General features: G+C 39.3%; 1 protein-coding gene and 1 long non-coding RNA gene across 6 annotated transcripts; one reads left to right on the forward strand and one right to left on the reverse strand.

Moving 5' to 3' along the window:
* The first annotated feature begins 1,960 nt into the window (after nt 1-1,960).
* On the forward strand, nt 1,961-120,184 carry LOC118226925 (utrophin-like). Of its 4 annotated transcripts, XR_004765137.1 has the most exons (21): nt 1,961-2,641; nt 48,210-48,409; nt 51,374-51,530; nt 58,327-58,456; nt 58,546-58,826; nt 60,437-60,583; nt 62,106-62,184; nt 64,303-64,363; nt 71,059-71,120; nt 73,917-73,991; nt 77,091-77,292; nt 78,294-78,379; nt 80,366-80,523; nt 82,498-82,664; nt 84,315-84,426; nt 92,189-92,328; nt 93,235-93,273; nt 101,098-101,325; nt 101,843-101,918; nt 112,080-112,143; nt 118,690-120,184. XR_004765137.1 is itself a non-coding variant. In XM_035416963.1 (20 exons), exons 1-20 carry the CDS (start codon nt 2,474-2,476, stop codon nt 118,705-118,707), a joined length of 2,586 nt encoding a protein of 861 aa, XP_035272854.1. In that variant the 5' UTR covers nt 1,961-2,473; the 3' UTR covers nt 118,708-120,184. The 4 variants fall into 4 exon arrangements, 3 of the variants coding, with proteins under 3 accessions (XP_035272854.1, XP_035272972.1, XP_035273056.1); XM_035416963.1 differs by lacking the exon at nt 112,080-112,143; XM_035417081.1 differs by lacking the exons at nt 48,210-48,409; nt 51,374-51,530; nt 112,080-112,143.
* Nucleotides 82,511-86,915, reverse strand: LOC118227107. Of its 2 annotated transcripts, XR_004765179.1 has the most exons (4): nt 86,140-86,915; nt 83,128-83,219; nt 82,711-82,797; nt 82,526-82,597 (listed from the first exon to the last, which is right to left on the reverse strand). It is a non-coding gene; the product is annotated as an uncharacterized LOC118227107 (long non-coding RNA). The 2 variants fall into 2 exon arrangements; XR_004765184.1 differs by lacking the exon at nt 82,711-82,797 and having other exon boundaries at nt 82,511-82,597.
* Nucleotides 120,185-144,179: the final 23,995 nt, after the last annotated feature.

A 144,179-nucleotide genomic window follows, 5' to 3' on the forward strand; every position in this document is an offset into this window, starting at 1 on the left:
AAATGTATCAAGTTCTAAATGTCAAATTTAGGCAGTCAGAGAGATGGTTGACATTATGACAGTTGTTATACACCCTCTGTCTCTGGGCTCTGACTAATTCCCTGCATATAGAGTTAAAATTAAGTGAAGAAGTGATAGAGGAGAGTAACTTCCTTCTCAAGCTTCCTTTCACTAATGTATTAATATTTTTTACAAGGCAAATTAATTTTCAAGATTCATTGCTCAATGATTTATGAAGTACTTCTAATGGTGTTTTTACTTTATATTTTGCATGGTTGAGTGTGTGTGTGTGTGTGTGTGAGCGCATGTACCGTTTTCTAGGCCTCTTAAAAGTAGAGTTATAGGTCGTTTTTCCTTTTGTGCCAATAGCACCTTCCACGATATTCTTCCATTCATCAATGCCACACATAAGCAGGATTCAGTATTTAATTTTCTTCACAGCTCACACCATCTACATCAGATGACCCTGGCTAGAAAAATGGAGCAAACACCACAGAGAAATGATATACCTCCTAGAGTTCCCTGCGTCTACACTTTTTACTGCATTGTGAATGGTGGACAGGTGAAAACAAGGCAAGTACATGTAAAATGAATGGAACTCCAACCATAGTATCCCGTAGTAAAGGTCCCAACAGACTGTTTAGATTTCCAGCTCATATTCTAGATTGACATTTGCAGCCAGAGCCGCTCATCTGTTTTGCCTTGAATATTCAACTAATGCACAGACATCATGGTCAAGGAGTACACAGTTTATGATGTCTTTCCCTCAGGCTTCCAACTCGACCATAGCCATTATTCCTCATGAAACATCAGTAAGTTCAGCAGTCTTAGTCACTGAAGCTCCTTCCCAACATGCCCCAACAAACATGCATATTTCAGGTTCTCTAAGATCTCTTCTTTTAGATTAGGTAGCCAAAATAATGGGCAATGGGGCTTTCCCAGCTGAAGATTCACACTTATGTGGGTGCACCTGCTTCCAATTTACTTTGTAAATATACCCATACGTTCTCAAATGTTTCCTTTATTTTGGCATTTGCCCATATATACAAATAACTGTAGTGTCAAGGATAATCAAACCACAATATGCTTTGTCTTTTCAGCAATGAAATTAAGTGTTGCAAAGTTGAGTAAGTGCACCTAGCCCAGTGTTACTTTCACAAACTGAAAAAATATATGCTTTCTTAAATTATCATGCAAGCTGAAATTACAATGTACAACTGAAAATAAAATTTCATAAGGTGGTGTGTTTGTAGATTTAATGTGGGTGAATCCACTTCAGAAAAAATGCAATTAAACTGCTAAAATGTCATGAAAATCAAATTAGGCATGAAATGGGAATAAATTATACACCACAGCAACATATTCATAGAATTAAAAACACAATTAGCTATGTTAATGAAAATGCCCATCCTTGTAATCTTTTATAAACCCAAAGAAACCAGTTTGTGTTATTCAATGTACTGCCTTAGTCCTTCATAAAGTCAATAAAACCTAATAACATATGCATTTGGGGGGAAAACATTTCCCACCCCTTAGTTGAAAGAGTTTCCTGTTCCATATTTATAAGTTATCCACTGAATGAAATAGAAAAAATCCCTTTGTTAACATGGACAGTTAACATTGGGAGCCTGTGACGGTGTAAACCAGTGATATACGGTTGTGTTTTCAGTCAATAGCCGGAGGACTGCACTATTTATTTTCCTTTTTATTTTCTTTCTCAGTATCTCAGTCAGGCTCTCCTGTCCCTATACCTCTTCCTCCCATTTAAAGATCATTCTTTTTATTCCCTCTTACATAGCTTCTTTTTCATAGCTTCTTTTTCTGTCATTGTTCTGTTCTTCTCCTCTTTTTCACACACTCTCTCTCACTCGTTTGCTCTCTCTGTCTCTCTCCCCCTCCCTCCCTCTCTTTCTCTGACTCTCTTTCGCTCTGTCACTCTCTCTCCGACTTGCAACTGGCTCCTTCCTTCTTATTCTGCAAATGTATGAGAGAAGCAGAAGTGCTCTCTCTCTCACCCTCCCTCCCTCTTATTCTCCTTGCCTCTTCCTTCATCCTGCACTAGCTAGAGAAATCAGAGACTTCAGAGCTGTCCAGGAGTACTCCGGGAGTCCTCCTGCCCTGGGACTGCGTCTCCTGTCTCCCCACCAGCCTACACTTTAATGGCCTTGACCTGCCTGAAGAGGGGGAGCCGACACACTCTACACTCCACAGCCACAGAGAGCTCCGCATTTGGGGAGATAGCTGCTGTTTGTCCTCCAGCCATCCCTCTTCTGCCTCTCCTCTCCTCTCCTGTAGACTCCTCACTCACTCCTCGGTCTCTGTGTCCATGCTCGTCTGAGCATCCCCTCCTCTCCCTGCCTCGTGGTGACCTCTGACCTCAGAAGGAGAGGGCAGAGCAGGAAGCTCCACAGGGGGCAGGCAGACAGGAGTGCACTTAGATGGAAGAGTGAGTTGCCGGGGGATCAGTTTGGTTATGAGTGCCCGTTCCGGGGTTATGATGCAGATCCTTAGCAGCCTGCAGAAGTCAGGCAGGCTGAAGATGATGACTGTGGTCAGGACCTCCCTCCGGAAGGTAGTGGTCTTCTTACATCGTCTGCAAAGGATGGCCATCTCCTCCCCTCGCTACCACAAACTGTACAAGGTGAGTGCCCTGCAACTATTTTACTGACCTCAAAGTAATCTCTGTTTTTCACATGTAATGAAATGAATTAAGGTTAGTGCAGAGCGAGTAGTTTTGTAATCATTTATTGTGCACTAGAATCTTCACAATTATGAATCCTTTCTGCTGGATTCTCTTTTAAACGTGATTTTATACTTTTGAATGACAGAATGGCCAAACAAGTTTTTTAAAAAACTTGTTTTTAAAATGTGATTTTGGAAAGTTTAACTACCAAAAATACATATTTCTGGTAGTTTCCTTTTATCGGTGCATGTGAGATCTCTGAAACATTCTTCTGAAAGATTCCTCACATGATTCTAATTTTTTCTGAGTTTGGCTTTTAGTTTGATATATGGTTTGAAGTACATTACATTGCTATGTCTGCATAGTAACCAAGAACAATAAGGATGGAATAATTGCAAATAGTCCTTAGGCTATTATGAATATGGCAATACTTCATTGGATATTTTTTCATTAGCAGTAGTCAGGCATGAGAGGGAAGTGCCTTGTTTTCTGGACAGGTTTTTGTGAGGGTGGGGTGTGTCCTGTGTTTGTTTTAGTGAGGGTGGGCTGTGTCCATTCCGTAGCATAGGTTTGTCTCTGTGCAGTAATTTTCCCTAAACAGCCATTTCCCTTCCCTAATGGGAACTCTTGAATTTAAATTATCTTTAGAAATTATGTTTATACCAGGGAGTGCTTAACAATTAAATGGGATTGCATTAACCCCCTTTTCCCCATTCTGTTTAAAATGATTGTTATTAGACACCAGTGTCCAACATAAACGGCCATTGAGGGTCATTAGAACTTAAAGAAAAAGTTGTTATTAAAATGAATTGTTTGAAACTGGCAAGCAAATGTCAATTAGAAAATGGACAGTTGGTGTTAGTGTGACTACTATGGGTCAAATGCACTCATTTTGGGATTCAGAATGTAAGTTGCAGTGGCTAGATATATTATTTGAAAATGCATAAAGTTATGATATGTGTTTATTTTACTGAACTAAGTTTCCTATGTTTAATGCTTAAACAGGCACACCAAGAAAAAACAATTTTAAATTATATCTCTCAGTGAGGGTTGCCATTTTGTCAAAGCACACTGCAATTCTTTTCAGAGTTAAGCAGATTACTGAATTTAACATTCTGAGTTTAGACCAGGTGCCTACTTGTAGCACTGTGGGGATCACCAGCAGAAGTCTGTTCACTTTTCATTTGTTCAGTCTCGGTGGAAAATGTCATTCACTGTCAGATCAATTATAACTCTGACTGAATAGGCATTCACTCTTCATTAATTTAAAACTCCCTTGACAGCCGCATTCTCTTGTCACATCTTTAAATCGTCCTGGATGGAGGCCACCAGCCCACTACCACTTCACTCATTTAATTATCCCTGCCCCATTCACTTGTCACACATTTCAATTTCACATCGTGTATCATGCCTTGATGGCCCTATAAGTTGCATTTGACAGTGTCTACTTTTGTTAAATATGTTGGAGAATAGCATTAGCCTTTTGACCAATTAATTATTCCAGGATAGCAACTCTCACTCTTTACTCTATTTATTCTTCTTGGGCAGCATCATTCACTCTTCATTCAATTAACCCTTCCTGGATGGCATTTTTTTTTTAATTCACTCAATTAACCCTTCCTGCGTAGCTTCATTCACTCAGTATTTACTTATCTCTGTACTGGAATGTAAACAATATCAATACAGCTTGAGTATACTTGCTTGCACTTTCATACTGGATCTGACCTGTATGTGTGAGTGAATCTTTTAATTAGGTTTCAGGACTGTCATTCCTCACAGCTGAGAGTGGGGATGTCATGCATGATGGATAGAGAGTTTAGAAGGTGTATAAAAATACAATTTTACTTTTTAAATCCATGGTCTTGTTTCTATTTCTCAGCATGTTTTACAGTTTAGCTATGCCAAGTTTGCCGATTACATCTATAGACATAGCTCTCTCTCTCTGGTGTTAGCAACAATGTCAATAATGTTTCTCTGTTCCATTCTGGGATAGCACAATAAAGAGAGGAGTGGTTATGTGAATGCATTTGTGATTTAACATTCAATCACAGTTGCCTCCAGTGCTATGACTGTTATTCCTTCCTCTGAAATGGACCACAGGCTTTTCACAGTCGGTGACAGACGCTTTTAATTTCAAAACTCTCGGCTAACCTTTGCTTCTGTGAGACATATGCTATGAATGGCGGCCATCTGTTGTGCTAATTCTCCTGTTAGGGTGTATGCTGATGTGAAGCCTGACACGGATGGACAGGTAGCATGCTGAATGCAATTTTAAAAATGTGAAACTGATAAACATCAATGAAAAACATAACATAAACCACCTCCAAAAATATTGGCATTGTTGATAAAGATGAAAAAAAAAAAACCTAAAACTGTAGTGACATCATGATTGACATTTTGGATGAGCCAAAGTAATTTTGGCTGGGCCCTTAATTGCAGAAATTAGATGAACTGTCAAGCACACAATAGTAACCTGATAAAATCTTTTTAAAAAATTTTAAAGGTAGAGGACATTTTTTATTTTCGGTCTTTAATGTGCATTAAATATTGATGAAACAAATTGGAAAGTAATAAAAGTTTAAAAATATTTTCTCCCCACATTCATTTAGGATGGGCCAGTGGTGAAAGTGGGTGGTCTCAGGCCCGTTTGGCTCATCCACATCACCACGCCTGGTATAAAATAAACAACACAGGCTATGTTATATACACAAAATATGGCGATGTCAGTTAGATGTCAAAATTATGAGCTCCCCTGTTTTCAGTCCTTTGTGCACCATCTCTTCACAAGGATAACACTACTTGTTATTTGTAGTAGTTTAGGGGATTTATTTTAATTCATTCTTAATTTTGTTTACCTTAACAAAAGCCCCTGGACACAGAAACAACTACTGGTGTGTACAGCCAAAAAGCTCCACTTTGGTCTTAACTGATATTGAATTGGAACCCCACATTCTAATACATTTAGGCCAAAAAATGGCATCCCTTACCAGGAAAGACAAACCTGGCAGCAGGTGGATCATTCAGCAGTTCAATGTTCCAAAGCATACTAAGTAGTGGTTAACTGACTGCAAATGTATTGTTTTGTAATGGCCACCTCCACATTTGAAGCTGATCAAAATTTGTGGCCATGAATAGATGAACAGTCAACAAAAACAGGCTGGTTGAAGGATCCTTGAATATTCTGTATATACATTTGCCAGATGCTCCTATCTAGAGTGATTTACATAAGGACATACATACAGGTTTAGGCAATAAAAACTGCTGGTGCAAAGTCATCAAGATCGCAACTAACAGTAATAGTCAATATATAATCTTACAACATGAAGTTAGATGCTATAGTTGTTGGAAGAGGGAAATAGAAAATGAAGTATTATTAGGAAGAAAATGGGTTTCGGAAAAATAGTTTCAGATTTAGCACATGTATAGCTAGTAAACTCATGGCAAATGTTCAGCATTAGGTGAGCAAAGGTGCAATTTACATGGGTGCACTTACATGGGTACACTTTCAGGCAGTGATTCTGGTTGTAGGGTGGAGCTCATTCCTCTTTGAACAGGTCCTGGAGAGCAGAGGATGTAACTAGAGGTAGGCAGGGAACCTCAGGTTTTGTGAGAAAGTTTATGAGAAAGTTATTTGTCCATGCACACCAAAGCTGGTTTACGTGTTGCGAAGGATGCCTATGTATGTTAAAAAGAACATTGTACTTGTGGCGAAATGTTGTGGTGGATTATTTAGGTTACGGTGTTCTCTTGTGAAAGGACAGTGCAATTTATTTTATGGACATGGAATTATTACTTGAAATAATTTATTTACTGTAATAATTTTAATGTTGTTTTCCCATATTTTGAGCATAAATCCATACAGTTCATTACCTGTGCTATTCTCTACTGCTTTGTTTATTCATTTTATCAATGCCAATAATGCCAATAATTTAGTAAATAACTGTATATTTGAAATGTCTGTACTTTTAACTATGCAGAATAGCCTATATTGTGAAATGCAGTGAAAAACATTTTCTTTATGCAAAATTGCAAGTGGTCAAACAGCAAATGCATATTTGAGTAGTTACAAATGTGTGTCTTAGAAACCAAAACAAGATTTATTTTAATAAGTTGTAGGGTATGTTATCATTGCTTCTTTTTTTTTTTTTTTTTTTTTTTTACAATAGTGAGGGGGATGGGGACATTGAGACATAGTGATGGTGTTGAGTTTGGTGGTATCGGACTGATAGCATTGTTTGCGCCTTTTGTAACTGTGATTAATGACTCTTTTCTGCCAGGGTCTGCAACTCTCACAGGTCCACATAAGACACCTGGTCTCACCCATGTGATGTGTCGCATAAATATGTGGGAAACTTCTGTTTTTGTTTTTTTCTTTGCTCATCATTTTATCTATTTTGAACCCCAAGGGAAATATAAACTGGTATGTGATTGGTTAAGACTTTACAGCAGTGTCTAAATAAGCAACCCATGAATGTAGACTGCCTAAATCCTTCTTCTATACAATAAGTTTTCTTTTTAAAATGTATTTTACATTATATTATTCATAACACACCATTATACCTGAAAAGTAATACAGTTCTTATGCTACCCATTAAAGGAGGATTTTGTACTGGTCATTTGGAGACAGTGTTTCTTGTGTGAGTAACTTTGCATCTACATTTTAATCAACCAGCAGTGTGAATGTTTGGTGGCCTGCCAATCAGAAGTGAACTTGACTTGACTATCCATGCAGAACAGACACGCCGCATCAGATTTCTAACTCCTGTGCTTTGAAATGGCATCCTTTCTGAATTACAAGGACCTTTTTTCTATTTATAAATAATAATGTTTTTCTTGTGGCTTAATGGGCACTTTGTACGCAAGAAAGAAATGATTGCACTGGGTCTTTAACTACATGCGAATTGAGTTGCTGCAAGAGCAGCATTGATTTTATTGTGTTTTGGACACAACAGGTTGTCTTTGTTATATTGATCTTAATGAATCTTTTTTGTTTCTTTGTGATCCTTTAAGTAGTGAGATCAATGGCATTGTTGCAGACATGAATGGTATTAATGATAGTGAATGGTTCACCCCAAATATATTTCCGGGAATGTACAAAAATCTGAAACACAAGCTATACTGTTAAAATAATGTTTGTGACACATAGCTTCAAGAGTGATATAGGGTGTCAATCATGCTTGGATTCCAAAAGACATTTTTTTTTAACTTAGATCCAGAATTAAATCAATTCTAGTGCACTGAGCCATGGTAGCTGCCATTAGAAATTCAGATCAGTCTTAAATATTGTAACAAAGTGAAAATTCCAGCAACCATTGTTTGGTAACTGCAGATATGTCCAGATGAATTCAGTGCTTATTGGGGACCTTTATTTCCTATTGAATTACCGGCTAGGCAATCCAGGGTATTGGCTGTTTTTTCTTTTGTTTATACCTTTAAAATGAACAACATGCATACTAAATGGACAACTTGCATACTAAAACCCCACCACTAACTAAAATGTCTGCTGCTGAATCTTGAATTGAACTTAATAATTACCCAACCAGTAAACAAAAGTGCTCTCATTTTTACCTATCACCTATCCTCCCAAACGAACACACAGAACAGACAGGTTCAGGGTCATGTGGAATGGAGGGCTGCTGCTATAATATACATATTACATATTTTCACGCACACAACTAACTGAAATGTTTGATGTTATTTAACATTTTTAATTCAAACCCAGTGAGGGTATGTTTTTTCATGTCTTTGCTTCACTTTGCCAAAACAAAATCAAGTCTTACAATAAATGATGTTTCAAAAAACAACTCCAAAATTTGCATATTAATGAGTATTGCATTTGTTTTTATTACTTCATTGAGTGCTTTAAAATGAGCACATTAGCCAGCAATTAATGCCTGGTTATCTTATTTCCTGATGCTTTTGTTTCAGAGAGGTAGATGAAAGGGTTGCAAAGGCTCTGCCATTTTGAGCAGTTGACCTGATACTGTGAGCTCTGCCATCCATCTCAATCACATCACTTGTATTATTTATATTATAGTTTTCATTGCGGGTGTAGAAAGTGTCTTTTGTTTGTATTTTAGTCCCCATTTGCTCGCTTCTGCTGTTGTATTGTATTCCTATATCATGACGTTGATTATGTTTACATTATGAAGACACCCATATAAAAAAGACACAATGTTTTATCAGCGTTCAAAAAATTTTGATAATTATTTTCTGCCTATAACGAATGTGGAAAAAGAACACCATGAGTGAAATCATTTAAGAGGAAAGAGATTTCATGAATGAAGGTCTCTAATGAAGCACACACTGTGTGCGTCTAACCTATTCAATCATTAGCTTTCACCACAGATCAAATGGTTACATTTACAGCAACCGTGTTATCCATTTCAAGCTCCAATTATAAGTGAATGTTCATTTAAATGATCATTTCTGAAGTAAACTACAGCAGCAGCCCTCACTAAAAGGTTTAAAAGGTCTTTAAAAGAAAAAAGTTCTGGAGTGGCAGAATGGATAATGGATAATGCAGATTGGTGCTCCAGTCAAGAGACTAAAAGGGGGCAAAAAAGTTTTTAGTGAAGTACTTTATCTTTCAAAACCTTTATTTAACCAGGAAAACCTCATTGAGATTAAAAATCTTTTTTTTCAAGAGTGTCCTGGACAAGACAGGCAGTAGCACATATAACATGGTTGCAGATGGACAGTATAAAAACAAAATTATAGACAATGAAGATTTTTGATGATGTACTGTAGGGGAGAGCGAGGCAAAACCTTATGGGGGTAAAATATAACAGACTTTTTAGGTAGATGCATCAAGCTTGAACGACGTATTTCAGGTTAAACATGCAGAATTACCATCTCTTTGTCTCCAATGAATGGTCTGAGAGTTCAATTAATATTTCAGAAGATATTGCCAAAGTCTTTTTTGGCTATATGCAAGTGAATTTTTTTTTACTGGAAGTGTTTTTCAGCTACTGTATTGTGTGTGTATGTCAAGGAATCCAAATGTATGTAATTGTAAACAGTCATTTAGTGACTAACAGATAGTTTTGATATTGCATACTGGCATGCTGGGATTGCTAGCCAGGCAAAAGTGCAGACACCCCTCCGTGGGGTTAAACCAAATGGGGTTGTTAGCCTGTTGTCCGTTGACTATTAATTAACCAATTGATTGGATTTTTTTTACTAAGACTGGATCTTCGCACATTTGTTTAACTCAACTTCAACTTTAGGCAATGTGTTGACATGTGACATTGACTGATACAGCTGTTTGGATCAAACAGACATTAGATTTAGATGTAATAGATTTTTACCAACATAAAAAAAATGTATTAAAGACTGTTTGTATATTACAACATGGAATTGTATTATGAACTGCCTTACTTTGTGTTAACTTTTAAAGCTATTAAGACTGTTAGGTGAACCCCGTGCCATGTTAGTTTTTGCCCCTCGGGGTTAAATGTAACATTTCACACTCAGTACTTATGGCTAGATTACTATTTGTATTAAAAAATTATTCATCTATCCCCAATAGTTTCAGAATTGTGCCAAATATGAAAACATTTCATTATCTCCCAGCTCTCCCCTATTTATTGTCTCAAATTTTCCTAAATATCAGAAAATCCAGTTGACAACAATGCTTCATCACAGCACAGACACATGAGAGGAAATAAATGTTCAATTAAGCTAAACCTATTGAACTACCGCACACTCTCCTGTCTCTCTTACTCTCTCACTCTCTCTCTCTCTCTCACACACACACACTTCATAGAAACAGTATAATCTAAATTGTTGAGTAAACAACCCTGTGTAGAAGGACCATTGTGATAAGGCACTCTTTATTACCTGCTGCATGGAGAGAATTCACAAGATATCAGTATGGTGCTTTCTCTGAAACAAAGCAGCAAGCTCTGTGATATATACTCTGCATTTTACATCAAAATTGTATAACTAGCACATTCTACATTGTTCCAGCTGTGTGCATATTATTCTTGTTCCTGCTGAATCAGCGCTTAAGCAAAACATCTTTATATTATGTCAGAGCAAAACAACTTTATCAAACTGTTGAAGAACAAACAGACACACACAAACACACACAATTACTTAAACATGATTTTTTAACTGTACACACTCTTCCACACACACACACACACACACACACACAAACATTTTCATCATCATCATCTTCATCATAGGCGAACACAAGATTGTCCTCCTTTGGGATCCTTGTGTCTTCAGGTGGGAAAAAAGGCAGACCCTGGACCCACATATTCTGGTGCAGTGTGTGCAGGGGTGAGAAGTTGTGGTGGTGATTGTTAGGGCCTTCTTGGTGGAATCTCTCTCTTCTCTGAGCAGAGGGCATTGTCATAAAGTGCGACCCTCTACAAACAACATACAGGTCTCCCTATCTTTTACTGTGTTCTCCCAGGTGGTAAGGTCTATTTGGCACTTTCTGATATTGATATCACCTTGATATTGTCCTTGTCCTGCTTTCTTTGACCTCCTGGGGCCTGTCAGCCAGCATGAAGCTTGAAGTATAGGACCTGTTTTGGCAGGCAGGAGTCAGGCATGTGGATGATGTGGCCAGTCTATTCAAGCTGCTGTTGGGAGATGGTTGCTGTGATGGAGCAAATGTTGGTCTCCTCCAGGATGCTGGGGCTGGTGCACCTGGTAACACTACTGCTTTTTATACCAGGTTTTTAGTCTTGGTCTGAAGGCCATGATTTTTGAAGACAATTTTTCTCAGTCTTGAGAAGGCTCTGCTGAGGCGACTGAGCTGGTGGTGTATTTCACAATGAATGCCAGCTTTGGAGGAAAGGAGGATTCTGACTCCCTGAGGTAGATGTTTACATGTGAGGTGGAGGATAAATGCAATGAAACCAGAAATCAGGGTGGGTGTAATGATCCAACCTTGCTTGACTCCAGTGTCCACCCTAAATGGTTCCATTTCTTCCCCACTGCTACTGAATACTGTGGCTGACATGCAGTAGTCTTAGTATTCAGATGTACTTATCAGGGCAGCCGATTTTACTCACCCAGAGGGTGAACCACCCAGAGGCCCCGACGATTAACAGAATAGCAGCATTTAGTGAGGACTATAAAGGCCATGTACATCGTTGATTTTGTTCCCAGCATTTTTGTTAGAGTTGTGAAGCAGTGATGGCCATGGTGCACCTATTCGGGTGAAATCCACCCTGCTATTCAGGAAGGTTTTTTTCTGAAAGGGGAAGAGTCTGTTAGCTAGAACCCAAGCTACAATTTTCCCAGTATTGGAGAGGAGGGAGAGGCCACACTAGTTCCCACTGTCTGCCTTGACTCCCTTCTTAAAGATGTAGAGATTTAGGGCATCCCTAAGTTGTGCTGGGATTTCCTCCTTGTCCCTTATCTTGAGGAGCAAGGTATGGATGTGGGTAAAGAGATCTGGCCCACCTGCCTTCAGGACCTCAGCTGGGATTCCATCAGGCCCCACAGCCTTGTTGCTCCTTAGCTTCCCAGAGATATCTTATACTTCTCTTCTCTGGGTGGTTCTCTCATGTTCTCCTTTATGGGCCACTGAGGAAGTCTATCAAGAGCCTCCAACTCAGTTGTGGTGTCTCTGTTCAGAAGCTCCTCAAAGTGCTCTTTTCATCAGGACTGACCATCCTTGAGCAGTGTTTGCTCATCTTTGGAGTGAAGGGGGCTTAGGCCACGATGGCTGGGTCCGTACACCATTCTTGTGGAGTCAAAGAAGCCCCTGGTGTACCCAGAGTCTGCGAGTTTCTGGAGCTACAGCGCCTTCCTTGTACACAACTTCATGTCCTTCACCTGATGCAGGGTAGCTGCCTTCACTTAGGCATGGGCAGTTCTCTTAGCCTCACCCTTGATGTCATTCTGACAGATAGTAAAGGTTTGCCGCTTGCTATCAATGACCTGCTGGAGTCATTCCCATTGAACAAGTCTTTGTGTTTCTTGGTTTTGAAGCTGAGGGTGCTTATGCAGGTGTCAATAATGTTGAACTTAAGCATGCCCCTGTGTGTTTCAATATTGTCTGGATATTTTTTGGACAAAATACACACATATACACACACACACACACACCTGCACACACGCACACACACACTCATTCACACAGAAAAAGAAAATGTGGTGGAATATCAATACTGCATCATAGGTTCATTTTTCACTAGCTTTGGTGGAGTGGTGTCATGAAGGTTTGTAAGGACTAATGAAATGAGATATATAAAACCTGAAAGTGCAGCACCCTGTCAGTCCACATCCTCTCCTGTCATCAACTAAGGTACCAAGGTACATAATGAAGGCCCAATCAGTGAGAGGTTTCATAAAGATGATGATGCAACCACAGGATAGGAGGGTTGTGGCTTCAGAACACCTACCTTAGCCTGCCACCTAAAATCACACTCTCAGGCAAAATCCATGTTCAATAATAGGCTTACACTGATCATTCATGCAGCAAAACAATATTGTAACACAGATATACTTGCATCAGTTGTATCTTTTTCTACTCTCTTCTGTTCTCTTTTGATCTACAGCTTTTGATCATTTTGAACTACATTTATTTTGACGTTATATACATTTATTTAACTCATAATGATTTAAAAGGGTTTCTCTAACCTAATCAAATGATTTAAACCAGCATATTTGCAAATTAATTGTAATTATTGGTTTGTTGACAGGGTGGGCATCTGTGTACAAAAATGTGTTGCCAAAACACTGTCACTGGCTGTTTGGTGCCTGTGTTCTAGTTGATTGTCTTACCTCTGTGATATGCATTCCCTTCACTCCAGCTACAGTACCTCACCCCGATGACCTTGTAATTCATTCTGCATAAGAGTAACTTCTAACTAAATACATATATATTATAAAGTAATAGTGTCACAAGATGGAAATTGTAACATAATTTGAGATGCAGAAAAACAATTTTCTTGTAAAAAAAACAGATACAAATAAATGCATTTGACACCCCACTGTAGACCTTTAAATATCAGTGGGAATGGAAAGCTTCATCTGGAAAAGTAATTACCTTGGGCATTCTTGGGTCAGTTTGGGAGGGGGGGGGGCAGTATGGGAGCAGGGGGTAGGGGGTGAATGCGTTTGTTCTAGTTAGAGCCATGGTCCTCTGCAGCTCTTTATGCCCCTGAGATGAGTTGAAGTTTAAATAATTAGCAGCATTTAATTAGGAGCTGGGGAGGCACTTTGAGGACATGCAACTGCCTTTGGCCATCTTTCCCCATCCCCCTGCTGCGATCCCTGTTTCTGCACACTATTCAAGTAATAGGATTGTTTTAATATTTCGTTACAAGACTTCATTGTAAAATGTCAAAATGTGCATGCACTGAATGCATTATGAAAATACATAAGCTATTGACATTTCTATTCAATATGTGATTGTTTGTATAAACAGACCCTGAATTCTATGCACAAGATAAAAAAAGGAAGTGTAAATAATTGATGTGTTATTATCACTGTCACATTCTGAAATATGCTAACATTTCAAGATTTTTGTATTTGGATTTTTGTGACCAGTCATGTACAGAATATGCATGTATTACTTTTTCATTGGTGGGAATAACGGATACAGCTTACATTATGTATTCTTACATATCATTCCCAATGTGCCATTAAAGCAGTGTGTATGTGACAAATTACTCCAATCCTGTAGTCTAAGCACATTTTAACTGTATCTTATGTAGTTTTATTCTCCCTCATTTTGGAGAATAAATTCTCATTCAAGTGCCAGTAAATTGCTAAGACATACTCCTTCCATTTGAGAGGAACTAAACTACCACGCCTATCCGTCAAAAGCCAGCTGCAGCACTGCTTGATTCCCTCTTTGCGGTGATTCAAGCAAATAATACACCATAATGCCTGTGGTGTGGTTTGTAGGGTTGTGTGCATATGTGTATGTGTGCACATGTGTATGTGACTGTGTGAGTATATGTGTATAGGCATATACTGCATGACTAAACATATCTGACTGTGGAAGTGTCAGTCACATGTGACAGAGTATGTGTTCTCCTATGCCTTTTGGAGGTAGCGCATTTTCATTGAGAGTATTCTCAAGCAAAACATTGTTTACTGCTCAGTTTCCTCAAATGTTCTTAAAGAACCCTGTCTGTTAAGACTTGCAGGGCTTAATATGTTGTAAATTCCCTCAACTATGGAAATATGTTGTAAAAACCACACAAAAGATTTCAGTTATTTAAAAAAACCGAAGCCTTTCATAGAAACTTTGAACAATGGCGATTGCAATTATTTTATAACAATGAAGACATGAGTATAGGTTGCTCATCGAATATATAGTCTAGGATTATGCTTCTTTGGCAATATGATGAAAATATGACCATCAAGTGTATTTCCACAGTACGTTTCAGTGAAATCAGTATGCCAGGCATGGAGAAATTAGACTTGATGCAGAAAGTGTGCTGCGATTCGCACACACTCTTTGCACATTCCGAGCCAGACAATGGCTTATGTATCATCTATCTGCTATGTGTACACTCCACTTCTGCTGTAATTCCAGCCTTAGTCTTTTTCTTTCTTTAGGTTTAGAGCGTTCAAGAATTTGTGCATGAGGTTCAGAAGTCAAAGAAAAGTATGACATAAAATGCTACGCTCTATCACAACTGTATGAATACAAGCAAGCCATTTGTCCTGCTGGGTGGTTCGCTTGCTGTCAGTAGTGCACATAAGCTGTTGCTCAGCCCTACAGATGAGTCATACTTCGTCTTTTCTATTTTATAGTTATGGCTAGAAGTTCAAAAATCTGTCAGCGTGTGTTCCCTGGGATGACAGCTCAGTGCGAATATGCCATTTTATTTTAATTGAGCACACTTGCTGGACTCCTGGGAGCTAGAAAATACATGCAGGGCCAGAATTTTGTGCTTGGAAAGTTGCTGCTGCTCAAAGGAAAATGGAGATCAATCATGGGAAATATGAGCAGTAACTACAAGTATCTACAAATATTTTGCTCTTTACTTCAACGAGGAGGGTAATCTATCCATCCATGCATCCATTATCTATACCCGCTTATCCTGAGCAGGGTTGTGAGGTGCTGGAGCCTATCCCAGTATGCATTGGGCAAGAGGCAGGAATACACCCTGGACAGGCTGCCAGTCTATCACAGGGCACTCACACCATTCAGTCACCATTCATTCACACCCTCCTACCTATGGGCAATTTAGGGTCACCAATTAGCCTACCTGTGGGAGGAAACCCATGGACACAGGGAGGGTTTCCTCCGAGAACATGCAAACTCTGGCCAGATTCAAACCTAGGACCTTCTTGCTGTGAAAAATTGATTTTTCTAAAGACTAATGCACGTATTCAGATGATTCAGAATGCTGCTGCCCGACTCATCTACAACCTTCCCAAATTCTCCCACGTCACTCCTCTGCTGCGATCACTCCACTGGCTACCAGTCGCCGCCAGGATCCGGTTCAAAGCCCTGACCCTTGCCTAGACTGCTGCCAACAGGACAGCCCCCATCTACTTGCAGGACATGACTCGGTTCTATGTGCTCGACCACTCCGCTCTGCGGCAGCAGGGCGGCTTTTAACCCCTCCCACCCGCCCAAAGGGATCACAGAGCTTCTCCACCCTAGCTCCCCAGTGGTGGAACGAACTCCCCGTCTCTCGCCGAACCTCCCCCTCACTACCCATCTTCCGCCGTGGCCTGAAGACTCATCTCTTCAGACTATACCTAGACTAACCACCACCACACTGTATATTTCACTCTTGTATATAAACCCCCCCCCCCCCCCTTTTCATGTCACTTGTTACATGTTGCCCCATCCCAGCACTTTTTGGTAATTTGTATTTGTCCTAATACTGTAGCTTATTCTTCTGCCTAGTTGGCTTTGCAGAGGTTAGGTCAGAATAGTGTTCACTGTGAACTGTGTTCTTGGCTAGAAATAGCTGTACAAAATAAGTATTGTACCTTACTGAACCTGTGTTCAGCAGTTGTCCATGACCATGAAATGCACTTTTTGTGCGTCGCTTTGGATAAAAGCGTCTGCCAAGTAAATGTAATGTAATGTAATGTATTCAACAAGCTTCTCAGAGTCCTGTTCTAGGATCAGGTATTCCCTATTCATATGCAAATCTTATTCACCATAACCTACAGGCAAACTGATCCTAGTTTGGCACCCCTACTCTTACACATATTATGAAAACAGGACCAGGTCAAAAAGGCAGTCCAAAGTAACATGGGTGTCACTTAAAGACTAAAGGGACAAATGAAAAATGAGAACAAACTAGAGAACATACTGTACTGGTTGGTAGATAAGGGACACTCAAAAAATGACTGAACATTGAATGGTAATACTAAAAAGCAGAAAGCATGACACAATTTCATGACACGTTTCAGGTTGTTTCTGATTAAGCCAGGACTCAAGAGCAACTTTAGAGTAGAAGAAAAATATATTTCTTGTGTTTTACAACCAGCATGCTTGGCGAGCAAGCACCAGATATGCTACCAAGGTCTAGGAAGGTGGTGCTGGAATACAGGTGGGAACTATTTTTAACATTCTGATCCTTATCAGAGTTCAATCCCCTCGCCACTGACAGTTAGAGACCTGCCACCGTGAGATCTTTGGGGAACACACAAGGCTGAGCTGTTAGCAGCTCAGGAGAAACTGCAGAGCTCCGCTCATTACAGCTTGGCTGTTTTGGCTCACGATTGTTTTCAGGCAAGTGGGCATGCGTGCCTCAGATAAATGACCAAATCCCTCTTACACTAAAGGAGAAAGACAACAGAAGCAAGATGGATAAAATGTTTCATAAACGTGTAATTCTGCTACGTTGTACAATTCTTAATATAAGGTTGATTTTCCTAAGTATGTTAACTCCTAATGGCTTTGACACATTCTCACTACCCTATATAAGTAATCAAAAGCTATTTAATCTATCCATCCACCATTTCTGATTCTGAATGAAAGAATGACAGGCATAAATGTTCAGTCTGAGATTGGGGGTGACACATGGTAAATGGACTGCATTTATATAGCGCTTTTATCCAAAGCGCTTTACAATTGATGCCTCTCATTCGCCAGAGCAGTTGGGGGTTAGGGGTTAGGTGTCTTGCTCAAGGACACTTCGACATGCCCAGGGCGGGGTTTGAACCGGCAACCCTCCGACTGCCAGACAAGCGGTCTTACCTCCTGAGCTATGTCGCCCACATCTCATTGAATTTTAAAAAATTGTTGTGCGGAGAGAGGTAGAGAAGTCAATAGATGGCACGTGTCTGAAGGCATTGCTATACAGTTGTGTACTGAGCAGAGGTGTTGCTAGGATGTCATCTTTGGGTGGGCATTTGGGTGGGCAACAAAAATGTTGCTTTTCCTAAATAAGGTATGTAAACAAGGGTGTAATTTAATATTGAAAGGCTGAGGGGGGGGGGGGGGGGGTGGAAGGAATACAATTACAGCATCCAATTTTTTGTAGGGGGGTCCGAGGCCACTATCTCGTGAAAAAGAAAAAAATAATTAAACTCTGTAACACTAAACAAATGACTCATTTGGTACTGTCACGCCGATTTTGATCCGGGCTGCAAAAACGATGCAATGACATTCTAAAACAGCTGTTGTACCCGTTATGACGTGCTTGAAGTTTTGTTGCTATGCCGATGCTTTGCTGCATTCTGCGGCAATAAAGATTCTAAGACAACTCGGCAAGTTCTCTGTTTTAACGGGTTCATTTCCAGCCTGAAACGGTGTGATGGTATTAATAAACGGCTTCACGTGTCATCTAACTTGCGAGTAGTTGGCTATCTCCCTGAACATGAATTTAATGTTTTTAACAGAAAATAACAATTATAAATGTGATTTTATCCACGGAAACAGCTATACAAGCTAGCTGGCTAGCTAGCTGCCTAATCACTAAACCAATGGCCACCAAGTGAGCTGGTAACTTAAATGAAACACGCAGCTTGCAAAACGTGCAAACTCAACTGTGAAACTATACAAGACTACCAATATAACTTATAAGAACCAGAAAAAAGATTGAACAAGAATCAAAGGTATTAACTCTTTTAATTGGATTGCTGAGAGCAGCTAGCTACAAACAGGTTTTGCAGTTCACTTAACCATGTCTGTACCACATGTGAAGAAGTGTCGTGGTTTGGCGATAATGTAAAGGAGCAACACTGACTAAGCGCACCCACACATTCAAAATGGCCAATAGGAAATCAGTGCACTTTTTGATGACCAATGACAAAATTACAAAAAACTATGAACGCTCAAAAAAATAGCCATAACGGTGATTTTTTCTGAGTTTTCATTGGATGGGCAGATGATTCCTCTGGGTGGGCAAGGCTTATCTCTGGGTGGGCAATGCCCACCCCAGCTCACCCGTAGACACGCCCCTGGTACTGAGGGGGACACTTAGGGAGACAATTCAAAGCAACGCTTAAGCTCTTACTCAGTATTATGGCAAATATTCATGTTCAGTCCTAGTGTACATTTCATGTAACCTCTATATCAAGATGTAATGGGACCTTACAACTATGGGAGATGGCAGGAACACACAGGAGTCCAGAAATAAGCAGGTGGTTTCATTTACAGCCATGCAGAATATGGTATTTACAGTGAATTTGAAAAAAAAAAAAAAAAACTATAGTGCAAATGTAAACACCCAAAAACTTGCCACAATAATCAGGACTTGTAATTTGCACTCATGCAACTGAGCCTCACAACACTCTCATTTGGTCGCTTTTTTACAAAACTCCCCCCTGAGCCTATTGCTACATGGCTTATAAAGGTAATGCTTCGCCCCTGGATCAAAATGTGATAAAACCAAGCCCATTCACGCTTGTGTAGAGATTAACAAATAATAAATTATAATTATCCACAAGCAAAATCATACTAATACAACCTAATTTGTTTCTGCACTAATAGCACTCATTGAAAAAAACCATTCCAGCCTGCCCTGCCACTGTCAGAATTGAGCCCAGTTTATGTGACGATATCTGCAGCACGCACAGGCGCGTGTATCTTTACCTCAAAAACTTTTCCACGGACGCCACAAACAGAACAGGTAGGCAAGCTTTCATAAATTCACATACTGTTAAGTATAACCGACGAAAAGAAAATGAATCTCATACACAGACACATGACAGAAGCACACGAAAATCGTATACAATATAAATGAAAGTGCACTTTTCCATTTATAAATGCGAAAGACAGGAAAAACTGGCCTGAACATGAATGTGAAATGCTTAGAAAGAAATACAGTATCAACTGTACTAGAAACAATGATAAAAAATGGTATTATTGAAGACTCACCAAAAACAAAAGAAACAAGTATGCGCAGTTAGGAACTTTCATGAAAAACTAGTTAAAACTAGTCAAGTGCAATGTGCACTGTAAAAAATAAAAAGTTGGAACAACTCAAAATTTTAAGGCAACAAACTTCAGTAAAATTTTAAGTTAGGCAATTAAACAAACATTTAAGTTGCAGTAACTTATAAGTTCACATTGTAACAACTTTAAATCCTTACTTCTGTTAACTTAACTCCAAGTTGCAGGAACTTACAATTTCACATTGTAACAACTTTGAATCCTTACTTATATTAACTCAACTCCAAGTTGCAGTAACTTATAATTTCACATTGTAACAACTTTATTTAAATCTATACATAGTACCCACTTAATTTCAGTTGAGTTGAATTAGTGGAACAAGTTAGAGTAACTTAAAATTGCACACTGCAACAGTTAAGGTAACACATTTATCAATAAGGACCAATAAGTTCCCATCAAATGTATAAATAATTACAGATGCAATGTCTACATTCAAAACTTTGTTTTAATGTATCAAAACATATCACTTCCTTTGCAACAAGGCCAAGTAAATGTGGGTGCGTTCGTAGATACGCTCTGAGCATCTGGGGTGCTCTCTGGTCGTTCGGAAATTCAGAGTGCTCAGAGCGTCCCCGTTCTAAAATTAAGCGTTCTGAAATCAGAGCAGATTGTCAGAGTGAATTTACGAACGCACCCAGACACAGAGAGGAGAGAGGGAAGAGGCGACCAGAAATTACACCAAAACGCGGTTGAGAACTCTCACCATTCTTTTTCCCCGTTCATTCGGTAGAATACCATTGAGATCAGGTTCAAGTTACATTTCTAGGTAGGCAATATGTGCTGCAGCAAGTATAATTATGGTACAGAAGTTGAGACAAACATACAAAACTAGATGCAAAAACAACATAAAAAGGGTGACTTGCACTAGTGCAATGTCCATAGCAGGTCCCCCAAAGCATAAGCGCTAGTATAATATACAGTACCGCCTCATCACCATAATCACTTCCACCACCATCATAAGCATCAACTGCAGCATATTGACAAAATATCATGACTACCTCCTCCCTAGTATTTTTCTGATAAAATGATGGCATTACCATCAGTACAATTGCTTGATATGTAAACATATTAAAGTGCACAAGAACTAAATTAACACTGTTTGTATTGTTGTAGTTTCAGGACAGTAACAACCATAGACCAATGATTTCAACATTATATCAGTGTTAAGTATTTTTGTCTTTTTCAAGCAGTGAACTATATTTCAGTTAGGATCCCCCCACATATTAAAGTAGGATGTCTGCAGGCCAGGCAAAAGTTAAATCGAAGGCTTTTTAGACATATTAAATGCTTCTTAGAATAACATTTAAGACAGTTTGCCACACAAGTAAGCACAGGCAAGTTGTACTCTTAGCTACTTGACATTTTTACAATTATCTAAAACGACAACATTGACATTTGTCCAAATGTTTATTTTGGTCCAAGAAAATGACACATTGCGGGCTTTTACCATTCAAATACAAACGCATTGTAACCACAGATAAATACACCATGATATATTCAACTTTCATGATGTATTATACAATTTTACAAACAAAAATACATTTAAGACAATTTAAGACTTTTTAAGGGCTTGCAAACACCCTTAAAGACATGTCACATTCATTTTTACATGTTATTAATTTTCAAAAATTCTTTCGATGTTAGCTATTTAATAAGGTTAGAAGAGCTCAATAGAGTCTTATTATGTACTATACAGTTCCAAATCACACTGCCCAAATTCACAGGCCTCCCGTGCATTGTTCTACTTGGAATACAGTCACTCTTGTGTCAGGCATGTCTTGAGCGGGGAAGGGTGGATCTCGGGTTCTTCACTGGAGCAACAGTCATAAGGCCATGTGTGGGAGCTGAAAGGATATGAAATTGGACCAAGTAAGAAAACTAAATTGAGTAACACATGCTGCAGGCTAAAATTGAAATTGTGTTTTGACAATGACAAACAGTCAATGAGCAAAGAGCCGTTTCCATATAATATCCATAACTACCTTTACTCTTATCTTGTGCTCTAGTTTCCATTTGAGCTGTTGCGCCAAATGTAGAGAACTCTGCAAAAGAAAATAAATTTAAGTCAGTATTTGGTGAAAATACAGAGAAATATTCTTCATTAAAATTCATTCCACAATCCACTGGCACGAAGCCAAAATAAATTTATTTAAGGCCACGATTACACCAGGTATAGAGTAATAGTGCCAGCGGATCTGGAAAAAAAAAACGTTGAGTTGTTGCATTCCTAATGGAAATAATGTTTAGCTAAATGCTTTCAAAAGAGCGCCACATAGCTTTCAAAAGAGGCACCAACAATGCTAGCTTGAAAAGGCAGGCTAGCTCCAGTTTGTCAAACACCAAAAACAAATTAACATTAATAAAGGTGCTTTAGGGACCGCTGTTTATACATGTTGAACTAGCTCAATTGTTAGCTAACTAAACAGGTCATCACCGAGATCAGCTAGGTAATGTTAGCTGGTCTTACATTACATTTGCACTGGGCTATTAGTGTTAAATACTCAAACTGGCAAATATGTTATCTAACATAACACTAACTCAAATTAGTCCCAGAACAGACGCCAGGTCTGAACATCACCATTTCAACTTAAAGCATTAGCAACATTCAGCTAGAACTGCAAACATGCATGCTGAAAGTAGACTCCAACATTACATTGCAAATACTACTAACTGAAAAGGTCTGCAGTACATTCAGTTAAAAATATAAAGGCATAGTGAAACACTTAGCTGCTCTTGAACGCCGTCAAACCCAGATTTGCCCACAGAGAACTTAAAACCACAGCAACCTTCTTCCAAGAGGACGTTACCTCTTACATCACAGCAATATGCACATATGATTAGATATAACGTCTTCTTGTTGTTGTTTTACAGCGGTTGTTTACAGCTTATTGGTGAATTACTGCCACCTTCTGCTCCGGAGTGTGGACCAGACAATAGATTTACAATCTAAATCCCTTCACCCTATCCATGCTTTACACCTAGTCCTACTATAAAATCCCTATCCACCTGCGTGTCTTGCGACTGCTTGGAGTGGTGTGGAGGTGAATGCACAGTGATAAATTATTGAGTTAAGAGATATAAAATTTAAGCTTGGATCTTATTTCTGAAAGAGTCATGTGTCCCCTTGTAATATTCAACAATTGCTGACTTTAAGGATAAGTTACATGGTCATTTTCTGGTATAACTTTTCAGACATCTGTACATATTGTAGACTATTGGCATTACTGTTTAAATGAAATTAAATGAAATTGTTAGAATTTGTTGCCAGGTCTCTGCGAGAGGAAAAAGATGTCTGTCATGAACTACAACCCTTTTACAATTATACACAAATTAAAAACAAATAATTTTTATTTTAAAGGAGTCAAAGAGGTTCTGTGCAATTTTGCGACGACATTTAAATGGTTGATGTTCCATAAACCACATTCTCTCATTCCAAAACTGAATAACATTAATCCTATTGTAATTAACCTCATATAATGGGGGGTTTGGGGCTTTCACAGGGCACAAAATACCATTTAAGAGGTAATTAAAGTTAAGTAAAGTGATGGAACTAAAGATGGAAACCATTAGTGCTCTACATTATATAAAAACATTGCTTTCTGTATTTATTGTAATGGGTACTTATGTTTGGAGCTTATTTATGCACATATAGGAACACTTTATATTTTAATTAAAGGCTTGTTAAGCAATCTGATATTCATCTATATCTTGCTGGTTTTACATTGTCCAATGGTAAAATGATCCTTGCAATAAGAATGAGAAATGCATGGGGAGAAGTTCAGATGAGGAAAACTGTGTGTGTGGAGTTCGAACTGAACTAAAAGTTGCTTTGGCTGTCACAGCCTTCAGCCAGATAAAATATTACTCTTCCTTACTCACAGCTGAGAAGGATTCCATCACCACTATCATTTCTGACACCCCTGTTGACATCCCCCTCTCCGGAGGGGAAAAGCAACAGCCATATTACAGTTTCACTCTACATTAAAAACACAATCTCATTATTATCAGGTTATTTCTCAGACCCCATTATCAGGATTGACTCAAAGGGTATCATTTTATCTAGACAAAAAACATTATCAGCATGCCAAGTTACTCACACATACAATGCACTGTCTGTACGTCATTAATTAAAAATTCAAGCCTGCCATCAAAGGTATTTCATTTACATATTTTAGCAAATTCAAGCCATTACAAGTATTGATATGGCCACATTCTCTCCAGATGAAAAAACTAATAGCCAAGTTACATTAAATAATTTAGGAAACCACTTGTCCACTTGTAACTGCTGATAGCAGAAGAATGAATTCTGAAGTTCAGAAGCAACTTATCTGCTCACGTTCATCCAAATTTATTGTATTCACTGTAGAGGTCATCATTGGTTCACCAGGCTCTATGTGATTACTGAGCTCACCAGTGCTCTCTTTCTTCTTAATGTCACGTAACGGGTAGGGAGGACCCAAACGCAGAGGAAAAAAAAACACAAACTCAAAAAGGGAAAATTAACAAAGACTTTACTTACACGACAGGGGACAAAAAACAGGAAACCACAGGAAAAAGGCCACGCAGGGCACTTCCAAAAAACACAAAACAGAAAACTCAAAATTCAAAACACACACAGAGCAGAACACAGGTAGAACAGAAACCAGGCAGGAACTAACAGGCAGAAACACACAGGCGGAAACACAGTCACACACACAAGCAGGTCAAAACACAGGCAGGCAGATACATGTAAGTCGGAAACAAACACAAGGAACCAGCACCCGAGTCAAGGGAACAAAGAACTTAAATAGACAGGGGGTAACAAGACACAGGTGAACTCAAAAAACAATCAAATCAGAAAAGGAGGGGATAACAAGACACAGGTGGGAACAATGATAGAATAATGAGACAATAATACAATTAACAGGGGGGAGCAGGACACAAAACAGAAGTGCCGCCATCTGGCGGCCCAACAAGGGAAACACAGACAGGAAAACACAGAACCATGACACTTAATGTCCCAAACATTTGATTTTGGTTAGCCTCAGATTTGGCCGTTGTCTCTGATTGTTTTTTTCTTATTTCACAGCCTCATAATGGCTTCCTTGTGTTAACAACACAGAAGGTTGCTATCTAGTGTACTGTTGTAATGAAACATCTTAAGAATAGCTAGGTAGCTACTTAATGATTTTATGGATGCCATGTGCATGTGCTGGCTAACTAGGTATACTTCAGTAATGTTAGTTTCATTTTTCATTTTTAACTTAACTGAGCTGAAGTCAGCATGCTATCTAGCCATGTAGCTGGTTTAATCAAGCTGTGTAGCTAAGTAGCTGACCAGCTATATGAATGAAACAAATGTGGCTATGTTGCTGGCTACACCATGGCATGTTGCTGGCATGTGAAATAAGAGAATGCGTTTAAGTGAAGCATAAATTAGCTTCCCACAAAGATTATGCAGCTGTTAAAGCAACATTTAGGCAATTATTAGTTGGCAAGCAAGCTGGTTTTCGCAATAAATAAATAAATAAATAAATAAATAAATAAATAATAATAACGATGACCAAAACGTTTTTCCTGTGTATCCAAGTATTCTGCAATTGGTTACTATGATCTGACTATTTTCATCAGATGTTGTCATTGGCATATTTGTAGCTAAATGTCCAATGGGCAGAATTATTGATTGTGGGATTAGAGTATTTCTGTTATTTATTTAATGACATAAATAGTATTTGCAATGCCTACAGTGCAAATATGAAAAAATCACATTTATATCATACTGAAAATATGTGTAATGCTTATACTTTGATTATTATTTAGTGAAACATCATTATGTCACTATTGCTAAGTTAACATTAGCATCAGGGGAGCTTTAGGGAGACATGAACTACTCAGGACCAGTAGGGATGATGGGGGGAGAGAGAGGATGTGCACATTTGGAAAACTGAATTCGTCTAGGAGCTGAAATTTTTTTTCAGTACATACCATTGGTTGTTGGGTATTCAATTGGCTGTGACGCATGAACGCTTTTGAAAATCAAAAATTCATCTGTTAACTTTTGCTTGGTCTGAACATCATCTGTGCCAAAGTTAGTGAAGATTGGACAAAATTTGTGGCCTGTGAAACTTTTTCAGAAAATCCAATATGACGGAAATCCAATATGGCGGAAATTGATGTCAATGGGTGCGTTGAACTCGGGTTAATCCAAGGAATCTAACGGTACCTCATTTTTAAAAATCGGGATACGGCTCAAAACTTACATGCATGAATGTACCTCAAAATTCGACCCGTTGGTGGCACTACAGCGCTCGAAGTGGAGACATTAATCTTGAATCATGGGACTGTCCCCAATCAGTGTGCCAAATTTCAAAACTTTTTACCATACAGTTCTAGGGGCTGCCATAGACACCCTAGCCAGAAGAAAAAGATGATGATGATGATGATGATGATGGATAGTAAGAAAAGGTAGAAACACAATGTGTGCCTACGCAGCTTCGCTGCTTGGCCCCCAATAACACTAGCGTTCCCCAGGTAATTTTCACATTCCAGCACTATGACAACATTGTACATAACTTAAGTAGTCAGACTACTAGGTTCAATACTAGGTATTGGTAATGATATTATCGCAAATGAAAGCTGGCAGAAATCTACATCAACTGGTCCTACCTGTCAGCTTTCATGAGCAAATAGAAGTACCCCCAAGTCTTATCAAATACAGTATGAATAAACAACATAGACTAGCTTGGCCAACTTAAAAGCTTTGAGTAAATGTAAATGAGTTTTCATGGGTGAGGGTTAAAAATTCAATGTTTTTTCTAGAAGTAGGCAACATGCAAAATAACCTATTTATACACAGAAAATTAACCACTTTAAACATAATGAATTAATGTGCAATGCACTCTAAAAAGTCAAATTAGTTTTTATTTAACACAAAGCAGAATTACGTCTTTGCTTGATCTACTTGAGAAGCCGCACACTGAATCCGATCATCATTGCTGCATACTGGGTAGCCAACACAGCCGGAGTAATGAGGTGCCCGAGATTAGCTGGGCATTATCTTTTTTCAAACTTTGGATGATATACACTGCATCTGGTATTATAGAAGCCAGTTTTGAGCACCTCATGCATTGTGGTGGTCAGATTGTTCTTCAGAAAAGTGTTGTCAGTAATCACATTAAAATGTATACAATTTGAGGGGATTTTTTCTACCGTGGGGTGCTCTAAATCTTGTTGTGGCACAGTCTTAAACCCTAGATAGTTATTTCCATTTTTCTGCACAACCATGACATGAGCAATTTCAAGTTTTAAATGTTTAAAAAAAAAAAAAAATTTTTTAACAATTGTTCATACTGACACCGTAGTTGCACGGTTGGGCTACTGTGCCTGCTTTAATACATGCCCCTATTTGGGGTGACACCTATCCTTCTGCTTACTAAACTTCTAACATCCACTTACAGAGCTGGATATTCACTAAAGATATAGATTATGACTGTACCATACACTTATTGTTCATTCTTGTTGTTGAGAGGAATAGCAGGCCAGCGTGTCCAGTGTGTTAGAAGGGTTCTGTGCTCACTCTACATGAGTAGTTTCCAACATGACAGCTAAAATGTCCCGATGTCAAAGTGTCAGCTTTCTGTCATGATGAAAAATTGGACTTAAAATTCTACCTCTGTCATTTCATAAAGGCATCTTGATGATAAAAAAGGCCTTATGGCTTCAACCTTAAAGTGACAATCTCGAAGATTTTAGTTTCGTTCTCTATGGCGGTGCCAATGGCGAGAAGCGGCAATTACAGGTGTGTTTTTGGACCTCACTTCCCATAGATCCAACCGGATCCAACCAGTGTCGCCTGTGTGACAGTGACGCTTTGCGAGGTCGGTACCAGTCGGTAGTGTTAGCTGGCGTTTTTTTCTAATTGTTAGCCGACATTAGATTGTGTTAATTACTAGCTAGCTAGCTAGCTAAAGCAACGTTACCTGATATGAGAGATGGATACTCTGCGCAACATTGTCTAAACTAATGTTGTCTCTCTTGACATGGTCCGGTAGTTAGCGTTAGCTGTGCAAATAGCTATGTAATTTAGTAAAGTTACATTGTCATTAAATGTAATACGAAATCTACATCAACAAATAATATGATCTCTCATGTTACACAAAAATTTTTTAGGGTTCCATAACTCCCCCAACCCTCCCTTTCTCTGTTATTGTAACGCATGCAGACACCGGAAAAAACAGTACGCCGCTCACACACAAGTGAAGAGCGAGCCTGTTGCGTTAGTTCCGCCTACCCTCTCTGGCGGACCAACCACTGATGGGTGATGAAAAACGCGTCACTAACTGTGCGCCGCTTGTGATTTTTTCCCGGAAATGTCGCCACAGACAACAAGTTTTTTAATCATGAATTATGATAATAATAATAGTATAAATTAATATAAAAATAGGCTCAATCACCATTGTGTTACCCAATGCAGCGATAGATAGTGACTTAACAGACATTTATTTTAATGAAAATCTTCAAGATTATTACTTTAAAGAAAGCAAAATAAACAAAATTATGAAAGGGGGACATGGCATGTGTACGTTCCATAACCAGAAAATAGTAATATAGGCAATTTTTTACATTACATTACATTTCTTTAGCAGATGCTTTTATTCAAAGCGACGTACAAAAGTACATATCATGGTCATTGGAACAACTACAAAACACAGGTTCGATAAGGTACAATACTTATTTTGTACAGCTATTTATAGCCACACAGTGAACATTATTCTGACCTAACTTATGCCAAGTCAAACTAGGGGGAGCTTTAAAATCAATATGAGTTCTTTGCATGTACTTACACAACAATATTTTCAATGATGTGTAAGTACACCTGGCACCATGAAGCTCCACTGCCCACAACCATCCTGCCATGACACAATATGAAATAATGTTCATGAAAACATTTAGCTACTCCACATTTAACCTTTTACATTATAAAAAAGAAGGAAAAGAAGTTACATTGTTTGCTGCAATCCTGTATTAACTAAAAAGTAAACTACACAATTGTCCTAAAAGTAATAAGATACAATTCCTGCTTGCAACAGCTTTAGAGTATCAGTATAAAATCTGGAAGTGAAGTCTGGAAAAGCTGTCTCTGTTAGCTTTGTCAACAAATGGCAGGTTACTATAAAAAAGTAATTTAGTGGCCTTCAAATTGGTACAAACGTACAAATGACACAGTTTTAAGTGACACTCCAAAGGCTGACTGTAAGCCAGTTTAAATGGAGATGTGATTAAGCAATTATACAATCTTATCTCAGTATGAGTCTAATTTACCAAATCTATGTACAGTATCATCTGGCCTGTCACCAATAGGAAGTATACAGTAATTTAACTTTTTGCAAAGTCATATGGTGTTCTGAAAAGATGAACTTTTGAAGGAGGTGAAAAACTTGCAATTGGGGTAAAATGTATTTGCAGCACTTGTCATGGACTAGTTTGTTTGAGCTTGTGCATATGGGTCAGAAAAGGTTGACCGGCCCTGACACTTTTCTTAGAAGAAACTCTTTGGGGGTTGGTGAGGAAGGGGTGGGAGGGGGATGAGGAATTAAATAGTAATTTAATGACCTGCAGAGCTTTTGTAGTATTATATATGAAGGGAAAAATGTTTTTAACAGCTAGCTTTGCGCTGAGTGAAAAATACAGCCATGTTCATACCGTTGCCCAAATTAGCCTAGTTTTAATGAGATATATGTGCCAGCAGGCAGGAGAGAACCAGAGAACATGGCTCTGCTGGCCCACCAGGGAATACCATGTTTTTGTGAGATCACTGTTACTTGTGCCCTGATTAAGTGAATTTGGGCTCTTTCTCTCAGTGGATACCACACCTGCTTTCTATGAAGGCGAGCCATGGTATCATTTAATAGATATTAAAATGATTGTATCATAGTAATGGTTGGTCACATCATGTTACTGGATGTTTGCATTACACTGTGGACAAATTTAATGACTGTATTGTTCACATTGCTTTCTCTCAACGAACCATTCCCTCTTCACACTTATGCCCTTGATAAAAATGTTTGCCTTCCCCCCATCACTAAAAAGGTTGTTTGACCAATGCAGTCCCTTTATATTGTCAGATTCCTGTCATCTTCTTTGGAAAAAAGCTGGATATCAAACCCGCAGCTTACTTTGTTTGAAAGCAGTGAAGGATAAAATTTGCTTCATATGTGGATGTAAGCAGAGATGTAAACACATTAGGATGTAAGCAAATGAGGAAAACCCTTTGAAGACTTCTCCCAGCTGATAAGGGGCCATACATTTGCATTTGTTCACTAACATCACTGACATTCACATTGACATACTCTATGGATATCAGCTGTTTAAGCTGTCATTCATATTATATAACTGATACAAGTTATGATATGAGAGATTCCTTCAGGAGTAGCTTATATGGAAATCACTGATATTGGTTAATTTTTAAATAAAATGATTGCCTTTAATGGCTACACACCAGCTACACTGCACAAAACAGATTTCCTTACATGGGTTGCATACAAGGTGAGGAGTTTTTAAGAAGTGGTGCATTCAAGTGAAGCTATAAGCAGAGGCACTGATGCACATGTTTTGGCCTCTTTAGCTGAGAATCTTCAAAGGACTTGAAGTCTTCCATTTGTTTGCAAACTTGCAAACTCCTCATTTGTAAGTCTTCCATCTATCCATTATCTATCCCACATATTTCTGGTCAGATTTGAAAGGGGGCTGCAGCCTATCCCAGCATGCATTGGGAGAGAGGCAGGAATATACCCAGGACAGGTCACCAATCCATAGCAGAGCACACACAACATTCACTCACACTTACAGGCAACTTAGACTCTCCAATTAACCTACCACGCTTGTCTTTGGGCTGTGGGAGGAAACTGGAGTACCCAGAGGAAACTCACACAGACACAGGGAGAACATACAAACTCAACATAGATTTGTCCTGTCCTGGTCAAAATTCGAAATTAGGTCCTTCTTGCTGTGAGGTGACTGTGCTATCACCACTGTGCCATTCCATTCGCATGTTTTCTACAGCTGAATTTGCTTGACTCATCACTTTCAGTCAAACCACAAGCTGTTTTACACACAACATGAGATGTATCAGACAACATTAAATAATTCAAACAGCCTGCTTTTTGCTATTGGGGAGGCATTATCATTATCGGAATGATTCATATTGTTTTGGGAATAGAAAATGCTACTTTGAGAAATGCAATGGTAAGGGATTGTGTAATCATCCAGCAATGTTGTGCTATCAACCAGTAATGCAATGTGGCTGAATGTGTATGTGATGCATTCCTGATGATATCCATTAAATGGTAAAATATCTTGCCATGCTCATAGCAGGCCTATCAGATAAAGTGATGTCAGTGATGTATGTGCTACACTTATATCCAAAGCATGTTCACAGATCCCATAGTTTTTCCAACTATAAATATGGTTTTATTTGTTGTGTAAATGCTGTGTAATTAGGCTTCTCAAATATCCCTGAAAGCAGTCCTGGTGACAGTGTCACTGCCGGTGTTTTTAACATTCAGCTGAAATAACTATTTCCAGTGTCTAATGGGCTGCTAATCCACCCCTTGTTCAGTCCTTTCAGCATTACTATTGTCCATCAAGTGTATGTGCAAAAGCCGTAGGGTTTGGTGCATCCTCTACTTTAACAAAATCTATTAAATTAAGGTACAAAAAACAAGTGTTTATTGGGAAATCTTGGACACACCATAGTTATGTCACATTAAGTATATCATTATTGTTATTTTCCTAAACTATGATTAGCTATCTATGTTTAGTACAAGTTTCATACAGCTCACTGATAGAATTGTTCACTATGTACCTTTTAAGCAAATTGATTAAGTGACAAAAAGGTTTGCAATATTAATCATGTTAGGTATCAGGTATCAAGTAAACTACCTACCATAGATTAATTTGACTAAATTAATAATGCGAAGAGGCTACATTTTCAATGATATAGAACAGAACTTTAGAATAGTTCTGCAAGATAACAAGCAAGCAAAGACATTCGTGAATTTAGGATTTTGAATCTGAAACCTACATCAACTGTTTGAGACCTGAATAAAATGTTTCTTATATTTGAGCGTATGTTAAAAGTATGTTTTATCATGGAGATTCACGCATGCATGTTCTCCAGCAATTTGACTTGTAACAAGTTTGGCTTGAACAAAAAACAGCAGGTCCCCCATGTTTGGGAAACCCTGCCATGAATCTCTTCTACTTTTCCAGTATCATACTAGTTTATGACGGTGTGAACGGCCAACAATTCTGCATTTTCCTTTTAGTTTGTTGACATGATTCTGTACTAAATAGTGTTGACATCTACAAAGTTTGTCCACATAGATTATCCACTCAGATTGTCTTTTTATTCTTGTAGCTAGTATGGGATGGCACAAGACTTTTTTGTGATTAAATATTTATTTTATTTTCAATAAAAACACTGGCATAAGCAAATATTCAATCACCCAGAGAAAGGATAAGAAAATCTGTCCTGTCCCCACCTGTCCCACCAGCTCCCCGGCCCACCACAAAGACCTTAAGTTATAGGAGTGTCCCTGCATTATTAAACATTTATCATATAATACTGCTGAGTTGATCAGCCCTATATTTCCACAGGTTGATATTCTCTTCTTCAGCACCATGTACTCTTGCCGTAGACGGTTCCATATATCTTATGTAGAACAAAGAGAGGGCCCATTGGCAAGATAAAGGCTTCCAATGCATCACAATCATCTTTAGGTAGCAAGTAAAGGCCAGCTAGTAAAGTATGTTTCTGACACAGATTAATTGAAATTTATTAAAATTCAAATTATTTAAATTTAGGACAGAGAGACATATAGACAAAGTTACTGAGAGCAGAGTGGAAAGATTTGATGCCATCTTCCATAATTCCATTATATCAGACCATTCCCAGACCCTATGGATAAAAGTGGCAGTTAAATTCAGAGAACATTGTGTGCATGAACAGTAGCGTTATTTATCACATCCATATAACCAAGCTTAGGTGGTGTTAGACATAATGAAAGTTCAGATTTTCTTGAGGCTAGTAGAACGTTTGACCAAACAGTCTCTCAATTAAAATCAGATTCCAATTCTGGTAGATATCTCTTCTGCATTGTATGTACAAAAAGTTCACTGTGAACTGCACTTAATGTGTTCATAACTATGAATCACTGTACAAAATGAGTATTGTACCTTATCGGACCTGTGTTTGTAGTTGATCCAATGACCTTTGGTATGCACTTTGTACATCGCTTTGGATAAAAGTGGCTGTCAAAAAAATGTAATGTAATATAATGTAAAAAGGGGCCTGTAGGAATTCTACAAAATATAACATTGTGGACACTAGTCTCCTTATCCCATATTTTTTGCTAAAAAAATTAATTTGCATTTGTCTTGGAATGCTGAATGCCCATAACCCCCAAATATATCACACAGGGCATGAATTCCCTTATCACTCCAGTGAGGAAACTTTATGGGACCTCCAAGGGTCCAGCATTATTAAATCTGGCACAAGTCTAAACAATTTTTGAAGATAAAATGCTTTTATAAAACAGCGAATCTGGAATAAAACCTGATGGCATCAGCTGCAGTCAACCATCTTATGACCAGCTTATGGTCTGCTATTGTTTTTGCCAGTCTGTGAATTACACACAGTGGCAGCTGTAGCGCATACGGTCCGGTGATTTACTTTGTTCTTTCCATACCGCTAAGTGCATTGTCCACCTGAAATCGATGAAAGACTAATTGCATTGGCAGTTTAATGCACTCCAGTACATAAACTATGTGCAATTTGCTTGGTTGTAGTCCACCAGGCCTCCACTGAAATTACTTATTATGCCTGGGATAGATGCTCTTTTAGTCCTTCGGGTGGAACACAAATGCTTGCGTTTGGTACTGACATGTATTGCCTTGGTTCAGATGTGAAATATGAGGCCGGACCCTTCACCTGCCCCCACGGTGTCATTCAAGAGGTTAAGAAAAAAAGCTTATGAAAAGGCCATACTCATAATTTCTTTGCTGTCCATAAAATATAAAAGCCCTTAGGACTGTTAGCCAAGTCCACCGCAGAAGTGATTTACAGCGAGCAGATGGTTATGTGTCCCCCCTGGATTTTGACCTCTTTCAGTTTTCTTTGTGCTTACGCACAGAGATATGGTATAGTGCAATCTGGCAGAACTGCCTACTGGGAATGTGGTTTAGAATATATAAAGATTATGTTGTGTGTGTGTCACTCTCCCTTGTGCACAGCTGCAGTTGTTTTGAAATCATCCTCTATTACTGAAGACTTCGTAGGATCTGGCTAAATGCACAATTCAGCAATCTGCAGTCCTAGTGATTTTCCATCTCGTTCCAAGTCTTTGGTAGTGTTTGTAATGGCAACTATGCCTCCCAGCTCCCTGTGATGGATGGTTCTCATTGGCTTCATTGAAAATGAATGCAGCATTATGAAAAATGTACAATTATGAACAGAATATTCATAATTGTACAAAAGCATCTCCCAAATGTAATGTAACATGGGGCATGTGTGACATCATATATCATGGTCACACAGTGTATCTATACTTTTGCTGAGCCATGATACCAAAATGTGGCAATATGCATAATATTGTCATTTTGATGTAGGCTAACCTTTGCTCAGCTGTAATTATAGGCTACTACATGATACTTTATAAAAGTAAAAACAGAAGTAAGAAAGTCTATAATAGCCTATTCAAATTATGTGTGCCAACCTCATTAGTGATAGTCGTGTTATCTCCATTACTTGAAAGTCGTATACAATTATAGTTGAGCCTGAAAAACCAAAAGCACCAAAAATACATTCATTTTGCAATGCAATTGACTTGATATACTGAGCAAAGCTGTTCTATCAGGCTTTTTTGTTTGTAAAGAGACAGGATGATTAAGCTACAAAAGCACTCTGTATCAACACATTCACTGTCTTCCTCGTCACTATGAGGGAACATTCTGGGTCACAGGTGGCTCATTTGGCAAAAGGAGTAAGAGTGGTGAAGACTGTATCCTAATGGAAAAAGAAGAAAAAGTCATTGAGCTCTGCTTTATTCTTTGGAAAACATAAACTCAAACGGTAAACTTAAAGGGAACTTAAAAATGTATGCCTATTAAGATTTTGCTACTCATTATAAAATGCTGCACATGTGTATTGCAAATATAAGGAATGCCTGAATGAACCAAGCTGTAAGTTGATTAGATAGCCAGTTATAAATAAAACAAGTTTATCTTGCTACATGAAATTTATTTGCCTCATTGTGGGACAATGCATTAACCCTCATATTATGTCTAGGGTCATAATATCATATACCCCATTCAGTGTTTGACATCTCTTCATCTCCAGTTAACCTTATTTTTTCATCTAGATATTATATGACTTTTCCTAATTTGGTGGGATTTAATAATAAACATGTAATAAACATATTTCTATGTTTTCAAAAGTCCTTTATCTATGATTTTAATGGCAATGTGATTCTAGTAGCACATTCCCATGCAGGTTTCAAACTTTCACTTACCTTTAAAATGAGTTTCTTACATATGTTTAGTATTTCGGGAGAAAACGACAGCCATTTGGGAAACATTAAGTGCCAAAATTTTCAAAAATAGTAAATAGGACCTTTTATGTTGTTAACTTTATTTTATGAGACTAATTTAATGAACTAACCACGTAACATAGAGTAGCATATCACTAACCCATTACACAACATAACCTTTGTTAAATGGTAGTACTGCTAACCTCTATATTTAGCCATTGCAGAATTACCATTTTGTCTTGTTAGAACTATACTATATTATTTATCATGTTATGCAAATTATTGTTTTCAATTAGCCTGTTTACAAATTCATTGTCATAACCAATAAATGTATAGCCTCTATTTCCAAACCATTGTCATGTCTGTGTTATTTCAATAAGTTTGGCTCTACTGACATACCAAATTCTAACTGGTTGTTGAACTCCATTGATCTAAATAAACCCCACTAAACCTCACTATAACATTATTCGTTGAAAAGCCTCTGTCTGTGTAGAGTAATGTTTCAGATGATTTCAGATAAATAAATGAAATGAAACGTCTCAGTCTTTGTAAGACATCTCAAGCAGACGAAAAATTTGAAAAAAAAAAAATCTAAATATATGAAAAAAGGGCTGAATATCCCTTTGAACACAGTCAAGCCAATCATTAGAAAATGCATGGGTGTACGGTGCCACTCAGAGCGTGACTAGACGAGTCTGTTGCTGAACATGCAACAGGATGAGACTGGTCACCCCTGCACCTTCCCAAGGTCAAGCAGTCTGCTTTGAGTTGGTTATACAGGTTATAGACTGGTTCAACAAAAAATGCACAATTCTATCCATGGGTTCTTTTCATGTTTCATTAGCAAACAACCTGTCGCTGTTGCTACTTATAACAAACCACCATCTCATGCAATCACTAATTACAGGTTTTGATTCAAAGCTTGGACAAATAACGTACATACTAGCCACATTTGTTGGGGTCATAGCTAGCCAACTTCTATAACACCAGTTTCACCTGAAAAACCAGAAGAATAACTTGGCTAAGAACTACAAACATAGCAATTTGTTCTAATAGGACCACTGAACCACCATCTGAATCACTTTAAAAACCATAATAAATTGCTGTAAGACACCAGAGTCAATTTGATCCTCATTGGACATGCATCTTATGGTCAAAAGCAATTTAAAAATGCTCATTAGCAATCTTAATCTATATGGTTTGACCAGCAGATGCAGGTGATAAACCATTTTCCTTTAAGAATTTAACTTCACAATTTAAAATTAAGACCACACAACCAAAAAGATAGCATTCACTGGGTATTACCAGCTTGAAGTGATCACTGCATTAGCCATCCAACTGGTTGATATTTTTGACAGTGTGTTCTCAGTTCAGTTAATTAAAGAAGCTGGTTGCAGTTCAAATCCCTGAGGTTCTTGTCTTCCTTAAAAATGGGGGAAATGAGCTTCTGGTGTCAGGAGACATGCAAGTCCATAGGGGTTCAGTACACATGTTCAACAGTATAATGAAGTCAGTTCTGCAGCAAGAGCTTTGAAAAAAACAGCTGTAACTTTAGCCAGGCTCAGAGCTGTACCTGACAGCAACTTTCTCAGTCACGTCCAGTTTTTTCTTGTCTTATTGATGTGTCTGAGCAATTCCCGCAGCTGCGTGGTCTGAACCAGAGGATTTGCTTTCATTAAAAAGACTAATTCTGACAAGTTACACATAAAACTATGAAGTTGTGCATAGGAATATTTTTTAACTGTTTGTCAGTAGGTTCTGACATTAGTCTTCATCTCTTGACCTCTGACCTGCTAGTACAGTTTGTCACTCAAAAATTCTATACTTGACGTTTTCATTCTTCAAACCTTTGCTGTCCTTCAAAGACATGACCTCTTGCTTGCTATTAAATATATATTACTGTTGGGTGAAATCTGATGTACTATTAGGGTTAGTTGTGTGTATGTATGTAAAATGAGCTCCAGAATGTTTGGAACAAAGATATTTTTCCTTGATTTAGATTTGTGATCAAGCAATTCACTTGTGGTTAGAATGCACATTCTCACCTTTTATTCAAGAGTATTTTCACACTTTTTGGTTCCACCATGTAGAAATGACATATTACTGTTATGGGACAGTGAGTCGAAACAGGTGGCAAAAACAGATATTGGGGTGAAAAAGACAAGGCATTTAATGGTGCTGTAGAACAAAAAAACAAGCAAACAAAAAAAACTATTCACATTAAAGGAAAAAAAAAAAGACCCAGGGCAAACATTCTCCAAATGTCTCCACATACACATAGGCTTTGTAATGTTTTGTTATTCAGCCCTCAGCCCCAATGCTTAAGTAGCCTAGTATTAGCCCCGCCCTGGAGTAATCCAGTCTCCTGTTACAATAATACAACCAATTCAATTCAGTAAATAGGCCGTAAGGCCGGTAACATACCCTATGCACGTTTGCGAACGCAGATGACAACGCCAGGCCTACGCACTGCAAACGCATGACTCGGTTGCAAATACATGTCCATGTGGAGGTAATTCACCTGAGTCCTCAATGGGCGATCCTGGACAGAGCTGAGCGTAAGAGAGCACAAATGGAAAAAGACGGCTTCATCTTGTTATTACCTGCGACGCTTAAAACTGTGGCTCGTGTTTGCATTGCATTAAGAATTTTAGGTGTCACATTTTAGAATGCAACTTCGTGTGAAATTGATTTTGTGTAGCTCAAAGCGTCTACATTTGCGTACTTACGTAGGGTATGTTTCTGGGCTAAGTGTCCGTGTACTCCGCACTCCCCTGCTTTCCTCATAGCATAGCGAGAATTCCTTCTCCGTCACATGTCCCAAACATTATGAAGCTCACAGTATATATGCATAGAAGTAAAAAGCAGTACTTTTTTGTACTACAGTACAATACATGCATGCACGCACCATTTAATTTCCATGACAAGCACTGGCTCTTGTGTAACAGTGGGAGGTTTGTCAGTAGGTAGGGAACTCCTGTAGGGTTACTCTCTGCAGATGAAGTACCGGCACAAGCCTTAGTAGCGTAGACACACTTGAGACTCTGCAAGCTCCCTGCCTTTTTGTAGGACAGCCAGCCAGGTCTTAACTGCCTACATCTGGCATAGGTGATAGATGTTGGCTGGCTCCCAATTATTGAATAATCAAGGAGCTGATCAAGCTGTGCCGCTCTAGGCTGTGGCTGCCATCCATGGTGCAGGTGCAGCAGGAGAGGTGAAAGGAGAGGGAGAGAAAGATGAGTGCAACTGGGTGGGGCAAGTACTTCTTGTGCCATAATATAATGTGCCTCGCAAAAAGTGTGATGAAACAATTACTTTAAAAGAGTTTAGAGTTCAGTGGCTGAGAATAGAGAAAATTTGCATCAGTCAAAAAAATTCAAGAGCACTGCATATACCTGGCCTTCACAGCAGGGTGGCAAGAAAAAAGCCTGCTTGAAGTTGGTGAAAAAGCACAAGACTGATCCAGCTAAAATGTAAGGAAAAGATATTTCTGTCATGTGAAACTAAAATAGAGCTTTTTGTCAAAAGCAGTGTCTGTCACAAGGCTAACGCTGCTCATGTCCCAGTTAGCACCTTACATACAGTGAAGCATAGCGATGATAGGTTGAAGATGCTTCTCTTTGGCAGGTACTGGAACATTTGTTAGAATAGAAGGAAAAATGGACAGCACAAAGTGCCAGCAAATATTGATGGAAAATAGATTTTATTCTGTTAAAGAATTGAAGATAGAGTAACAATCCACCTTTCAGCAGGACAATGAAAGGGCCAATGTTTGGAGTGGCTTGAAAATAAAAGGGTGAATTTCCTTGCCTCAGCAAAAAATATTCTGTTTGTGCATTTTTGTTTTGTTTTGGATCATTTTGTAATCTAGCAACTAATAATACATACATTTGTGTGAATACTTTTAATGGTGCGGTATGTATTGCAAGTACAATGATCAGAATTGTTAGAGTCCACTGTGCTTTGTTTTAGTCATGTGAAGACAAGTCTCACATGAAAAGTGAGGGATATTTACACTTGTCTGAAACGAATTAAATGTCTTGAACTGGGAGGATATGTGATAGAATAGGAGGATATGAAATAAAATAATTTTCTTGGAAAGTCTTTTTTCTAGTCCGAGTCTGGCATGACAACCGTTTGAATAATGCCCATGTTTATTTTCATATATTTCCTGCCTGTGTATTTGATAACCTTTTTTTTATTTGTGTCTGTTTGACAGTGGTTTGTACACATAAGGTGTACAGAGTCCATTCTGGCATCAAATACAAGCAATAAAAGCAACATAAGCTGATGATTACCTAAAATATAATAATAGGTATGTGAAATGTATGAAGTTTCTTCCTCTTCAGATTAATTTCTGTCTCCAACGGGACGTTCAAACAAAAGAGGCATCTTTTTGTCATATAATTGTTCACCAAGTTTCAATGATGTACCAGTTCTCCTGAGTTTCTTTAAATAAAATATAGTCTGTGTTATATCTCAGTAGAAATAATACACACTATATCTTGCAACATTTCATAAAATATGCATTTAAAAAGCACCGTGTCAGAGTCCATGCAATAAAAAAATAGTGAAATAAAGGTGAAGTATTTAATGATATTTTGTGTGTTGTAAGGATGGAACCGTAAGAGCCAATCAAATACAGTTCTCCATAACAAAATGCATCTATGAGTTCTTGATGCCACTCTCCCATCCCTTGTTTGTGGGACTTTTCATAAAAAGTACTCTGAAAGGGTTCAAAAATAATCACTGGAAAGCTCAGCCTTAAAAGGCAATTTACTGGACATACTCAAAACATTATTTTTCATATGTATTATATATGTGACATTTGGAGGAAGAATTTAACAATTTAGCAAATTTCCCCGTTCATTTGTGCATTGTTAGTAAAACAGGTTCTGTGGGAAATGTGTCTGTAGTAAAACTTTCATTTCTGCAAATATTTTTTTTTATTCTAAGCTCTTTTATTTTCAGCATCTTTTCAAATCCTTGGAGCCATTGCATTTTAACTACTTTATAGTTAAATGTTTATAATTGTTCTAAATGTTTAAAAGTTTATACTTAACTATGTGTATACTTATTCTGCACATTAACATCTTGAGGTTGGGTGGGAGGTGGGGAATGATTATGGTATCATGTATGTGGTTCATGAGCTAGCTGACAAACCTGCATCTGATGCCTGTGTGCAGTGATTAATTGGTAACATTCTGCTCATGTATTATTGTTTTTTTTTCATTATTATTTTGCAATCATTGTATTTGTTCGGTTTATCACTATTACATTACATTTATTTGGGAGATGTTTTATCTACAATACATGTTGCTGAGCAGAGAATATTCTTTCTTTTGAATAATCAGGCACAACGAGGTATGTCCGTATGAGAAATAGGATTTATTTATGCATAAAGAGTCTGGTGCCCACACACAACAAAATGGATAAGCCTAAACTGAAGAAAGCAGGCCATCCCTGCTTTTATAAGAAAAAAGTTTTTTAAACAATAACATACATAATTCTATATCTGATACAAAATAAATGATTGACAGCATGACGTCATAGCCGCTTCCTCCCTGGCAGGATGGCAGGGGAGGATAAGAAGGATGGCCAAGCTCGCCATTTTGGACTTCTAGACAGGCAGAAGAGACAGAGAGACCGAAAACATACACACACACACACACATAGATACACATACATGCAATATTTCTAACTTCTTGTTGTCCTTGGGAGTTTCAGTGCCTGGAGACGGAGTGGCCCTGCTGCAAGGCCTAGGAATTTAGTGCTGCGCAGACTTCTAGTGCATACCAAAGGTCATTACAAAACACAGGGCTGATAAGGTACAATGCTTGTTATGTTACAGTTATCCATTGCCATAAACACATTAAGTCTAGGTCATACAGTAGGCATAGGCTAGGTCGGAAAGTTATGGCAAGTCAAACTAGGAGGCATGGCAATGAGAAACAACATCAAGAAGTAACAATACAAGCGCAATACATGTGGTGGACGGAGGCACAAGTGTAACATGAAAGTGCTACAGGAACAAGATACAATACAAGTGATAAGAGAGATCCTAGACTGGGAGTGCCCTGTGGAGTAGTGATAGTTAGTCCAGGTACAGTCTGAAGAGATGTGTCTTCAGACCATGGCGAAAGATGGACAATGACTAAGTGGTTCGTAGGGGAGCGGGGAGTTCATTTTACCATTAGGGAGCTAAGGTGGAGAAGCTCTGTGGTCGGAACGAGTGAGAATAATTTATTCAGATGGCAGGGAGTGCAAGTGGCCCTGCTGCAGCAGAGCGGAGTGGTTGAACTGGTGAGTAGGGTTGAATCATGTCCTGTAGGTAGGCAGGGGCTGTCCTGTTGGCTGCAGTGTAGGCCAGGGTCAGGACTTTGAACCTGAGTGAGTCCACACGCCAGGAACATTTCGCAAGGCCTGCAACGGAGCTAGGCCCGAATATCCTCGGTGGCTGCTGGCGGAACGAGGTGCTACGAAGCGCTATTTTTAGAGGTGGTTGAAGAACCAGGAGAGCCATGCACAACCGACGCATCCTGCAGAGCGAGCCCCAAGAAGCAAGTGGCTAGCGGAGGATACGGTTGCGTGTTTTGGAACAGAAAGGGCGACCAGCTTCCCCTTTCCACCACAACCTCCACAGACTTCGCACTGGAAACCAGGAAACATTTTAAACAACCAACTTAAAGCAAAGGACACTCAAGTAAGGCTGTAACTCTGGGCTTAGTACAATAGTGACGGACCGAATTTAGCCACATTTATGATTGGATGTATGTAACTGTGACGGTTATTGTGTTTAGTGATTAATGTACACGTTCCATTTGTTCAATTGGCTCTAAGCCATCCACCTCGCTGCATTAGTTTACACGGCTTTTACGCGGTACATCCAACATTCCTCACTCACATGCACACACAACACCTACACACACATGCACTCACATAGTTTGTTATACATAATTGTAGAGAATTATGCTTTGCCTTCTCAGTACTTTGTGTTTAATGAACTTTATTATATTTACACGGTTGTCTGTATTTATATTACCTTGTGTTGAATTGAGTCAGCCGCTGCTAATCCAAAGAACTTAATGAATACCTTCACCCCTTAGCTAAATCATTTATATTAATTTAGTATTAGCTGAATGATATTATGATTTGATTAAGATTGACTATAATGTGTAATTTTAATAATAATTAATTTAATTATTAATTTGAATGCTGCAGTCAGGTCTAGGATATTCAGGACAGAGGAAAGGGATGAGGCTCTTGCAGTGGTAAGTGCTTCCATCACAGTCAGTCAAAATTGTGGACCACCACAAGTCCGGTTCCTCCTTAGGAGCAATTTCCAAACAACTGAAGGTACCACAAGCATCTGTACAAACATCCATCTATCCATTATCTATACCCACTTATCCTTTCCAACTGATCCCCAAGACAACAACAACAACTGGTGAAGGAGTTGGAAGCATCAGGTACCAAAGTATCTACATCCACCATTAAGAGAATCCTATATCACCATGGCCTGAAAAGCTGTCGTGCAAGTGAGAAGCCCCTACTCCAAGACCAACAAAAAAGCCAGAATGAAGTTTGCAGGTGATCACCAGGACAAATACCTAGCCTTTTGGAGGAGTGTTCTGTGGTCAGATGAAACAAAAATTGAACTGTTTGGCCATAATGATCAGCGCTATGTATGGAGGAAAAATGGTGAGGCTTTTAATCTGAAGAACACCATCGCAACTGTGAAGTATGTTGTGGGGGGTGTTTTTGGGACTGGTGCACTTCAGAAAATAGATGGCATCATGAGGAAGGAAAATTATCTAGAAATGCTGAGGCAATACCTCAAGACATCAGCTAGAAAGTTAAAGCTTGGTCGCAACAGGGTATTCCAGCAGGACAATGATCCTGAGCATACCTCCAAAGGTGTAACAAAATGGCTTAGCGCCATAGCGGATCCCATAGCGGACTGAACTGAAAAAGTGTGTCTGAGCAAGGAGGCCCACAAACCTGAGTTACACCAGTTCTGTCAGGAGGAATGTATTGTGATATGCTTTAAGGCTACCCCAAGCATTTGATTCAAGTTAAGCGATTAAAAGACAATGCCACCAAATACTAACAAAGTGTATGTAAACTTTTGACCCACTGAAAATCTGATATAGTACATGAAAGCTGAAATAAATCTGTCTCTTAACTATTATTTTGAAATGATCTCTTATGGAAATAAAGTAGATACCCTTATTGAATTAACACAGTAAATGTATAGTAACATGAAATGTGTGGAGTTGTGAAAATTTGAGTTAACTTTTGGCCTTAACTGTAAGTCCACCAGGATGTTGAAGGAGGACAGTGTTGCAGTGGGTTATTCCTGGGGATTAGGGGCGATCACTGGGTGAGTGAAGGATTTCTGGATACTTGCTACCTTCCCCTCAAAGTAGACCAGAAAGTCATCTGCAGAAAGGGGAGAGAGGGGTGGAAGGGGACTGAGGTGGGAAGAGAAGGTAGAGAAGAGTGTGTGTGGGTTAGAGACACATGCACTGAACTTAGACTGAAAAAAATGAAGTCTCATTTCAGTGAAGCAAATGCATTTGCATAAGGGGACCAGAGATTGCCATTCTCTGTGAAGCACAAAAACTCCAGTGGTTACTCGAGGTATTGCAGTTTAGAAAGCCTCTGGTGCCAAAAAGCAAATTTCCCCATTGAAGTCCATTCAAAACTACAAATTTACCCTGGCCAAATTAAATTCTTTTGGACAGAACTTTTTAAGTCTAAAATTTCTTCACACTGAACTAAGTACGCTCCAGGCACCGATTTTTGTTCTGAGTCCCACAGAAGAAGATATAAGATTTATTTCTTTCCAATTTGGTCCGCATAGTTTTACGTCACAGTGCTCCTAACTGCTAAGACGAATACACTCGCTCGTCTCATACTTGAACGAGTATGAGACTGTTATTGACTGAAAAGGGTTGAATATCAGAATACGCAGAGTATTAATCCGTGACCTATAAAGACATGAATCCACCGCCATTGTTGATTTGATTATATTGTTATTTTTATATATTAATATTACTAATAGTAATGTTACCTGCCATCATTTTCTTGTGTCCATTGTTCATGGTGATGACTTGTGACAAATAAATAAATACTTAGTAGCTAATAAAGCTAGGCATATGTGGCTCTTAAATTAAGATTCTATTATGCTGATTCTTCAATATTATTTAGACTACATTCTCATTTTGATATTGCTACTAATAGCCTAATATATCATTAATATGTTATTAGCTGTAGTATTAACAGTCTTTGCATGATGATGGTGCTGATGATGACATCGTAATCACCTATGAAAAAGAAATAACATAAATTAAATAATTAATAAATTAATTTGCCCTTAAATTATCTTTCTAATGATTCTAATTAAGATGAAGTGGTGGTGAAGATGATAAACATTTACAAAGATGTTGATTGTATGAATATAATACATAAGCTTAATTTATTAAGATTTTATGTTAATTTTTGCATTTTGCCCATTTATTTATTACTTATTGGCTAACTCATTGTTCAATGTGCTCAGTAAGCACAAACATTTGCCTGTGTGCTGTGGTAAACCAACCATCACGTCAGTGGCTACAGCTTTTTGTAGAATACCACTGTTTTAGAATTCGCTTCACGGTTTTAATTGTAGGCTACTACTCACCGCTTTTCTAAGGATACGAACATTCACTTTTCAGTGGATTCGTCATATCTTAGCATGTGTTTCATGATAAAAAAAAAAAATTAAAAAAAACACACACACAAAGCACAATTAACCGGGACGGTTTTTTTTTTTCTTTTTTTTTTAATGGGGTAGATTTATCAGCACTAGGCAATGACATCTTGAATAATTTTCACTTTGTACTGCTTAAATTGTCACTACCCGAGTTCAGGATAGCTTGACTAACAATATTACAGTACAGAAAATCGTATCGAAAGGTTGTCGTTGCCCTATTGTACTTTTTCCTGCAAACAATGAAAACAAGCCAGTATTGCAGTAAGTGACAAGCTCTTATTTTATTACTACACATTGTTAATATACGCCTAGCACCTCCCCCTCTTCGCACCTGCACTTCTAGAACACGTCTCCTGTCTGTTCTGGCCCCACGATGGTGGAATGACCTCCCCGTGGAGGTCAAAACAGCTGAGACACTGACCCATTTCAAACGACGACTGAAGACTCACCTCTTCAGGCTGCACCTCTCCCCATCCCTCCCTACCCCCCTGTAAATGACTGTAAGCTTAGGGTTGTAACTAGGCAGCTGTTTCGTAGGTGACTTAGGTGCATTAACTGTCTTAACTACTGCTTGTATTTTTTCCATAGACTGCGTTGTTGCCGTTCTTGTTGTGTTAGTGTTAATCAGTTTAACCTTCAGGGTCCAAGTTGAACTATGCGGTTGTTCCCTGCACTTGGACCGGTACTTCTCTCTAGGGGTTTCGTCATACTTGTTCCTGGTTATGGTTATACACTTTGTTGTACGTCGCTCTGGATAAGAGCGTCTGCCAAATGCCTGTAATGTAATGTAATATACATATTAAAGCACATTGCATGTTCCCATTTGAATAAAAAATAAAACTTAATATTGATTAAATCTTTTGCTTTCTCTCATGCACCTAACAGGCATTCAAGTCAAAGCAAGCAGATAAATCAAGTGAATTATATTAGCTAGCTGTTAGAGTTTGCAATCGCTTTTCACAACGGCGCATTATGCCTGAGATCAGGGTCACGTTGGCTAGGAATAGCTACAAATCATAGGGAGGTCATTTACGGATTTAGAAAGCTTAGACTACAATTGAATCACTGATCTTCTTTAATTTAAACAACAGTAGCTAGAAAGTAGCAATCTCCCATAACACAGAATGGCTGAGTGCACACTTCTTGCTAGCTAGATATAATTACTTGTAACAGTCGACTGCCACTGAATGTTTGTATTGTTCGGAAATGTTAGCCATCTACAACTGTTCTATTGTCTAGCTAACTGTAGTTTTGTATCGTTCGCGAACGATTCGTTCAAAAGAACAAATCTTTTGGGTGAACGAACTGAACTGAATCACTTCCTGAAGCGATTTGTTCGCAAACATGAACTGGTCGTTCACTGGAAACGATTCGTTTGCGAACATGAACTGGTCGTTCACTGACTGACTATCGTTCACTGATTCAGTGATTTGTTCACTGAACGTACTAGGGATGTGACGGTACACTGAACTGAGGTGCGCCCTAATCGTTTGCTAACGACACAACACTAGCCCGAATCGTTTGCGAACAACACAACACTAGCCCGAATCGTTTGCGAAGGACACAACACTAGCCCGAATGGTTCATGAACGACACAACACTAGTTCGTTCCTCTTGCTGTAGCGAATGCAAGGAGCGAGGAGTCTCTGGGGAGGAGAGTGGGTACGGTATGGAATAATGGATAATAAATGGATAACAGTCAAACATCACTGTCAAGTCTGCTGTTTATTTTCAGTGAAATAACAATACTTTTTAAAATATGTCTCAAAGTAGGCTAGCTAAGGCGACCATTTTATCGACTACATTTTCCTGAGAAAATGATCTATCTACTTAGCCAACGTATGTCAGCACTTTCTCTTTCAAGCAGCCATTAGAACAAGTCACGGTAAATAAGTCAGCATGTAGGGCTAAAACAATCCATTTTGGGAAATATATTAAAATGGCCATATCAAACACATTTTTTCAAACTAAATTGTTTTTAATAAAATCGAAACAAAAACATTTTATTTAAAATACGGAAAGAAAGTGTTTTGTTCTTTGGCTATTAAATATTCTGTGGGAAAATGCTCTGTCTATAAATCTACAAATGCTCTGTCCCCCCATCCCCCCCTAACCCTAACCCTATAAGAGGGTATAGATAATGGATGAATGGATGGACAATATTCAGGAATTTTTTGCACACTACAATTTGCCGATATACATTTTGTTATCTTTAAACAATAGTGCATTTACCATGCCTATTCTTAACTGGAATGTGACTCTGTGATCATCTATGTACAGATTTAGTCCTGAAAGCAATATTTCACACCACCATAGAGGATGCACATCCATAAAGTGATAGGTGTAGTAATTACACTGGAGCATACTGCTTGTGTTGTGGGTGATATATTTTTTCCTTTTTTGTCCTGTTAAAAATAGCCTACTCTCAGGATACAGACACTGTGAGCGATTTGCAGTTGTAAATGACATGGCTGACAGATGGTTCCCCAGTTTCCCATCAGCAATCATGCACCTGTGAGACTCTTATAAATAATCTAACAGATTTTTTGAAGGCTGGTTTCTGTGCCTCTGATGGCAGTGGAACATGCAAAGGGTTTCTTTTTAGTCGGGGGGGCGAGGGGCATCCCAGAGCAGACATCATGTCTATGGGCTGCTCATTTTGCCTGTCACATTAAATTCAGGGGAAACAGTGACATAAGCATTCCACCAAAGGGAGGTCTCAGTGCTCTCAGAAGCAAGTTAGATTTTCAGTTTCCTTCAAAGTGTTCCAACAGTTATACGCTGCTCAAAGGGCTCTCAGAAACTGTCACATTTCCCCCCTTCCCATCCCTCATCTCTGCGCCCGCTCTGCAGGATATCCAGGCGGAAATTGATGCTCACAATGACATCTTCAGGAGTATGGATGGTAATGTGGTGAAGACAGCGCAGTTGCCAGGCGGTTGGGAAGCAGTCAGGTCGTTGAGCAGCTCCGAGGAGGTCGTCGGCCTGCAGCAGAGGCCCAGAGAGATGAGCCATGGCTGGGCAGAGCCAGGGTCTAAGACTGTCAGTTTCAGGTCAGTCGATGGGTTGGTTCACTGGCCATAGTACTAAGGAGCTCACAAATAGTCTTACGTTCCCAGAACTCATTCAATCAACATTTGTACTTCCCATTTACTTACAAATATATGCATGTGTTACTTGGTTTTAATGCAAATACAATTTTACTCCAATATGTGTTTGACATTCAGAATAAACATTGGTTCAATCTGGCCTCTGACCACAAGGCATTGACAGTCCAGTGCTAGGTTCTTTACCCCATGAATAGCAGAACATTGTATCTTTGTGGCTTTCTTCTTTCATGTAATTCTGATCACACTAACCATTGGTTAAAGCCACAGACTTTTTATGAGGACCAGAAACAAAAGCATTTTCAGTAGATGCCACTCAAATGGTGTGATAAAGTCACTAATCAAGGGTACGCTATACTAAGTTCCTCATTGAAATGCTATGTGACAGGTTACAATGTGTTTTTGTGTCTGTGTAATTAGTCTTGTTGACATGTTTTAGTTCGTCTACCTTGTGTTTTCAGCTTTTCTCTATTCTGTCCCTGTTTTACACAATTTACATTAGCAAAGTCTCTGAACTGGCCAAAACATGAACCACATCACACTGAAAAGTTGTCTGAAAAGTTGTATTAATCAATCATAACCATAGAAGCAATTAATGAAAAAATGGAAAAGAATGGCTTGTGTATATTGTACCAGACACCATCAGGGAAATCAACAACAAGCAATCCATGGCAGGAGAATGGACTCCTAGTCACAAAGATGCTGCACCTTTTGTAGATGCCATCCCAGGTGCACCTAATTGCCTGAATCAAAAGAACAAAGGGACTAAAGAACTGCCAAAAAGGACGGGGGGAGCAAAACACATAACAGTTTGTCAGGGCTAAAGGTTGAAATATACCTATTAGTGTTCACCATGGATCCTGTAGCATAAAGGCTGTGTTTGTTTCATACTAAAATTCTTGACTTTGGCAAGAATAATTTGTTTCAGTCAGATAATTTGAGTCCTGAGCAGTGCAGACCACAGCTGGCAGTTCTGTGGGGTGGCATACATCTGACCATAGCCTTTGCCAGGGCAGGAGCATTTTAGTGGTCATGTGCAACTCCTCTGCTCGATTGGGTGCCTGCAGTGTACTCATACTAAAATAGTGCAGTCCTCCCCCACTAGTGCGGCACAGCTCAGCGCAATGTGTTTTCGGGGAAATGCATGCTGTTGTGCCTTCCTGATGCTGGAGTGACAGAACAGGCCTACTGTAGCATGACATGATTTTTACAATTAGGATATGCTCCTGGGTCAACATCACTAATGTTGTTCCTGGAACAACATTCCTGTTAACCAATCATTGCCCTCTCATTTCATCAGTGGGTGCCAAACAACTTTCCCCTGAGCCATTTCAAAATTCTTCAAAACTCTCTGCTTTCCATTGGGATAAGTTATTGTGTTTCTCCCCATTTCAGTTCATAACATTGAACAAAATTCTTGATTTAAAATTAAAACAAAACTGGGTGCTCTTGGAAACATGTAGTAGAGATGTAAGATGGGTGCTCTTAGAGCTGGAGGAACAAAGCAATAGTAAATAAAAACAGAAATGGCATTCTAGGCACTCCAAAAATTAAATCAGAAGGAAAAATATGGATTAAAAAGCCATTGTGATGACTATAATATAAAAAATTCCAGGACATAAGAAAAGCCAACATTTTTGACAACAGCTGGTCTTCATCAGGGCTTAAAAGAAGGAAGTTCAGGAGTGGCCTCAACTATATGGACAAGGTTGATAGGAGGCAAATGCGTCACTTGAATACATCAAGAATCTGAATATATATACAAAAAAATCATTTTTTTCCAGAAAAGATTTTACCTCCACTTGTTTCAGTCATACGTTTAAATGAGTACTCTTTGTAGTTTATATAAATAGCAAGCCACTTAGTTATCTTGCTATTAATGCTAACAAATATGCTTGTGAATAGTTAGGCCAGTGTCTTCTTAGCTTAACATTAATACTGAAAGGTTTACCTTTGTGAACCACACAAAGACCTGTAATGGTCACATTTTCTGTCATATCTGAAAAAAGTTATTCTGTGTCATTTCATATGCCATTATCCTTGATAGATTTTAATGTTGATCCTGGGCCATGATCACCATGTTGATCCTGGATAGATTTGCTAACATTGTGCCAGGATAATCATTACAAAGTTGATCCTTAATTGATTTGTTGATCCAGGACCATCAACACCACATTGATCCTGGATAGATTTGTTAATGTTGATCCAGGGTAAATATTACATTATTGATCCTAGATGGATTTGTTAATGTTGATCCAGGATCATCATTGCCATATGGATCCTGGATAAATTTGCTTGTGTTGATTCAGGACCATCATTGCCATATAGATCCTGGATAGATTGCTATTGTTGATCCCAGATGATCATGTTGTTTATTTTTGTTAATCCTATTTCCCCAATTGTTTACCTGTTGTGACTAAAGTTACTTAATTATACCAATTGTAGCCATTTTGCATAAAAATTGTATTCAATCACTTGGTAGATATGCCAATGATCCAATGAAATAAATTCCAATAAAATATTTTCACTAAATCTATGATTTGTAAACAGAAATACAGAGCTATGGTGCACATAGTAGCATACCTCTCTGGAAACTGGGGCATTTTGGTGGAAATTTTGAACAGGCTCAGGAACCTGAGGTTGTTCAGCACACACTGATGGCATCAGAGGGCAATGCTGTTCCAGGAACACCAAGGGATGTTGAGCCAGGAACATGTCCTACTTGGGTAAACCATGTTATCCCCTACTATACAGGGCGACTATATATGTTTCAGGATTCCATCTTGGGAGATAAAGTAATTAAACAATGCTTAGATTTGCCAGGTTTCAATTTGTTTCCGTGATTTTCTGAAGGACAACAGATGAAGTTTTGTTGAATTTGAGTGCTCTTGCTGACACAACATTTCCCAGGGTGCACCTGGAGGCCAGGGCAGAGAGGCGAGGTTGGGTGCTGGGTATGCTGGAGGACCTGAGAAGGTGGCTGAGTCTGAAAGAGGAAGAGTTCATCAGCCATGGGCCCATCAGTGGGGAAGTTCCCGCCCTGTTGCAACAGCACAGCCTCTGTACGGTGAGTCCCTTGCCTCTCCAGGCCTCTCTGGTTCTCCTGTGTTCTAAAACTCCTTAACTGTTTGGTTTGGAAGGTGGAAAATCAACATTGTGAAATTTGATTGTTATTAATTGATAAATATTAGTAATATTTATTTGAATTTTTATTTATTAATAAATGCAGTTTTTAGTCATCCCTAAGCAAGAGGTCAATTCCTATGTCTCTAATTATATTTGCCCTTCCCAGTATTCTACATGAATTGGCAATTAAACGCAGACGATGACAGGAATGTTTCTACACTGTAACAGGCTTCTTTCAGTGCATAGAACCACAGTCAACAGACATTTTTATTGTATTCAGCGGTAACATTTTTATTTATTTATTTATTTTAAGCAATGGGAAGTTTTAAAAATAGTGCTATCATATTATTTTGTCTGCAAATTAATTGTTAAAGGAGCAATGTAGGATACAGTTATAATCTCTAACAAGGAAATTATTATGTGATATTATTCTTAGTGCTACAACACAGACTACTTTAGTATGCCATTATTTGTCATAATTTTGAATTAGCCAAAAGGAAAAAGAAGGACAAAGAAATTAGAACAAAAAGAGAATCCTTAGTTGTTTGATAGTGGTAGGCCACTCTTAGGCGTACAGAAATGGTTTAACCCAAGTGCTCAGCGGCAAATTGGAAATTATGACACTCACACATTCACATTGACAACATGTCATTCCAGATGCCAGTTTCACATATTTTTGAACCGTTTGGCCTTCCTTACCTTTCTGCATCAACTGAGTTTGTGAGACAGGCAAGTATTGTTTTGCCTTCTGCACAATATTGTTTTTTTTCTATCTCAGAACTCCCTAAGTGGCAATGCAGTGCCTCATTCCTGTGGCAATAATTTGTATACAACTAGGTTGGAAGAACCATATTCATCAAATTCTGGAATCCAGCAGCGGTGTTGACAAGTTTTATGGTCAAGTCTGATGCACCGTGTAGTGCACCTTTATGCTTGGACAGTGCTTGAAAATCTTTTTCATGACTCCATGAATTTGTCAACATTTAGTAAATAGCTAGGTAAAATGCCATTCGCGGACGTCACAATGTGAGCGTTTCATCTAAAAATGAATTGCATTTGGCATCAAGCCTATGAGGATTTATTTATACTTTCAATATGTAACGTGTATTGTACAAGACTGAAGCAATTGCAATGTTGAAATCAACCTCAAAGTTCAAATGGCATTGTTTCATGTTATCTGTGACTGAGATGTAATTTACAGCATCAAGGTACAATGTCAAGAATAACATTTTAATCAGATGTAATTCATTTTCTTTGCAAAAAAAAAAAAAAAACTGAAGTCACTGAAACTGTTTTCAGGGAATTTGCCTATTTAAAAAGGCATGTCATTTAGATTGTCAACTTTTCCAAGTGTTTTTTTTTTTGCATTCAAAAATGCATCCATGATCTGCTGCTCATTTATGTTTTTCTACCGACAGAGAATTCCCCCTTTTTTTATTTCAGCCCACAATTGATATTTTTATGCCTCCGTGATGGCACAGCCTTGGCCGGAAGCATTACGTTTTTGGGTTATCCGTCCGTCCTTCCGTTCGTCTGTCCGTTCACTCCCGATTCTCGTGAACGCGATATCTCAGGAACGCCTTGAAGGAGTTTCTTCAAATTTGGCACAAACGTCCAAGGATGAACTGATTAGATTTTGGTGGTCAAAGGTCAAGGTCACTGTGACCTCACAAAACACGTTTTTGCCTTGAGGGAATACAAAGCATGTTTTTGACTTGAGGGAATTTCTTCACATTTGGCACAAACATCCACTTGGACTCAAGGATGAACTGATTAGATTTTGGTGGTCAAAGGTCAAGGTCACTGTGACCTCACGTCCGTCCCATTCTCTCGCGAACGTGATATCTCAGGAATGCTTTGAGGGAATTTCTTCAAATTTCGCACAAACATCCACTTCAACTCAAGAATTCATAGGCTAATTATGACAAAGTTTCACACAAATGTCTAATAGGATAAAATGATGAAGTGATGACATTTTATATCCAAACTGGCTACTGGTTGGCAGAGGCATACAACCGCGAGGTGGTATTTCTAGTTTTCTGTAAATGCTGTTCTATTGTTTTTTTTTTTTGTGCCTGCATGGATTTGTTGTACACTGTGCTAAATAAATTGACTATCAACGTCTAGAGTATGAGGAAGGCACATGGTCATGCACACTTTTTTGAGTATTACGTCAAAGAAATGGCTTTTATAACTGGTTATTAATTGTGTAATTAGTCAGGTGATTGTGATAATCCAAGGCCTACAGTGACCCCACCTGGAGTTAGATGGCAGTGCAAGTTGAAATCAATCACATACCCAAGATAAACTAATGTCCTTTCTTATATCACAACCCAGACACAACCCCATGTACAATATAAAACTCAAAAATACATTTGGTACAGTCTCAGTAATACTGAAGTGACATATTCACCTGTGTTCACCTAGTATTTTCCTTAACATACATGTGGCATTCGGTCCGCCCGAAAGCAGATTGGTCTCGGCTGAGCCGGCTGGTGGAGAGAGCACACGCACCTGGGCTGATTAGCTAACGCAGGGGTGCTGCTCTCCTTAGTTCGGGGCCGAGCCCGGGAGTGAACACCGAGAGCGCAGTTATGATTTTCGTTTAGTTTTATTTTGAGCACTAAATAGAAAGTAAAACGGTGCGACCACTTTCCCATGCGCCGTCCGTAGCTGACCCGCCTTCCCAGCCAGGTCCAGCTCCTCCAGCATCCCAGCTGAGGATTCCTTTCTTTTTAGTGCTCAAAATAAAACAAAACGAAAATCATAACTGCATGGTCACACAGTGACATATGTTTAGCTGCTGCTTTTTTCACTTCAGACCACCCACCCCACTGACCAGAGGAATCAATGATGTGCAGGTAGAGACTAACCTGCCACTACTAACCTACTAACACTACCTCCCTGGGCAATACTTTGAAAAACTGTGCATTATTCTGTGGGAATTCTGGCCACACAGGCCAGAATTCAACATGTTATACAACATGTATTTGATTCTTGATCATGGGGCATATCTCAGAGAACCAAGGCTTCAGCTGGATATGTCACCAAGAAGAAATTTGATGACAGGCAGAATAAATAGATGCCATGAATGTGTCAAGCTGAACATTAGCATTGGCTGGCATTTGGCATTGATAAATAAATCTTATGAAATCATTCATGCCAAAAAGTCATACATTTTATCAAGCCGTTTTCACATTGAGTCATTATGTGCTTGGCTAATCCTAATGAAGACTGTGCAGGGTTCATTAGGACACATGCATTGCCTTTTTGCAGAAACAGGTTTATGCTAAAATACAGTGTCTATCAGAGAACGGCTCTAGGTCACCTTTTAACAATGACCTAGCATTTGTAAATGACTTGCTACATTACAAGGTTTTTGGCTTGATGTATTAGATATGGGCCTAAATTGTGAAATGTGACTGATTTTACCACTGAAATCTACTTTTTTTTAAAAAACACAAAAAACTCAGTTTCTAATGAGTAGCATAGCCTTCATTTATTTTTGAGGAGCAAAATTAATTTTTTTTATACAAAAATGTTATGTCTCTAAATATTTTAACTTGATAAACTGTAAAATGTTAAAAAATATGATGTGCAGAAACAGATGAAAGATAAATTGATAACCAGCATTTGCAACAACAACAAAAAAACATTAAAAGGTGTCATAAAAAACATTACAGAATAAATAAATACCTGGATGACATTTGCTGCCAGTGTTGGCAGATTTTTGCCACTAAGGTAACTTAATAAGGTGAGCTGGGCAGTAGTCATGTTTAAAGGCAGCATGGGTTTTGAATATATGCTCAGCCTTTATTGAACCTGTCAGATGCCTTTGGTTCATAGTTGTCCAGTTTTTATGGTTTTCTGTTTGTGATAATTAGGAGATAAGACTTGGGTGCTTTTCTCACTTTTCTACCCATTTGTTTTTGTGTGTGTGTGTGTGTGTGTGTACATGCGCACATGTCACAGGCTATATATCTGCATCTGTATGTATACTGTATGTGTGCATGCCTGTGTGGAAGGTCTTGTTTGTGAGTGAAATTATTGTAAATATGATCACAGTTAATCTTGAGATTAAACAGGCAGATAATGAATTGTGGATCAATTATACAACATTACTCATTATCAGAAAAAAGATTTAAACAGCACTCATATACCATTTTATTAATATATAATTCAGTGGGATAAAACCACCAAGAAGCCCTTGCTATGATAAATCCTGAAATACACTGTGATCCCACATTTCCTCTGTTGCTATGGTAAGATCTTGCAACAAAACTGTATTGGAATAGTACATACTTCATAAAAGCTATATATCACTGTATATCAACTTAGCTTTATGCTAAGCTCCACATAATACTATCCTTGCTCATTAAAAGCATGCTGGTTGACTGACTGCCATTACAGATCTCTGACTTATTATCAATGAATGCTTTAAGGCAGATGTGAATAAATCAGTATATTGCTAAATGATTAGCCTGCCCTACTGATATAAACAACACCAAGCACCACATACATACTGTATATTCAAAAGTATGTTCTTCATTTAAACCCACAATTGCATTTTGAATGTAGTCCAATTTTATGTGAGGACCATAGACATGGCAGTGCAAAGCTTTTACTTTATTCTAGGACAACAAAAAATTATTTTAGCTCTAAAATGTTTGCGCTAAGGCTGGTCTGCATGACTCATCAGATCCACTGTGAGTGAGTCGAAAATAAGCATATATTTCCAGTGCAGCCAACTCTTTGATAGAGAAAGGAGCAGCTGACCTTCTGATTCATTGTTAGGCATTGTGGGGGGATGGTACATAATAAGAAAGAGTACCACTAAGTATTTGTGTGCTAGCTAGGTGCCAATGATATTGTTGTTACTATTGAGATTTTCAGTTTATTTAGCAACTATTGGCATGGTGAATAAGCAGAGAGGAGGGAGTGAAAAATATCTGCCGTGGCCACTCAGTGAGCAGAGCAGCCACAACTAACCATTATGGGCCGGGTCCGGCTCACGCCCATAATAATCCTTCCACGTTGTGGCTCTCATGGAGAAGGGCAATGGGGCAAATATGTGCTATCTGGCAATGGCTGGTCATTAGGCAGCCACAGCTGACAGCTCACACTATCTTCTCTCCACTCATTGGCAGCACCAGTAATCTGTAAATGAACCATTACAATGCCTGGAAAAGTAGATTTGTCACTAGTCAATTCTGAGAAATAAACTGCCTAGATATTTAAGTATAGATCTAAACTGAGTGACGAAATTGACCAGGAATATTTCACACGATTATCCCAGTTCATTGAACTGGACCATTTTCAGTGAATTATTATTGTTGTTGTTGTTGGTGGTGGTCGTAGTAGTAGTAGTAGTAGTAGTAGTGTCATCATTATTGTAGAATAATAATGGATGGAATCCCATGCAGGGAGTTATGGCATAAGAGTTGGCTGCCACACAGCGTTGTGAATGACTTATTATAGTTAGTATTGTAATTTCAGTTGTCAAAATATTTGTCTCCGTACAATTAAATAGCCTACTTCAATTATACTACTAAATAAATTATTAGGGGCAGGCTCAATGTCATCTTTGTCATTAAGCATTTCCAGGGTAGCATGACTCAGGTAATGTAATGATGAATAATTTCTGCCTCTGTTAACTAAGATACACTGTATGGAAGCATTACCGGCAGGTTACAGGGGATCTTATTCATATTTGCCAGGCGGAAATGGCACAATGAGACCCTTCTTTGATTAGCTTTCCTCAGGCTTGCAATGTCATGAATTGTTAAAGAGATGCCAACCATCGCATGGGAAAGAGCTGGGGTAGGAGACTGGAATATTGTGTGACAGTGGTCATGAAGGCAGACGTATCTGAAAAAGAAATCACCAGGAGCCCTTGGGGAAATTCACCTTTTCCTTATTTTTGTCTCTCTCGCTCTATTCTTTTCTCTCTCGATCAGAAAGCCCAATCTAAACAGCCAGCTCTGAATGTCTGGCACATCTGCGATGAAGCCTCTTGTATTGATTGTGAGCACACACACTGCTGTTGGAGGCTCACAGAATGTTTCTGCATAGCGAGACTACTGCCATTGGAAAGGCTATTAACTTAAGAATCTCTGTTTGGGAATATAAGAATCTGAGGGAATCTTTCATTATGTGATATCAAGAGGTTTTAATGTGAAGAGGTCCACCTGGTTTTCACGTGAAGAAGTTACCTGGTAGTCTTTCAAGTACAGGGTTGAAAATTATTACTTGCATTTATGCAGTTGTGCTCAACATATACAACTAATAATAAGATGTAAAATAGATGATGGGAGGTTTCCATTATAAGAGCAACACATTTTATTTTACATAAATTGCATTTAAATAGCATCCATTTATACAGCTGGATATATACTGAAGCAATGCAGGTTAAGTACTATGCTTAAAGTTACAACGACAGCGTCCTACCTGGGAATAGATCCTGTGCCCTTTAGATTACAAGACCAGCTATTTACCCATTATGCTACACAGCTGGCCAGTTTCCCTTAGCATTTGCACTCAATGCCTTACCATGCGTTGTTATCATTGGATCATTCCACTGATACGGTGATACTTATGTTTCAACATGGATTATTTTATATATTTTAGTTATGCATTGTAAAAACAAGTTCTGTTTGTTTGGTCCTCTGGGTGAGGCTAATTTCCAAGGAAGTAGACAATGGAGTGTCACCTCTAAGTGTTATATCTGTCTCCCTCAGGCACTGCAGAGTGAACTGGAGGCCTGTGAGCCTCTAGTAGTCAGGGCTTTGGATGAGGCCCACATGTTCTCGGCTGACCCATCCACTGAGGAGTTGGAGGAACAGCAAAAGAATGCGGAATCAAGAACGGGTAAGAAAGGACAGCGCCCCCTGCAGGGTCTGGGCATCACTCATGTGTTGATGGCCCTGTGGTGACGGCCATTTCTCTCCCTGCCTCAGACCTCCCGGCCGAGGAGACGGCCAGCGGCACAGCCAGTAGGGCAGTTGGAGTTATCCACCAGCGGGCATCGGAGGTGCGCGGCCGCTGGGAGCGCCTTGTCACCCGCGCAGGCGTCCGGCGACTACAGGCGGACGCAGCCTTGGAGAAGCTGCAGAACCTGAATGGCATTTTGGAAAAGCTGAGCTTGGGGCTGGGCCAGGCAGAGGAGGAGAGGGTGGGGTGGCCCTCTGTTGGAGATCTGTGTGCAGATTCTCTTCGGGAGCACATTGAGAAGGCCACTGTAAGTCACGTGCCCACCTCAGTCCAGCATCAAACGCAAACTTTTTATACAACTGTGTAATTCCTTTGTGTCCGCGTTCATAAAAACATTGTTTTTGTTATGCTTCATGGCATGAGTTCAAATCAAAAAGAAGGCAGCTGCCTTAGAAGGCAGCATTTGAAGACTTTCACTTGTCCTCAAAAAATGTCATCAAAAATGTGTCCTTCACCTTCTAAGGTGAAGGCAGCCTCTGATGTATCCTTCAGCAGACATATTGTCCCATGGGTCTTTGTGATTACCTCAGGCTTCTCACTTCTGTTAAAATAATGGCAGCTGAAAACAGGGAAGTGGCAGTTGTAGTGGTAGTGCAAGAGCTTGTTTAAGTGGGAGTAAACAGTGAACTTTGTCGTAGCTATACCTTACAGTACATTTTAATTATTTAATACACTGGAATAACATTACATAAGCCTTAGTGAGCTTTTCATGAACTAGCCAGCTAACTCACTAGAAACCATGTTACTTTTCTTTTCTGACATCATCCTGCCTATAATAAATGCATCCCAAATGTGTTGCCTTATGAAGTTCCTTTTTCCTTTAGGGCACTACATTTGGAGGGAACTCACTTCTAGCACGTAGCTAGGGAGACAGCTGCATTCCATTTCGGAAATAGACATATTCTGTTTTTATTTTCCTATTTTGTGAGAGCACTTCCACATAAGTAATGGTATCTTCAGGTTCGATGATCTCATATTGATGGAGATCTCACATGCTGCCAATCACTAAATGTATGAACAAAAAAATTTTTTTTTTCTCAGTTTCTGCCTAAGTTTTTTTCCACAGTTAGTTATTAAACTTTGGAACACCTTACCAGGACTTATGGAGGAAATGGGGACATCTGGGGTGTTCAAGACCAGATTTAACTTGTGCTCTAAAACAGGGGCCAACAAACCTGATCTTGCCCTTATAAAATTGGAGTATACTGAAAATAACTTATCAAGATATTGCACCACTTTACAATATAAGGGCAAATGTAACAATTATTGTTACTTTCAGATATTGAAAACTTTAAAAAAGTTAAATATATTTATCATTATAATTTCCAAAAATGTGTGCACATGTTCATTGTTCATGTTCTATTTTTGTAAGGGTGGAGGGCTAAAGATGCTCCTGGTTTTTTCCCCATCCAAGCCCCTAACTACCTAATTGGATTCAGGATAAGGCTAAATGAACACATGTGACTGTGTACTGAAAGTACTCAGTGAATATTCAGGCTCAGACTCTTAATAATCAAACTGTTTCTATAAGCCTCAGATGGAATGGAAACATTGCTGGGTCCCAGGGTTTATACCTGTGCTCTAGACAGAAGGCAGAATTACTAGCCTAGATGCACTGAATGGCCTGTTGTTATAAATAAACCTTCTATTGTTCTCATGCCCTTTAAATACTTTGTATTTAACAGCAAAGCATTATGATTGGCTCGAACAGGTGAAATGTGTGGGTCACAAACATTTCATAATGGCTCCCATTGTATGGTTCATAAAGCCTCATTTTCTGAACCCTAGCACAAACAACACCTTTGTGTCTATTTGTGTTTCTTTAATAATACTGTGTGATTTTCATATTGAAACCAGGTATTCAGGCAGAACATGGTGCCCCTGGAGCTTCAGGTGAGGGCTGTGAACAAGCTCTCTGCCGAGCTATCAGCCCTCTGTGTTCAGCCATCCTCCACCACATCCGCACAGATCGGCAAACTCAACAAACGCTGGAACATATTAGAGGTGAAATGTCTTCCTAGCATTTTAGCCTACATTTCTGGAATGTTATGTTGAATGTATCCAGTGCTTACGTTTGTCAGATTTCTGCAATGCTATTTTTAAGACCATTCCTGCAGTGCCTTAAAAGCAATTTGAACTGTGGATAGTCTACCATGCTGATTTTATCAGGACAGTTGACAAAGATAAATATATCTGGCATTTTAATACTTATAATTAAAAATTGTACTGATGCATATCTTAAATAATAGCCATCTGGGTATGTCAGCGGGATGTGTGTATGTGACTTGTCAGGAATATGGAGAATGATGATAGTATCTAAAAACAAACAAGAATCTAACTGGTATGTTCACTAACATTCTTGAAAAATTTCATGTCAGCTGGAATTTATTTTCTGATAGTGGCTTACTGGGGCTCCAGGGACCAGTGTAGGCCTGTATTCTTCAGTTGGAAAAGTGGCCTCCCATGGTGTCTTTAGTGTGCCAGTTTGTCTGCACTTTCAGACTCTGTGTTGACTTTGTTGTTGGCTCGCTTTGTCCTTACATCATCTTTAAGAAGAGCTGTGTCTCGCTGGTGCGGCGCATTGTTCATCAAGAAGGTCTTTGTGGGTCTGTGGACTCGGCATGTGTCCTTGCCTTGTTTATTTGACCGGGTGTGCTTTCCCCGGTGCTGGAGGAAGTGTAGGCAGGGTTTATTGACCAGCTCCATTGATCAGAGTGACTGAAGGATGCCAGTAATTAAGTGGCCATCCAAAGAGAGACACACTCGCTGCCGTCCCCGCCACCGCACTTTCCCTGACCTGCTCCAACCCCTGAGTCAAACTCAGAATCATCGACTGTCAAAACAATCTGCTCCCTGAGATTTGGCTCCCCGCTGAAGTAAGACTAAACTGCACTGTTGAACCATTGCTGCCACAAAGGTGCCACAGTTAAAAAGTTGTCTATCAGAAAATGATAAACAGGAGCTTTTTTGACCCGTCACATCACTCAGCGGGTTGGGCTGTTAAATCTTGATACAGTGTAGACTTGCAAGGGGAATGTTTTCCTGCATGCACATTTTGTCTTTGTTATCCTTTATTTCATTTAATGGCCTTGTAGGAATAGTGAACGCCCTACCACCAGACTATGCTGTGTGTCGCTTGGTATATCATGGTAATGTTGTGACACAACACACCATAAGGCGTAGGTGATTTGTAGTTATTGACTTAAGCATTTATGAATGTCTGTGAAATGCTAATGCCGGTGCTATGTAGTGCTTATAAAGGAATTATACAGCTCTTATGAAAGACCATTCATAAGTATTACCCATTGTTTTTACTGCTTCACTTGTATGTGCAACCAGTATATGTACATCGTAAGGCTATAGCTCGTATTTCTCATATTACTAATTTATTCAGCTGGAAACTCACTTTAGTAATTTGGGTTGAGTGTCTAATACAATGTACAACAGCAGTCTTTATTTTGGAATCCAACTTATGTTTTCTTTTTTCCTGTTGTGACCACGCCATCACCTCATCCTCGCCAAACAGGAAGCCACAGGGGACAGACTCAGGCAGCTGCAGATGGCACTGCGGGATTTTGGACCCATTTCCCAGCATTTCCTGTCCAGTAAGGACTCTTCCTCGCATAATTTTGTGTGATGGCAAAATTTTAGGGCAGGTCTGTCTGGTACTGTGCTGGATATCAATACAGAAATGTATCCTCAAACAATCCTTATATATTTGAGTATAAATTCAAATAATGATATAAATACATTCTTAATCATATGTTGAATCATACTACGTACAGTATGTCAGAAAATTGTTTTCATATATGAAAGAATATGCCGTGTATGTTCTGTGTGAAAGTGGCAATAATTGATATACATTGATATACATACATTTTTCTTGATTTGGCTCTGTACACCACAATTTTAGATTTGTATTCAAAAACTTCACATGTGGCTAAAGTGCAGATTCTCAGCATATACAGTTTGGTTTCACCATGTAGAAATTATAGCACTTTGTATACATAGTCCCTCCATTTTCAGGCACCATGTTTGGAACAAATGGCTTCATAGGTGTTTCTAATTAGTCCTGTTTGGATGTGTCAGTGACTACTGTCAGCAGAAGACTTCATGAACAGGACTATGGAGGCTACAGTGCAAAATGCAAACCACTAGTTAACTGAAAAAACAGGATGGCCAGGTTTGGTGCAAAGACGTATCTAAAGGAGTCAGCAGAGTTCTGGAAAAAGGCCTTGTGGACAGACGTGACAAAGACTGACTTGTATCAGAGTAATGGCAAGAGCGAAGTGTGGAAACCAAAAGGAACTGCCCAAGATCCAAAGCATCCCCCCCTCATCTGTGAAACATGCTGGTGGGGGTGTTGTGGTTTGGACATGTATGGCTACCACAGGTACTGGCTCATTTGTCTCCATTGATGATGTAACTGCTGATAGCAACAGCAGAATTAATTCTGAAGTGTTTAGAAGCATCTTATCTGCTCCGGTTCAACCAAATGCCTCCAAACTCATTGGACAGTGCAACAAAACAATGATCCCAAACATACTGATAAAGAAAAAAAGGAATTTTTCAAAGGCAAAAACTGGAAAATTCTGAATGGCTTGGAAAACTGGCCTAGTCATTCACAGGATCTAAATCCAATTGAACATGTGTTTCACATGCTGAAGATAAAACTTAAAGGAACTAGCCCCCGAAACAAGCAGGAGCTGAAGATGGCTGCAGTACGGGCCTGGCAGGGCAGATGCTCAGCACCTGGTGATGTCTATGGGTCCCAGACTTCAGACAGTCATTGCATGCAAAGAATATGCCACAAAGGACTAAACATGACTATTTTCATTTAGAGAACATTAATATGTCCCAAACATTATAGTGCCCTGAAATGGGTGGCTGTGAATAAAATGTGCTGTTATTTCTTCAAAGTGAAAACATAATGGGTAGAAATTGCCTTTGAAAGATAATGAGAATCTGCACTTAAACCACATGCGGATTGTTTGATTACAAATCTAAAATTGTGGAGTACAGAGCCAAATTAAGAAAAAGTATGTCTTTGTCCTAAACATTATTATGCATGCTACGCATCATTGCGATCATGTGTTACATTTGTAGTTACTTCATGACATCTCAATATATCAGTGCCATTAAGGAAAATTGTCTCTGTCTATGTTGAAATGGCATTAAAACAAAACTAATGAAGAACTAAGAAAATTAATGAATACAAATTATTCCTACACTGTATACAGGGAAGGGTAGTTTATAGTATCCTGATAGGAAGAGTCAGACATTTCATGAAAATATTTCTGGGTGGGATGTACAATTTGTACTGTCTAATATGTAATACAGCCCAGATGCTGCACAAATTATACTGAACCAATAAACCTAGCATGATATGTAAACAGTAGAAGCTCTGACTATTTTAAATTTAAATATTTTTGAATATTACAAACAGACCTGAAATTGAATGTTGTACAGGATTGTCTGGCTTTTTGTCTTTAATTGTATAACAACAACAACAACAACAACAATGATAATAATAATCATCATCATCATCATCATCATCATCATCATCATCAATAAATATGTATAATAAAAATATACGTGAAATAAACATAAATATTCACATAATATAAACAGAACACCAGTATTAACACAAACTGTATATCAGTAGGTGGAAATAAATGGCAAATCATTTATTAAAACATGCAAAAACATGATTCTGTTCACAGCTTCTGTACAACTGCCATGGCAGAGGGCTGTGTCTCACAACGAGGTACCATACTACATCAAGTGAGTACTACATCACATCTGGCTGAGGGAATACATCACACCGTAAGTATGACTATGTTATGTGAATGAGTAGACATACGGGAGGATTCAATGATATGCATTCACATAAGACAAAAAGACCAACTCACCTTAACCCCCTCCTTTGTGCCACATTGTGCAACTTTGTGCCTATCAGACTAAAGAGCATGAGGACAGGGCGCTGACCGTTCAAGTGTCTGTTTCATTTAAAAGCCAAACTTTACAGTTGCCTTTTCCATATTTAAAACATATACTGCACATTTTGGAGTGAATTCTCTGACCCATTCCTGAGCATTTTGAAACTGGTCAGTGTATACAACCTTTACGCCCATTATCAGAAAAAAACCATCAGATGCACATGCCCTCGTCTCTTCCATAACTCACTTTAATGGTTTGGAACGAGAAAGAAAATAGGAGGCTATTTCATGAGAATGTTACAAGAAAAGAACAAAGGTTTTGTTTCCTTGTGTAAAGTGGTTCTCCTTTGGATATCCATGGAAACCTTTTGAGGAAAGGTTACCATGGATATTTCGGTGTCTGCATGACGCTTGACAGTAACCACGTAAGGGTCTTCTGGGGGGAAAGAAAAACGTCTATTGAGCTTGAGTGATGCAGCAAAAGACCAGCATTGAAAGGCTTTGACCCATGCACTAAAGGAATTTCAGCCTGTGGTTGCATGTGTGGTCTCTCAGAGGAGACAATACCAAAGTATGGCACAGAACGTCATACAGTGTTCTCACAACGCGAACAAATGAGCGTTTATATTTAGAAGGATCACCGCAGGGAAGAAACGAACCTTCTTTTTACTTTGAACCTCAAAAAAGGATTTTATTTCCTTTGATCAGTGTGCTATGCCCAGCTTATTGCATGACTAATTAAAAGGTGCTTGTGCCACTTGGCAAGGAGCTGAGAGAATAAAAAATGATGGGTAATCATTGGCAATTTATCATCCAACATCCGTGTTAACATCTTGTTTCCTTATGGTAGTGCCTATTTTGAAAATCTCTCTCAACAACTGTTGTTTTAAGTGTTGTTACTTAAACAAGTTGCTAATCTAGTTATCCTTTTGTATGCACTTTTAAAAAATATTCATTTTTTTCCAAATTTGGAATGAAATGAAATAAAATGGAAATGGAATAGAATGGAATTTTAAAAAGTTTATTTGCCTGAACTGTTAATTAAGTTACTTCCTGAGCCTCCCCTACCTATAAATTTAGCGAGTGTAAAGTACGTGCCTCCTCCAAAGGTTGTGGAGTGAAAAGTGACGGTTTGCAGGACATACTTTGGCGGAGGCAAGTACTTTACACCTACATAATGTTAACTGTAGGCATCGGGAAGTGAGGAGTTACTCTTTCACCATGTGAAAGTGAACAGCTATGCTGAGTGAAACCTGTTGTGAGATACCGATCAGGTGGACCCAAATGCAGGACTCAGACACAGGAAATTCTGGGAATGCAAACCGAGTGGTTTATTGGGGAAGACGGGCAGGAGAAACGTAGATGGCAATAAGGATTCAGGTGGACGCGGACAGGAAGGCTGGAACGGGAGCTGAAGCGGACCGGGCACGGCTGGACTGGCAGGACCGGGCAGGGCTGGACTGGCAGAAGGAGCTGGACTGGGAGGCTAGCGAAGGGCGGGCTGGAACCGGCAGGCACAGGAGGTAAAAAATAAAGACAGACAAGGAGACGGGACAAGAGACGAGCACGCAGACTGGGAGCACTGGGGAAACAAAGAGACAGACAACGGTTAACAAGGAGAGCAAAAAACACTGAAATGGAATGAGGGAGCAGGCAGGCGAGCTAGGCTACGGCTGGGAGAATTTCCAAAATAGAATAAACCGAAATACGTTTCTTTTAACCGGACAGAGAAAACGCGCGACTGAACGGAGTACGATCTGGCAAAGATCTGCCGGCGAACAGAGAATATAAGCTGGGGAAAAAGCATGCGGAATGCAGCGTGACCAGGTGAGGGAAATCAGCTGAGGATTGGGAATTACAGAGGTGTCACAGTGGCACGCCTACTCTGCAGGGAGAGAATAAAGATGTGCGGAGAAACAAGATACACGAGACAAAGACAAAAAACATGGGGAACGAGAGGAATATGACAAAACCGTTCCTCCCAGGGGGACAACAATTATACACCTGCTGCTTTTGGTGCTATAACCACACCTGACACTTCAAGATCAGGATGTGATACTTACTGTGGGGCAGGTCACTACATTCTATATTACTGAAAACCAGTGATTTAACAACACAGAGGCTATTTCTCTTCCTTTAATTCTCTCATTTGCAAATGACTTTGCTGTTATACAGGCTGTAAAACGTTCCTTTAAACTGGTCAGTAAAACAGCATATGAACCCGGAAGCAGCATAAGAAATTGTAAACTCTTTAATATAATGTACAGTATAGATTATTTTTGTTATTTTTCACTGGAGCCACACAATGAGCATTAAAGGGAACTGTCATGCGTTCCATGAATAGGAAAGCATGAAAAACTTGAAATGTGCAGTATATCTGTTTGTTGCATCAATGTGAAATTCACTGGTCCTGTAGAAGCGGCATTATGAAAAGAAAACTAATATTTTTGTGTGAAAATAAACAACAATACACATACTTTAATGCATTTCTTGGCACATTGACAAATGTATTTATCAATCCGCAATGCTAGAGGCAGTTTAATTTGAGCTTGGTTAATAAAAGGCACATTTGGAAACTGTTCTTCCACTTTTACTGTTCATTGACACCTGGCAAACGCTATATTCTTTATAACATTAACTGCATTTTAGAAGGGCAACTTTTATGCTTACAGTTGTCAGATACAGACAAGTTATTTTAATGCTGCTTTTATTAGGTTGCATCTTTTGTAAAGCCAACAAAATAAAAAGCTAAAAATGAGAGTCTGTTAAAAACTAAGGCAAGATTAATGCAAGTAACATACAATAAATTATGCTAATTGAAATATGTGCAATTTGAATTCACTTTCAAGTGTTACAAATATTTTTCAGTTCCAAACAACCCCCCTTTGTTTCTGAGGTTCTCTATTATTTATTTTAGCCTTTCGTGAGCTGCATTAGCTATTAGACCGACTTTCGAGAGCATTATGAAGATAAGAGGCGGACCACAATTAAGCTAAAACCTTGTGCTCAGTTAGAACTAAAAAAGAAATTTCAACATTTCAAAAAAAAGATTGAAGGCTTATACCAAGGTCAGAAAAAAGAACTTGTGTCTGGTATAAATCCACTGTTCAACACTCAAACATTAAAAAGGACAAACGTCTGCACTGATGTCAGACTGCGACCTTCTCAGAGAAGAAAAGTGAGATTTCAATCAATCCACTGTGAAAACAGTTTCCTGCTCTTCAGTATGCAAACCCACTAATCTCTAAAGTGAGGAATGGCATATTAAATTTTGTAGAATTTTTTGTTACAGTTTTTATACAGTTTAATGACATGCCCTCCTCTTTGACTGTGCAAGCAGGAAATCTATGGCAAAGGCTCACTAACGTCAGGCAAAGCCAGGGGCCTGACTTGAAGCATTTCTGCTTTTTCAGATACAGACCCAGTATACTACTGCACTAAGGGTAGCAGCATTCTTCAAACAAGTGACATATGTTTAGGTTGACTTTGCTGTGCTGGCCTGAAATTACTTACTCAAATGAGCTATTCATATTATAAGGAGGCCTGACATTCAAGGGATTTAAGACTTGAAATAAATAATGACATGGTTCTTTTTAACAAGTGAATATACATTTTTACCTACAAAGTGAATGCCTAAAACTAAATACGACTTGTTTTTAGAGGCATGATAATAGTGTCATAACAGAGAGACAGAGTGACTGTGATGTGTCATACCAGAAGAGAGACTTTGTTATTTGAAACCTACTGTCAAAAGTGAATTTGTTACCCACTGATAATGTGAAAATTTTAATTCCAGAGGAACGGACTTTTCTATTCCAAAACTTTAACCACATTTACTGTCCCTCCAAATGAAAGACACGGTACTTATCAGAAATATAGCTAATATCATAATTCAGTGAGGTACTGTGGTTTCTGCCTAATGCATTCCTGTTCAGGAGCAGGGTCACATGCCTGGTGGGACAACAAGGATGTCTCGCCCTTGAACAAGATTCTTAGCTCCATTGCTCAAGTAAAATGCTGTGTGAATAGTTAGTATTGTATATATTGAGATGGGGACCCTAAAGGATGCAAGAAGTTTAACTGCATGCTATTCCTTGAAAAGTCAACATGCCTGACAGGCAGGAGCACTACACTGTCCTTTAACTGGATACATCCTCATGTCCTGACTCATTTATCAGACCAATGTGGTAAGTGGGTAATTCCCAGGGGCAACAAGATTTTCCAGACCTGGGAACCAAGCCCTGGTCTCACACTCCACAGTGCACTGGAATGATCTCTTTGTCAAGGGCCCTGGCCATTCTTTGAATAGAATTAGCATGTTAACTATATGAAGCTTTTTTCATATAGTTGAGCTCAATTTAAAAACAGGCTACTGATTTAGCTGTGATGTATGGTTTGTGGGTATAATTTATATTACCAGAAAGTAAAATCCTGAAATAGGGACCTTAATGAGCTTAGGATGGCAAACACAAAAATGATGTTACGTGGTAAATGTCTGTTTAATTGTCTTATAGTGTGATTCTACTCCATTGGGAAAGAAGAATTGAAAGAGTGGGTTTAGCATATCCACACTCTACTGCCCTGGCTCATAACCCAGTGCTAGTCTTTATTTCATTAATTCAAAAACTAAAATGGACAGATATAGACCAGTGGGTTTTTGTGATTCTTGGTCTCCTGAATTTTTCATTTTGTTTTTTTTTTTTTGTCTCTGTAAGTGCATCCATTAACAAAGTGAGCAATGTAATTATAAATGAAAAATAAAAATTTATTTTGTGTCGGGATTCTGGTTCAGTGATGTTACTAAATTCCAATCAATTAAAAATGATGAGATACAACTATCCTGAGTCAGCACAGATAGAATTCATACCAATCTTTAAAGGGCAAGACACTTCAATCAATGCTACTAGCTTTACATTGGAAAAAATGTATTTGATAAAAATAAATCAAGGTCAGATAAATTTTTCATATCATGACTTAATCTTGTCATATTGAAACCCCAAAGTTTACTCCTACTTTCTGAGATTTATTCACTTATTTTCACTTCTAAGAAAACATTTGGACTTCATACTCATACGGCAGTATGTTTTATTCTACAGCAATGCATGCAAATAAGACAAAACGAAGTGAATTGGCTAATACATATATTATCTTCTCTCTGTTTGGTGAGGTCCTAAATACAGAATAGCTGTGCTACTTTATAAAGGAAACAATGAATTTGACTAATCTATACTAACAGATAATTGGATAAATTCTTAAATGACTTTATATGAAATGTCTATATTAACAGGACTAGATTAAAACAGCCTCTTTGAGTCTGAGCAAATCACCTCCTTTGCCATAGAAAACCATTGTCTGCATTATCAATATGGATAGAATGTTCTGCTCTCCTCACAGGTTCATTTGTATGAGTCAGCAGATAGTGAACAGCTCCAATAAAGTTCCAGACTCCAAAAATAAAGTGCAGGTACTACAACTGCACAGAATAAACAGAACAAAAATGTGTTACAAACTTGCATTGTTGTTTTTCTTTCTTTTTTGTATATCTATGCTTACAACAATATATTGAAATTAGAATATTATTACTAGCAGTGGCTGGGAGATTATAAGAACGATACATCTTCTAATTTCTCTTCATCAATACTCATCAAACAACAGATAATTATTTTGTTTAACAATCCACTTATTAATCATAATTCTTACACCCATATATCTTTCAAGACTAGCAAAGAAAGAAAAGCTGAGACATTAACATACATTTTCTTATCTTAAAAATGAAACAATTTAACTGTTTCATCACAAAGCATCTTTTTAATAAACAACAGCAATTAAACTACATAATGTTCTTATCGAGTGTCTTTCGTAACCTTAGGCTATATATAATGATAGTCTATGTACTAATGTTAACCACAAGAGGAAGCCATCTGCCTGTGAATAGTGGAGAACAAATATTTCAGTGCAGAAATATACTTTCACCTTGCAGTTTTACAGTAATTGTACCAAAGCAGGGAAATATTTCCTAATATTGATAAATTGGGCATAGACTATTACTAATTGTTTGCATTTATCAGGTAGGCTACAGCAGGCTATATGTGGGGCCTCATAATTCCCATTTTGCAGATAAATAAATAGCGTACACAGAATCTGGGTTAACCTTTGGGTGTCTAGTTACTCTGCGGCCGATAGGCGAGCAAACACTTCCTGATGTGCGGGCTGCACGCAAGAGGGAGATAAGAGAGAGGGAAGAGAGACTCAAGACAGTGTCAAATGTGAGAGCGAAACGAGAATGCTGTTTGCCTTTTTATTGTTAGCTACGCATTTCTGTTGCACAGTATTGAATTACGGTGCTGGAAATTGCAGCTGAGACTTGTAATCCTATTATGCTATGGAGTTGTAGTCATGTGGTCCCTTCATTAACATTCAGAAACAATCACTAACTCATTGATCGATTCACTGACAGAGTGAGATCCCACCCCATTAATGACATTTCTCCTTCTTGGTTGAACTCTGCTAGTTACTGAATATGTATTTGTTCCCTTCCAGCCATGAGACCCAGAGCACCAGCTGGGACCATCCCAAGATGACAGAACTCCTCCATTCTCTTGGTACGGGTTTTGGTGGAGTGGTGAAGTGGTGGAATGTTGTACCAACCTGAGTAAGAAGAGATGCTCACCAGCTTCGGCGAGAAATCTACTGTAGGGGTCCCCAGTCCTGGTCCTGGAGAGCTGCAGGGTCGGCTGTTTTTCATTGTTACTCAACATAATTAATCAATTAGTTCAGTTGAAAACACGCCTCATTTCATCAGGCTTACCATTATGCAATACAAATACATTTTCCTATATATAGGAAGTCTCTGATTTATTTCAGTATAATATTGTAAAATATATAGAAAATTATATAATTATATATCGATTATATATTGACAAATATACAAGAGAATCTGTGGCTCTCCAGGACCAGGGTTTGGGACCCCTGTTGTAAAGACTCACTTCAGACTGAACCTTAGCTAATTACATCTGCCTTGTTCTTTCAGATGAACTTTATCCTAAAAACATGCTACCATTTCATATTTTAGTAGCACTACAGGAGGTTTCTAGGTAGGACTCAAGTGCAGAGCAGACTCGGGATGCCAGGTAAGTTATAGCACAAAAAAGACTTTGACTTACTTTGAAACTCGAAAACAACAAACTGGCTGGTAACACAAGAAAACCACTCAGAGGAGATAAACTCAGGAAATCAACAGAAGAGAACTTGAACACGCAAAACACAAAGACCAAGCCAAGACAGACACTTAAATACGCAGAATACTAAAAATACTAACTGGTGAAAACACAGAACTAAATGAAAACATGTGTTGGAATGTAGATGAGAACCAATAATACAATTAAAACACGAAATGATAAAACAGAGACAAATTTTTAAAAAACTATGAGGGTGCCCTCTGGTGAGTTGCTGATCAATCTGTGGCGCTACTTGCCAAAAACAAGTTGTGATCCAGATTTATTTCGGAATTACATTTTTAGAATGGTTTTAAAAACTGGTCCTGGGGACCTCCCATGTTTGCAGGTTTTCCTTCCAGCAAAGTAAATTGACAACATGCATTTAAAGACTACAGCTTAGTTAACATTACAGTAGATGCTGGACATATTTTCATCTGGAGCACAAACCGACATACGCAGGTGTCTGAGTTTGGGATTGGGTAGCCTCATGAGCCAGTCTCTTTTTTCACTTCGTCCAACAGAGCCTGGCTGATGCCTTGACGTTCTAGGCATAAACGAAGGAGGCTACCTCCCAACCAATCAGAGTGCAGAGGGGCAGCGCTCCAAATGTGGTGATGATTTTGGCCAGGCATGGTCTGAAACATGCACCGGATAAACATTACCGGAGGCAAACTTTTCCACAGACCCGCATCAGTTTGCCACTATTTGGGGAAAATGGCTAACGTTAACGTCAGAGCACCGACCACACCATCAAGGTTTATCACCGAGATATGCAGAGTCTGCGGTTTGAGGTTCGATAATAAAAGAAACAAACACAATTTATTTATCGGCGATACATTTATTTATTTAATTCCTTTTTGGTTCAACAATTCCACTTGCTCCTCCATTATTGATTGTAACAGGCAAAAAATCAAAACCATTGCTTCTTCTGGCCATTTTTCTCGGTATTTATTTGATAGCAGACTGCATACCGAAGGCCACGCTTGAAAAATTAGACTTTTGCCAAATCCCGTAGGCAAGCAAGCAAGTACATCTCTGTTCGATAACAGCGTATCCAAACATACGCGCTGAAGGTCCTTCAACGAAGTCACGCCATGTATTTGACAAGTCAGTGATATAACAGAATTAAAATCGTCTTCGAATTTGTCCATAATTCTGTTTTTATCAGATAATTTGGGTAGTTTAGTCCGTTTCGCTGGTGTGTTTCAGTCGGGACTTGGATTTCAGCACACACGGAACAGAGGGAGTGCCGGGGGGGAGGGAGAACCGGCACACTGAGACAGACAGTTTGATTAACTAATAGGGAAGCTGCTGCTGGCTCCCAGCGGCAGAGGCTCCTCCCTTTTGCCCCAGACAGTAAATGCGTTAGTCCAGACTAGGGATTGGGATTTTGGTATGAATACATGACTGCATGTTGTGTTTTATGTTGTTTGGTACAGGGGATCCCAGAATTTAATTTCCTACTGCCCTATAGTGGTGTGGCTTCAACTCACCTATGAGTGTAAAATTAACAATTGGGTTTTGGGTGACAGGATCTTGTCAGAATGTGTCATGTACTGCACAAAGGCAGGCTGTAGGGATTGGGTGCAGTACATACTGTATATTCTGACATGACAAATCCCAAAAGCCGACCTTTGTGAGATACGATGGGCTTCTTTCTCTGAATGAGGAATAATGATATTACATTTATTTTATTTTCAGTTTGTTGCATCACAGGCAAATAAATAACCAATTAAAACTTATGAATCCGGGCATGAATGTATTCGTAACCCAAGCACAAAGACAAGAGCCCCCAATTTTTTGTGCCAAGGCTCTGTGCAGATTCCTTGATCTTACAATCATCTTTGTGACTTGCTAATATTGATCTGTATTTAACCACAGGTGGCCTAATTTATTTATGTATTTATTTTGAGACAATTAATATTATTAGAGTCTCTGCCTCAGATCTTCTTTAGAAGGTCCTGGATGTTCTTGAGGGAAGTGTTGTCCCTGCCATCCCTGGGATTGTACTCAGAGCCGGTGTTGCATTATGAAACGCAGCAGTCTTGCCTGTATGATTCTTTTCATGTCTCCAAGGTGTCAGCCATCTGGGCCGAGCAGCTGCCCAGATTGTGCGCCCTCTAGGAGGGTCTTTTCCCAGCATGCCATGTTTCTTATTTTGCTTCCTTCTCTCAACTCCAGCTGATTTGAATGGCGTGAGGTTCTCAGCCTACAGAACTGCCATGAAGAGCCGTAGGCTGCAGAAGGCTTTGTGCTGTAAGTCTCCATCAGAGGGCTCACTAGTTGTGGCATACCCAACCCTTGCAGGGGCCAAACCTCTCTGTGACATTTTCATTATGGATAATACTGTCAATAATATCCTTTATTTTGTGTATATTTTAAACACACTATTTCCACAGTTTAATACTATGTGAAGTTATTTTAGTCTCATCTTGTGGATTACATAAATATTGTGTGCAGTAAGTATGCAAACGTTTGTGCACCCATGATCAAATTGCATGTTTTATGAATTTATAAGTGAAAAGAATTGAACACGACCTCTGCAGGGTACAAACTTAAACATGACATATTTTTGCAAGTTTTATGCACAATTACTATTTGTTTGAAAAAATAAAACAGCAAATGTAGCATGTGCACCCTTGCAGTTGACCTTTTCTTAGGTCTCAAAGTTGATTGACTTTAAGCCAGATGACAATTCCAGAGCTTATTAAATACTCTGACCCTTCTAACCTCTCAGAGTGTTGTGCTTACTCTCAACAACCACAGGCTCCAGTAAGCAGCTGACGGAGGACTTGAAAACAAAAATAATTAACTCTTATAGAGAAGGCTATTAGAATATCTAAATGCTTCCAGCTTGGAATTTCCTCTGTCAGAAAAAATCATTAAGAACTGGATGTTAAGGGAAACCCTTGAAGTCATGACAAGATGGTAAATGGTAAATGGACTGCATTTATATAGCACTTTTATCCAAAGCGCTTTACAATTGATGCCTCTTATTCACCAGAGCAGTTAGGGGTTAGGTGTCTTGCTCAAGGATACTTCGACACGCCCAGGGCGGGGTTTGAACCGGCAACCCTCCGACTGCTAGACAACCGCTCTTACCGCTCTTACCTCCTGAGCTATGTCGCCCCTATGTCGCTCTGGAAGATCGAGAAAAATATGTGATAGAACTGCTCGTAGGCTGATCAAGTATGCAAAGCAAAACCTATATGCAATGGACCTGCAGAAATGTTTAGCTGACACGGAAGTGGTGGCTTACTGGTTCACTGTGCAGTGTTGCTCACACATAAATGTTCTGCATGGAAGAGCTTTCAGAAGGAAACTTTTCCCGCTATCACAAAAGTCAACATCTGAAGTATTCAACGCAACACTTAGATAAGCCACAGACTTTTTAGAACAAAGTGTTGTGAACTGATGAAGAAAATTTAACTTTCGAACCACCAGATACATTTGGAGAAAAAAGGGAAGCATTTGAAGAAACAAAACCTTGCCAACTGTTCAGCATATGAGTAGATCTATAATGCTTTAGGGTTGTGTGGCAACCAGAGACACTGTAAATACTGTGCAGGTGGAAGAATGGATTCAACTAAATAGAAGGGCTGTGCCCGACTCAGAATTTTCTTAGTCGAATCGGATTCGGCAGTTCAATATGACAATTTGACGATTAGTTTTATATATAAAGTTCTATAAGACTTTCTGGCAAAATAGTACATTGGCATGCGTTTCAGTGCTGATTTAGACCACGTTAACATAGTCAAGTTACAAGAAAATTTTTTTGAGCATTTAAAATCAATAAATCCATTAAGACAACTGTAAAGTCACTGTGCATTAAAATTTACAGAAATATGACTCATTTAAGTTTGTTCTGTGCAAAAGTTGTGTGAACTTCTTTTCACTTTGAAAATAAACAAAACATGCCATTTAACCAGGGCTGACCAAACTTTTAGCACTATATATTACACATGATGAAACTGCCAGTTGCTGTGGCCTTAATGCAGCAGTATTAAAAGAAAGTAAAGCAACTGCTCTGATTGTGATCTTTTCAAGCAGGGTTTGCAGTTAAATTTACCACGTAATTAAATTAGGTAGGAAGCACACTTAAATGGCTAACTGAAATGGTAGCTAAATTAAACTAATAGCCACCTAAGCAGTAGGGCAGCTAACCTACTTCCTTTTCTTAGGCTCACATGGCAGGGACACCAGTGGCTCTATGGGAGCAGGTTACCTGCTTACATTGTTGTCAATTGTGATTGTACTACTGAATATGAGCATCAGCAAGATGTGAGAAGCCTTGGGCATGACCGTAAATTCGAACATGCACAGCGATGTTATTTTGTTTATAAACAATTAATTAAAGCAATTTAACAATTATAAATTGCCTGAGCAGAATCATTTCAAATGTAAATTTTGAGGACATAGACATGCTCTGAGATGCTGAATTTTTTCCTCTCAGAGAGGACAGAGATGGATTCTGAACACTCCAGTGCTGCTTTTCATGGAGCCAAACTGGACTTTTCTGCAGTTCAAATTCATGATAAAATTGCCCCTGGATCCAAATGAACACTGAAATAAATCGGGTGCCTGGCAGTTGGAGACAGGAAAGACAATCATCTGAACTGAAGGACCTGGGGTTCAGTATGGTTCAGGGACCAGCTGTGTTTCTACTGGCACAACCCCAGCTATCACAAAACATTTTTGCAACTTTTTACAACAGTGCAGCAGGGTTGTGGTAAATTGACTTGCTGTGCTATAGTTTTATTATTTTTATTATTTGATCACCTCTCAAACTGCAAATGCTTTGTATTTAGGCCAAGACAAGTACATATTTTTTTGTTTTTCAAGTAACCTTTCCAAGTTGGAATATTGTTTTGCACTAACTGGGAAGGAACATTTTTCTATTTACATGGCAGGGCAGAGTGGGAAATCCATTAGTAAACCTGAATTATTTTACACAAAAGCTGTCTGAGCCAGAAAAAAAAAAAAAACATACAGAAAAGCTGAAATAGTACTTGAAAACAAACCATCCCTTTAAAGCTGTGTGAATTTTGAAAATTCCCAAAATGAGAAATTTATGTCATGTGTGTTTATTTCTGTTTGTAACTATTCATAGCAATGCATATTATTTTAGAACTATTCAGGTACCTCTGAGCAAATTTGCGCTGCACTTATGCACCAGACCTATACAGTATGTTATGAATTCTCAGGGGGGAAATGTTCTTTTTCGCTTGAAGTGATTGTGACTCAAGTGTTTCAGCCTTTGATTGAGTGTGGCTCTAGCCTTTTAGCCCTGAGGGAGAAAATGCAAGGAAGAAAGGAATTACAAGTGAAGAGAACATAATTATCTTTTTTTCTCAGTGGATTTGCTGGGGCTCAGCATGGCTGAGAAGATCTTTGAGCAGTATGGACTCACGTTGAACAACCAGCTTCTGAGTGTGCCTGACGTCGCCCACTGTCTGACCTCCATATACGACCTGCTGGAGTGGAACCACAAGGACCTGGTCAATGTGCCCCTGTGTGTGGACTTGTGCCTCAACTGGCTCCTCAACCTCTATGACATGTACGTCTCTGCTGCACAGTCCAGTCGTTGTGTGTGTGTGAGAATGAGTGGGCGAGTTAGTCCATTTGTGAGTGAGTGGGTGAGTGAGTAAGTGAGTGTTAACTAAAGGTTGAAAAGGGTGTCCTATTTCTACATTCTTCAATTTTTCTAAATGTTTAAAAACTTTAAACTCTTCTCCTTCAGAAAATATTTGTTTGGGTCACAGCCCACTCAAAGTTATGCACCCCATTTGCTTCTTTATTCTATACACTTCGGCTTCTTTCAAGTTGTTACATCAGTGTTTTTCAAATATGTATTTTTGAAGGTAAGAAATGTACCAGATTAATTCAAATCCTATTTCCAAGTATCCATTCCTATTGGGGAAATAAAGATCATCAGATCTTTTCAAATTCCTAATTATGGAATGTTTTTTCTTATTTGGTAAAATTTTAAGGAGGACATTTAGAAAATTTTATCTCTAATGCTTTATAATTTGAAAAAATTTAATTCAATGCTTTATTATTTGGTTTTCTTTTTTTCGTGTTTTAATATATGTATATCCACATGTATTTGCTCATTGCACATGTGCGCACATGCACATACGTTTATTATTATTATTATTATTATTATTATTATTATTATGTATTCTGTGTTGTTTTGTGTTTTTCTTCTTTCCTTAATAAATGTTTTTGTTTTGATGTAATATTGTGAACAATATTTTTTCCTACTTAGGTAGAGGCTGTGAATAAACCCTTTAGGGTTTTCTGCCTGCCCCTGCATCATATACTGTGTAGTATGTTCCTTATGACTTTTTTTAAAATTGTGCACATAAATAATCTATAAAGAACATACATAATATTCTTAAAGAAGTATAGTTTCCCCTTTGTTATCTCAGCATTTTTTTTTAAGGAGGGAGTTCACTTTTTAAACTGAATGTCACAGGAGTGGAGCCTGCCCACCAGTAGATTGTGGTGGTAATGCCCAGTAACACCTCTTCATGAGCCCTCCCTCTTTTCTCACAGAGGCCGAAGTGGGAAGATTCGCGCACGTTCTGTGAAGATCGCCGTACTCTCTCTGTCTAATGGTCATCTGGAGGACAAATATAAATGTAAGTACAAAAGCAGATCAAGGAGCAAGATGCACTACTGTGATGAATCAGCGCTAAACAAGGTTTTTGCATTCTCTTACAGTACGCTGTCTTTGAATGAGTGATATCAGTGTTGAATTCCACTGATTCCAGGCTTAACTCTGATTCATATGTAGAATATGAATCAGAGGCCTCCTTTGAAGTTCATAAGTCATGTTGAGGTTTGGTCGAATCCATCATAAAATAAGTGGCACCATTGCTTGGTTGTCGAGCCCCAAAATGCAAGTGTGAATGGGGCCTGTGTGTGTGAGAGAAGTGGCTTAGCTCTAATGGTCCAGATCAAAATAAGAAACGTCTTAAAAACCATTCTGATTTGGAGAAAGTTTTTTTATTTGGTGCTCTGCTGCTCACCGACGAAATGCTCCTCTTATCTACACAAATTAATAAGAAAGCTTGAAGCAGGGTTTTTTCCCTAACTGTTCAGTCTTAGAGTAAAGCCAAATAGGCACAAGTTGGAAATCAATGGTGGCAGGACTATTACACTATATGAATGTTTCATTAAGATGAAATGTATTAAATTTTATTTTGTTTTTTACATTTTAAGTTGCCCATCATCACTATTTACACACATTTTCTTTTTCAGCTTTGTTATACAGTATCCCCACCATCCATTTGTCACCAGCTTAGTCCTTAGCTGACTTTAGACCCAGGTTTTAACTGGCAGTATAATGTAGCAGCACTGTATTATTAAACAGACAGTATTCTAGTGATCATTTTAGTTTATTGGAATAATAATGCTACACATTATTCAGATTTTTTACACAAATTTATATCTTTATGAAATAATTATTAAATACTCTTGTAACAATAGTAGCATAAAGTTATAGTATATGTGTCTAAATTAACAAGTTATTTGAAACTCAGGTATTTCATTTTTGCTTGCATTTCTCATTCATTATGACATATTTCCATTCTGAACTTGCAATTTTATTTTTATGTTGGTTTTATGGATTTTATGATATATCCACAAGTATGTGCATAAACTTGAATATATAAATATGCAGCAACACTATATAAACAATGTTTTTGGCTTTGAGATATTTAGAAATATATTTGTAATATATGTTTTTAAGAGTTTACTGCTGCACCATATAGTGACTGTGATTACATTTTTTATGAACATTCAAATAAAAACCCAGAAGCAGTATAGTGTGCCGTGATAGCGATCGAACAGCAATAAGCATTAAAGTCCCCTTTTAAAAGAAAAGTTTCCAACCTACAATCAAGAATAGCAGTAGAGTGCTATGGGTTTATGCTGCACAGAGATAATACCAGTGCAGCAAATTCACAACTAGACTCTTGCCAATGCCATTGCACTGATGCATATCCAAAAGATATTGCGGCAGTTGCTAAATGTGCTCATTTAATGTAATCATAGATTTTAGGCAAGAGTCCCCTTTGATCAATCTGTTTGCTACTGGTGCGAGCAGGACCTTTCTTAATGTGCAATTGAATGCTTGGCTAGACTCTGTCACTTGTGGAGACAGGAGCTGTCAGCCTGGGTTTGCTGTTCCCAATGGTACTTATTGCATTTTAAGGATTCTTCCCTGCCCTGAGAGCACACTACCCACACACTGCTATAAATAAACCAACAGGGTCATAGAGCAAAGAAAGACACTAAAGTTCTATGTTCTGAGAAATATGGTCGTGGGAGTTATACAGTTGTGAGTTATCTCATTGGGGCAATGCAGAACTACCACCAGTTTAGATGGTTTTTAGCCTGGAGAAAGAAGATCTCACTGTGTGTGTGTTTTATGTATGCGTTTGTGTTTGGGTATTTGTGTGTGGCACGCACACGTTTGTATCCATGTATTTGTGTGTGCGGATGTGCATGTGTGTATGTGGGCACATATGTATACATTTCTGTGCCCCTGTGTGTGGGTCCATGTGGGTGTGTGTGTGCATGTGTGTGTACACGTGGATGTTGCATGGTGTACGTTGTGTCAGATCTGTTCCGACAGGTGGCAGCGCCAGCAGACACTTGTGACCCTGGAGGGCTGGGCCTGCTGCTCCACGATGTTCTTCAGATCCCGAGGCAGCTCGGAGAGGCCACTGCCTTTGGAGCCAGCAGCGTCCAGCCCAGCATACACAGCTGCTTTCAACACGTGCGTGCAACAATGTATTGTACCGTACCACACCACTGTACCAGAACAGCACCTCACCTTACCAGCGATGTGTCTCACTGTAAACACCACATTGAGGATTTAAACTCATTCATATAAGGGAAGAAGAAAAGTAAAGAAGCAAATCCATTCTTCGTCAGCAGTATATAGTAAACTTTCAACAGCATGTTGCTATATTTGCAAGCTAACTCTCATAGTGAGTATGTCAATTGTTAATTTCAAGTTTATTATTGCTTATTTTCTTTTATTAGACACAAAATAAGCATTTTTTGGTTGTACAGGCTGCATGAATCAAAAATGTTAAGGTAATTCCGGTTCAGTTTATCCTACAAATTTTCAATGGATATCTATGTCCTTACATTTCTGTTAAACCTCTTTGGCACATTTCCTTTCATGCAGAAATCAGTGTTTTTGTTTCAGGATTGAATATCTACTCTATTTTGGCCCAGTTTCTTGCAAAAAAGCTCAATACCGAGCAAAAAAATATTGAAGTAACTGCTTGGCAGTCTTTCTGGTAATGTAATATAGGTGTTTACACATGTACCCATTGGCACAGGATAAATAGCATTCATAAGAGCTGTTCATTCATACTAATCAAATCAAATGCACAAAACCAGTTTTAAGAACTTCAGGCAAGGGTGAAACAATTTCACGACAGTGGACAATAGCATTTTGGGTATTACAAAGTAAATCAGAAATGTAGGCTTTTTCAGATAGTTTCAGATGGATTTGGCTTGCTTTCTGAGGGGATGAATGGTAAAGATTAATCCACAACACAATTATTTTTTTACTCTCAAAATACACCACCCCTTTCTTTTACTAGGTTTTCTTGCAGTCTGACTATGCTTCCAGAACTGTGTGCTGTATCCAGCTAAATTAACACTATTTCTCACCCCGCTCCAAAAATATTCTGCTGATGCCATTAGTGACGAAGAGACACTGACATTGTGGACATCAGCAGTTTAATAGTGCATTTATAAACAGGGATGGCAGTTCTGCCAGGGCCCTTGGAGCCGGCCGGCCGTGTGCTGTAATGTTTTCCTCCCGTCACGGTGAGGTGCATTTTATTTAATGTACCATGTGATGAGAAAGGGAGGGGAACCGATCATCCGGTGTTTTATGTGCCTGTCATTATCAATCCATAACTTTAGTGATAGGTCTCTGATATGGGGACGGAGAGAAACAGAAAAGGTGGCAATGACGGTGGCAGCGCTGCCCTGTGTGGACAAAAATAAGTCTTCGCGCTAATAAGGTTAGCTGCGCCTGTTTAAATTCTGACAGAGACGTCTTGCCGTCCCTCGCAGTGGAAAGCAGAAGCAAGCGTGTAAGTTGGCTCAATCGGATTGAGAATCAGGTGGCATTGCAAGCATTAACTGCAACCTGTCAATGGCAAAGGTGATACAAATGATGATGTTAATTTGGGGCTAACAGCCAGCAGATTTCATAATGTTAAAATCAACAATGAAGAGTCATAATGCTCAGTAGTCAGCAGTCAAGAATGGTGTTGTAGTTTGCTCCCAGATCTAATGCTAGATATTTTGGAAGTTCAAAATTTAGAAGTTCTCCTGAGGAGTTCACTGGAATTGTAACTTTTGTTGCTGGTGGAACAAACGCCTTGACTCATCCCTTGTTATCAGTGCAGTCGGACATCTGTTTAGCAAAGGCATGAAACCACATTTAGAGTGCAGCTGATGATTATGCTTGACAATCAACACCTGCATTTACAGTTCAGTTTTCCTCATAGCTGAGCTGAATGTGAACTCCAGTTCTCTGAAAGTCTTTAAAACTGGACTAAGTGATCTGGTATCATATTCTTCACATCTTTTTTCTTGGAGAGAGTGTAATCTAAAGAATAAAGCCTTTTAATTAGCTTCACCCGCTGTGCTCTAGTTGATCCCGGTGGCCGCAGGATGTGAAGTGAGCTTGTTTCCTGTGTGTGGCTCCACCCCCCACCAGGTGAACTGCAGGGCAGAGCTGGACCTGGGGCACTTTGTGGACTGGATGCGCTTGGAGCCCCAGCCCGTGGTATGGCTGCCAGTCCTGCACCGCGTAGCCGCTGCGGAGACGGCAAAACACCAGGCCAAGTGCAACATCTGCAAGGACTGTCCCATAGTGGGCTTCAGGTACTCCAAGCCCCAACCTCCAAAGAAATATACATAGGTGACTCACAAGATGATGGTCAGGTTACTGTCAGTGGTTGTGAAAACTGTTGTTGGATCAAGGAGTTCTGTGGTGCCACTGGGTTTAAGCTGAATTCTGAGAAAAATACTGTTATTACAAAAAAATATTACGCAATACCATATTGTATGAGATATTTAATTATTTATCTGTAATAAGCGTGTATGATTTTCAAAATACATGTTCATGCATCCATTGTACTGCACCTGACTTAGCTCAGAAGCTTTTTATTTACAGTATAGTCCCAAGTTTTTCTAGAAACATTAAAAAAATATTCAATAGTAACAAATGCAAATCATGCATGAATTATAATGACATTAAGCCTATGACATGCAAATGAATACAGTCTGAGTTGTGATGAAAATGCTTTCATTGGTGCAAGTAGGGGAAAAAAATCAGATATATCACCTTTTAGGCAATATCAATTTGAGGTGCCACATCTCATCAGGGTTGGGCTATGTGGGACTCCGGGGCCTGATTCCTCTCAGAGCACAGACTGTCTGGGGAAAGGAGAGCATTGATGAGTGGAAATTAGACCACCTTTCACTTAATCTCCCGGGGCTGCTTCCCACAGTCCATCAGCGCTGCCTCGTTTCACTATCTCCACAAAAATCTCTTTATTTTAATCTCTATTTTATATATCTTCTGATCTGGAATCATACTAATCCCCGTCCCATTGTGCTGTGACATTTCAAATCAATTTGGGAATGCACGCATGGCACCCGGGGTTGTTTCTTTTAACTCCGCGGTTCACCAGTTGAGCTGCCCAGCAATTCTTTCAAAAGCTGGCACTTTCTGCACAGTGGGCATATGGTACCCAGATCGCCCAGAGCGGTCGTTCTCGTGTGCTGAAGTGGAGAAGACTGACAAGGTGGCCAGAATCCAAATCCTCCCTTTATAATGAATACCACAGCCAACTGCACACAGGCCCAAGGGTCTCATAGACACAGCTGGCACTGAATCTGTTTTTATTTCATTCCAGAGGAAAATGCTCAGAAGACTTGAGCTTTAGGTCAGTGCTTCCCAAAGTGTACTTTGAGACCCACTGAAGGGTCCTGAGATGGGCTGTGAAGTATGCGTGAAAAAGTCACGTTCAGTTTATTGTACAAATACGCAATGTTAATTGTATTCTGTATTCAGTATTCATATAGGTTCTGATTTAATAAGGGGTGGTTCACAGAGAATGTATTTGCTAATTAAATGGGTCATGGGCTTGTACAGTTGTACAGGTATAGCTATTACATATTTGAGCTGGAAATCCTGAAGGCATTGTATTTAACTCGGGTTCAAATGCCAGCACTAAAAAAATTACCTGTCTGTGCTTTAATGTTAAAACACCGTATTAAAGGGTCTGTATCTGTCAAATAAATATCCTATGTAAAATACTGTATAGAGATTTATTCCAGCTTTTTGCCATAGAGTGGGAATAAAACCACTGGGTACATCAAAAAGCAAACTTTTTCAATGAAGTTTTATTAATTAAAAAATGGAATAAAGTGTCTTTTGACACAAAAGCTATGGGATTGAGCTGTTGGCTGGTGGGAATCAAAGGGAGCCTTCTTGAAAATGCTGTGCACATGCTCTGGTCTTTGCAGGTACCGCAGCCTGAAGCACTTCAACTACAATGTCTGCCAAGCCTGCTTCTTCTCTGGACGCACCGCCAAGGGCTACAAGCTGAGCACCCCCATGGTGGAGTACTGCACACCGGTGAGTAACCCCCAACCACAGGGAAGCCCCCCCCCCCTCCCCACCTCATAACTCCGCTGCCCAAATATAAAAAACAGTAAAAACACACAGGGGGTTCAACAAAATAAAACTGGGGGAAAAAATTGGACCTCTGTGTCTTGCTTTTTCAAACAGTACATTTTAACTGGCGAAGATGAACTTACACAGCACAGCACAGCACAGCAATTTACACAGCTGGGTTTTAACTGAGAAGTTAATGTGCCTACTCAACGCAACAGCAGAGCATCAAGTTTTATTTTCAAAGTTGTGAATTACACTTCTATTCATTTTTAATTAGTCATTCAACGAAAGCCCTACATCTTCAGAAAACTAATCTGTTAATTCAGCACGACTTACTCAGTAAAAGTAGCCTCCGTTCAATGCATGAATATGTATTTTGTTCAGCCCCGTGCTCTGTAGTAGTAGGCCTTACTCTAAGTTGGGACGTGAACATGATTGCAAGATTGTTCCTTAACTGTTTTGGTGTAAAACACAATAACAAGAAAACATCTGTTTCAGTAGGGTACTTGTATTTTAGGAATCTTAAATCCCTGTCCAAATCTGCATTTTCACAGTGTAATAATGATCATTTAAAGCAAGACCGAAAGATTGTTATTGTTTTGTTGTAAAATAGTGTTAAATACATGGCAAGTTAAAGAGAACAGTGAAGTATATCCCCCATGAACTTGTGCCTGTTTTTCTTTCTCCCCCTCCCTAATGTTTTATTACCTCTCTAAAGAGACACCAGTAAACAAAGCTATTCAGTGTGTCAGAGCCCAACGTAGCCATGCCACACCACAGGGCCATGATTGTGTGGCGGGGAAATTATGCCCGCCTTGTTGGGGTGAATATAGTGCTCCCTTACCTCGGACAACTGAAGTAACTAAAGGATCTGAGTCCCCGTCCCCAGTACAATTAGCCTCAGTACCTACGTGTGTAGATATGTCTGTGCCTATCTTGCTGAATGAAGTGGTCAGGATGAACACTAGTAGATGTGGCGAGGTGGGCTTCAGGATTTAACTCTGACACAGTGGCGACCTGAAGTCTATAATATATGCTTAACTCACTTATAGGGGTTAGATAAAGCATAAACCCTCCCTCCCCAGATCTAGCAGGATAGGTGAGACGCCCCCACTCCAAGGTAAGACTAAACCACAAAACACGAGATGTTAGTTAACCTTAAAATAACTCAAATATTTATTTTCTCAAATAATATACTCTTTTATGAATTTCTTTTCTTTCCTCTTCTTAGCAAATTGGTTATTTTCTTTTTCAAGATAAAATCAATGAATTTACAATTATTTCAAAACAAAAAAACAATAATTCACAATATGAATTACTCTTCTTTCATAGTAATAACCTCTTCTCACAGTATCAGCAGTATCGAAACCAACAGAAAATAGCTATTTACACTTCAAAATGGATTCACAGTATATATAAAATAGTTCACTTAACAAAACCCTCTTTTATGAAGTTCATGAAACTATTTTCATGTTTGTTTTCTTTCAGTCCATATTCCACTATTGTAAACAAAATTCAGTAAACCCCACAATAGGAATATTCACTTTTAAACACAAAATATGGTATCAACCACTCATTTAAACTTATTCGATTCAATAATAGTAAACCTATTACAATAAAGGATAGTAAACTTATTACCTCTCTTAATGAATAATAAAGTTTTGATATAAATACCATTCTGTAGACTTGAGATGAGATGAGTCGCTGGGAGATGTCTTTGGATGGCAGGGAACTTCTCCTCTTCGATAGAGTTCTAATGAACGATGGATGCTCCAGTGTGCGTGTTTCACACTACGGCGCAGTTCAATCTATCTCCCTCGATTCCTCCGTGTGTCCAGATCACCGGTAACACTCGCTACTCCTCAATCCAAAATGAATGCACAGTTCCGTATTTTTCTGTGATCGTCTTTAAACTGTATTCGCCGTCTTCCAAACACTTTAACGCTAACGATCACAACCTCAATAAACGCACTCGCTGGGAATTACCATGCGCGTACCGCATGTAACGTTAATGGCGAGGTACAATGGAACTGAAACTTAAAACACTACAATACCAGCTCTTACGCAACGGTGGTTACTAAACTTTAGCTTTTCAAAACGTCTGCCCACAGAATACACCTTTGCTACTCTCTTCAGCACTGTAATTTGTCTCCTCTTGAAACTCACGGCACTGACGAAGCCTCTGTTGCTTTCAGTCCATGTCCATTTCTGAAACGAATCCCGCCATTGCATCTGATAGCACAAGTTATCCACAGCAGCCGCGAAGAGAGCGCTCTGTCACTTAAACGCACGTTAAAACAACAAAGAGAACACGTAAACTTTGGCAAAGCTGTCCGTTTTGATATACGTTTCCTTTTTCAAGGTTTACTTTAGCTAAAGTCTACTTTTTTATCCCACAGGAAAAACGTGATTTCACTCGTGATCCACCATTTTCTCTTCTCTCCGCGCACTTCTTTAGACACCCTCAGTGAAGCTGATACTGGACTCTGATAGGCTTGTTCTCGAACTACAGTCTAGCTTATGATAGGACAATGTACCTGTCCATAATAGTCTCACTAAATGAAGAACGAGAATGAAAGAATAATTGGGATGGCAGGTATGCCATCCCGCCAAGTTACGCCTTGGCGGGGGCATGCCCCATACCTATACAGCACTGAGAGTTTGGCAATTTTCAGGGTTCCCCACAGAAATAACCACAACAGCCACAGACACTCAGCCCTTAAAAACATTAAATTCTGTACATTCTCACCCCATTTCAACAGACAGAATTCATAAACAACTTCACATGTCCACACAATAAAGCCCCAAACTAAGGGGATTTTGCGTTTTCTCCTTCTTCTCATTCTTATTTTTCCTGTCGCCTATCCCACTAACAACATGTCTCCCCATTGCACATTTCACCGACACCAGTGACCCAATCAAAATACCCATACCTTTTTACTACGAAACATATCCAGTTTAAACAGCTAGTCTGCCTGTGGCCTAGTGGGCAAGGTTACAAGGTCTTGGGAACATGGGGTCCTAGGTTCAAGCCCAGCTAGGAACATGTTTCTTTAACCTGCTTTTACCCTCACTAATAATTGTCTACTACTTCTCAATTATTGCTTTTGCACCTACCCACCGTTCACCGAACGTATACACTGCATTATGACGTACCGTCTGCATGTTCAGTTATTAACTGGCTACAATATTGCAAAGCCATATGGATTCAACGGGAGCTCATCTGTGCTAACTGGCCTGTGTTCTTCTTTAAAACCATGCTTATGATATTTCACGCATTGCATAGCTATGTCATGGTGCTGCACTAACAAAGTCACAGACTGGTAAACCTCCAGTTGAAGGATTGAATCCCGCCTCGCCCTCAGGCAGATAATTTCCTCTTTTACACTAACGTTTTCTTACGCTTATATTTGCTTTACCAAAACTCACTCACGGCCACCCATATGCATTTCATGATAGCAAATGTATTCCTTTTATTAAAAAGTTACACCAGTTCACCACTGTGCCATTTCTACTAACTATATTTCTTCACTTGGCTACCGTACAAAACCTTCTTGTCAGCAAATGCCACGTTTCTACATTCATGTTACCTCGCCCTGTTCTCTATCTAGCCACATACAAACAATTACTACGTATGTACGTTCTGCAACTCCCCATTAAAACATTACATTTCAAATCATGACTCACTCATAATTATAACTACTAGTACTGAACATGAGAAAAGCACATCAGTGCAATAGATTTCACACGTTACTTAACCCTCCACTTTAACGACTAAGGCTTTATACCGACTATTATATATACCATTCGATAAGAAAACTAAGCTCGCTCATGGTCACTTCATTTACTTTGCACTATAGTCTGTGATCATGTCAACCTTCACCTACATGCTCATTCTGCTAAAAACATATTGTTTCAACTACGCAATTTCATTATTTCTCCTAATTTCTCTCACACTGTTGTTATTTTCTCATATGCAAAGCCTGCTGGGACATATGCATCTTCTCCTATTCTCCACTATCAAGTTCTCCGGTTCTAGCTTAGCAAAACAGCGAAGAGGATTCCTACCTGCAGATAAGCCTATCAAAATACCTTATAAACCTTACAAACACTAAAAGTGCATCTCCACGAAATAATAGTCCCCTTGTCCTATTGTTATTGTTATAAACCTTATAAACCTTACAAACACTAAAAGTGCATCTCCACAAAATAATAGTCCCCTTGCACTATTGTTATTGTTTTGCACTATGTTTATGTTATGTTATGTTATGTCTGTTATGTGTTTACTGCACTATGTTCATCTTACTCTATTTATCTTATTTTATGTTCACTGTTACGCACCACCTGACCAAAACAAATTCCTTGTATGTGTAAACCTACTTGGCAATAAACCCGATTCTGATTCTGATAACAGACAACGGAGCACGACAGAAGGGTACACAAGTTGTGACCTAGGGAGCTCTAATTCTACGGGCTTGCTGATTCTTTTTTCAATCAAGGCTCTGGCCATATTTCACCTGCGTTTCTGATGCGTTTACACTTACGCCACCACACCCTTTGTCACAGCCACTGTTTTACATATATAGCAAACTGAAACTGCTAAATGGTACACGCTCATCAGACTGTACAAATTCACACAAGGATAGCCATAATCCACAACCGTTTCTTACAGGGTCACTTTGCATTTGTATTGTATGTATGTATTTCGCTGCCCAGCCTTTCTGTTGCGTGAATGATTGTATGTTTCTTGGTATAAATGTCTGTTCATAAATGTGAATGTAACATGCTGCGAGGGAAATGTCCCCATGGGGATAAAGAAGTTCTCTATGTATGTATGTACAGTATGTATTTTACATGCAGTATTTATTGTACATAGCAAATATACAATAACTTGTACATTTACTCAAATTCAGTTCAGAAGCAAGTATAAACGTATGTTTTCTGGAGAAATATGCTTCCTGTAGTTACTCACCAGCAGTTTTCTACATGAATTTCAATGTGTTCAATGAGGCAATTCAAAATATTTGACACTTTGATCTGACACAAAGATTACATGACATTGTAAAATGGTAAGATTACAAAACACAGGGCCAAGTGACTTGAAAGAATTAACGAAATATTGGGTAGCATTGCTTTGGAATACATCTTATTTAATTTTGGTGAGGCAAGATAGCCTATATTGTTTGTAGTACCGTAACTTGGCGTCATTTTGATATCAATACTTTTAATGGCAGGCCTGGATTTTGGCAGTCTGAACGAATGAGTTATAGACGGTGTATGTCTTGTATGTGTGAGTAACTTGTCATTATTGTACGTTGAAAACGTGTTTTTTATGAGGTAAAATATTCATATCCCTTACAATTGCTTTTACTATATTTTGCAGGACAGCATTTAAGCTGCCTAAGCAGCTATATTTGATCCACAAGCCCTAAAATGGTAATGAACTTTGGACTCCATGCACTTGGCATTTGATTTTTCCCACATACAGCATTTTTCTGTGTAGTGGTATTATCTTAATTTTGGGTGTAAATGGTAATGTTGTTTAAGCAACTTAAGCAGAAGGGTGGAAGTTCAACTGCCAGCAAACAAAACATTTTGGGAACATTCCAGTTAGATTCCCATTTTGAGATGTGGTGAGAACATTCCCAATACAGTTTTTGTTTTTATTGCTGCAAATAAATTATCTCAAAGAAACATTCCAGACATGTCACATACAAAACCTACAGGTAATCCCTGATGGTTAACTTTGAAGTTTGTCATAAACATGAGCCCTTTCCGAATGAGAATGTTGAATGTTTTTAATCCAAGTTTTGAAATGCCAGTATTATTGAACATTAATTATCTCCATTCACAAATCAAATTCATTTGAAATTACAAAACTGAATGAAAAACATTTAATTTTCTGCTATGTTTCTGTGAAACCAAACGGGTTGGGATATTGTTGGAGTATTGGTATGTAGTGGGTATATATAAATATTTGCCCAGTTACTCTAACGTTACTTAAAAGCAAGTTAAGAAAGAAGAAAAAAGAAAATCCTCCAGAGCTGGCAAATGTTCAGGATTTAAACCAGATACCTGGCCAAAAGGGCTTTCTCAATGGTAAGACCCAGACCATCACCACAATAAAAATACAGACCCCTGACCCTTATCTAAGCTTCTCAATAGTTCTACTCGACACAAAAACAGGAGAGAGAGAGAGAGCAAAATTATAGTTGTTCAAGCAAAGATATGCTTTAGGCAGTAAAAATATTGCAATTTTAATGTAGGAGTATGCGTGATCAGTGCAGTAACTATAATGCTTTTAATACTTTCTTTTAATTGTCCACAAACCCACATTTTACAGCTGTGATACCCTATTCACTGTAATAAGCCCTTGCTTAATTTCCCCCTCATGAATAAATATGTCTGAGAGATGGCTGACAGAGATGACTGTTTCGGTCACCTCTTGCACCTGCACAAGGAAAGCACAGAGCTCTGTTTGCCCACAGAAAAGACCAGAGTGAATTTCCCCCTCAAATGGCTCATTGGCCACAGCATCCCCCAATCTCTCCCTGCTCAATACAGCTCCAATCTTCTGCAACCAGCTTCAAGCAGATTGTGGAGTGGAATTCAGAGGCAGATAAAGTGGTTTTCTCGCAGTGTCTCCATCACTGGTGCTGTGGATGAAGGAGCAGGAGCTCTTGTATTGACACTTCTAATAGAGATCGCAGGAGGAAGCAGTGAAATGGTGGGCATTTAAAAAACAAAGGTTTTCCTCTATGACAAAATAAAAGCGGGAAAAAGGCATATTGTTACATGTTTTGGGCAATTATAAACTCATTGCCATTACCTTTTTGCACTTGATGTGTCTGAGTAAACTTGCCCTGGTTTCAGTTTTAAAATAACAACTTTTCTTCACAGAAACCATGAAAATAATTTCAAGCTTCATTGGGAAGCACATGCTGAATAATAACTACCAAGAATGTTCTGGCCATCTCTCAGAGGAATGCCCTTGGTGTCCCTGGAAGATGTGTTATTAAATTTGTGCTGCCGGCTAAAAATGTAATGTGAGCAGATATCATAGAGATTAGAAAAAGGTATAGACATACTGTATGCAGACAAATTCACTGAACCCCAAAACTCTCTTTAAGGTTTTACACTTTTCATTTGAGAAATACAAGCCTTTCAATAGGAAATCTCTGTGATTCAGTCATTTGTCTTTTCACAGCCAGATCCAATCTTTGTGCTTTGTAAATACAAGTTAATGATTTGTTAATGTTAATTAATTCATTAGTTCATGTTAATTAATGTAACCTTATTCTAAAGCAGTGGTTTTTAGCCTTGGTTGACTGGATTTCATAGTTACTCCACACTTTCAATTAAGGCAGTTAATTACATGGTTTCCTCACTTGGTTTCTTGGTTCTAAATTGGTTGTTAATTTTAAAGTAAAAACATAAATATCAACAGACGCAGTGATTCTTCAGGACCAGGGTTGGCAATCACTGTTTTACTGAAACTTCTGACAAACACTTTGATTGAGCAGTTCAACAGTCTTACGACCTCTCCGAGCAGAGCTTTCAATCATGATTGAAGTTTTGCAGAGCTCTTTCTGAGCTTTTACTTCTGGATCTTGTGAAACTTAGTGTAGATGGATAATTACCTAATCCCATGTCTCTAGCTGATATCTGAGTAAATAGTGGGGGATTGTTTGCCTAAGCACAAAAGCTTCTGTGTATGTTTCAGACGACCTCCGGGGAAGACGTGCGTGACTTCACAAAGGTGCTGAAAAACAAATTTCGGTCAAAGAAGTACTTTGCCAAGCATCCTCGTCTTGGTTACCTTCCAGTTCAGAATATTCTGGGAGGAGGGGAGAGTTTGGAGACGTAAGTATGGAAAGTGCAAGCATCATACTTCATTCTGATTGTCTCATACATTATTCTCTTTCATATAGTTAAACATTTGTATTCTCCTCCCTATATTGGAATCACCAGTTGTTCAAGCCAGGCGACACCCTGCAGGCCAAAGTGTAGTGACCTGCCCTACAGTCTGGTTTTGAATCTCAGTTTCAAGGGGTTCATAATTGCGGCATGCTTTTGCCATGTGAATGAAGCACCTGCAGTCTGTCTGTGCCAACTATTTATCAAGTGTAATCCTCAGACACAATGACTGTGCAGCTCAGCTGGGGGACATCAGATTGTACAGGCTGTGGCTAGAGGCATGAACTGCAGAGGAGACCACAATGTTGCTTGCATTCCTCCAAATTGACAGAACATATTAATGATAGGGGATAACACATGGTTGTGCAATTAAAACTTGTAGAAAAAAAGAATAGGGGGCGAAACGTTAAATTTGCGTTTAAAAAATAATTATAAATTATATAAAAAAATATTGTTCATAAGACAATTAAATTGTATCCATAAACAAAAACAGTGAATTGATATATAACAGTATTGTGCGGAATGTATTTAACTGTGAATTAACATTGATGTGCAGTGCAATAATTGTGAGTAACATAATGTGATGCTTTTCTTGAAAATGACTGTTATCTGCAGAGTAGCACAGCACAGGTTGTTTGTGAATTTGTGTTGGACAGTAATGTTACACTCAAGCCAAGATCTTAATTAGTTAATTAGTTCCTTGCATGTCTCTGTAATTCAGAGTAGGACATCCCCTGTTTACACAGGTTAGCAGTTTTTCCTCTGCATTTGGTACCTTGTATTTTAGGATGTGAATCATAAGATGCTTACCTGAGGTATTCATGTTCCTCCCCCTCTGTGTTTTTCTTTCAGTCGGGTCACTCTCATTAGCATGTGTCCAGAGCAGTATGAGTGAGTAATTCTCTCTGACTTACATTTTTAATTCTTTATTTCAGACACTATTTAAAGACAAAATTCTTTATTTCTTTCTATATTTTTTTAATATATCAGCTTATGTGCATGTTTTCAGTTGGCCCAGGCAGTTTGTGTGTGAGAGGAATGATATTTTAGGTACTTACACATGTTTCTGATGACCTGCTAGCCATATAATGAGGGATATTAGGGCATTGTTGGGGTTTCTAGTATAAAGCAAGAAAATCCAGTACAACTTCAAAATAGCTTGTACATAAGCAGTGTGGCATTTGGTGTGCATTTATTTTCCTAATTTTATTTAGGCTATTTACTGTATCCCTCCAAAACTGTTTACTGTTTACTGTTAGGATTTCCTAATCTCTCTGATCCCATGGCCCTCTTAATGACCGAGTACATTTTCTGTTACCTATCCTTTATAAGAATGTAGACTAATATGTGTACAAAATATATGGATATATCAAAACAACTGCGTGCATATTCATCTAATGTGGTGCATGTGCACAAGTGCAGTGTTTAATTTGGTGTGAATGTGTTGTGTGAGTGTCACTCCTTCCCATTACTACCTGCTATTTTTCAGTGGTGGCTCCACAACAGGCATTTGTAGCAAGACATTGTGTGACAGCCAATTGGTTTAATGGCCTGGACAGAGTTCGGATTTACAAACTCTCACTGGAGTTCATTTATCAAACATGAGTCGAACGAATTTGATCATAAATCATTTGTAGATGCATTTATGCAAACAATGTGGGATTTTTTTGTATGTCAGATTTAACAAGAGCTCTAAACTGTTTGTGTTGTTTGTGTAATGAAAAAACACGTAAGTGCATTTTTGTGCATTTATTATCCAATTCATTCTTGTTTTCATCTTCATATTTGTCCTCATATTTCAATTTTTTTAAAGCATTAAAGTTGTTTGAATAATTTAGAAGCTAATTGAATATTATATTATAATTGTTCAAATTATTATATGAAAATAACAATTAGATTCAACATTAGAACAAGTGATGCTTCATTTGCGTAATCCTGATTAATCCAATTTATATTTATATTCAATTGCTATTGAATATAAATTACATAAAACCAAACAATGTTTGCCATAAATACGTCACAGAAGTCATAGCATAGGTTTTCATTGCTATTGCTTAGAAGATTTGGCGCACGGCGCTTTTAGGAGAGCATCTGCAAAGACTGGGCCAATTTGTTTGCTGAGGATAATGAATGGCTCACCCTCCGACTGAATCTATGCAACACACTGGAGGCAGAACTCAGTAGATCCACATGCTGTACCTGTGCAAATCCAGAACATGTTCATGTGCTTATGGTCCTTGGCTTCTTGTGCTTTCGGCCCTCTGCTTCTTGGTGACTGGCACAGGACAGGGACAACATATTGCTGTCACCCTCCTGGGTAATTCCACGCAGTGATGTCTCCTATACTTTTGCCAATGTGTTCATCCAGCATAGATAACTGAGTTAAACTCAGACCTCCCCCTGTGACTGATGTGCTTCCTTTGTGGACTAGGATTTACTTCTTTGCCTCCAGTTTCATCTCAAACAATTTTTGTTTTACCTGTTGCATAGTACACAAACTTGAGACACACAGTTACAAGAATAGTTATATCCTGCCTCGCTTTAGTCCTCCCCAGCCCTGATGCTCCACTGTTTACACTACTGAATAAAATGTTTTTGGCTTGTACTTTCATTAACAGTACTTCAATCTCCTCTTCAGAGAACTTTTTCCCTTTTGTCTTTTCTCGGCCGTCTCTTTAAATTGCCTGCAATGGAATTCCAAGACAGAACTCACTTTTCATTTACGATGGATTGGTATTTATCAACATACACATGTGGATACGAAAAAATCTGTGTCTATGAATTTGTTCCTTTCCGATTCTGCATAAATTTACAGTTTTACAAAAATATTGATAAATGAGGCCCACTGTATGTGTGTGTGTGTGTGTCTGTGAGAGAGAGAGATAGTGATATAGGGCCAGAGAGTAAGCTGGCAAAAGAGACAGACAGAGAAACACAAAAGAAGGAAGTACTGAGGGCAAGATAATGACAGAGTGAAGAAGGGAGAGAGCAATTGAAAGAAACGAATGAGGAGGTTCTGTAAAGAGTTGGAGCTGGAAGTGATTCCTCCCTTCTGTGCAGAATTGCATTATTCATTGCTATCAGTTCTGCTATAAAATAATCACGCTCGGTCTTCCTCAATAACAAAATGTGCCATCATACCTACCTTGTATTGTTGATGACACATTTTAGTCAAGGTTTTAATTTCTAAAGTTAATAAACTAACCTAAACTTGCTTGAGGTTGGAAAAGTGGGTATGTTGTGGTCATTGAGTCAATCCAATGTTTCCTCATTTAATTTGTACTCTTTTGATATGATAATATGCTCCTAGAGAGTTTCTGAAAGGGGTGGTCAATCAAAATATGAGATATTTGCTTGGATACATGGAAATGTTATGCATGGAATAAGGCACTGACTTCAATTTGCATTGAGTACGTTCCAGTTCTTTTGCAGATTCACTTTTCCAGAGAAGGTACATTTTATATTACACATTCCAGAGTGGGACCAAATTTTATCTGTTAAGAGTTGAATTAACACTAGATATTTTACTCTGTGTTGGTTGCTTTTAATGACCTATGTTGATTGGCACCATGACTGAAGACAGGTAAAATCTGAAACAGGCACACCATTATTTTGATGAAATGGTACATTAGGAATCTCAGCCAACTAGCTGAGCAGAGCTACTACTGAAATTCGGAATCGCAAAGACTGAGTCAATGATTTCCTGAAAGACCTTAATTGTGATGTTCATTCACCAAACAAATCACATTCAATTTTTATCTTGCTCCTATTTTGTTTTTTCATGTCATCCTGCACACATTTTTCACAGATAGAAAATGTTGGTTTGTACTCTGTATTTTTTAAATTGTTTTAGTGGTATTATTACAATGTGTACAATCTTGTACAATCTTAAGTAATAATTACATTTCCAAAAATATGTTTTATTTTAATGGAACATAATTAATCTGGGTAAAAGCCTTACAAATATGGAATACATTTTAATTATAGATTTTTTTAAGTACATGTAAGAAATTAACATTTGATAAATATTGGATAATGTAACATATAGTATGGATAATTTTGATTTATTCCACTTTCTGTTGTCATTTTATGCTTAAAATATTAAAGTATATGTTGTGGATTTTTTTGGAAAATATATACTAAAATCGAATATATATACTAACAGTGAAATATTATTTAAAATATACACAAATAGTAATATAAGTAAAATAACAAATGTATCCTGAATATGGAAAAATTGAAAAATTACATATAGGAATGCATACTAATTGACATATTTTACCAGGTTGACACCAACATGTACCAAATTGGTATTTATATTAGGATCAAGCTCCAGTTAATCTGATACCACATGTTTTCCTTTAACTTGTTTCTTGTGTCACTTGTATCTTCCTCACCCTTTTCTCCTAAGCTGTATAGTGAAGATAAGCCTAGGGTACTTGATTGTGGTTTTCAATGAGTACATTGATTGATAGAACCATTGGTAATGCTAAAAATATTATCTTAAATATGGGTGGGAAGGGTCAACTGTAAAATTTTCTAGCACACCTAATTTACATTTCATCAGGCAAGTTTTTTTTTTTAATGACCAAATTGACATGCTGAATTACTGTGTAACAACTCACACTGGATTATTAGTCGTGCATAAAGGCCGTGTAAAAGAAAATAACCAGACTATGACAGGAGCTCAATAGGTGGAGGGCTTTCTGTGGAGGGAAGGAAAAGAGTTTTCTCTTCCTCTTATGTAGCGTGTTCTTCAAGGCCCTCTTCACAAAGGCATAAATACTGTAGTGCCTGACTGCTTTGTGATTTAAACTCGGTCCTACATGCTCTTGTTTCAATAGGAGAAAGACCTGGCTAAGTACTTATGTTGAAAGTATTCCATTGCAACAGGGGAATGACCCATCTAACTGTTCATGTGAAATAGATGCTCACAGTTCAATGGCTGCATGCCATTCAAAGACTGTTACCATCAACTAAATAATTCTCCCTTTCCATTCAAACATTCCAGTGAAGACATTCTGCAGTATCTGCTCAAATCCTCCATGGTTAACTCTGCTTCAGGCAGGCTCTGTGTGACTCATCTGGGCCGATCAGCGCTCTGGTGATTCTCTGCAGGATAAAAAGACTGTCTGCTCAGTCCTCATACTTGGCTATACTAAGATCCACATGTGATGTAAAGCTGTTTGAACACACCCATAACCACTTTTTAAACAACTACAAAATAAACATATTAATGTTTTCATTTTGGGCATTTAGCAGACACTCCTCACCAGAGCAATTCACTCAGTTTATATTTTTACTCCATTTACGCCGCTGGATATTTACTGAAGCAATTCAGATTAAGTACCTTTATCAACGGTACTACAACAGTGCCCCCCAATCATACAACCTCAGAGATACAAGCCCAGTTCCCCAACCATTATGCTACACCACTGCCTAAATATTAAGGGAGTAAGACTTCAAGTGTCCTCTCAAACATTTTATTCTTTAGAAATGCCATATTATATTGCAGAGCTAGATTGTGTTGCATTATTTGAAAAGGAAAACCAATAAATGATGTGGAGATTGTTATGTGACTTCAATCTTAATCTCTCACACATCCCAAGGAATGCTCAGTGCCCCACAGAATCATGTGAATAGGCCTGCATTATTATGTTTTATAGCACAAAATGTGATGGGTGGACACCATGTATGTTGAATGTCTGAATGTGAGAGAGTACTCTTGCGTTCCCACAGACAGGCAGAGTATCTTTCTGATCCTATGATATAGTATTTGTTTCAAGTGTGAATGATGTTGACTTGGCCCATCAAGTGCTCTCTCAAGTGTAGCCTAGCAGGGGTAACTCACAACAATCTGGACACCAAACTAAAAAACAGTTCATTTATTTTCTCCCAGAAGTATAGATGACTCATAAACTGCTCACTAGGCTTAGTTTACTACTTTTATGACTAGCTACCAGTTATATCTTTTACTCTTTTTTGTAATAGCAGTAGTGTTACGTCCCCTGTCCCTGCTTGCCTGGGTAGTGCAGGTGCAGGTGGTACCTAATTGCCTGATTGCCTCCACCTGCCTGTGAGCCAACTTAAGCCCAGCAGTATGAGGCAAGGGGGATCTTCTTTTGGGTTTCTTTTGTGTGTGGTTTGATTTGTTGTTTTGGGTTTGTATTTTTTGTGAAGATCGTTTTGTTTGAACTTTGTGGGTTTTCTTTTGTTCAGGTTGTGATTAGTTTGTTATTTATTCTAATAAATGTCTGAGTTTGTGTTTTTAGATCAGTTCCTGTCTTGTTTTTGGTGATTTGGACTTCGTTTGTTGCGGCCTTTCGAGCCGGCCGTAACATAACGTCCGGGATCCCGGTATGTTACCTCTTAGTGGAGATGCACTGGTGTTTGATAAGCTGGGTGGGGTGACAATACTAAGAATGGGATTTATAGTGGAAAGCACATCACTGACTTTCCAATAATCTAGCATTGGAGCACTCGGTTTTAGGCAGGGATGCAATAATCCAAGCCTTCTGTTTTTTTAGTAAGTTAAACACAGACATAGGCACATGTTTTATTTATTGTTTGTTAACAAATGGAGGTGCCCTTCGACTGAGTCACTGACACCCAATGACACCAGAATTCAACATTTGCTGGAGACATCTCATATTAGCAGGCAAGACTGTGTCTGTGAAATGAATCCTGATAGGCTGGGTGGAACCTGACTTTATTTTGAAATCTATTTGGTTACCTTATTTTCTTGTAGTTTTTGTGTTGGAGAGGTGAGTGGAAAGGTTGCACATGACAAGATCTGCCACTTCAAATAGTTTGTCTGATGATTTGAGCTTAGAGTAGCATACCAAAAGGATATATACGGGCAAGAAGTGGTTATCTTAATCATGGGGAAGTAATTTAATTATTGTATAATTGTTTGCGGCTTAGTAAATTCGTAATTGCCCTGATTACAATAATTATCTCTCCCTACCTTGTTCAAAGCCTTGGAAACCTCGGGTTGATAGGCTGGAGTCAGATCAAGAGGCTGGGACAGGAATATAAAAATAGTTGGGCAGGTGTGTTAGGGGTCAGTTGTACAAGCATTTGCGAGTTGGGAAACACCGCACCACAGCCTGGTAGTTGGTGTCATAAGACTATTTCTTTGTTAATTTTTATAATAATTTCTGGTAAAACTTGTGTGAGATCTGGTTCTTATACAGTGCTAATCATCTATCCAGCGCATCTTTTTCCAGCACGCACTTGTTTATGCTAGTTATGTTTTGCCCGATGCAAGAGGATTCAAACAAACTGTTTCCTCGTATTTATGTTACGGTGTCTGCACACCGGCAGGCTATGGTCTGTATCCTCGTTTTCTTTTATGGTGTCGCATGACCATTTTAATGTTTTATTTTGGTGAAAATTCATATGGTTTGGCTTGTGTCCCTACAGTAGCTGTTTAATGCAACGCTACATTGGCCAGTTTTAGTGCTGGGTGTGTGCTGTGCAAACTAATGTGTGGTTGCCTTTATTACACTGATGTATTTTATTCACAATAGTGTGGAGTGTAGTTTTGGTGCTAGTAATTGATGGCTTCTGTAGTGATAGGCTATATGACTGTGTGAGTAACAAGATTGTCACTGCCAGCATGGTGTATGAATTTTATATGCAGTTCCAGAAAAACCATAGGGGGCTCCTTGTTTTAACTGACTATTTTTATTATGTGTGTTTATATATAAAAATTTAATTACATATAATTTGTAATATTTCCTTTTGTCTGGTGTTTACTCTTGCCACTGTTGTACCAGCCTAATTATTGGTGAACCTGTTTTTTTTTTTTTTTTTTGCTGTTACAATATGTAGTTCTAATGATGTAATAACTACCTGGTGATTAAATAAAATGTTGCTCTAAGTGCCAAAGTAAATTTAATGAAGTTCATTAATGTAATAAATCGACCAATAATGTCATAACTTTACAAATGACTACATAATTGTTATTCACTGGTCATTTATACAGTACGCACTTTGAGTAGCTGTGCTTAAGTGCTGTACGAATCAATCCTTCATTTGTTTTATTCATTTAACAACAATGATTCTAATGATTACTGCTTGCTCTGTGTAGTTATTACTTTATTGGTAAATACTATTACTCTTTACCCACCAGATAATGTAATAAATTACCAATAATGTAATAATTGTAATTGTAATAATGTCATTGCATTGGATTATCAGTGATTTTGTTAGTTATTACATTATTGATCAGTTGATTTTCATACCGTAGGGAAATTAATGGAAACCAATGGCTTCTGAACGGTAGGAAAAACTAATTTGGGAATCTTAAAAAGCTGTTGTGTGCTTTGCAGATTGGTTTGCAGCAATGTAAAATGTACAAAAAATGTAGTCAATGGGCTTTATTATCCAAAATGCCGGTATGGTCCTTTAAGTTTCAGAATAGGTGAGCAGACCCAATAAGAAAAAAAAAAAAGAGTAATAAATGTAGTAAATGAACATCATCCAAACTACCAACAAATTAAGGTCACCAAAGTGGCACAGTGGGCAAAAATGGGTGTCATAAGTTCAGGCTGAAGCCCTGAAACCTATTACCTAGACATTGCTGGGTCAGGTCTGAGTTACATTTTTGGTTAGCGACTTGTATATGAAGTTAAGTGCTTGTGGTTATTATTATGGTAATCTTCCATGCACAGAGACCGGCAGTGACCTCATATCTTATCTGTCCCACAGGGATAAGGAGCAGTCCTGCACAGCCCTTGAGGAGGAGTCCAAGCCAACCCGTCCATGGAGCCCCACACTCATCTTGCGGGTAGATTCCAGTCAAACCCAGATCTCCACCCAAATCCAGGAGGTGGAGCCAAACCATTTCCAGAAGCCTGCCCACATCTTGCAGAATGGAGAGAGGGAAAAATGCAGCAAGCTTGAGCACATCTCTACCCAACTGGAGACGGAAAATAGGTGCTTCTATCATTTTGCCCCTTCAGACTCCCACTTCCCTATATGATTAATAAAAGTCAAGCAGCCACATAACCCTGTATCCTTCTCATGTCAACTTGATGAGGCTAAGCAGGGTTGGGCTTGGTTATTACTTTGATGGGTTACCCACTGGGATATCTAAGAAGATATGCATATTAGCCAACAGGAATGCGCTTCTCCCTTTACCCTATGCAATCCCATGCCCCAGCACAGTGATGGAGACACAGTGCTGTAGAATCCTTTATATGACATGTTAAACTGAGGTCACTGTGATTATAAGGGATCCCAGGACACACATTTAGAAAGAACCAGGGTGTTAATCATAGTTTGCAAGTCACTAATTCATCCCCTGATCATGATTTTGCCACACACACTTTGAATTTACTGCCCACTTTGATTCCCCAGTTGTCCATTTGAATGAGAATTGAATTCTCTTTGACCCACCTGATAAAATTAAGGCATAATAAAACCTTTCAATCCACCAACTTGTGTTCCTCAGGCCTGGCCTCTTGGACCATAGCCAGCTGCAAGCACCCCAGCCTCAACCCTACCACTTAAGACACCTCCCACAGCAGGTGAGTCGCACCTACAGCTCTTCACCTGTTTCCTGGATCTGAGCTGCAGCTGTCTGGCCCATATGCAGCCCCTATATGCAACAGATACCTGCGTGTAGAGAAAAGATGTAGGCATGTGGGATGTGCCAGGCATGTGATGAACTTCAATTTGGGAGGTGAAGGAACACTAATATCTGGTGTCTATAGGAAATGTGTGCCATTGGTGGTGGTAAGGAGGTTTTAGGGTGGGGGTTTGTGTTTGTATCTCCATTATAAATAAAAACAAATCAGGCCTGGGTCAAATACAAATTTTCTTTTTTTTTCATTTAAAAATACATTAAAATACAATAAATGCTCTGCCTCTAACAGAAGGTAGCCTAAATGCCCATACATGTCTTTGCATGGGGGGATGGCAAACTCTGACTTCTTAAACTACTTGCCAGTTTATTTGTACCAAACCTGAGTCACATACAAATACGTATTTGGATTAGTTAAATACATATTTTAAGTATTTACACATGAAATACTTTGTATTTGTTTTATTTAAATTATTTTCATGGAAAATCAAATGCATGAGAGTGGAAGCTTCATGTTGTGGGGGTGTTTTGCTGGAAAAGGGACAGGTGCACTTCAGAAAATAAATGGCATCACGAGGAAGGAGGTTTATCTAGAAATATTGAAGCAACACCTCAAGACAGCAACTCAAAAGTTAAAACTTGGTCGCAACTGGGTCTTCCAGAAGGACAGTGATCCTAAACATACCTCCAATGTTGTAACAAAATGGCTTAAAGACAACAAAGTGAAAGTATTGGAGTGGCTATCACAAAGCCCTGACCTGAATCCTATAGATATTTGTGGACTGAACTGAAAAAGTGTGTCCAAGCAAGGAGGCCCACAAAGCTGATTGAGTTACACCAGTTTTGTCGGAGGAATGGGCAAAAATTCCAGCAAAGTATTGTGAGAATCTTGTGGAAGGCTACACCAATCATTTGATTCAAGTTAAGCAATTAAAAGGCAATGCCACCAAATACTAGCAAAGCGTATGTAAACTTTTGACCCATTGAAAATCTGATATAGTACATGAAAGCAGAAATAAATCAGTCTCTTAGCTATTATTTTGAAATGACCTCTTATGGAAATAAAGTAGATACCCTAATTGACTTAACACAGGAAATGTATGCTAACATGAAATGTGTGGAGTTGTGAAAAATGTATGTCTTTAGCCTAGGTGTATGTAAACTTTTGGCCTCAACTGTAAATCCATGTTGTTTATACTGTAAAACTGAATGCCACACTGACACCAGGGTGAACCATGATTAAAGCCAGTCATACTGTACAATGCTGCCCATGCGGGTGTGTTTTTCATTACCAGAAAAAGATATGAGCGTGCAGTAATTACTGTTGGAATCTAGCTGACCACACATGTCTTTCAGAACATCTAGGCTCAGATCAGCCCGAGACAGACCTGGAGACAGCCCCCATCATGCCTGCTGCCAAACAGGTGTTTCTGCGCTGTGCTCAGCAGAAAGAGACAGCAAATGCAATTAACTCTCCAGATGTTTCCACTTTCCTACTACTATTACCAATTAATGAAGTCTGCTTTCATTATTGCATCTATTTCTTTGAAGCAGCCGCATTTTAAGCAAGTTTAATTTCCCTTCTAGGTCCCCCCTGGTTTACTGAAAAAAAGAAGTTTAATTGGATCAACCTAAAATTTTGCTTCAGTTTGTTACACCTCTATTTTTTAGGTTTTCTCAACTGAAAATGTTTTGGTTCATCCAAATTAACCTAATTACTTTATATTGAGAAAACCACAACACCTAAAAAATATATGAGTAACAAATTGAAGTAAAATTTTGTAAAAAATTAAAGTAAAAAGATCAGCCTTTTCTGCAAATCCATCTTTAAATCATGATGTCTGCTTCTTTGTGTTTCTAGTTATATGTTGCCAACACAACATTGATGTTTCTTCATTCATTCATTCTGCTGACCTTCTGAGATATCAGATCTCCATCTGTCTCTCCTCTTCTGCAAAACTGAAGTATCATTTTTTGACCATGTTGCCTCATTGTGAAACGTTTCTGTACGTTAAAACATTGACTGTGAAGTGCTAGAAGGTCAAGATATACAAGCTATAACCTGTGTACAGTACATTGATTCCTAATTAACTATTACTTCTACTGGGCCTTGCAAGTATTAATTGATTATCAGTTTATATAATGGTCCATATTTTATTCTTGCTGATGCTGTTGTTGGTTTTGCTTTTGTTCTTAAAGCTTTATGCTTTAAATTGACGGACCTTGGTTTGAAGCTCGAGAAGCATCTTTTAACTTTAAAAACTCAAGTGATTTAGAAAATGAGAAAACTAATTTTGTGCTGGAGCTTGCTGAGAATAAGAATAAGAAAATCCTTAAGAAAATGAATTTTAAATATTTGATAGTCTTTACAATTATCTTTCAGTGAGTCATAGATACCGAAAGATCATTTATTTGGAACTATGGTGCAGGGGTGGTTTTAAAATGCATTCAATTGGGTTTACTTTTAAAATATAATGAGCACACTTCACACATCAATTTTGATTTCAGCAGGCAACGAAATCAAAGAACTGACAGACCAATGTCTTGTTTCTGAGAGGTTGCAACTTTAATATAGAGAAACATAAGCCTAAATCTTGAGCTCAAACACATTTTCAATTTATGCGAATGTCTTCAACAATGAACTCAGGACAGGTTTGGGGGGCGGTAGCGGTCACGAGCGGTGAGGGGACCATTATTTACAGTAGACACTGTTGGGTTGTACAAGTTGGGCTGTTGGGAATGTTGGTCAAGGTATTCAGGTGTAAACAGATGGTCACAAAAACAAACATCCCAACTAGCTAAGCCTGTCGCTTGCTGAGGCCTACATATCAGACAAAAAAGCCCAGAGAAGCCCATGGTTTGGCACAGCCGCAGCTCACATAGTAGTTGGCTTGCAGGCTGCACCATCCTAGTTAGCTAATAGCCTAATCACATTAGCTACAATAAAAGCTACATTTTACTGCCTTTGACACTCAAACTTTCAACAGCTACAAAAGGCAATGTGCAGTCAATATCCCTCTAATCTTCAACACCAAGATGATGGAAAATGCTTAAATCCCCAAATTGCTATAATATGGGAATAACAACAAAACCATTTTACAACCCATTTTATATCAACAGTAAGAAATTTTCAAGATTGAAAGGATTAAACCACGGTCTGTTTCAGAGCTGAGATCGCTCAACACATCCTCATGAACCCTACTTACATTTTTGAAGCTGACAGGCAGACTATGCAGGATTTTTTACTTGAACAAATTATAAAAATAACCATGCTAAGGCATATCTACGATGCACCGGCAATCTGTGTCTTTATTCAGTTTTGCTGAATTTGTGTACCTTTTACCTGTATTTGTTATTCTAAAATATGGATGGGAACATTTCTTGGAGTGGCGCTCTTTTCTGTGTGGGGAACGGTGGGGGTGGCTACAGAGCCTGTGGTTTGGGATCAGATTCTGATTGCGTTTGTTGATAGTTTACGGTGATGACAGATGCTAAGAAATGTCTGGGGGGATATTTCAGGAAGCAGGACTACTGAGTTAGCTAGAGCAACTGTACAGAGTAACCCCCAGAACAGTTCATTTTCAGTCCATGTTCCAGGTTTGGGAGGGTTCTGAGTTTTACTCAGTTGATTTACGCAGTTATCCAGCTGATCTCAGTAATCCTGCTTCATGAAACAGGGCCTAGAATAGCTAAATATAAAACCAGGAAGAACACAAAGTAGTTGCATCGGCACTATGGAGTAGCTACCGTACAATGTTCCCTCGCATTAAGGGGTGCACTCAGTGTAAAGATCGTTATAACACTGCCTAATTACTATTACCATCTATATGGAATCATTCATGTTTCTAAAAATGATATTTTAAATGTTTCTGGCCACCGCAACTCTTCACTTGACATTGAGGGTGCGTCCCCAACAGAGGTGTGGTTGGGGGTGTGAACAAGGGAGGTGTGAGTGGGGTTTACAGACTCTACAAGGGTCGCAAAATCCTACATAGTATACCTTTTAAAATTATCTAGTGCTATCTAATTATCTAGTGGCCCAACTCTTATTATAACAGGCTGGTACGCAGGCCCATTGGAAACTGGCCACCTTGAAAATAGATTTATCTACTCACTCATTTAAAGGTAATCCGACCAGCCATGCATTGTGCAAAATTGTCAGAAGTCTTCTTCAAGATCAGCTCCCAAGCTCTAATGCTCCTGATAGTGCAGTCAGTCCATTCAGTTTCTCCTGCCCTACGCTGATTCTCAGGTAGCCCTTGATTACTTTCCCAAGTTCTCCCAAGTCATGTCAGGGTTTTGGGTCAGACTCAGACGCGGACCAGCGAAGATTAGAATTTAAGTGAAGTTTATTCTCTCTCCCGTAGGAGGCACAACACACAACGGCGTTATGAGGTCTTTCATAACGTAGGCATGCAGTTACCCAGCAGAAGTAAGAAAAACGGCTGGCAGGATCAGGTCCAAAACAGGCTGAGGTCAGGAACAGGCAGAGTCAGGTCCAAAAACAGGCAGAGGTCAGGAACAGACAGAGTCAGGTCCAAAAACAGGCAGAGGTCAGGAACAGGCAGAGTCAGGTCCAAAAACAGGCAGAGGTCAGGAACAGGCAGAGTCAGGTGCAAAAACAGGCAGAGGTCAGGAACAGGCAGAGTCAGGTGCAAAAACAGGCAGAGGTCAGGAACAGGCAGAGGTACAAAAACAGGCAGAGTCAGGTCCAAAAACAGGCAGAGGTCAGGAACAGGCAGAGGTACAAAAACAGGCAGAGGTCAGGAACAGGCAGAGGTACAAAAACAGGCAGAGTCAGGTCCAAAAACAGGCAGAGGTCAGGAATGACAGAAAAACCGTGATGAACTGACAACCAAGGCTAGAACGGGCAGGGTATACATAGACAGGGTAACAGGGAACAGGTGCGTAACAAAGGGGCAGAACAATAGGGAACAGGTGGCAACAAAGAGGAAGGGGAACGGAACACATGCACAGATAAATAGGCAAAGTAAATGCAGGAACCTATGCAAACTCAGACATGACCATTAGGGGCCTAACAGTAAAACAAAAGTAACTGCAGGAACCCTGCAAACCCAGACATGACCAGTTGGGGCATAACAGAACAGTTCATACAGAGCCCTGATTTCACTTTAAATCCCCCCTTTCATGACATTACAGGCATTTGGCAGATGCTCTTATCCAGAGCGACGTACAACAAAGTATATAACCATAACCAGGAACAAGTATGTCGAAAACCCTAGAGAGAAGTACCGGTCCAAGTGCAGGGAACAACTGCATAGTTCAACTTGGACCCTGAAGGTTAAACTGATTAGCACTAACACAACGAGAACAGCAACAACGCGGTCTATGCAAAAATACAAGCAGTAGTTAAAACAGTTAATGCACCTAAGTCACCTACGAAACAGCTGCCTAGTTACAACCCTAAGCTTACAGTCATTTACAGGGGGGTAGGGAGGGATGGGGAGAGGTGCAGCCTGAAGAGGTGAGTCTTCAGTCGTCGCTTGAAATGGGTCAGTGTCTCAGCTGTTCTGACCTCCACGGGGAGGTCATTCCACCATCGTGGGGCCAGAACAGACAGGAGACGTGTTCGGGAAGCGCAGGTGCGAAGAGGGGGAGGTGCCTGGCTGGCATGTAGGGTTTGAATATCTTGTGAAGGTATGCTGGGGCTGATCCCTTGACTGCCTGGTATGCTAGGACCAATGTTTTAAATTTGATGCGAGCTATAACAGGCAGCCAGTGGAGGGTAGTGAGCAGGGGAGTGACATGGGAGTGTCTGGGGAGGTTGAAGACCAGACGAGCTGTAGCATTCTGAATTAGTTGCAGGGGTCTGATGGCAGATGCCGGTAGTCCAGCCAGAAGAGAGTTGCAGTAGTCCTGGCGGGATAGTACCATTGCTTGGACCAGGAGCTGGGTGGAGTAGGTGGTGAGAAAGGGGCGGATTCTCCGGATGTTATACAGGAAAAATCTGCACGCCCGGCTTACTACTGCGATGTTCTTGGAGAGGGACAACCTGTTGTCCATCACCACTCCAAGATTCTTGGCACAGGGTGATGATGTCACTAAGGTGTCCCCTAGGGAAATGGAAAAATCGAGGAGGGGAGAGGTTAGAGCAGGAATAAAGATTAGCTCAGTCTTTCCCGGGTTGAGCTTCAGGTGGTGATTGTCCATCCAGCTCTGGATGTCCCTCAGGCAAGCGGAGATGCGGGATGACACTCATGTTACATGTACCCCCATTCCAGCACTTTTTGTCATTTGTTTTTGTCCTAATATTGTAGCTTGTTCTTCTCCCTAGTTTGGCTTGGCATAAGTTAGGTCAGAATAGTGTTCACTGTGTGAACTGAACTGTGTTCTTGGCTAGAAATAGCTGTACAAAATTAGCATTGTACATTATTGAACCTGTGTTTTGTAGTTGTCCAATGACCATGATATTCACTTTTGTACGTCGCTTTGGATAAAAGCGTCTGCTAAATAAATGTAATGTAATTTTAGAAAATGAGCACTCCGCTGTTGTGACAGGCAATGTCACAAGCAGTTTGGTAGTCTATGCACCTCATCTGGAGGTAGACATTACCGGATAGTGTTCCAACTGCCACAATAAGCATTTTCGCAGCTTAGGATATGGCAGTGTGTGAATGACAACGGTTGAGCAGGGAACATTATTGATATATGGTATGCCTAATGTAGGCTAAAAGAGGTCGGATGTTTTGCATGGGTTGTCTTGGCAACTTCTTTTTTAAAGCCATCCATTCATTTGTTTTCTCTTTTCTAGGATCCGCTTTTGAGTTTGTTTTGATTAGCTTCTTTGTAGCTGGGACTCTTTGCTTTCATCCTGACTACCTAGTAGCTATTTGACCTTAAAATTTCACCACTAAAACAAGCTAACAGTTACATTGTTCTGCATCGTCACATGCTAAAAACTGGACAAAAACACACACAGGATTATTTCCCAGCAATCTTTGCATATCAGAAAAGAAAATGATACTAGGTTTACTGCCAAAGAAAGTGTAATCTTTGCATTTAATTCTCTACTGTACATAAGTTTGAAATGCTCATAGGCTATTATAAAGTTTAAAAGTGAGTAACCATGAAGCCTATATGTTTGTTGAACTAAGGATTTATAAAGTGCATGCTATACACAAATTGCATATTGACTTATTAATATTTGGAGACACTGGGTGGCACATTACTCTCTCAAGGGCTAGTGCTTTAGATAGACTCACTAAATGGAAAGCGCTAATTTGGTCAGTATCTGAAGTGTTCATTCATTATTTTTTGTGAAAATATTAATTTGCTTAGAAGACATCCTAATCCAGGGCAACACACATGGCCTCCATATACAGCAAAATATTATCCATTTATACAGCAGGGTAGAAATAGTTTCTCATGCATTATTTTGTTGCTGGTTTATGAGAGTGAGTTTATAAACGGTGTGAGGGAAAGACGTGCTCTGCCTTTTAACTCAGACAGAATGATGTCATTATCCCTATCTCTCTTCTGCCAAACTGAGCAAAGAGCCTCATTCCACCATGAGTCAAATTGCCAGTGATAGCACTCAACCAGCCTTTCTCCAAGAAGGACTGGCTGCTGATAAGCCCCCCATGTGACCCCCCCCCCACTTCCCCCCACCCCAGGCCAGGCCAGGCACAGACTCCTCCCGTGCAGACCCTGCCATCACCAGGGCATTGCCCATCACAAAATGCAGGTGGCTCTTGCAATCTAGCTGATACTACCATCTTTGTAGGTAACACCTCCTTGTGCATTTTATGCTTTTGAGCACACACCTGAGATGGATGCTATCAACATGGGAGGTAAAAAACTGATGGGAAGCTAAAACAATTTAATGTAAATGCAAAATTTGTGTATTATATCAGGGGGAAATTATTCAGCTACTAATACTTGAATCTTAATTGAATTGGCATGTTTGTTAATCATGCAATATAAACACAAAATATTCAGGATAGCTGATGAGTAAAGGCTAGTTCTCAGTCTCCATATTTTTTCTCAGGGACCACTTGTGTGCACATTAGAGATGGCAGGATAAGGAAGGTGCTATCTTTCAATCAATCAATCAATCAATCAATCTTTATTTATATAACACATTTCATACAGTGGCTGTAGTCCAATGTGCTGCAGATGACCGAAAGACAATAAGCAAAGGCACACAAAAAAAGCAAAACAACAAATAAAATAATAAAAGAATAAAACAACAAGTGACGAGGCACCTTAAGTAAAAAGCCAGTAAAACAACAATAGATGAATAAAACAACAAATGACAAGGCACCTTAAGTAAAAGCCAGGCTAAAAAGATATGTCTTTGTCCACTAAGAGAAATTATGAGTGTAAGCATCACTACATCATCTGAGAAATTCTGCCACCAGTATTTTTTAAATAGCAAAAACAAGGCTTTGTATTTTCAATGCATGACTTTTAGGCCTATATTCAATGAACCTGAATCCTGAAAATGAGCTCAGAATTAAAATTCTTGGTTCTTTTCTGCAATTTGCTTGTGAAATGTAGAAAAGACACATGATACCTTGCTGAATGAACAGTGGTGACAATGGATTTATCACTGTAGCTATCCTAGATTCCAGGTGACAACTGATTCAGAAAGGAATAAATTCTTAACTGAAAAACTGTGTTAATGTGCAATTAAGTGGTGAGATAACTGAGAGACAGAGAACAGACAGAGCCAGTCTGAAGGCACACCTGATTCATTGCGCCTTCAAACTGGCTCAGCGTGTTTAGTAATTTTTTGTTAATTTATTTCATCCCTCAATTATGCATTGACTATCATTCTTCATAGCCAGATTTGCTTAAATAGGCTTCATTCTTTTACATATAGGACTATAGGACTGCTTTGTTAAGCTTTTCCCTATTATTGCTGGCATTGAGGAAATTGATTCTGAAATTTTGCAACACCAAATGTGTCTTTTATGAAGAACACTTTTTTGATGCTTTGTGTGAGACATTCTTTATTGGAAAAGTCTTCCCTCATATTTCCTTGTACCCATTTGGAGAGATACAAATTTTGAATTTTGATAAAATGAGAGGCATTATATGCTGGGCAAATATATAGTTTAGAATAGTTTAGAAAATATACCAATTTTTATTTAGTTAACTTAATTTAATCAATTAATTAAATTTTGTAAATTCCATTTTGATTATCTGACACAATGATTGGACCTCAAGGTCACCACAGAGGTGGCTACTGAGATATTTCTAATATCATAATATGCAGTCTCATTTTTTATTTACTAGAGAATAAGTAATAGAAAATGAAAACTGCTGCCAGAAAACAAAACAGAAAAAAACTTCCCTAGGTGAAAACACACAGAAGAATTAACTTCCCATGGTGAAAATGCAGGGCCCATTTGTCATAATCTCCTGTCCATTTCAAAATAGTCCATTTTCAAATGAAACAATTTGCAGTTGTAGCAGCTGAAAATGTGACAGATCTGTGCTCTATATGTGTCACCATTCAACGCTGCAGATAAGGTAAGCAAGGCCTCAGGGTTTTACAGTACTAGTTGCTGGGGGGTTAACGGGTTCAAAAGGCTGCAGTGTTCACTGCTGTGTTCTTTCAGAGGAATATTTCATTTTCTCACCACAAAAATATTTATGGATACCAGCTGACACAGGAATCATTCCTGTGAGCATTAAGGAAATTGCTCCTTCATTGGTAGGCTGGGTCTGCTTTAGTGAGAAGAGCTGCCACTCTGCTCCTTTTTAATGTCCCGCAAGAATGAACTTTGAAACGTGTTCTGCAGGCCCTGTTTTTCTACGTACGGTAATTACTCTTCTCTAATCTCATTGCAGCAGATTCCCAGTCTGTGTGTTTTCCTGATGCCATAATTGTGCTTGAGAAAGCAAGCCTCCCTCCTGCTTTGTCAGTGCTTTTTTTTCTTTTCTTTTTTTTTAGTGTATTACCAATGTAATGAGGACATTTGCTTTAGGCTTCGTCTGCTGAATGGGGTTCCATCTCATTCACTGTGAGATGTTTTTCCTTATTGTATTTAGAAGTCATACTATACAAGGATAAATTGTCCACTTTTACTTTCCAGTTAAAAAAATAGCATTTCTCATTCATTGCTTTCTGCTCTAGGTTTCTTAAAGGCTTTCTAGAATGGATTATATTTTGATATTCTAGTCGAAGCCTTATTTGGATGGTAAGTGTGTCCTCACAAATAACAAATTTGTAGTTTTTTATTTTCTCACAGAAATAATTTGAGAAATAACTCCTTAGTTTGTATAGCTTCTATACCCTTGTGTAAACACACAGATTGAACATAAGACTTTGCACAACCACACAATTACACAACAAACTCGTGTCATTTTGTGTCTTTGTGATCATGCATATATAGACCACATTCTCTTGATATAGAAAGAAGAAATACAGAGACAAGATATGTGAACACATGTAGGAATACATGTGGTAGCAGATATGAGTCATAAATGTACACTTATTAAGTATTTATTTGATGAGGTCATAGTCACCAGAACTGTTTATTCAATAATATAGAAACCAAGACAGGGCTATCAATACTGAAAAGATTTATTAAAATCTTTATAATTGGGAACATGTGAGGAAATTCCTTTGATGCTATAAAGACACAGGAATCCTGTAAATAATATAGGCAGGGAACCTCTCGCACGTTACTTACATTTTTAAGCCTTAAAGTGAAAGTTGTACATGATAAGCGCAATATAACGTTGCTTGGTGTATATAAAATGCAAATAATTTAATGTGGTTTTAAAATTGTATTGATTAATTATACAGATCTTTATTAAGTAGTCTAATTCAATTATAGTTTTATCTACCGGTACGGGGGGTGGGACCCAGGCGCAGAGTGGGAAAAAACACGGAACTCAAAAAAGTTGATACGAACAAGACTTTACTAAAAAAAAAAGAAGGCAGAACAAACAAAGAGCCACGAGGGGCATAAAACGAAAACTAAAAAAAATACAAAAAAAAAACAGAACTACACCAGTACAGAAAACAAACGGCAGAAACGCACAGAAACACACAAGCGGAAACAAAGTAAGAAACACAAACATGTCAAAAACACAGGCAGGTACATACGGTCTGAAACAAACACAAGTCGGAAACAAACACAAGGAACCAGCACCCGAGTCAAGGGGACAAAGAACTTAAATAGACAGGGGATAACAAGACACAGGTGGGAACAATGATAGAATAACGAGACAATTGAAAACAATCATACAATTAACAAGGGGGAGCAGGACACAAAACAGAAGTGCCGCCACCTGGCGGCCCAACAAGGGAAACACAGACAGGAAAACACAGAACCATGACAATTTACTCATACACTGACACACTCTCAGTTATTAAGAAGTTAGAACGTACGCAAGACATACTGCCTCTGCCCATACGTCCAACAGGATTATGCCCACTCTTCAGAATGTGTATAAAGTCTATTGGTTTGGATGCCGCATCATGGCGGAGATCAAGATCTATCAGCAGCTTATGCTGCAGTAAAAGAAAATGTGGGCTCACAGAACATCCAAAGCACCTAAGAAAGCCTTTGCAGCCCGTAGCAGAATCCACAAGCACAGAAATGGATACTCCACCAGGAATGGCGGTCGGATAACGAGCCAGGCTTTTGGTGTGGATACTAAGCAAGGTCACGCTTTTCAAGCTTTTAGATGAGGTTTACAGCCCATCTACAAATAGTGTACGTCCGTCCCTGTCAGACTGACAGTTCATGAAAAAGTGCTACCATCTTACCTGGGAGAGCAAAGTTAAAGGAAACATTTTTCAGTGTGTAATTGATGTCAGACTTTCAGGATACCAGAACAAGAGAGTCAGACGGCATTCCAGAACTGGCTGAATTCACTATGGTAAATGGACTGCATTTATATAGCGCTTTTATCCAAAGCGCTTTACAATTGATGCCTCTCATTCGCCAGAGCAGTTAGGGATTAGGGGTTAGGTGTCTTGCTCAAGGACACTTCAACACGCCCAGGGCGGGGTTTGAACCGGCAACCCTCCGACTGCCAGACAATCGGTCTTACCTCCTGAGCTATGTCGCCCCTTAAATTAAAACTATGCCTGGCCTGCTAAAATTCCAGCTGGGTGATTTTGATTGAGAGATCATCAATTCTCTGAATTTTCTATGGAAGGACTGGATTTTATATTTTGAGACATTGACGAGGTATTTGAAGAGACATTTTGGAAACCTAGGCAACTTGAGACATTTAAATATGTCAGAACTCAGCTTCACCACCATTTGCCTGTTACTATGTGCCAACATCTGACAGCTTCATCACCACCCCAGAAATAAAAATCATGAAGTCCTTAACACCCTGCATTCTGGATCATATTATTGATAATAATTTGAAAGAAGCCCGTTTCGGCTGTGCTGTGAACCACCCCAGCCAGGTGCATCACACCTGTTTGTACAATCCTGAGGCCTTCCACTTCATGCACAACTTTGACAAGCTGACCAAAAAAACTGAAGCAGCCCTGGCTGGCTTTCCTAGTTGCTAAAGCTCTCAGCATGCTGGAGCTTCAACCAGCTCCAGCCCAAATTCAGGATGGATGTTCTGGTTTCAGATCTCAAGGACATCACAGAGAAGCTGAGGAGGCTAAATCGGACAGTCCTCAGGCCTGGCAGTGAGAAAATTATCAGTGGTGTCAAGAGATAATTCTGGGACACTGATGCTGCTCTCTAGCCAGAACTGTGATCTGACAAGACTTCCATTTGAGTACACCATGGGACTGCCAAATTCCTGTTTGAAGAGAGCTCTTTGAAGGGTTTCAAACTCTTGAGCACCATTGAAACATGCATCAGGCAGTGTCATTTTATATTTATTGGGAGTTTTGTGTGATTGTACAACACTTAGAAAATAAGCTTTGAAATTTTCCATCTTATGCCATTATTGCATTAGCTGTATGGATGGATATATACATATTTATTAGTTCTTTTGGAAATTCATCTTGTGCTATACAGCAATCGTCAGACAAACAAACAGACAACCACAATACCAACAACCACAACGACAACAGCACCTACAACAAACAACAACAGAACACCTCAACATAATCACAGACCTATACACAACATATCACCAAAGTGCTCTACATATTATATGGTGCAGCATCCTCACACACAGAGATTCAGTTATTTTGTTTCACAGTTTGTTCAGCAATGCAGTACTGGTAGGCACGAATGATCTGCGAGCCCGGTTGTTTCGGAGGGATGGCACCCTATACCGTCTGCCTGATGGTAACGGCTCGTATACGCTAAATAGGGGATGTGATACATCTCTAATAATCGCCTGCCCTTTCCTCACCACTCGGGACTCACAGGTCATCGTCATGCAATTTTGCTGTTGTCCAGGAATCTTACTGGACATATTGACTATCTTATGCAGTTTGTTTTTATTATTCACTGACAATAAAAAATACCAGGCAATGGAACAAAAAGTTAAAATGCTCTCCACAAAGGAGCGATAGAAGAGGACCAATATGTCTCTGTCCACTCTAAACTGTCTCAGTTTACGCATGAAATATAGATGCTGCAGACCTTTCTTATAGATAACATCTGTGTTAGAATTCCTTTGACAGTTTAGCATCTATTATTGTTCCTAAGTATTTGTAGTCATCTACCACTTCAATACCCTCCTCATCGATAGTTATTTGTTGGTGGGTGTTGTTACCATTCCTAAAATCAAAAATGATTTCTTTAGATTTTTTGGTGTTCAAATGAAGAACACTGGACCTGCACCAACCAACAAACTGATCTACCCACACCCGGTATCTGGTTTCATCATCATCTTGAATCAAACCCACAATTGCTGTGTCATCAGCAAATTTAATAGTAACATGATCAGATGTGTTGCTTCTACATTCATTTGTATAGAGGGTAAATAAAACTGGGGAAATATGCCTCCCTTGTGGAGCCCCAGTATTAGTAGTAATAGGAGAAGACACTGCCCCATTTACTCTGACACACTGTAATAGGTCAGTCAGAAAGGACTCTACCCATCTGATGATGTTACATCTCCATCAGTATATCCATGGCACAACTCCATGGGAATACAAGGGGACTGTCTTGGTCTCTCTACTTTCGTTCCAGTGTGCAGTGGAGTCCATGGCTCCATGGGTGACTGCAGAGGTAGTGCTCCAGAGAGACTGCAGCAGAATACCTCAACATTGGAGTACCAATCATATAATACCCCAAAACAAGGATGTACAATCATTGTGTCCTGCTGAGGTCATCGTTTGACTCCCGTAGTCCATCAAGACCTGGATAGTGCTCACGGAATTCCTCCCGCATTCTCTGAAAAACCATGCACTCAGCACAGAGCTCCCATTTAAATTTGGGATCAGTAGCAGAGGCTGGAAACTCCCTCATCTCTCTCCTTTGTGACTGGTTCATGTCTGGTTGTAACTTAATTTTGAGACTTATTTTCACAAGAGATTGTACAGTTGCTGTAGTTAACCACAGTCTGTTCCAAATTCAATCTTGGTGGAACCTCCATTAATGTCAGGTGAGTGAGGATTATGTGAAATTTGTTTAATTTTCTGAACCGAGCAGTTTTAATCATTAACACCCTTGTCTGTAGTCCTGCACTCTGAATACCAAACACAACTGCATCAAAAGTTCAAACACCTAACTTATCTAACAATTAAATTATATTTATTTAATTTCATTTGGTCATTATTATCAAGGATATCAATTATCATTTAAATTGTAGAATTTGTTGATAGGCAGAGAACTGTTTGGATCAGCCTTTATCAAAATGCACAAACCACAACCAGGTGAAAATTAAGAAATGTATTATGTTTCACACACACAACACACACACACCTGTAGACACACATATTCACACCTCAGATGGCTAACCCCCCTCCAGTTCATGGTCTTATCTCCAGGCAATGCTGGCTGAGCACTTTGAAGCTTTCTATGGCTGAAAACAGCCAAATGGAGTTACATGTCTGACAATACTTTGGGAGGTTCTCTCAAAGAAAAAAAATAAATACTTTGTTAGATAAAACTATAGTTTTAATAAATAAATTTAATAATATTTTATAAAGTCCTGTGCAATTAATAAATAATAAATAAATAATTAATTAATAAATACAATTTTAAAACCACACACCTTTTGCATTTTATAGACACGAAGCAACTATATGGCACTTAACACGTACAAATTTCATGAAACCCTTTTTTAAGGGCTTAAAAATGTAAGTAACCTTACAAATTATTTTTTTGTTTACACTGAAATGTAGTTACTTTCAAACCAGGTTTTCTTTCCTACATTTAACAAATTAAAGCACCCTGACGCTGAACAATAGAAGACAAATTTTGTTAGACCAATAACCTGTAGGCTATTCTGCTGGTGCTGATTTAAAAACATTTTTCCACTTTGCACGGCTACCCTACTATTTGTTTCCTTAAGAATGCTACCATAAAATAACAGTTGTTCTTGTCCTTCAACAACTCAAAACGATGTGTCACTTTATTGAAGATGCAGTCTCGAATCTCAGATACTCTCAGATTGCTCTAACCCAATGGTACAGGTGGGATGGCTCCTCCCCAGCTCCTGCCTTGCTTACACATGCTTACAGACTATTTCTGTTTCTAACACCAGAGTAAGTTATATCTCACCTTTTTAGAACAAAGAATAGGCTAATGTAACAATGCATAACTATACACAGGAACTTTAGGGCCTCTGGCTCACTGACCACGGGACTGATTCTGCTCTTGTCATTTTTAAATTTTTTTGCTTCTTTGCTTTCTTAAAACTTACAGCATGCTGTTTCAACTTCTCTGATGATAATTTTAAACTGTTTATAACACTAGTGATTCGTTTCACAATAACCCCGCTTTTTGCACGATTCCTTGCTTGTTTTTTCACACATTAAAGTAATTACCCCATCTGCATGGCTTCACAAACATAATATAACTTTTACCTGTTTTCATCTCTTTTGTGATTCCTTGCTTTTAAAGTTCCTCACTGCTATTATAGCAGGTTATATTGTTTCACAACTAATCATGGTTTTTGCATGCTCCCTTGCACGCTTCCTTCTTTTTTTGCATAAATTTTAATCATGTAGCTCCGTGCAAGTCAACGATTTAAAACTTAATTTACATACATATTGTCTCATAATGCTCAATTTGTGGCTAAAGAATAAATGCTTATGAATGAATCTCAAACACTTTCTCCCCATAAAGAGTTTAAAGTTACACCAAGCATTCTGGACAGTTTTCAACCCTCACCCAGCCACCCACACAAAACCCCTTACTCCTCACCACCCAAACCACCTCCCCCCCCCCCCCCCCCCAAAAAGGTCCAAATTAATCAATAATTTTTTGTCACATAGTGGATTATATTCTTGTCTCTATTGGAGGTGCAGGTGAGAATGTGTGTTGTGCAGATGCCCTCTTCCTCTAGTGTAACTGCAAGGTGGCCGGACACCTCGTGCCACTGTGATGCATCCTGGCACAGCAAGCATTGTAACTGGCTGCCTGAATCTGCCAAATGCTGCTGATGGCATCTTTATGGGCACACCAGTAGAGGTGGCATCATCATGAGAATAATTTTATACACCACCAGAATTTTAAGGAACTTGCTTTTCATACTTTCAAAACATTTTTGGTGAGATGTCATGTTACTGCAAGAAATAGTATGTTGTAGAGTTTAATACTCTTCTGCACTTACCATATGTTTGTTTTGTGTTCAAGGTGATGTCAATGCTGTGAAGATCTCTACTCCCATGGTTAAAACCTTGACCTTCCCTGAAGAAAATGCTTAGAAGATATGGCAAGGAATAATGAGGGATTCCCCAAAGACTTAGAGACACTGATGCAAGACCACAGGTCTTTACTTGTGTTGTTTCGTTACTATGCAACTGTGCATTTGTATGCACCATAGAGCCCATTCAAGGCTGTTGAAACATTAGTAAGTGATTTGTATGAATCTGCTAATGGATGGGGTAGGCGGCTGGAGGGACTGGGTCTTGGAGAGATTAGGTTGTAGTAAATGCCTCTTTGGATATAAATGGAAATCCAGCTGTTTGTGACATCCCTTGGCTTTCTGAAGAGCACAGAGCATCTTCACCCTTGATCATTACCATCACCTATCCATTTTGATTTAGTGTGAGTGTATAAATGACTTCATGTACCGTTATGATATTGCTTTGTGATACTGTTTCATCCATCACTATGTGCTGCACATTCCAAAGTATGTGTTTGAGGTCTGTTTTTATAGTATTTGTGATGAAGACTTGCAGCAGTTGACGTATTGTTGCTATAGGTTATTCCTAATGGGCATACATGTTATACTGCATTTTTCGCATAGTATTTATTGAAATTTAATTTGTATAATGTATTTCACATAAGAAAGCCATGGCTGTCTTGCTACCTCAAAGACTCTCTCATAAGCACGACCTGGACTTTGATTTGTCTGGAATCAGCCATTTCAGAAGAATAAGGTTGCATTCACACTGGATGTGTTTTGTCAGCTAGAAAACTCAAGACGCACTATCTGTTTTGATTTTATGAAACTTACTCATAAAATCAGAAGCTTGAAAAAAGTGTGGAAGCTCCTTTTTTGCTGTTAAACTCACTCTGCTCCTGTCAATCACTTGTGTAACGTATTTAATGGATTTAGCCAACTAATTTCACCTGAAAATAACTTGCCATTTACAGTATGTCAACATAGTGCTAATTTGTTGCAGTGCCTTGGGCCACTTATTTTTGTCTTGGTAGTTATGATCTGTGAAATTGTTCAACTTCAAGTGGCCAGAAACTGTAACGACCAACTTCTCTTTCATCTTTATTTAGCTACAGGGGAAGTTTATGGCAGAATCAAGGCCTGCCTCTTTTTTCATGCGATTGAGCACCATAGAAAAGAATGACAGTGACGCTGGGCGCCCTGGGGATAAACGTGCGGCACCTGGCACAATAAAGCAACACAAAAAATGCTTAAAACTGATTGGAAATTATTCTAAAAAAGGTGCCCCAGCTGTTAAAGTGTGTCTGGTGTGAACTCCAAAACATGTCTATTTCCCTGTGGCCCCAATGACCTTTTCTGCGAAAAAAGAGAGATTCAAATTCTGTGCCATGCTATCATGTAATTATGTGATGTCTTAGGGTGGTGATAATGTGGATGTATTTGGAGTCATACAGTACATGCCAGTCACCTTGCATCTAACATTGCACCATATGTTGTTCTGAATAAAAGGTTTTATGGTAAGTTATCTTTCTTGTGTTCTTGACTTCATTGTTCTTAGTGGCTCCTGCTGCTTTTCACACACCCCAGTAAGGGCACTTAAGTGGGGCAGACCGATTTTGTAATGGAGGCCAGTAACCCAGATCATTTAAAACTGTTCAAATAACAGTTGGCTCAGGAGGAGGATACAATCAATAATTTATAAAAGCCTCATTGAATTTTACTCATTATGAGCGAAGTGCTGTGAAACTAATAGAAAAGGCTGTATAAGTAATCCAACTGTAGAATCTGTTACTTAGGTCCAGGATTAAACAGAAGGACAAGCATTCATTTAATTATTTAGTTTTATTGTCTGTTTATATCTTTTTAAAATGTATTTCTTTTGGATTGAGAATTGAACACAAAGTAAGAACATTGTTGTATCAATGAAATTGGGGGTGGGCGGGTTACATAGTTATAATATTCATACGTTTGATGGTCAGACCTGATCAATAATCTGTAATTCAGCAGCAGAGGTTGCAAAGTATAAATGGTTCAGTCAAGGTTAGGTGGAACCTTGAACACTATGCTAAGGTAGAGTTACAATGTTCCGTACATCCAAGGAAACTAGTGGGCTTCAGGTTACAATTTGATTGATGTAATTTGAACCTGTAGTACTTCAAAAATGTTTGGCTTTTTTAAATAATTCATTTTAAAAAAGAGACAGAAACAGAAAATAAAACAAAAATAATTCCATAAATAAAAAATAAAAAAACAACTCATGCATACTGGATATTACACTGACTTATGACATGCTTCTGTACTACTGCCTCAACTCACCCGCTTTGAATGTTTGCGTACTGTCAGTTTCAGATGTAAACAAAAACAGTTTGTGATAGCATAAATTTAAATATTACTATATAGTTACTATATTTAACTAATTTAATAGTCATTTACGATGACCTTACATGAAAGTAACTGCTTCTGGGTGTGGTGCGGTGCAAAACAGACACTCATCATTATTTGTTGAAAAAATCATACCACTTTACTATCAATGGCCATGCAGTCCAAATGATAACCACAGGCGGGAGATTTCGCAGGTGACCCTTCAGTACTCCGCTGTCTCGTCTTCCTGGGCCTCCATCGTATGTGGGGATTGCATTTGTTTGCAGATGGAGCGGAGCCCATTTTCCTCCACAATTTCTGTGTTCTGTTCTCTGGCATTACTTTCCCTTTACTGCTTTCCTCTTCTTCTTTACCTACTCTTTTTGTCCCCTCTTCTCTTTGTCTTTCTGCTGCAGCATTGCCATTTATTCATCACTTGTAATTATTCTTGCAGGCGGAGGAAGCTGCTGCCTTGCCACCTGACTCCTCTCAAATCTGGGTGACATGAGGACATGTGCCAAGAGCTCCACAGGCAATAAAAGGGTTAGGTGATGATGTTATCTACCTGCAGGTTAGACATGGCATCATTGAAGTTACCTGTGTGGAAGCAGAGCTTCAGTGCCAGGGGCTGCTACGGGTTTAAGTGTCAGTATCATCAGCTGGGTGGCATTGTTACATTCCTCTATACCCTTTTGGTGTGTCAGTGCCTGCTAATGTGATTTGAAGCCTACAACATGTACCAGTCACATTCAGGGTTTGACATGCACTTTTATTTTTGTATTCAACGCCAGGAGCATCCACAACAAAAGCAATAACAGAGAGATGATTTGCTGAAACAAAGACATCATTTGGCTTGTACTGCAACAGAATAGGACAGCTAGCCTGCAGAAGCATGTTTAGCCTTTTTGACTATTTCGTTTTCCAGGCCTATGTTAGCCAGTTCATTGAACCAACTCATACTGAAAAATTGTTTGTTCAAAACCCACATGTGAACACTCAACATGTAAAAGTACACATGTGAACTATAAAAATAATCCCACTTATAAGATGAGAGCGGAAAAGGCTAGCCTATGCTATTTCAAGTCACATTTTGTTTTCTCATGAAAATTGTAGCTCACCTTTAAAAAAGTTAGTGGCACAACAATGTTAGGATGAAATGACGCAATGTAAACTATTTTCATTCATGTGAAAAAAGCCAATCACATGTGAAAATGTCCAATTAAAATCTCATGTGAAATTATAATTTGCACATATGAAAATGCAAATTATTATTATTTTTTTGTAAGGGATAAACACATAGATCATTCATCCTCAAAGTCCAGACTCCGGTCCGGATCCGGACCGAAACACAACTGTCTCCGAACTCTGAGCAAATACTTTTCATATGTATTATTTGTATTAGTCAAAATGATCCGCTTTCTCCACTGCAAGCAGCGGAGGCTCCGAATGTCCGACTGCTTCACTGTCTGTGTGAGGATGTCTACTCTGCTTTGGTTTGATCCAATCACATTCATCATCTCCATGACAACGATGGGTTGACACGGCGTTGGGCTCATTGAGAGTTGACAGCGCAGCTAGTTTCGTCAGCAGTAAGCTAGTAGTGTCGTCTTTACACTGCCAAGCCAGGTTAAAATGCTGTAGCAGACCCGGGGTAGAATTAGTGATGATCAATTTCCACAGACGTTCTCTATCCACCTTTTGTCCGGTATGAACATCTTTACACTGCAGAGAAGAATCCGCGGGATTCGCTGTGACGCGTGCAATTATGTATCTCGTGCACAATAAACATTGTATTTCTCGTGAAAGATTGTTGTGATATTTTTGAAACAATTGCCTTGCAAAATGTTACCCCTGGTGTTTCTGGTTTTGCTAGCTAAACGTTTCGAGAATAAAGCTGAGCTGGGTGTTAAATTAGCAATCAGAACAAGAAGAATAAAACAAAAACAAAAGAGATTTAATCAAAAAAAGGCATCAAGGCTGAAGGAACATATGAGGAAGCATAATAAAATAATAACAACGCTAATCCATACTGCCGATCAGCAATAGCTTGGTAGACGTTTGAGTCTCACTGTCCCGTCAATTTTTTTTTTTTAAATTACATTTTAATTTCTAATTGTCCCCCCAGTTGTTGACCCTCTCGCTGTTGGCCATCGAAGCCTATTAACTTAACAATATTATTAGCAAGCTAGCTCCAATTTATTGCGGTTCTCCGTCATTTGAATTAATGCCAAGTGACTGTTTTGCCAGTTTCCCGCTGACAGCCCAACTTCCACGCGCTGTTATGGAACGCTTGTAGTGGCGTGCGAGATGGTTGCCACTGCACTTTCTCCGGCTATTCTCCGCGGTTAATGCTCTGTGTAAAGACGTCTAGTTTCGCCAGCAGTTAGCTAGTAGCCTAGTTTCGTCAGTAGTTAGCTAGTAGCCTAGATTTCGAACTTGAATCAATCTAAAATGGCATGTTCAAAGGTAGCCAGTAAAAGAAATGTCGACAGTGAAAATCGACAATTCAAAGAGGAATGGTTTGAAAAATATGCGTTCATCTTCCCTCCAACGAGCACCAAACCGATGTGCCTAATATGCCAAGAAACAGTAGCTCGTGTGAAGTGGCAATTTGAAACGCCACTACGAAACAAAACAGTTATTTTGAAGCGACCTTTCTTCAAAATTCAAAGGTAAGAACTAGAGCTCGACCGATATTTATATCGGTTTGGCCGATATATCGGCCATTATTTGACTTTTTTGACGACATCGGGATCGGCAGTTATGCCGCCGATGTATCCCGATGTTTTAATAAGTATAATAAACAAAAAAAAACAATGATTATTTATCTGTACTTCGAACGTTGTAATTGCTATTTACTAGAATTATCCAGTAGAGGGAGCTCTAATACAAGTGTGAACTGCAGCAGCTGACGTGCTACTTCTCTAATAAGACGTTTGTCACTCGTGCCTCATCCAATATTCTCCACTGCAAGACTTGTCTGCACAGATTCCATTGCTTTAATAAAGGTTTGTATATTTAGTGAAAGTTTTTAATTAAATGCGTTTATACGACCACTATGTTTATCAATCCTCATTATCAAGCAAGCGAGCGAGCTAGCTAACATATTTGGTTCACTTTAGCAAGCCAGCTGGTTAGCAAGCCTTTATGAAGTGGCAGTGAGCACATAAGCAGCGTAGGATCTACATTTCCAGAGGACATCGCTGTATTCTCAAATAAATAACCAGCCAAAATAAAATGGTGATTGAATGCATCACACATTTATTTTTTTATCTGAGATAATGATATTAGCTACTGTATGATGCTGTGTCAATAACCAACGCTTTATTGCAGGCGAGTGTGTCATCTAGTCACGCGTCATCGTAGCAAGCTAACCAGACAGTAAAAACGCAGATAAAACACTTCTAACATGGATCATTTTAAGCCATGTTATCTAGCTTTGTCGTGATAACATGAGAGAAGGATTGCTGTTGGAGAAGTGAATCAACCTACAGTTAGCGCGGGCAACCTGCACGAAAGCGCATTGTAGTTTTTTCACGTATTTCATCCAGACACTTGATTCACTCTTTAGCTCCGCTAGATAATGTCTTACTCTTTGAGATCATGTAGTAGAAATAAAATAAGAAAATATAATTCATTTAACTTACTGAGAATATATAAAAGAAATAATGAGGCTGTGTCAATAGCTAATGCGTTATTGCGAGCGAGTGTGTCATCTAGTCACACGTCAGAGCGCATTGTAGTTATTTTCACCACCAAATTCTTATGGACAGGGAAGCTCGCTAGATAGTCTTACTCTTTGAGATCATGTAGTAGGAATAAAATAAGAAAATATAATTAATGTACTGAGAATAGATGCTAAGAAATAATAACAAATTAATAACAACAATAATAATAATATTCATAAAAATACATGTTTGAAACTGTAAAACTGATTTTTTAAAATTAATTTTTTATAGATGGCTGGAAAAGAAAGGAGTAAAAGCAAGGTGTGGAGTTATTTTGATTTCACACACTTAAAGATGGTGTTGATATATATATTTAATTTAATATCATTTAATATCTTTTACTTTTTTTATCTAAAAAGTTCTTTGTGTCTTTATTCTTATTTTTATTTGTTTGCTTATAAGTTAAATGTTCTTAAATATAGAAACTTTAATAAAATATAAGTTTTTCAAATTGATTTGAAAATATTGCACTTTGACAACATATCGGTCAAAACATTGGTAATCGGTGGGCTAGCACTCCAAAATCGGGATCGGCATCGGCCCCAAAAATCTGGCATCGGTCGGGCTCTAGTAAGAACCACAAAAATCAATGGGATGAAATCGTCATATCATGCCGCAAGAAGAATTCTTGTTACATCTATGTCACAACGAGAAAAAGCAACTCAGAGTGGCATGGGTGTTGGGTAAACAAAAGAAGCCATTCTCTGATGCAGAAATAATAAAAATGTATGACTGAAGTGATGGAGACCATGTTTGAAGGCAAACAAAAAGAGGAAATGACAGGTAAAATAAAACAAATCCCCCTCTCAGATTCCACAGCAACCAGAAGAACTGAAATACTGGCTGGTGATTTGATAGAACAGCTTTGTGATGGAATAAAAAATGCACAGTGCATTGACACCATTGACACCATTGACAATGCTCAGTTGCTGGTGTTTGTGAGGTTTTATGATGAGGCAAAAGGGGAGTTTATTGAAGATGTGTTGGGCCTGACAAACCTCAGTGGACACACGAGGGGGGGGGAAGATATTTATGAAGCAATAATGGGAATGCTGAATGAAACAGGGCAGATTTGAAGAAAGTGTTGTCAATTGCTACTGATGGAGCTCCAGCCATGATGGGGAGAAAGAGAGGACTGGTTCAGCGCCTGAAAGATCACCACCCTGACCAGATATCTTACCACTGCATAATCCACCAGTCTGTCCTTTGTGCAAGGCTTGGAGAAGTGAACTCTGAAACCATGGCAACAGTGATGAGACTCATAAACTTTTTGAGAGCATCATCTTCACTGCAGCATCGCTTGTTGCGCACATTCCTGACAGAGGTCAATGCAACTTTCGATGATTTGCTCCTGCGCAACAATGTTAGATGGCTGAGCAAAGGCAAGGTCCTTGGGCCATTAGGAAAGAGCTGCAAGTGTTTCTGTCAGAGCAAACGAGTGCAAAAGCAAAACAATTCATGGAATTCATGCAAAATAAAGAAAAGAATTTTGGCTGATATAACCATATCATATATATATATACTGTATGTGTGTGTGTGTGTGTGTGTGTGTGTGTGTATATATATATATATATATATCTTCAGATGGCCAAACATGCTAATGACCAGGGACTAGAGTATGTGGGTAGTGTGCCTGAAGATCTACCTGCAAAACTTCACATTGGAGACATGAGTTTCATGCTGGTCTGTTAATACAAGCAGCTGCTCGTCAGGGGCATATTTGAATAAATTTGCCAGCCATTTTAGGAAAAGCTCACAATCCACATAGCACAAAGTTTGGACATCATAGAGAGGATTATCTGGGCCCGATACAGATGTAAATACCCTCAAATTAAAGCAGACAGTCGGCACTTTAACCTCATAGTCATTGTTTTATTTCAAGCCCAGTGGCCACTACATAAATTGTGTCACTGTCCTAATACTTCTGCATTTTACTGTACATCTCAATCGTTTTAATCTTATTGCTGATTTGGTTGGTTTTGCTGCCACTGATGTCAGCATCAGGGTCATTTTCCGTGGCTCTCTGTGTTCAACTAGCTATCTTAAACAGTAACGTTAATCCATCTTGTGGGCTGTCAAAAATGATCTTGTGAATATTCTTTACAGAAGAAACACAATCCTCCATCTCGTCTATTGAGAAATATTTGACTTTAACCCAAAAGGAAAATGCATTATGTTCCCATTTACAAAAAAGGTAAGCATACATCTTTTTATTGTTTAATGAACATGTTTAAAGTGACCTAGTCTATGTTTTCATGAAGCCCATTAATTCCCACTGTGACTCACCTCACAACTAATATTTGAAAGAATGGATGGAAACTAAAGTGAATACAAAGCAATGAAATAGTGCACACAGAACCATCTGGTTACTTAGGTAAACTTGGTTCTAGGAATCTAAAAGCAAGCTTAATGCAGTGGTGCTGCAACGAGTCCCATAGTCTCTGATGAAATCTTCAGCGTGCCAGTGCCAATCTCAATAGGGTGTAATTTCCAGTTGCATCACCCAGGGTATGAGATGTGCCAGTCTCTAAAGATGCATGTTAAAGCATCATATGAAAAAGTTCATTCTATGTGAGCTCAGCTGCAGTCGGTGCTGCAGTCTGTGTTGTGAAACGAAGCAGTTGGCGACACCATGTGTTTCAGAGAAGAACCGCGGATGCCTACACTCTTCTGAACTGGCAGTGAGGTTCACGTGGCTCAAGTTGCAGACAGTTGGTAATTCAAATCAAGGAGAGAATTGGACATACCCCACCCAAAGTTGTGAGAAAAATGTATTTTAAAAGAATAGAAAAATGTAAATGCAAACTGGATTGACTCTATATGGGGACTGGCTTTAATCCAAAGGCAGAATTAATAAAAATCAAACAGCACCAAACAGCACTCACATTTGGATACAAAAAGCCATAGGTATTTGCTCAACTGTTACAGCCTTATTATAAAATTAATTAAATTCATTTATTCTCATCATCTACACACAATACCCCATAATGACAAAGCAAAAACAGTTTATAAATTTTTGCAAATATATTAAAAATAAAAAACTGAAATATCACATTTACATACATAATCAGACCCTTTGCTATGACACTCAGAATTGAGCTCAGGTGCATCCTGTTTCCATTGATCATACTTGAGATGTTTCTACAACTTGATTGGAGTCCACCTGTGGTAAATTCAATTGATTGGACATGATTTGGAACACAACTGTCTATATAAGGTCCCAGAGTTGACAGTGCTTGTCAGAGCAAAAACCAAGCCATGAAGTTGTGAGGGCGGGGAAGGGTGAAGACCAGACGCGACCAAACAGGGGATCTACAAGTTACCAAAGGGCACTCCAGTAACCACTGAGTCTCGTGAGAGACGAAATAAGAAGGGGGTGCTATACTCCTAGGGGACGTATCCCAAATAATGAATAATAAACCCCTAAACGGGTAACTGAGGAAGAAGGAGTATATAAGGAAAATAAAGGAACAGGGAAATGAGAAATGAAAAATAAACAACTTCGAACCGAAGCTGAGAAAAAGAAAATGTCTTTTCAAAAACAAACAGAAGAAGTTCTGAGGCCAACTAAAACCAGGGGGGAAAACTGGTTAGTAAAGGGCAGAAAGGTTTGTGCCCCAACGGTGACACAATAACCCCTTAAAACCGCCGGCCTCAGAATCTGGACCTATACCGTCCTAATACCTTTTTCCAAAAAAAACAAACAAACTGAAGTCAGAATTCTTTTTTAAATTTCTTTGTTCTTAAATTCCTTACACCTTGCTCAGGAATACGACAGGGAACTGGCTAGAGCAAAACACGTTACACTCAAGCACTGTTCCACTGCCTACTGACGCTTTAAATACCCAGCCACAGGTGTGGCTGGTAATCAGCGGAAGATGTGAGCAACCCCCAGGTGAAACAGATCAGAGGTAACCCTGCAGGAATGCATGGAATGTTCAAGCAGGAACAATCCTCCCACAGGAACCAAAAATAACGATTAGCCGAGTGGCTAATCTGCAAGCTCAAACTAATCGTCCCCACACACCAAAATAACGATTAGCCGAGTGGCTAATGGGAATGCTAACCACTGAGCCGGTGCAGGCACAGAAAAATGATCTACCTGCACAGAAACCGTGACAGAAGTCAAGGGAATTTTACGTAGACCTCCGAGACAGGATTGTGTCGAGGTACAGATTTGGGGAAGGGTACAAAACATTTCTGCAGCATTGAAGGTGCCGAAGTACATAGTGGCCTTCATCATTCTTACATGGAAGAACCACCAGGACTCTTCCTAGAGCTGGCTGCCCAGCCAAACTGAGCAATCGGGGGAGAAGGGCCTTAATCGGGGAGGTGACCAAGAACCCAATGGCCACTCTGACAGAGCTCCAGAGTTCCTCTGTAGAGATGGGAGAACCTTCCAGAAGGACAAACATCTCTGCAGCACTCCACCAAACAGCCCTTCATGGTAGAGTGGCCAGATGGAAGCCATTCCTCAGTAAAAGGCACATGACAGCCCGCTTGGAGTTTTCCAAAAGGCACCTAAAGGACTCTCAGACCATGAGAAACAAGATTCTCTGGTCTGATGAAACCAAGATTGAACTCTTTGGCCACAATGCCAAGCATCACATCTAGAGGAAACCATGCACCTCTCATTATTTGGCCAATACCATCACTATGGTGAAGCATGGTGGCAGCATCATGCTATGCTATCTTTTCAGCGGTAGGAACTGGGAGACTAGTCAGGATTGAAGGAAAGGTGAACAGAGAAAAATACAGAGATCCTTGATGAAAACCTGCGTCAAAGCGCTCAGGACCTCAGACTGGGGCGAAGGTTCACTTTCCAACAGGACAACGACCTTAAGCACACAGCCAAGACCATGCAGGATTGGCTTCAGAACAAGTCTGAACGTCCATGAGTGGCCCAGCGAGAGCCAGGACTTGAACCCAATCGAACATCTGTGGAGAGACCTGAAAATAGCTGTGCAGCAACGCTCCCCATCCAACCTGACAGAGCTTGAGAGGATCTGCAGAGAAGAATTAGAGAAATACCCCAAATACAGGTGTGCCAAGCTTGTAGTGTCATACCCAAGAAGACTTGAGGCTGTAATCGCTGCCAAAGGTGCCTCAACAACATAGTGAGTAAAGGATCTGAATAATTATGTAAATGTGATTTTCATTTTTTTTTTGTTTTGTTTTTTAAAAAATAAATTTGCAAACATTTCTACGCCTGTTTTTACTTTGTCATTATGGGGTATTGTGTGTAGATTGATGAGAATAAAAATGAATTGAATCCATTTTATAATAAGGCTGTGACGTAACAAAATGTGGAAAAAGTGAAGGGGGCTGAATACTTTCTGAAGACACTGTACATTTCTGTCAGTTGAGCAAATACCCATGGCTTTTTGTATCCAAATTTGAGTGCTATATGGTGCTGTTTGAGTTTTATTAATTCTGTTTTTGGATTAAAGCCAGTCCCCATAATGTGTCAATCAGTTTGCATTTACATTTTTCTCTTTTAAAATAAATTTGGCTCCCAATCTGGGGCTGGGCATGTGTGTTTCCTGTTATCTGAGGTTCTAGCTCTCTTAGCTGGAACACTTGTTGTAGAGCACTCTATCATGGACAAGTCCATGTCAAGTCCACTTCTGACTGCATAGCAGGCGCCCTTAGCCAGGTTCTTGAGCCAGGAAAGTGAAAGGTTTCTTAGCAGTGCTTAAATTTTTATCCGCCTTTATATTGGTGAAGCTCAGCCACAGTTGTCATAACAGACCACCCCATAATTCACCCAGCAACACTGCTTGAGACAGGTGGAGAATAGAGATGTTTTCCCACCATAGCTCATAAACATCTGCCTCTGTCAATTTACCTTTTAACTCATCAAGCAAATGCTTGACACATGTCAATAATAGCAGGGATAGTCATTGCTATAGCACCCTAAGCAACAGAGGTATCCAGTAAGACCTGTTGGTGAGGGAAGTGATAGGGCAAGCGAGTCAGGGAACACGGAAGCTTGTTCTGACAGGAAGGTGGTTAATGAGTGCTCACTGCAGGGTGGTCAAATACAGCAGTTATATTCAGAGCATAGTAGGACTCACAGGTATCCATCATGCTAAGTGTGGGTTGTGAATGCCCTTTCCCCAGGAAGATGATGCATGATAGGGCTGTTAGAGAGTGACAGAGTCCAAAGCATGAGTCACACTTCTTGAAGTCCATGCTGGTGAAAGTAAGATGGTCACTGGTGATTAGTTGGCATCATAGGCTATGTAGCTATCTGTCTTCAGCTGGTAATATCTTTACACTGCAAATGCTAGAAAGGCTGAATCTCATTAACCACCTTGCCACCTCCACCCTCAACTCCTGCCTCTCTCAGTCCCTCGACTCACTTTGTCCTCTTGTCTCCAAACCAGCACGCTCCTCACCCCCCTGCCCATGGCTGACCGAGTCACTACGCTCCAGCAGAACATCACTGCGGGCTGCAGAGAGAAAGTGGAGAAAATCCCGATCCTCTGATGACCTGACTGCATACCATACCCTGCTGGCGACTTTTACATCTGCCCTCACGTCTGCAAAAGCCTCTTTTTTCCAATCCAAGATCAGCGCATGTGTCTCTAATCCACGTAAACTATTCTCCACCTTCTCTTCCCTCCTCATTCCTCCTCCACCCCCACCTCCCTCTTCCCTCTCCGCAGATGACTTTCTGGCCGCCTTTGAAGGAAAGGTGGCTACAATCCGGAACTCCTTCACCCATCCAGTGAGCCCCCCAACCCCCCAGGACAACCCCACAGCCACACTGACCTCCTTTGAAATGCTGGAGGACTCCGATGTATTACAACTGATCACCTCTCATCGCGCAACCACCTGTCCACTTGACCCCATCCCATCTAAAGTTCTCCAATCTATCTCCAGCGAGCTCCTTCCCTATCTGTCTTCCATTATTAATTCCTCTCTCTCCTCTGGTCATGTTCCCTGTTTTTAAGACGGCTCGAGTTACCCCACTACTCAAAAAACCCACCTTAGACCCCTCCGATGTAGCAAATTATCGACCCGTATCCCTTCTACCCTTTCTGTCCAAAACCCTCGAACGAGCAGTTCTTAAACAATTAACCTCTTTTCTCCATCAGAACAACCTGCTAGACCCTCACCAGTCTGGCTTCCGATCTGGGCACTCAACAGAGACTGCACTCCTAGCTGTGACGGAGGCACTTGCCACTGCAAGAGCCTCACGCCTTTCCTCTGTCCTGATCCTTCTTGACCTGTCTGCAGCTTTTGACACGGTCAACCATAAAATACTCCTCTCCACCTTGGCTGGGATGGGAATTGCCGGGACTGCCCTGTCTTGGTTCGCTTCCTATCTTGCAGATAGGACCTACCAGGTCACCTGGAAGGGGTCTGCCTCTGCTTCTCATCCACTTGTTACGGGAGTGCCGCAGGGATCTGTACTGGGTCCTCTGCTGTTCTCCTTATACACCAGATCTCTTGGTTCAGTCATTAATTCACATGGTTTTTCCTATCATTGTTATGCAGATGACACACAACTCTTCTTTTCTTTCCCCCCCTCGGCCACACTGGTCAATGATAAGATCTCTTCCTGCCTGGCTGACATCTCCACCTGGATGGCCAGCCACCATCTGAAGCTCAACCTCAACAAAACTGAGCTGCTCTTCTTCCCGCACAAGACCACCTTGCTTCGTGAACTCTCAATCACGGTTGATGGCACCACAGTGACTGCCTCTCACTCTGCCAAGAGCTTGGGGGTGGTCCTGGATGACCAACTGGACCTCAAGGAGCACATCAAGGCAACATCAAGGTCCTGCAGATTCCTCCTATACAACATCAGGAGGATTCGACCATACCTGACGACGCACTCCACCCAGCTGCTCGTCCAGGCTACGGTGACCTCTCGCCTTGATTACTGCAACTCTCTCCTTGCAAACCTGCCAGCTTGTGCCATACAGCCACTACAGATGATTCAGAATGCTGCTGCCCGGCTCATCTACAACCTCCCCAAATTCTCCCACGTCACTCCTCTGCTACGATCGCTTCACTGGCTACCGGTCGCTGCCAGGATCCGATTCAAAGCCCTGACCCTTGCCTACACTGCCGCCAACAGGACAGCCCCCATCTACTTGCAGGACATGACTCAATTCTATGTGCCTGCTCGACCACTCCGCTCTGCAGCAGCAGGGCGTCTTGTAACCCCTCCCACCCGCCCAAAGGGATCACAGAGCTTCTCCACCCTAGCTCCCCAGTGGTGGAACGAACTCCCCGTCCCTCTCCGAACCTCCCCCTCACTATCCATCTTCCGCCGTGGCCTGAAGACTCATCTCTTCAGACTATACCTAGAATAACCACCACCATGCTGTGTATATATATATATATATATATATATATTAAAAAAAAAAAAAAAAAAAAAAACCCCTTTCTCCTTGTCACTTGTTACATGTTGCCCCATCCCTGCACTTCTTGGTAAATTGTATTTGTCCTAATACTCTAGCTTAATCTTCTGCCTAGTTTGGCTTTGCAGATGTTAGACCAGGTTAGTGTTCATTGTTCTCAGCTAGAAATAGCTGTACAAAATAAGTAATTGTACCTTACTGAACCCGTGTTCAGCAGTTGTCTACGATCATGAAAATGCACTTCTTGTACGTCGCTTTGGATAAAAGCGTCTGCCAAATGAATGTAATGTAATGGGCATGAGACACTTTTAGAAGGCAAAGAATTCTACCATTGACCAGAAGTCAATTCGTTTTATTCAGCCATCATTAGCTTAAAGCTAATTTCCATAAAAAGCCCATCAGAGAAGCTGTAAATGAAATAGAACTATGTGGTGAGTTCACTGAGCAAACAACTCTGGCTTGCTATATTGTAGTTAAAATATATTGTCACAACTGCACATGAAGTTAGAAATTGTCACCATTATGAGAACAAACACATGACAAGTTAGGGGACCGTGCAGAGACAACTTCTATCAGTATCTAAATGGGGGCAGGTTCCTACTGTCAACCAGAGCAGGTGGTAGTGGTCTATTTTATGGTGGCCCAGAGGTGCAATCCTTTTTCTAAAAAGAAATCCTCCTTCTTAAAATAAATCATCCTTCTTAAAAGAAACTCACTTTCTAAAAAGAAATCCTCCTTCTTAAAAGAATGCTAAGCTATCGTTAACATGTGCAAAGCATACTGGGAGCACATGACGTCTGCTCGAGTGTCTGACAGTGCTGTTTGAGGCTAGCGAGGAGTGGATATGGATAGATTTTCTACATAAACAAACCTTTCTTTGCTCTAGCTAGGGTGCTAGATAGTTGTTTTAATGTGTGTGAATGGCACTTGGTTATGTTAGCTGTCGTGACGAGAAGACCAAAGCTGAACAAAGCAGGATATAGCTAAGTTACATTTATTTTTTTCATAGTGAACCAGCTAGCATGCTGTGTAGCTGGGACTGACCAATTTCCCCCATAATTTCAGTTCCGAGCTAGCCAGCTGAGCATGCAATGCATAATATACATTATGTTCGGAGCTAGCCACCTTTATTTACATGCAACGATCGGTAAGTAGGCTAGCTAGCTACAATGAATGCTGCATTAATGCTAAACTAGTATCTCTGAGATGTCTATTTAATCAGTTTGAGTACATATGGTACATATCGAGGGCTTAGAACCAGAGGGGCATAAGTGACATTTTGGGCGAAAATTAGTTATATATATATCAAATGAAAGCTCTTGATGAGATCTTTCTAGTGCCAAAAGGACACACGTGAATTCTAAACCAATCCAGAGTAATTCATCAAAAACTGATAGACCTAACACTGAACACACTGAAATATTTGGAGCGCAAAAGGCGTATGTGCACTTACAGCCTTTTGGCCTTGAGAAATGTATCGTGGGTGAAGCTTTTGGACAGCACATGAATCAAAATGGCTGATAAGACATGTAAGTCAGCCAGGTCAACCTTGAGGAGAAGACAGCGTTTTACTATTGAAGACGTTTTATTGAGCTTATTTCAAGATGGTGGAAACAATGTCTCAATCCAGAATTCAAAGTCAGCCCTGAGTACCAAAGGTAAGCTAAACTAAATTGGTCTTAGCAAGGTTAAAGCTAGCATTCTAGCTAGCAACTAGCTAGACAGCTGCATGTGTGAAAGGTAGCCAGATGGAATGTGACAGTGACTATGCTGCAATTGAAACAGCCAGGAAAAACATGCCTGTATACAGCCCAGAGGGTTATTATACTCTTGTGAGAGTGGCAAGGAGAAACAAGCCATGCAAGGTGGTTGAACTTGGGCACAGCGACTTCCTTGACTTCAGGTCCTTTTCTCAACACATTATCATTACATTACATTACATTTATTTGGCAGACAATTTTATCCAAAGCGACGTACATTACATTACATTACATTATAGGCATTTAGCAGACGCTCTTATCCAGAGCGACGTACAACAAGTGCATTGGTTCATGATGTAGAGGTGCAAAAGAAACACTAGAGTGAAGTAAGGATCGTAGTGCCAGAAGTGACCACATCGATCAGGACTCCAACCCTGTAGAGTAAGCTTGTTCAGCAAGCAAGAATCCTACCAAGTACAAACTAGCACTGGAATCACATCTAATCACACCTAATCAGACAAAAACAATACTGCCAGATACACTAACATAATCATATCCTACAATAATAAACAAACATGCATTTCATGGTCATGGACAACTACAAAACACAGGTTCAATAAGATACAATACTTACTTTGTACAGCTATTTCTAGCCAAGAACACAGTTTAGTTCACACAGTGAACACTATTCTGACCTAACCTCTGCTAAGCCAACTAGGCAGAAGAACAAGCTACAATATTAGGACAAATACAAATTACCAAAAAGTGCTGGGATGGGGGGACATGTAACGAGTGTCATGAAAAGGGGGGGTGGGGGGGATTTAGAATGAAATATACAGAGTGGTGGTAGTTAGTCCATGTATAGTCTGAAGAGACGAGTCTTCAGACCACGGCGGAAGATGGGTAGTGAGGGAGAGGTTCGAAGAGGGACAGGGAGTTCGTTCCACCACTGGGGAGCTAGGGTGGAGAAGCTCTGTGATCCCGTTACTCGGGTGGGAGGGGGTGCAAGGCGCCCTGCTGCTGCAGAGCAGAGTGGTTGAGCAGGCGTATAGGATCGAATCATGTCCTGCAAGTAAATAGGGGCTGTCCTGTTGGCTGCAGTGTAGGCGAGGGTCAGGACTTCAAACCGGATCCTGGCAGTGACTGGTACCCAGTGGAGTGATCGCAGCAGAGGAGTGACGTGGGAGAATTTGGGAAGGTTGTAGATGAGTCGGGCAGCGACATTTTGAATCAGTCAGAAACAGGGCCAGAGATATAGAGGGACAAGCTGTGCATTGGCAGAAAATCAAATGGCTTCGCTATGTCAAAGAGGATCCCAAAGTGATTTGGTTCAAATATGACCAGAGGGTCCCATGCAATTGAGCCAAAGAAGATGCACACAAGTCCTCCTGGGATCAGCAGCGATTGGTAAGTAGGCTTCCTAGGTATAATGAATGCTGCATTAATGCTTAACTAGTATCTCTGAGATGTCTATTTTAATCAGTTTGAGTACATATGGTACATATAGTAGCCTACATTACCAAAAGAAATGCAGTGTGTGGTAAATCTATGGTAGCCTAAATTACTGTAAAGCCTGTGGTTTGGCTACTTTCCAGTTCTGTGGTAACAGTTACCAAAATGAAGTAGCTAGCTAACCTACCACAGGATTACCAAGGGACATTTTTGTAAGAGTACAGCTAGACTAACGGTATAGCTAGCTAGCTAGACCTCGATCGGGAAATTTGGCTAATTTCCCGATAATTTCAGTTATTTAATGTCCAAGCCAGCTGGCTAGCATGTAACTAGGCTATCGGGAAACTGGTCAGACTCAGCTAAAATACACACCTAGCTAGCTGGCTAGTTTTGAACAAAATAAATCCATAGCCTGCTTTACTTAGCTTCGGTTTTCTAATCAAATTTACAAAGCTAATTATAACGTTATACTCCCGCATTTGCAGACCGTATATCACGAAGCAGGACTACCGAGTTAGCTGGATAAATTCACTAAGTATACCCCGGAGCAGCTGTTCTGACATCAGTCCATGTTCTAGTTTTGGAACTGCTTCGTGATACACCCTCTGGCCATGACAACTAACGTAAAGTGCCATTCACACGCATTAAAAATAATAAAATCCTGGATTTTACTATTTGAGAAGGTGGCACACAGGGGCCCCTAATTGTGGTCAATTTAGATGCTTTGACAGAAAAATAAAGTCAACGCTTTTTTTGATGGACATGATAAATTAATTGCGACAAATTATAAGATTGTGAGTTGTAATTGTCGGATAGCTGTACAAAAATAGTGCAGTAGCTATGATTTACCCAGTAGATGGCGGTGTTGGGCTGGCAGCACTGCAATGAGAATAGAGCTAGCTACAATAAGACCATGGCTACTTGGTAAATGGTAAATGGACTGCATTTATATAGCGCTTTTATCCAAAGCGCTTTACAATTGATGCCTCTCATTCGCCAGAGCAGTTAGGGGTTAGGGGTAAGGTGTCTTGCTCAAGGACACTTCGACACGCCCAGGGCGGGGTTTGAACCGGCAACCCTCCGACTGCCAGACAATAGGTCTTACCTCCTGAGCTATGTCGCCCCACAAAAGTACTTGTTACAAAAGTTGCAACTACCTTGTGCCAACTTTGTCCTGAACTTGTTGCACATTTGTACATTTATATTATAAATAAACTAAGCATTTGATTTTATTAGCAAAGAGATGTATTCTTGTATGTATGTTTTTTGATAGGATGAGTTTGGGACATGGGTGTAACTTACAGTGGGTTGCAACGCCTCCTCCCAACCCATGCATGATGACGAGAAAAACAATAATTTAAGCCTAATAAAGTCAAAGATTGAGATTTAATTATGTAATTTGGATGTACTGATCAGGAGTGCGTTTCCCAAACAACGAGGAAGGTCACCACTTAACCACCACAGTAGGCTACGATGGATCGTTAGAGAAACTACCAACCTAGTCACGAATTTTCCCCAAGACCGTAGTGAGGTCACAAATTGGCACCACTGTAGTTTGTATCACAATAGCTTGAACAATGTTGTTAATGATGCATCGTGTGGTGTTAAAATGTCTCCTAAGACTAACCCGTGTAGACGGAGCATTCGTAAAGTCGTACAGTGCCATGAAAGAATATGAAAATTATAATGGGATGTGTGAAGAGTTGTATATCCTACCAAAATCATATATTCTTAATTAGGATAAAACAATTATGAGTAGGCTATGTGTTAAAGTTCCGCAAAATCAAAATTTCTGGTGGCTCAGAGGTTCTCTACTACATGCTATTAAATAAAGCAGCATTTAAAATAATGGTCATATTTCCTTTTGGAGCATGATTATCTGTCTGTCTGTCTGCCACAGTCAGTCTATACATTGACAGAGGAAAGGTTGACGGTAAAAAAAAAAAAAACGTTATATCGTGCGTTAATGCGGAACAGGTGATGACCGCAGCTGTACAATCTACAGAACGAGGCGGTAAACATAATGTTATTTTAACATCACCTGCGCTGGAAAATAGACAGGAGGGATCACAAAAGCGCATGTTGATTTTTCCCATCCTTCATGTTGCTTCTAAAAAAAAAACAACATCCGGTTACATGATACTGTTAGTGATATCTGGTACAAAGCATTTCTTCTGTGTGTGATTAATGTATTGTACATGGTCTCTGATAAATATGATTAAAAATAAATCTACAACTAGCAGTGAAGAAGGAGCTTTAGCTTTAGGTTCGTATGTGTTTGGTGCTCAGTTTTTTTTAACCGTTGTTGTTTGCATATTATCTCCAGGGCATTTTAGCTACCTTGCTAGTTTAGTTAGCTTGTAGCAACTGCTGTCTCCTGCTTTTTATAATCGATGCCTGGATGAGCTGTCAAAAATGACGGCGTCTGAATGGTCCATAGACCATTTATTATGTGTATTTTTACATTACTTGCATTTCCATGGGTAATGGCGTTCAGTTCTCTTGAATAAATATTAAATAGATATGTTAGCATCTGAGGTGTTTGATACACGCCAAAGGCAGTGATTACAGTCTGCAAAACGGACAAAACAACCTTATTCACGTGACATGTCACGTTGGCTAATCAGAGAAAAAACTGTTTAAATCCCAATGGGAAAACTAATTAGGGCAATTTTCTTCCGGCACTGAACTCGGCAGAAGTGATGTTACACAAGATCGGTTTCTGGGTCACGGAGTAGAGCAGGGTGCATTTTCGCGTATTGGGACGCAGCCAAGGAGATTTGCACAGGCCTACTCCCTGTGAACTGAAAAACGGATTTAATCATTTTGGGGATAAACAAATCGATCAAATTATGTTTTGCGTTTACTGTGGAGAACAGTTAGCTCAAGAAGGCACGTTTTGTGTCGCTTGTGGACACAATTAAGAGCAGGAAGACAGCCAAGATGATGTAGGGCTACCTTCTCTGGATGCCTTAATAACTTCTTATTTTCATGATGGACAATTATATCCAGTGATTGTCGATTTACTGTCCTGGGTTCACGGCATACAGTGTAGTCCGCGCAGTCAAAAACAGGTTACACAGTCTTGGCTTGTTCCGATGAAAAAACATATCTGTCATAGAGGATGTAAAAGCTGCCATTACGACTGACCTAAGGGGGCCTGGGAAGCTTTTTAGATACCGTACCATGTGGCAAGTCTTGAAGCAAACACACAGACTGACTGTGAAACGAGGCACAGTTATGAGACTGTTGTCACAAATTAACCCAGTTGGAACAGAAACAAGATGGCGATGAAGATTTGTTCGGCAAACATACCATTCACTGGGACCAAATTACATCTGGCACGTAGATGGGTACGATAAACTTAAACATTATGGCTTTGCCTTAAGTGGTTGTGTTGAAGGATTCTCCAGGCGCATCATGTGGCTCTAGTGTGGACCAACAAATAACAATCCATCAGTAATCGCCAAAAAAAATTTCTTCTAGACGTCGAATCGGTTGGCTTGGTCCCAATGCGGATGAGGACTGACTGTGGAACAGAAAATGGCACTATGGCTTCCATTCAGTGCACCCTACGTGCTCATCAGGCCGACTACCATGCAGGGAGAAGAAGCCATATGTACGGCACTTCCACGAACAACCTGCGGATAGAGTCATGGTGGTCTATTTTCAGAAGGGGAAGGTATGCGTCGGCGTTTAAAAAACAGGCTATTAATGCATGTGACTGATTGAATTTTTCTGATACTTTCTGCTAATATCGTGTTTGTTTGGATTAGTAAAAAAATTCTAATTTAAATTGTTAAGTCTTATCGATAGGCCTACTGTCCGTCGGGTTTGTAAGTTAACCTAACAAATGCCCTAACCGAAAGCAGAGAGTAGGGATGTTACGCTTGATACACATGTCGACACGGCATCGAGCTTTCAAATCACTGCTGTTTCAAAGTACTGCTCCGAGGCTTGCTTCAAATCACATGATCAGTGGGTTGACTCCATTTAGGAGTGAGGGCTTGCCGCTTGTTGCGTACCGGCAAGGGTGGGGCAAATCGTTTAAAAGAAAGGTATAGGAACCATTTGATGTGCCGGATTTAATGGAGCGGAAACTACACCCACGCGGTGCACCCGGTTCGCTAGCCGTTGGGGTTTTGGAGCCGATCCACAGAAAACGAAGCTTCGTTACATCACAGTGACACCTGTCATTTCGGGCGGTGACTCGTACCAATACCTGTTCACGTGTCAGCTATGACAGATCTGGGATCCGAGGTTCTTTCACTCACCTGTGAACCTCTATTCAGGTGTACGTGGAAAAACCTGGGATTCCTGTGTATTTGTGCAAAACCTCTGATTCCAGACCAGCACCTTCCTTTCTCACCCACACACTTCAAAAATGTATAAAAATGGTTCCGTGCCCCACAATTTGTGGGTTTTCGTAAGAGGAGAGAGACATTTGAGAGTGTGTTCATGATTTTGTAGAGAGACGTCTGTTATTAACAGTGTTGGGGAGTAGTGAACTACATGTAATTAAACTAGTAATTTAACTACATTTTGCAGTAGCTTGCTGGTAGTTCAACTACATACATATTTGCATAGTGATTCAAGTAGTTAAATTACTTTTTTGCCATTTTTTGTGTAGTTAACTACTGAAACTACAAACAATTTTGGGCCATAAAAGGAAAGGAATGATTTTTTATTTCAGTGAACGTTAACGTCAGTATAATTAAATAAAGTCTGTAGCGTTATTTCGTCTGACAACAATTATGTTCTATCAAAAATGAACATGTCGCTAACCAGCTAATGTCAGGTTTGCTGACATAAAGCAAACATTAGTTAACGTTAGCTGACCTAGTCATACTATTCTCATGATGTGTTTTGCCGCCCATACAATATGGCGCAATGCATGGGACCGGTCCTCCATGATAATTACCTACTATTTCATTACAATCACCAGTGTTTGCTGACCAAGGCGTCTGCAATCAATCCAATACTATGAATAGCTTAGCCAGAATCATTCAAATGAAGGTCTGGCTAGGCTGAGGTTGGCTTGCTGTTCTTTTGCCACCTAAGATTAATATTGTAACAGCATACAATTTTATTTAAACTTGATCTGGTGATATAGAGAGTAATTTTATGGACTATTATAAATGTCATGCTATTCTATATTAGACGTTACCTGGTTAACTGAGTAATCCTGCTTGGTGCAATACCCCCACCTGGACTCTAGTTTCCGGGGACTTTATTTTACCCCCAAAAAAGTTCCTGCTTGGGGGGTAGTACTTTCCAAAAGTACCGGAACCTTTGGGGTGGGGCGCAAGCGCTGAAAATTTCTGATTGGTCGACTACTTGCAGTGTTCCATTTCAACTGCCATTTTTTAAAATCTGCAGCCGCAAACCGATTTATTTTCATAATAACTTGAAATCAAACTTGTATGTTATGCGGCGCAGTAGCCTACTTTTGGTTATAGCCTGCCAGCGTCTTGGAATTATAACGTGTGCTCTTCAGTTCTTTTCTTGCTTTAGTATTCGTTTTATAAAATGCATCCGTGCTGGGACAGCATATTACGTACCAAAACATTCAAACGGTTTAATTCGGTTGCTGAATATTTTCTTCCGGATTTTCTTTGTTAGCCCGTTGTAATTGACTCAAAATGTTTGATACAGTTATGTGAGGTATGCGGTAGTTCTGCGTAATTTACATTGGTGATACAGTAAAAGCAAATTGGAAATCACCTTCTGCACTTTTTGTCAGGGTAAAATAACAGGTTAATTCTAGTAATCGTCCCTTTTGCTTTTTCTGACTGCCGTAATTTTACTCTGCCATTCTTCAGTTCCACAAAAAGACCAGGAAGACTATGGACTAATTTATGGTGCATGGTTCGCATCTGGAGGGCACACTTCGCTGCTCGGCTAGCAGTAACTTTGAAGGAAAGCAAAGTTAGCAAACGGTGGCTGTACCACTGCTAATTTAAATTTTCACGCAAGTCCGAGTTTTCCTTCTATTCTTGTTGTTTTGCGATTAGCCTATATGGAATTGACGATGAGAAAGTAATCAATTCAACAGCAAATTGTTTGCAACGTGTGCATGTTTTCTGCTGTTGTTGCCAGTTATTTGTGGAATGCGAATGCATTCTCGGATGTCAAGACATGAAAGTGAATGTTCGCATAAAAACATAATGAATGTGTTTGAGAGGATATATAAAACAGTTACAATCTGACTATTGGCCTGTTATATCCTATTTGTTGCATAACAACGGTCCAAGTTCAACTACCAACGACAGTTTTGCTTGACAACGGTAAAATATGCCCAAACGGCTGCGGAAGAATATTTCAATTTCTGGTGATGAAATCGATAAAAATCAATAAATACAAAAGTAACCATATATAGTCATTGTTGGTAACCCGTTGTATATAAGTGGAATAAACCCCTCCGGGCTGTCCCGGTTATTAGAAAATAATGTAGGCTACTTCGGTGGTAGTATGGGGTTACAGAAGAAATCATAGGACAGATGGACCGACGACAACGTCGCTTTTTCATACGTCAGTAGACTAATTTGCCTAATCTTCGCGGGACTGTTGGCACTTGGGCCACGCCAACTATTACATTTATTATTTACTGAATCAAAAATGGTTGTTATACAAGTAACGTTATGTACATACTCATTCATTGTCTAACATTAGGCTAACTTAAGCTTTCTTTACACTGCCGAGCCGGGTTAAAATGCTGTAGCAGACCTGGGGTAGAATTAGTGATGATCAATTTCCACAAACGTTCTTTATCCACCTTTTGCTCGGTATGAACATCTTTACACTGCAGAGAAGAATTTGCAGGATTCGCTGTGGTTCGTGCAATTATGTATCTCGTGCACAATAAACAGACTTTTTCGTGAATGATTGTTGTGTGATATTTTTTGAAACAACTGCCTTGTTGTTTCTGGTTTTGCTAGCTAAACTGTTCGAGAATAAAGCTGAGCTGGGTGTTAAATTAGCAATCAGAACAAGAAGAATAAAACAAAAACAAAGGATATTTCATCAAAAAAGGGCATCAAGGCTGAAGGAACATATGAGGAAGCGAAATAAAATAATAACAATGCTAATCCATACTGCCATATTCTTTTATTTAGTTTTCTTCTACATCTTTACACAGAAATCAGACCCGCTCTGCTCCACCTATACCCTGGCTTTATTCCGATCAATATATTGATGAACTTGATGGAAATGTAAATAACGGTAACGTTAAGGCCAGTTCAGATCAATGATTCGCAATGAGACGAAATGGTTTTAGAATGTTGCAGAGAAAATTGCAGCGGCGTGAACTGGTTAGTTGCAGAGCGTCTGAAGCCGTTGCCTGGGGTCTCAAAAGACCCACCTTGTCAAATCGCAGTTTTAGAACGTTTACAATCAGACGTCTTGGAATTTTGCAGGTTGCATCCAGTCTTGTTGCGAATCATTGATCTGAACTGGCCTTTAGTTAGCTACATTGCAAGGTTCGGTACCGGTCGGTAGCGTTAGCTAGCGTTTTTTTCTAATTGTTAGCTGACATTAGATTGTGTTAATTACATTAGCTAGCTAGCTAACGCAATGTTACCGGATATGAGAGATGGATACTGTGCGCAACGTTGTCTAAACTAATGTTGCCTTTCTTGACATGGTCCGGTAGCTAGCGTTAGCTGTGCAAATAGCTATGTAATTTAGTAACATTACATTGTCATCAAATGTAATATGAAAACTACATCAACAAATAATATGACCTCTCATGTTACACAAAAACTTAATAGGGTTCCATAACCCCCCCTACCTTTCTCTGTAACGCTAGCAGACACCGTAAAAAAACAGTACGCCGCTCATACACAAGTGAGTTGAAGAGCGAGCCTGTTGCGTTAGCTCC

This window comes from Anguilla anguilla, chromosome 1 (genome assembly GCF_013347855.1).
Source record: "Anguilla anguilla isolate fAngAng1 chromosome 1, fAngAng1.pri, whole genome shotgun sequence".
NCBI classification, from domain to species: Eukaryota; Metazoa; Chordata; class Actinopteri; order Anguilliformes; family Anguillidae; genus Anguilla; species Anguilla anguilla.

Excerpts from the sequence above, each read along its gene's own strand:
- LOC118226925 (XM_035416963.1), top strand. The coding sequence starts at position 2,474 with ATGAGTGCCCGTTCCGGGGTTATGATGCAGATCCTTAGCAGCCTGCAG. Across the intron at positions 58,827-60,436 it reads AGCACATTGAGAAGGCCACT|GTATTCAGGCAGAACATGGT; the intron begins GTAAGTCACGTG and ends TATTGAAACCAG. Across the intron at positions 80,524-82,497 it reads TACACAGCTGCTTTCAACAC|GTGAACTGCAGGGCAGAGCT; the intron begins GTGCGTGCAACA and ends ACCCCCCACCAG.